The 144,179-nt window shown below is 41.7% G+C and overlaps 5 protein-coding genes and 2 long non-coding RNA genes across 8 annotated transcripts; 3 read left to right on the forward strand and 4 right to left on the reverse strand.

Moving 5' to 3' along the window:
- Positions 1-2,098: 2,098 nt before the first annotated feature.
- LOC135086234 (eukaryotic peptide chain release factor subunit 1) lies at positions 2,099-20,027 on the reverse strand. Its single transcript, XM_063981061.1, has 9 exons — positions 19,574-20,027; positions 17,439-17,614; positions 13,942-14,180; positions 12,844-13,074; positions 9,862-10,017; positions 8,784-8,884; positions 7,041-7,134; positions 5,759-5,906; positions 2,099-2,292 (listed from the first exon to the last, which is right to left on the reverse strand). The coding sequence occupies exons 1-9, from the start codon at positions 19,654-19,656 to the stop codon at positions 2,213-2,215; spliced, it is 1,308 nt and encodes a 435-aa protein (XP_063837131.1). The 5' UTR covers positions 19,657-20,027; the 3' UTR covers positions 2,099-2,212.
- A 400-nt stretch (positions 20,028-20,427) lies between these two features.
- On the forward strand, positions 20,428-38,968 carry LOC135085915 (uncharacterized). The gene is made up of 16 exons (XM_063980699.1): positions 20,428-20,896; positions 23,767-23,873; positions 25,085-25,206; positions 26,720-26,886; positions 27,574-27,780; positions 29,687-29,806; positions 30,446-30,637; positions 31,208-31,336; positions 32,398-32,526; positions 33,327-33,455; positions 34,066-34,194; positions 34,831-34,959; positions 36,288-36,374; positions 36,843-36,986; positions 37,387-37,434; positions 37,896-38,968. The coding sequence occupies exons 1-16, from the start codon at positions 20,480-20,482 to the stop codon at positions 38,001-38,003; spliced, it is 2,364 nt and encodes a 787-aa protein (XP_063836769.1). The 5' UTR covers positions 20,428-20,479; the 3' UTR covers positions 38,004-38,968.
- Positions 38,969-39,001: 33 nt separating this feature from the next.
- LOC135086107 (uncharacterized) lies at positions 39,002-42,280 on the forward strand. The gene is made up of 2 exons (XR_010260294.1): positions 39,002-40,229; positions 40,363-42,280. It is a non-coding gene; the product is annotated as an uncharacterized LOC135086107 (long non-coding RNA).
- Positions 42,281-47,054: 4,774 nt separating this feature from the next.
- LOC135086000 (uncharacterized) lies at positions 47,055-54,787 on the reverse strand. The gene is made up of 9 exons (XM_063980781.1): positions 54,642-54,787; positions 53,322-53,378; positions 52,905-52,937; positions 52,337-52,462; positions 51,187-51,397; positions 50,760-50,867; positions 50,027-50,174; positions 47,894-48,083; positions 47,055-47,212 (listed from the first exon to the last, which is right to left on the reverse strand). Exons 1-9 carry the CDS (start codon positions 54,675-54,677, stop codon positions 47,090-47,092), a joined length of 1,032 nt encoding a protein of 343 aa, XP_063836851.1. The 5' UTR covers positions 54,678-54,787; the 3' UTR covers positions 47,055-47,089.
- Positions 54,788-64,543: 9,756 nt separating this feature from the next.
- LOC135086007 (uncharacterized) lies at positions 64,544-65,518 on the reverse strand. Its single transcript, XR_010260258.1, has 2 exons — positions 65,350-65,518; positions 64,544-64,731 (listed from the first exon to the last, which is right to left on the reverse strand). It is a non-coding gene; the product is annotated as an uncharacterized LOC135086007 (long non-coding RNA).
- Positions 65,519-101,531: 36,013 nt separating this feature from the next.
- On the reverse strand, positions 101,532-108,534 carry LOC135085906 (uncharacterized). 2 transcript variants are annotated; one of them, XM_063980690.1, is made up of 8 exons: positions 108,191-108,534; positions 107,399-107,599; positions 106,656-106,745; positions 105,754-105,849; positions 104,838-104,933; positions 104,260-104,364; positions 103,062-104,180; positions 101,532-102,713 (listed from the first exon to the last, which is right to left on the reverse strand). In XM_063980690.1, the coding sequence occupies exons 1-8, from the start codon at positions 108,240-108,242 to the stop codon at positions 101,584-101,586; spliced, it is 2,889 nt and encodes a 962-aa protein (XP_063836760.1). In that variant the 5' UTR covers positions 108,243-108,534; the 3' UTR covers positions 101,532-101,583. The 2 variants fall into 2 exon arrangements, with proteins under 2 accessions (XP_063836760.1, XP_063836761.1); XM_063980691.1 differs by lacking the exon at positions 101,532-102,713 and having other exon boundaries at positions 102,931-104,180.
- A 5,158-nt stretch (positions 108,535-113,692) lies between these two features.
- On the forward strand, positions 113,693-116,770 carry LOC135085916 (uncharacterized). Its single transcript, XM_063980700.1, has 4 exons — positions 113,693-114,344; positions 114,442-114,754; positions 115,590-116,068; positions 116,767-116,770. The coding sequence occupies exons 1-4, from the start codon at positions 114,094-114,096 to the stop codon at positions 116,768-116,770; spliced, it is 1,047 nt and encodes a 348-aa protein (XP_063836770.1). The 5' UTR covers positions 113,693-114,093.
- Positions 116,771-144,179: the final 27,409 nt, after the last annotated feature.

Here is a 144,179-nt window from a genome sequence, read left to right on the forward strand (position 1 = left end):
AGTTTATTTTAGTTTCAATCATGAAGATTTATTAGTTTTCAACAATTAGAGAAGTGGAAGTGTGAAGTGGTTGTTTTCAATGAAATTATGTATATTGTAAGTTTTTGCGTACCTTTTCTAAACGCCCTGTATAAATTCAAAAGGATCAAATAATCGGATGCAATTTTACTTCTGGGGCAAGTATGGATGCAACTCATTGTATACGTTTTAAAAGATTGTATATTTCTTTGAACCTAAGGTGTATATTTGATTAGCTCTCATGTACCTATGTCAGTCACCAATGACTCAAGCAAATAAGATTCTTAGGCCACGGGCATATGGTGCATTATTTATTGACCAATATTCTAAACCATATTACCTGAAGTTTAAAAAACATCCGATCATTTAATCATGATTTAATTCTATGTAAATGTATATAGATAATATATATTTTATTCTGTTCCATCCTTTACTTCAGCCAGTACCAAGATTTGCTAATATGAAGTTTAAGTGCTTCGCGAAAAAAATATTTTTAAAATACAGTAGTTTCTTAGAAAGTTAGAATGGATATTTTCGTTACATACAAATACAATGTATTGCAACAGTTCACAACTTTTTTTTTATGCATAACAAGGCAGGTATTTGACAGCAATCGCACCTGCCCTGTAAGTGCCTATTCACTCTGGCCTTGAAAAGGCACGGATTATCTTTTCGAGTAAATAAAATCTTTGTACAAATACACATACAGATTTTTTGCATCTTTGCAAACATCTTGACTGATACATGTTTGACTGGCATAATAAATACTGTAAAGACCGATTTTTATTGTATATTTAGTGCCTAATAAAATATACTTTCTATGTTTCTAGAAACTGTGAAACATGAATATTACGTATTCATAAACGATGCTTGCTTAAGTGAAGCAGCAAATCAAACGCACAGCGTTGAATAGAGCTCTGTTATTGGTTCGTGTGTCACCCTGTGCGTCCACGCGCACTGAGACCTCATAGTAATGTTTTTGAATACGGACGTTAATGTAAAATATTGAATACTCTTAAAACTAGTACTAACAAATCCCGGTACCAGCTTATGTCACACATAACAAAAAAAATGAAGCCATGAAGAGAGGGAAGGAGAAGCGAACGTAAATAACAACGAAAAGATAGATCACGATAATAATGATACGAATACGTTTGTCACGTGGTTTGAAGTATTTAATAAAAATATTTTTTTGTTCGTCCGTTTCAACCAAAGGTTTTCCACAACGAGCAGTCCTGCGCTGCCTGCATCCAGGTGCTTCCCGCGACCTTTATTATATCGTCAGTCCACTGAGTAGGAATGCTTGCTTACAATACATTTGCTTAATTTTTCTTTTGTACTACACTTGTTATTTACCATGGATATTTATTATCCCAGATCTTTTAAATTCAAAATGCTTTTATAAAACTTCGACAATCGTGCGTCTTTTTGATCAAAAGTAGTCATTATTGACTTATAATGTTATTTATAAGCTCATGTAATATCTCCCCAAATTTTTATTTAGTCCATTCATTCGTTTCACAGTGACTTTTTAAAAGTGAACTATCCTTGCCATGGACAACCAAACTATAATTCTTTTCATTAAATAAATTGACGCTTGAAGGCGGAATAAATTGGTAATCTAATGTAATTACGCTCTTTAATTTGAATCTGTGTCTTCCCACGACCGTGACTCGTGCAACCGAGTGGAAACATCGGTAGGGTAAATATCTGTTTACCTTTCTTTACAAAAGTATTTTGTTGCCAAATCCCGTAACAGTGATAATTTAACGTGGCATTATTTTAATCTAATAAATAGAGGAGAAAATTCGAGCGAGAAGTTTGGTTGTCGCCGTTAGATCTACCACTCGCTAGTGGCGCCTACTCGTAAGCGCAGTTAGGAACATTAAAATCATTTTTTTTATGCATAACAAGGCAGTTATTTGACCACAATCGCACCTGACGTTAAGTGGGATGCAGTCTAGGATGATTCATATCTGTCCTGTAAGTGCCTATTCACTCTCGCCATCTAAAGGCCCGGATTATAGTCTTCGGGAAAGACAGCAAGACCTTTTTAAACCACGTGACAAACGCAAACGACATCTGTCAACGAAACCTAGCAAGCTGTTCTTAGGACTAGAATAATTAATAATATTAGGACTCTAAAATTCTCGTTTCGTTTGGTTTTCTATTTTTTTGTTATTTTTTGATTTTTTTAATAGTCATCGAGGTCTACGTCGTCCAAGGGCTCGTCGAGCTGGAGCGATTGGAAATCCACTTTGTATCGTAGTATGCCTGTATGTGAAAAGTTTTACCGTTTTGGGTACATCCGTTGGCGTCCAAGCAGCGTGAAGAAGAAACAGTACACATTAGTAGGGAAATAGCTTTGGATATTTGTCTTTAAGTGTGAAATTGCCGTTTTGTATGAAGAGTTTATTAAAAAAAACTTAGAAAAGATTTATTTTAGAGTTAGTTAAACGTCAACTGATTTTTTGGATGTAAATAGAATTGAATTATTTAAAAAAGAAAAACGGCAATTTCATAGTTAAAGAAACGCATACATTTGTGTATGTTATGGATATACTTCAGGCAAATAGTATTTTTCGTCAAGGCACAGTTTTAAGTTAATTTTATGAGGGTATTTATGATTTTTTTTAGTCATCCATGTATGGATAATATTTATTTGGTACTAGATTTTTGGTTATCTGTATAATCCATAATATACAAAGAAAAAGCATAATTTAGGGATGTTAAAGTAAATAAATAAAATATAAATATTCATTAACCATACCACCAGCTGACCTTTTCAGTCAGAACGAAACTATACTCCCCCGGGGTCAGAACAAAACACAACTAGCCCGGAGTCAGAACGAATCCCAATTCCCCTGGGTCAGAACAAAATCCAACTACCCGGTGTCAGAACGAAATCCGCCTCCCTGGGTCAGAACGAAACCCAGTTCTTGTCGGTGATGATCTCCAGCGTGGCGCCGAACGACTTGTAGTTGTTGGCCAGCCACTCCAGCAGCGGCTGGCATTCCACCAGCTTGGGGACTGCCTAAAAACCTCTGGGCTAAAATGCTACCCTACAGGCGACAATGAACCCTCCCTAGGGAAAAATGACCGCCTCTTGAGCTAAAATGAACCCTCCCTTGGGTCAGAATGAATCCCAACCGCCCGTGGTCAGAACGAAACCCAACTACCCGGGGTCAGAACGAAACCAGACTCCCTGGGTCAGAACGAAACTTCCGGGGTCAGAACGAAACCAGACTCCTTGGGTCAGAAAGAAACTCAGCTCCTCGGATCAGAACGAAACTAGCTCCTCGGGTCAGAACAAAACCCATCTCCCCGGGTCAGAACGAAGCCTAATTTCTCTGGGTCAGAACAGAACCAAACTCCCCGCGTCAGAACGAAACTCCCGGGGTCAGAACGAAACCCAATTCCCCTGGGTCAGAATGAAACCTAGCTACCTAGGGTCAGAACGAAACCTAAAACCCAATTGTACCGGGCAAAAATCTCGGCCTATGAGCAAGTAACGAAATCTACGCGTAAGTATAATACTAGATACTGACCGCCAATGCCACCGAAGCCGCGCACGAACTGGCTGCCCTCCTGGCTCTTGTCGGTGATGATCTCCAGCGTGGCGCCGAACGACTTGTAGTTGTTGGCCAGCCACTCCAGCAGCGGCTGGCATTCCACCAGCTTGGGGACTGCCTAAAAACCTCTGGGCTAAAATGCTACCCTACAGGCGACAATGATTCTTCCCTAGGTCAAATGACCCCTTTACGAGCCAAAATGAACCCCTCCCTCGGGTCAGAACGAAACCTAATTCCTCTGGGTCAGAACGAAACCTAAATCTCCTGGGTCAGAACGAAACCCGCCTCTCTGGGGCAGAACAAAACTCAACTAGCCGGGGTCGGAACGAAACTCAGCTCCTCGGGTCAGAACGAAACCAAACTCCCCGGGTCAGAACGAAACTCCCGGCGTCAGAACAAAACCCAAATTCCGGGGTCAGAACGAAACCCATCTCGCCCGGGTCAGAACGAAACTCCCGGGGTCAGAACGAAACCCAAATCCCCAGGGTCAGAACGAAACCCAGGATAACTGGATCAGAATCTCGGCGTAGCTATGAGCTAATAACTAAGTATACGCGTCAGTATACATCTAATATACATAAATATACATCAAATATACTAGATACTGACCGCCAATGCCACCGAAGCCGCGCACGAACTGGCTGCCCTCCTGGCTCTTGTCGGTGATGATCTCCAGCGTGGCGCCGAACGACTTGTAGTTGTTGGCCAGCCACTCCAGCAGCGGCTGGCATTCCACCAGCTTGGGGACTGCCTAAAAACCTCTGGGCTAAAATGCTACCCTACAGTCGACAATGATTCTTCCCTAGGGCAAAATGACCCCCTCCTGAGCCAAAATGAACTCTTTCGGGTCAGAATGAATGCCAACTTCTCGGGGTCAGAACAAACCTCAAATCTCGGGGTCAGAACGAAACCCAGTTCCCCAGGGTCAGAACGAAACCCAACTACCCGGGGTCAGAACGAAACCCAAATCCCTAGGTCAGAACGAAATCCAATTACTCCGGGTCAGAACGAATCCCGACTCCCTAAGTCAGAACGAATCCAACTCCCCTGGGTCAGAACAGAACCAAACTCCCCGCGTCAGAACGAAACTCCCGGGGTCAGAACGAATCCCAACTCCCCGGGGTCAGAACGACACCCAAATCCCCTGGGTCAGAACAAAACCCGCCTCCCTGGGTCAGAACGAAATCCAATTACTCCGGGTCAGAACGAAACCCAACTGCCCGGGTCAGAACGAAACTCAACTAGCCGGGGTGAGAACGAAACCTAACTCGCCCGGTTCAGAACAGTACCCAACTGCCCCAAGTAAAATCCTTGAAGCACCTATCTATCGGCCAACTAAAAATCGGTGGGCTACGCCTAGGCTAAGTAAATATACGTCTGGTACTGACCGCCAATGCCACCGAAGCCGCGCACGAACTGGCTGCCCTCCTGGCTCTTGTCGGTGATGATCTCCAGCGTGGCGCCGAACGACTTGTAGTTGTTGGCCAGCCACTCCAGCAGCGGCTGGCATTCCACCAGCTTGGGACTGCCTAAAAACCTTCTCTGGGCTAAAATGCTACCCTACAGGCGACAATGATTCTTCCTAGGGCAAAATGACCCCCTCCTGACCCAAAATGAACTCCTCTTTCGGGTCAGAACGAAACCTAAGTACCCCGAGTCAGAACAAAACCCGAACCCCTAGGGTCAGAACGAAATCCAATTACCCGGTGTCAGAACGAAACAGCACCTTGGGTCAGAACGAAACCCGTCTCCCTGGGTCAGAACGAAACTCAACTAGCCGGGGTCAGAACGGAACCTAATTACCTCGGGTCAGAACGAAACACAATTCCTCTGGGTCAGAACGAAACCCGTCTCCCTGGGTCAGAACGAAACTCAACTAGCCGGGGTCAGAACGGAACCTAATTACCTCGGGTCAGAACGAAACACAATTCCTCTGGGTCAGAACGAAACCTAATTCTTCTGGGTCAGAACGAAATCCAACTACCCGGTGTCAGAACGAAATCCGCCTCCCTGGGTCAGAACGAAACCCAATTCCCCTGGGTCAGAACGAAACCTAACTACCTCGGGTCAGAACGAAACCCAACTGCCCCGGGCAAGAATCTAGGAGCGCCTATGAGCTAATAACTAAATATATGCTACTTATTTAGTATTACAAAGCTAATACTGACCGCCAATGCCACCGAAGCCGCGCACGAACTGGCTGCCCTCCTGGCTCTTGTCGGTGATGATCTCCAGCGTGGCGCCGAACGACTTGTAGTTGTTGGCCAGCCACTCCAGCAGCGGCTGGCATTCCACCAGCTCCAACTCCACGCCGCTCTGGGAGAAACGTATAAAGTTGTAGTATTGTGTGACTAAATAAGGATATTGGATGCGCCAATATGGATTTAACTTATCTGTGGCCCTTTTAACATTAAAAAAAAGTCACCAAAAGTCTCGTAAATTCCTTAAAATTGTGTTTAAGGGTCCGTGACGTGAACATAAAAGGTTAATACCCACAGTGGAAAAAGAAGTGACACAGCAGGAATTTTGTTTTCAAAGGGGTCACTTAATAATTAGAGATTGATGGTAAAAACGGGCATAAAGAAACGCTGTCCTAGACGATCAGAAGCGTTCACCAATTGGTGCAACTGTTTTAGCCACTAGCTAGGTGACTTTACTGTACAGTGAACGCTAAAACGATAGCTATCATTGAATGACAATATTCTGCTACTCAAAATCTTATAGTTAAGTATTTTTAAAGAAGATATGTATTTGAATTTTATTGGCGTCAACTAACCAATGAGGGTATTGTTTTCATTAACAGTTGGCACCACTTACGAATGACATGACCCTACTTTACAGTGGCGCCATAATGGTGAGTGCAAATGCGAGTCCTTCTACCGCTTCAGGACTCACCAGTTAGCCCCACTGTCTACTCCACTAGTAAGTGACAGTGATATAATGGCTCTGAAGTGTTCTAGACCTGGCGCGAGGCGTAAGTTTACGTTTTCTACCCTGGTTTGCAAGACTAATTACAGATGTAACAATGATGACAACAGTTTTCTTATAAGAGCTAGTAATAAGTAAGTTGGCGCAGTTTCGTCGCCAATTGAAGGGTTTAAAGCTTTCTTCGCTTTCGCTTTTTTTATTTTATTAAAGATTTTTTTTTTCAGTCCACTTAAGAATGTAACGTTTTGTTGTGCATTTTTTGTGATTTTAAGTTGCTCGCACTCTGCATAACTTTCGATTAACTTGTAAAGTTTATCTGTGGAAACTGATTAGGCTACTGTACTGTTTTTATTTTTAAGTTCACATGTATCAATTTATGCTGTTTGTTTCCTTAATAAAGAAAAAAAAAAAAAAAAAAAAAAACTACAGTGGTGCCAACTAGTGAGCGCTAAACCACGGTAATACCTAAACGATAGCCCTCATTGTGTGCTTTATGCAGTAAGTAATAAAGTCCATTATTACCTCTTTGTCGGTGAAGTGTGACTTGTCTTTCTCCTGCTCGGGGGTGAGATGCAGGATGGTCTCCTGGTTGGTGGCGTGCGACTTTAGTACGTATCTGAAAAGTGTACAATAATAGACCTTATTGAGGGAAAATAAAGCCTACAAGCGCTTAACAAATGGTGATGTCGAGTTAAACACACTATGTTATTAAAAAAAGTGCATTTTATTGGCTCTGTGCACGATTACAGCGCCAACTAGCGTCCACAACTTTGTGGGCTCTGTCACATTGACATTTATGTCGTATATTTGTGAATAAAATATCGAAATGAAAAAATAACAAATATTTCCGACTAATAAATTGTTGTGATACCACTATTTGGGTGGAAAAAAGGTTTTGAAATCATTTTGGTCATTCAAATCAAATCCAAATAGTGTGTTTAATTTTGATTGTGTCAGGGTTTGTTTACTTCATTTATAGTTGTAGTTTTACAGTAAAACAAAAAGAAAAAGCTACTTTAACGGTTTCATTATATAACAGTAAATATATTTAAATGTTCCTGTATCGCTAGTAATAAATTAAATATCGTTTTCAGATCGAAATGAGCATTGTTTTGAAGACCGGGTTTGTGAGTGTTACTATATCAAATTCCAACCACAAACCGTATTTAAAGAAAAGTCGTTGGTATTGGCTGGACAAGTCCGAGACGTAGAAGAATTAAGAACAAAACAAGGGCAGAGTTCAATAATTCACGCTCTCATCATAAGGCAAACATCTGTGCACAACAACTACTGTGACTCATTTTTGTACTACCACGTTGTATAGTCTAGTTATTTCCAAATTGTAAACGGCTATTAAACCAGCCCTATCGAAATACAGTCCACTCTTTTATTTAAGTTCCCAGTAGGACCCTTTTCATGCGATTAATTAATGATATCAAAATGTGTTATGTAGAATCGCTTTGCCATTGACAGATACATCTGATGACAGAGCTTACATTATTTCTACTTTTGACCACCATGAGCGCTGCGATAGATTATGTTACCCCCACCTAGTACTTCGCACCCAGCGAATAACCTCACAAAAATAGATCGTAACTGAATTTCTGTCTGGAAGTCAGTATTGACAGTTAAAAAGGGCCCGAAATAAGTTTTTCCATACTACATGTTTATGAAGTACGGAGCAACATTTGTCGCTCCTGTAAAATTGATAAAAATCAGTTACGTCTTTTCGTGATTAGACCCGCGATATGTGTGTTCTCACCATAAAGTTAATATTCCTTTGGAATAGAGCAACAACCACGAACTGTCAAACAAAACCAATTTCGGATGACACTGGATATTATTTGTGTGTCAGTGTCAGCATTATTTCTCTGTTTTGTACAATAAATCAATCACTAAACCAGTCAGCACGTTTCTGATGCACTATTTCTCATAAATATCCAAGATTTCACTCACGTAAAATGTGAGTGTCTCAAACTTTAAATTTTCAGCATGGCACTAAGTGCCTCTGAACTGTCAAATAGTTGCAAAAAACGGTTCTGTTTGACGTGACGGCGACGGCATCACGCATCTCTTTTTATCACACAGTGTTGCTTATAGTGACATCTCGCTCGCTCAGTTCTTTGTTACTCTATTCCGCTAGGTATATTAACTTTATGGTTCACACGACAGTCCACTTTTGCGGAATGCAAAACTAGATTGGAACGGGAACTCTTTTGCAAATAGCATTTATATTATAACAGTTATATAAGGTTGAGTCCTTACCTCTGAATATCGAGGTTCTCCCAGCAGATGAGCGTCTCGACGGCGCCCAGTTCCAACGCTCGCAGTGTATCGTCGACTCCGAAGCAGTACTTGCCCGTATCCTGGAGACAAAACATTTATTATATTAACAACAGTTAATAGGATCGACAATAAAGCTGGTTTTAGTGTCACGCGGACTGTCAGCGCGGATCGCTCCGCACAGCCGATTTGTATGAACTGCTAGGGAGCGAGCGGTTCCTCCGGACCGCATTACTCTAAGGCTGGTTTTAGTGTCACGCGGACCGTCCGGTGCGGACCCGCTCCGCACGGCCAATCTGTACGGTCCGGAGGAACCGCTCCGCTCCCTAGCAGTTCATATAGATCGGCTGTGCGGAGCGATCCGCACTGACAGTCCGCGTGACACTAAAACCAGCCTAAAACGCTCCCTAGAAGTTCACACAGATCGGCCGTGCGGAGCGGGTTCGCATCGGACGGCCCGCGTGACACTAAAACCAGCCTAAAGGGCCTTATTGCGACTGATATACGGTTGAAATTAGCACACACCTGTGAAATATCATTAAAGTATCTGCCAATGAGCTTTATCTCTTCTTTCGACCGAGTACAGTCATTCACCTACTAGCAGTCGAAAAGCCACTTTACGTAGCCGGAATAGAGTTGAAACTGCACTGACCTGTGAAGTATCATCTAAGCCACGCCCACCAGATTTGATCTTGGCTTGCAAACAGTCTAAAACCTACTTTATGTACCAGGAATATGGATGAAATTGCACTAAACTAGGAAATCTCTTCGAAGCCACGCCCACCAGTTTGATCTTGGCTTGCAAACAGTCTAAAAACCACCTTATACAGTGGGAATAGAGGTGAAATTGCACTGACCTGGGAAATCTCATCGAAGCCACGCCCACTAGTTTGTTGATCTTGCAAACAGTCTAAAAGTCACCTTATGCTGCAGAAATAGAGTTCAAACTGCACTAACCTGGGAAATGTCATTTAAGCCACGCCACGTCCACCAGTTTCAAGGTCTTGGATATTCGAAAACCTACTTTACTTAGTAGTAATAAGTTTCAAATCGCACTGACCTGTGAGATCTCATCGAAGTATCTGCCGATGAGTTTCTTCTCCTGTATAAACTTGACGTTCTGCAGCGACTCGGCCGCGAGCTCGATGGCTTGGTTGAAGCCGTTCTCGCCTCCGTAGGATACGTCCACCAGCTTGATGATCTTGGCTTGCAACCTCTGGAAAAAAATAATGATGTGTAAATGCCAGTTTTTTGTTTTGACCGAAAGAGATGGAGGACTGTTGTGGACGCCCTCTGCGGCTCTGCCCCATCTAGGGGACATAGGACCTTAAGTCAAGTAAGTCAAATGCCAGTTTTTCCTGGTCCCTTTTTAGTACCCCCAGATTGTGAATAGAGATACCGCGACGATCTAGTTCCCAGGCAAAACATAGGATCATAGCCATAGACAAAGTGATAACATCATTTGCCATGACATTTGGCAGAGACAAAATGACAGTCGGCTATAAGCAATAGACAAAGTGACATTTGGCTGTCAATCTCGTCTTTGACACAAATTTTGTCGCTGCATTCTCTCGTCCCGTCACTATAGGGCGTCTCACTCACCGGATCAAACATATCGGACTGCGACAGCTCGGTCTTGAAGTCGGCCGAGCCAGCCAGGATCAGTCCAGCCACATTGGGCCGGTCGGCGCTGATGAACAGCTGCGTGGCCACCTCGGCGACCTTCCGCACGTAGTTGTGACGCTTGGTGTGCGCACAGGTGGCGAGAGAGAGAGGGGGAGGGAGAGAGAGAGAGAGGGGGAGGGAGAGAGAGAAGAAGAGCGAGAAGCAGAGAGAGAGAGGGAAAGAAACAACTGACAATCGTATAAAGAGAGACACTAGGCAGCAGCGCGAGCGCTATAAGCATGACCAGGACACTTGGCCAAAATTGACTTAGGGGTCATAACCATAGACTAAGTGACACTTGGCCAGAAGTGACATAAGGATCATAGACTAAGTGCCTTCTGAGTACAATCTACAGACAGTGATATTTGGCTACGAACAGTAGACAGACTAGACAAAATGACAGTTGGCTAAGAGCAATAAACAAGTGACAGTCATTGACGTGAGTTATTAGTCGCTGCATTCCTTCCTCGCGCTTCGAAATGACGTCACCACGTCGCTATAAGGGATCTCAGACCTCTTCCACTCACCGGATCAAACATATCGGACTGCGACAGCTCGGTCTTGAAGTCGGCCGAACCAGCCAGGATCAGTCCAGCCACATTGGGCCGGTCGGCGCTGATGACAGCTGCGTGGCCACCTCAGCCACCTTTCGCACGTAGTTGTGACGCTTCTTGTGAGTACAGGTCGCGAGAGAGGAGGAGGAGGAGAGGAGGAGAGAGAGAGGAAGAGAGAGACGGAGGGAGGGCGAGTAACAACTGACAATCGCTTAAAGATACACTACACAGAAGTGCGAGCGCTATAAGCATGCCCACAAAACTTGGCCAAAAGTGATATAAAGGTCGTAGCCATAGACAAAGTGACACTTGACCAAAAATGATGTTAGACAAAGTGAAATTATGGGTCATAGACTAAGTGACATTTAGCTACAGACCATAGACAAGTGACAGTTTGCTAAGGAGCAATAGACAAAGTGACATTTGGCTGTCAATCTTGTCTTTGACACAAGTTTTGTCGCTGCATTCCCTCGTCCCGTCGCTATAGGGCGTCTCACTCACCGGATCAAACATATCGGACTGCGACAGCTCGGTCTTGAAGTCGGCCGAGCCAGCCAGGATCAGTCCAGCCACATTGGGCCGGTCGGCGCTGATGAACAGCTGCGTGGCTACCTCAGCCACCTTCCGCACGTAGTTGTGACGCTTATTGTACGTACAGATAGCGAGAGAGAGCGAGAGAGAGAGAGAGAGAGAGAGAGAGAGAGAGAGAGGAAGGGAGAGAGGGAGAGAAACAACTAAACAACTGACAGTCGCATACCGAGAGACACTATAGGTATAGTGCTAGCGCTATAAGCGCTACAAAGTGACATAAGGGTCATAGCTAAAGACAAAGTGACTCTTGGCCAAAAGTGACATATTATGGGTCATGTCATAGCCATGGACAAAGTGACATTGGGCCAAGCCAAGTGTCATTTGGGTCATAGACTAAGTGACATATGGGTCACAGACAAAGTGACATATTGGTCATTGACAAAGTGACATATTGGTCATAGATCAAGTGACATTTGGCTACAAACCGGAAACAAAATGACAGTTGGCTACGAACAGTAGACAAAGTGACATTAGGTTAATGTCAAACTTGAAATTGATACGACAATTTTTGACGCCGTTTCCTTCGTCGCACCTAAAATTGACGTCGCTATAAGGGATGTCAGAAGCTTCTTCCACTCACCGGATCAAACATATCGGACTGCGACAGCTCGGTCTTGAAGTCGGCCGAACCAGCCAGGATCAGTCCAGCCACATTGGGCCGGTCGGCGCTGATGAACAGCTGCGTGGCCACCTCGGCGACCTTCCGCACGTAGTTGTGACGCTTGGTGTGCGTACAGGTGGCGAGAGAGAGAGAGAGAGAGAGAGAGAGGAAGGGAGAGAGGGAGACAACTGAAGATCGCATACCGAGAGACACTAGGCAGCAGCGCGAGCGCTATAAGCATGACCAGGACACTTGGCCAAAAGTGACTTAGGGGTCATAAACATAGACTAAGTGACACTTGGCCAAAAGTGACATAAGGATCATAGACTAAGTGACATATGGGTCATAGACTATATGACATTTGGGTCATAGACTAAGTGACATTTGGGTCATAGATGAAGTGACATCTGGCTCATAGATTAAGTGACATATTGGTCAGAGGCTAAGTGACATAAGCGTGATAGACTAAGCGACTATTGACTCCAGACCATATTCAAAATGACATTTGACTCCAGATCATAGACAAAGTGACATTTGGATGATTGACATTGACGTATTTTGTCGCTGCATTCCTTCGTCGCACCTAAAATTGACGTGGCTATAAGGCATCTCAAAGACCTCTTCTACTCACCGGATCAAACATATCGGACTGCGACAGCTCGGTCTTGAAGTCGGCCGAGCCAGCCAGGATTAGTCCAGCCACATTGGGCCGGTCGGCGCTGATGAACAGCTGAGTGGCCACTTCGGCGACCTTTCGCACGTAGTTGTGACGCTTCTCCATTCGGAGACGCGCGAAACGCAGTGCGGACTGACCACCACGGCCGTGCTTCTTCGGCAGATCTACGGTGAACTTGTGAAGGACCTGGAAAGAGGAATATGGAATAATAATAGCAACGTTTCCCCGCGAAGGGTAGAAAATGAACATTTAGGTTCCAGAGTAGCTTGACCCACTGGACACAAATGACACCTTGGATTTTAGAGCGAGACAACACAATATCCCTATCTTAAACTCTAAAATCCAAGGTGTCATCTCACACACACTTAATAGTGGGACAAGCATAGATCGAACACCTAAATACTCGATCGAACTACGTAAGTACGTACAGAAGGTTACTTTGCGAAGGTAGTCACAAAAATGTCTACTCAATGTCGTCAACTACATGGTGTAATTTAGCTTGTCTCGAGAGTTGAGCAATTTTTCGTTTAGATACGTCAGTGATCGGTACTGTGCCGATGCGATATGGCTGTCGGCTACAAGAAACTACTGTGTCGCCACCTAGCGCACTACACGCGTATTTTTACTCTTTACAACTTTTGTGAAGAATACTCGCTCGTAATACACGCTACGTACGTAGTAGTACGTAGAATGCATCTACAGTACTGAACAAATTAGTACGAAAAAAAATATCCCCAATTTTAAAGGATCTCACATAGGATTCTTGAATGTTTCAATGGCTCTCGGTGGGCCAAAAGTTATAAAAAATAGCGTAAAATAAACAGACAATATTGATAGCAATTAAGGTCATAGCACACTTATCTACCCGGAAAGGGATCAACACCGTATCGCCTTGCGTCGCGAGGCGAGACGTATACGTTAAGGTGCGAATAAGTGCGGGTTGCAGTACGGAGTTTCATACAAAGAATACTAACCGCCTCGAGTTGTTAAATTACGATCCGTTTCCGGGTTGACAAGTATGCTTCATTCTTTAAAATGGCATCAAAGACTCACCTCTCTGGTATTTCCCTGCAGCGTACCAAACAGTGCACCGTTACCATCCATGACGATGAATCCAAACTTGTTGTCATCGGCCAACAGTGCTGTCAGCGCTTCAGTGTGGAACTTGTTATCGCAGAGGTATAGTGAGGTGTTGATCGGCTTGAACGGTTCGAAGTCAATGTTGACCTTCTTTTCCTTGCCTTCTTCGGTCACGATGGTACCGCAGTAGATTACCAGGCCGTTTGGGGGAACTGTGAGAAAAAAAAAGAGATTGAGGTTAGAGGTCATAACCGATATAGAACAACTGAAGGCACAGCAATAGTTGAATGTTACAACAGTTACAACAAGGACATTTTGGATGTGTTAAAACGAGAGTGCGTGGACTTTACCTGCCTAGCTGGTTTATTCCACTTTGCTCACCTTTTCATGGGTCCACAGGTGATATAAGTCCACTTGATCAATGAAAAACGTATATTCACCTGGGTAAATTTATTCCTAGGTGAACAAAGGCGACCGCTTTAGTCGACTCAATTCACCTGGATGATATCAAATGGGTGACATGGTTCCAACGTGATATGAGGACACTATAAATATACGTTATTCCATCTAGGTGATATCACCCAGGTGAACAAAGTGGGATAAACCGCCTAGCTCGAACTTATTACATATCTTGTTTAATGAAGTATTTGTGTATTTGATTGAAAAAGGCTGAGTAAAGACAGTTTCCTTCGCCATTTCTTCTCAGCACCATCCCATATGTTGTACCGAAGTAGGGCAAGCTATTTAAGTACCCTGGAAAGGGCCTATGTAACTAAGGAATGAAGAAATAAGGTTTTTTTTTATCTTTGAACAATTTCAAACAGCGCCTAGATGGCGTCCCAAAGTAAGGTAAGGTAGTTATTGCTACTATTATGTATTCTGTGGTTATAGCTTACAAAGTACGTAGAAAATTTAAAAATCAGTTTCTGCTCAATATGACGTTATGCACTTTTGACAAAAGTATTTGACATTTTGCATGCAACGTTTAAGAGCCTGCCTACCTTTTGTGTCAACCGTGCCTGACGCAAAAGCTGTGCATGTAAAGAAGAAAAAAAATCACATTCAAATGTATTCGTATTCAAATGTATTGATTTATTTATTTTTATTTATCGTATTCGTATTGATCTAAAAGCGAAACATTTAATGTTGTATCGTTCATTTTTTCGTTTTATGCGTCAATATAAGTGTGTTTATCCATTACCTTCTAGGCATATTATATCCACTTTGGGGATATGTAATAGGTATGCTCGTTGGGACATTTATTTAATGTTAATACATAGTAATGTAGGTGGAAACGCACGGCACGGCGGCAGCGGCCAATTTGGTAGTGCCGTTTGATAGACGGGAACCCACTTCCTACCCTTCTCTGTATAAAATAACTATGGCATATACGAGGGTGGTCTGAAAAGTTTCCGACCTCAACGTGAAGATGGCAGCACACATCAATTAAAGTCAGGGAATGTAATTGTGCATCTTTTGACAGCAACACTTCAAAGTTTCAGCCATTTTTGAAGCGCGGTTTTTATTTGAAAGTCGTTTGAGTGAGTTGATGTGAGTATTTTTGTGAAAATTGAAAAAATCGAGTATCGAGCTGTCATAAAATATTGTTTTTGAAAGGGAATACCCCTACGCAAATCAAAGATGAGTTAGATTCTGTGTACCGGGACTCTTCACCGTCATTTACCACAGTAAAATTTTGGCCAGCCGAATTTAAACGTGGCCGTAAGAGCTTGGGAGATGATGAACGTTCGGGACGTCCAAAAACTGTAACTACTGACGATAACATCGCTAAAGTTCACCAAATGGTGTTAGACGACCGCCGAATTAAAGTGAGAGAGATAGCAGAGGCAATGAAAATGTCCAAAGAACGTGTTTGTCACATATTAAATCAAGATTTAGGCATGAGAAAGCTGTCCGCGCGTTGGGTGCCGCGTTTGCTAACGTCAGACCAACGACGTGTTCGAATGAACATTTCCAATGCTCTGTTGGCGCAGTTTAGGCGCAATAAATCCGAGTTTAGGCGCCGACTAATTACTGTAGATGAGACTATGTAGAAAAATAAAAATAAATTTTAAGAAAAAAAATCTTGTATCTATGTTAGGTCGGAAACTTTTCAGACCACCCTCGTAACATCAGGGAATTCATAGCAAATTGTCAATTTACACTAATGTTATAAATTAACGCTTACGTTTATGAGGATGGACGAATGTGTTTGTTACTCCTTCATGTAAAAACTAATGGATGGATTTTGATGGATGTTAACTCAAAAATGTCTAATATTAAGGGCCTATTCCAACGCTTGTTGAATTAGTCCCTGATAGCTTAATCTGTCAGAAAACTCAGAAATTGGTGAATAAGTACTAGGTGGACCGACGATCTGGTGAAGGTCGCGGGAGGTGCAGGACCGTTCGTTGTGGAAATCCTTGGGGCAGGCTTTGTCCAGCAGTGGACCGTGTACTGTGGACTTCCTATGGCTGAAACGAGGTGCTAAGTAAAATAAAAGTTTAATCATGCAGATTGTGTTTTAAATGGATACTAACTAAGCCAACGGTAGTGGAATATAACATTTGAGTTATGTGCGATGGTCAAGGTTGATCTTTATCACTAAGCGTCAACATTGTCAGAATATCAATCATCCATCTTGAAGTGTTATGCAAATGTTGTGACTACATTAAACAGAAAAGAAGCTATTCTAAAAGTATAATCACATTTTTTATACTACTAGCTTTTTATACACTGGCCCGTGGCACTTAGGCTCCTCGCCTATGGCGAATTTTTGTAGTGATGCTGACTGTCGCGTGTCTCGTAAATATCGCTACTAACGCGCATTAGTCGCATTTGCAACGCGCTACAGCATCGCGACCGTATCGATGCAAACGCGCGACCGTGTCGGACGACAACAGGGAGAGAACGGAGGAAGGGTAGCGCGGCAACTTTAGCGATCGCAGGTAATTTTATGCCAATACTGAATCGCGTTTGTATCGCAACAGTATCGCGTGGCGAGGGCACAAAGCTCGCGACCGCATTGCGACTGTAGCGATGCGATCGCGCGACAGAATCACTAAATAAAATCACCGTGCTGTGGGCGAGGACCCTAATGAGTATAGTTGTTGCAATAATTCACGAACGAACGCGAGAGAGCTTTACATGTGTGGTGGCTCGCTAGACTCGCTACTGTTCGTTTTTCAATAGTTTTGATAGACATTACACTATCGTTCTGTGCATGTACACGCACACACACAAGTAAAGCTTACTCGCCTTCGTGAGTTGCAAGAACTATAAGGGCTATATTTCACCGGGACACCATGGCGGCGCAACCAGTCGGACAAAACGGACACCAGGTGGGTAACTCTCTATAGAGCTGTATACATTTTGTTGGTAGCGGCGACTGGTTGCGCCGCCATGGTGTCCCGGTGAAATATAGCCCTAATGCAATGATATTAAAAACTAAACAATAAATCAAGTCCCACCTTTAGTGTACAACTTCAGTCGATGCTGCACAGAAGTGATGGCTCCGAGCACCGAGAGACGGTTGACTCTTGACTTGATGTTGGACGCTGTGCCGAACTCATCGGCCAACATCTTGGAGACCCGGGAGATCTGGTCCTTGGGCGGAATGATGAGCGATATCATGGATGTGCCGTTCCTGGAAACAATTATAATAGAAAATTAATTATCTGTTCTATGGTCAGCATATTAAGGTTCAGTTTACAAATTAGTCCTTTGTGCCCTGTAATTGGCCTATGAATATTGAAATTCAACCATCTTCTAACCTTTAACTATGATTGAAATTAAATTGACTTGAGAGCTTCAGTTTGAAATATGCACCTTATGTTATACTAGCTTTCTACCTGCGACTTCGCACACGTGGAATTTTGTCTGTCCCTGTTTCAAAAACCGGGATAAAAACTATCCTATGTCCTTTCCCAGGACTCAAACTATCTCTATGCTAAATGATTCAGTGGTTTAAGCGTGAAAGCAAGACAAGAGTTACTTTCGCATTTATAATATTAGTATAAATGTGTTGTGTGAATCATAACACATAAAAATATCTTTATGAAAGTTCATTCTTTTCATTCAAACATGATTCATTGTTCTACATCATTTTACGTATGATTCAAGCGATACATCAGTAATTTGACTTAAAAAACAGTTGTTGTTCACAAAGTTCGTTGTAGAGATTGCAGTATTGGGTCTAGCGCTTAACTCAGTACGTGCCTGGGGTATATGAGCGGCACGGGAGGGGTGACATTGACATATTATGACATGACCAGGCATACAAGGTCACTTGCCTCTCTAACTGACGTATCTGTTATTTTTTTCGAAACTGAGTTATCTACACCAGCGGTTCCCGAATGGTGGTCCGCGGAACCCTGGGGTTCCGTGGAAAGGCCGCAAGGGTTCCGCAAAAAATATTATCCCACGTTTCGTGACCGACGTTGTTCGCTCGCGCCGACTTGTTTACGCACAAGGGAGAGGCAGGGCGTGCGGGCGGAGTAGTACGGGGGTTCTGCTAGGAAAAGTATAATAAATTAGGGTTCATTGGCAAAAAAAAATTGGGAAACCCTGATCTACACCATCTTAATCAATTTTGCAAGACGAATCGATCTACCTAATCGCCTGAAAACTTTGCAAAATGTCAGTTACGTCAGTTAGAAAGGCAAGCGATGACAAATCTCAAGTATTGCTGACATTTTACTACGAAATTACACTCCGGTGCTGCTCCCGTACTGAGTTATGAACTAGACCTATGATTATGGCGAACCTGCATTATCAACAAAATTTAAACAGGTTCAAATAACACTCTGGGACATCAGACTACAGAAAATTACCATGATATTTTAATACCATGCTGTTTAGTTATTGTATTTGAGATAGCCAGAGTTGTTTACTTTGAAGTTAACTAATTTTATTGTTGTTATGGCTTTTATTGAACAATTATTTTCATGTGCCATTTTACTAATTATACTAGTTAGTGGATCAGCTGATTATTTGGTGAATAACTTTCTCTTCTAATGTCATAATATTTCACAATTTCTTTGCAATAATTAGATCAGATAGATATAAAAGTATTTTTTGGGTAAAATGATGACTGAAGCACCTGTAAAACATCTTAGCATCTTTGAAAGAGTTCATTGCACTTTTCAATGACTACATTTCATTTACTTTCAGATGCCCAAAAATGCCATGCTATGTGGGAAAGGGACAACAACAATCAAGGAAGCTACTCGAGCGCGCATTTTCAATTCACCTCGTCATATTTTGCGCAGTTTCACCTCTACAGAGTTTGAAACACAAAGCCAAGTAAAAGTTATTGATTTTCCTTGTTTGCAAAATATCGATTCAAGTTGGCGTGGCATAACCTACGCGCGCAAACTGAATTATAGCGAACTCCTTGACGGGTCTGCTGTGGCCTTCCAGATGATCGCTTCTACACAGGTTATGAGCGCATGCACCAGAATTCAACGCATGACAGCTGTATCAAGCCAAATTTGACGCAGCCTCGTTGGCATTGTGACTAAAACGTGTCTTGGGCTATTGGGAGCACAATCGATTTTTTCCACAAAACAACACGTCAATAAGTTAAAGAACGATAAAAACTCACCCTCTCGCCATTTCCAGGCTTTTGATGAGTTTCTTGATCTTCCAAATCTCGACATTGCGATCTGCTGACGACTCCTCAGACATTTTGCTTCGGTTTTATTTAACTAATTCACCACAAAACACTAAGAATATGTAAAATAAAGTCTTTATAACACACAAATAAACTTCTAAGTAAAGGAATATGGGGTAAGGGAGCCCGACTCGCGGATCAAACTGCTAAAAACCAGATCGAACCGGACGGACCGTACACCTCGAGACTATGTTCACACTTTCTAATTCACATTTACGTCTGCTATTGCTCGTACTTTTCTTCTGGTGCGGGGATTCTTTAATTTCTTCTTAATTCGGTTACCCCTAAGCATGTGGGATGCAAAAATCAGACATTACACGGATAAAAAGGTGACGTGACCAAACGATCGAACCACTCGTCGTCCGTCGGGGAGGGAAATGAAAGAAAAAAATTCGCATTTTTATGTTGCTAGAGGAGAAAACTCTTTACATACAACAAATACTTTTCGTATAAAAATAAATTAAATCGCCTAAAACAAAGAAAACGAATTAATAATTACATCAACAATAAACTCAAATTCATTATTGATATAATTTTTCATGCATGGTTCGAAATGTTTGTAAAACTTTCAGTAATGCGCTGGGAGTTTTTTGCATTCACTGACTTGCAAATCGGTTTTAAGTTAAAACGATATATCATATAATACAATTGTAATTTAAGATAAATAATGAGAGATGGGAGCCATTTTTTCAATTTTACGAATTTATTGATTGATTCGAATTTGTAGAAAAACCTCTTTATCTCTTATCAATATTTTGTTGTTGTAACACTAAAACAAAGTGTCATTGCTGTCAAACAATTTTGAGGTTATAAATTAATTTCGCAATCGCTCACGAGATGTTATGCAGGAAATTCAGGCATACTTTATTCGTAAAATCTACATTGAATAATAATGTTCAGTACTGCCTAATAAAGCCTCGGTTTTTCTCGAAGAGATGCATCTTGGATGGCGTGTTTGCTACCGTGAGCAAGTCTGAAGGCATAAGAATGTCTTCAATTCGTTTTGTGCTCAAAGATTTAAGTATAGCAAGACTATGGAGTGCCTGGTCAAGGAGTTTTATAGTGAATAATGTGGTTAGAAGGGTCAAGCGTGACCGTTGTGTGCGGGAAGTGTTCGATCGGTTCAGGCAGACGATATTCAGGCCTCGTAGGACGTTCCTTCTTGCTGCCACTGCGGCTTTTAAAGGCAAGGGCGATGATTCCTCTGAAACTCCACCGAGCTGCCAGCAGAATATTACAGATGATGACTTAGAGGTAAGGCAAAGTAAAAAAGAATAAAGTAGTTAAGAAACTACTAAAAGTAGTTAACTCACTAGTTAAAAAAGTTACACTGGACATTGAAAATGTTATGAAAATAATTGAATATGATCCCTTAAAGTTTTAAAGACTGGATTTTTGATACTTGTCAATATAGTTTTGAATGAGTGGTGGATTTACTTGAAATGCAAATATTTACAATTCCAGCAATCATCAGCCACACATTATTTTTACAGATTAAATTATCTAATTTGTTAAAAATTCTAACTTAGAATAGGTAGGTAGGTACATAGTTTGTTTACTAAAAAAGTTGTTAATGGTTTTGTATACCAAGTTATGTACCTATTAATTTTCAACCTTTTGAGTTTTTGTAAAGGTCAAACACCTACATAACTAATATTTGATATTTGTAAACATTGTGATAGAAATATCTCAGACTTTATACAAAGTAGAAGAACCTTACATAAAACTTTTTATTTATTGTTTTGAGTGCAATATTGATTCTTGTGGCATATAAAACCTTGTAAGGCCTGGTTTCCATCAAGGCTGAGCAAAAGAATGTTTCAAATAACCATTCAGATTTCATTCCATCTGAGGGAAACCTGATTGGTTATTCAAAACATATCTCTGCTTCACTCTGCCTTGGTAGAAACAGGGCCTAAGTACTTAATTCTTCTACTGAATTCAATTTCTTCTTTACCTATAACATGTTTAAGAAATTAGCCATCATACCAATAGCATATTTTCAACCTTGACTCGTCTTGAGGTTGAAAAACAATGAATCATTGTCAAAAAACCATTCTAATTCATAAATCTGATAGTATAGTATACCTTACGACTGAACCAATTTAATGTAGGGTTTGTGACCCTAAAAAACAAATCAAATAAAAAAATAATTCTTATACAATATAGTTTTTATCCCATTTTTCCAAAAGGGCGATAAAAAGTAATAGACTGAAATTTTAGCAGATGAAGCCATAGTCCTCCTACTAATATTATAAATGCGAAAGTTTGGATGTCTGGATGTTTGTTACTCTTTCACGCAAAAACTACTGAACGGATTTTGATGAAATTTTACAGTATTATTGTTTATAACCCAGAATAACATATTGGCTATGATTTATGACGATCTGTGACAAACGAAATTTCACGCGGGTGAAGCCGCGGGCAAAAGCTAGTATAAAATAAATCATTTTACAAACATTGCATATTGATACAATTGTTTTGTATTTGTCAATGAACTTTAGTAAACAACAAAGCAAGAAGTTTAGGCAAGGACATTTTAAAGAGAGCTAAAAATAGACACAAAGGAGTGATAACAAAATTGCTGCCAGATTTAGTGAGAGTGTTCTTTCTTTGTCTTTCTTACTTTGGGGCTAGCTGGCGCTGTGTGAAATTGTCCAAAGATTATTTATTTATTTATTTATTTATTTGTGTTCAATATCTTCTTTTATTATAACACTAGCTTTTCGCCCGCGTGAAAAAAGGGCTGTTTTAGGGTTTTCCCGGTTATTATTCGAACTTTTCTCGCCGTAAAAACCATCCTTGGATTCCAACAAACACTAAAAAAAAGAGTTGGTAAAATTGGTCCAGGCGTTGTTGAGTTATGCGCTTACCAACACATTTTGCGATTCATTTTTATATAGATGCCCATCTGTTAGCTTCCAGTGAACTAATTTTTATGAATTTCGGTATAATTTTGACCTTGAAGAACAAGGGGAACAAAGATTTTTTAATTACTCTTAAAAAGCCACCTTATTTTTTTCAAAATACATAATCTAATTTAATAATTTAAAGAAACAAACAGATAATATACTCATTATTATACTATGCTCATGCTTATACATAGATCGTGCCATCCACGAAGACGCGCCCCACCAATTTTTGGTCGAGGGAAGCGCGGGAGTTTGATCCGAGCAATCCGAGCGTCATTATTGTAGTGTGCGTGTGCACTCATAGTAATTTAGCGTGTACCGATAACATTCAAACATTAGCGGACGAATGGCGGGAGTGCGGGACGTATCTTCGTGAATGGCACTATCTATAGTATGCGAATCATCATCATCATCATCAACAGCCCTTTACAGTCCACTGCTGGACTATGAGCCTCCTCCACTATAGTGGAGGGTTTTGCCATAATCTCCACGCTTGGCAGGCGGGTTGGAGATCGCAGTTTAAAAGATTGATGTTTTTCAGAGAGCGCTGCTGCCCATTCTCTGTTTGATGTGTAGTCCCTAAGTCGCCTCTTACGACATCCGCGGGAAGAGTAGGGGTTGGTGACAAATGTATTCTACTCTGCCGTCACCACACGGTATGCGAATCACTAGGGGATAAAACACTCAATTTGTCTCACAGGTCACAGGGGTTAATATACTGAAAGATAAGGAACTTCTTTAGGCTAAAGGCCAACTAATATCACTCGACTCGTCGTTTTATAATTAACTAGCGGCCGCGGCCGCCCGCGACTTCGTACGCGTGGATCCCGTTTTACCCCCTTAGGGGTTGAATTTCGCAAAATACCGTCTCAGTGAGCACCTACGTTCTAAAAGGAACCCCCATGTAAAATTTTAGACTCCTAGCACTTGTAGTTTCTGAGATTTCGTGATGAGTGAGTCAGTGACCTTTCGCTTTTATAATATAGAAAGACTAACGACTCGCCCCGACTTTGCACGGGTGCCAAGTATACAAATGTATACTTGGCACCCTATAACCCTTCCTCTTGAATCATTCTATCTATTAAAAAAAACCGCATCAAAATCCGTTGTGTAGTTTTTAAGACTTAAGCATACTCGTACATAGGGACAGACAGTTTTATACTATGTTATGATGATGATGATTTTTCAATACCATTATTTTTATTTCAACAGGCCCTACTAACAGAACTGGAAGGAGTTGAAAAACTATCACAAGCTACCCTCTTCTGCACAAGCTGCGGCAAGCGGCTGGTCATAGACAAGAAACAACCGGGCGTGCGGTACTGTGCGTTAGTATACCCGTCCCTTTCTCTCGGCTTACTGACGTTGCAGGGGTGAGAGGGACGTACATAGTCCAATTTGACTCACCATTAAAACGTCCTGTAAAGGCGCTTTTACACTGCACGGAAATTAACTTGACTTGGCTAATTTCCGCGCAGTGTAAATCCGTCATATAATATTATATAGCTCTAGTGCATAACTCAGTGTGTTCCTGAGGTGGAATACCATTATTTGGACACCAAACTGTGGAATGGACTATCGTTTCCGGACCGATACGACCTGCAAGCCTTCAAGAAAAGAGCGTATCTTCACCTTAAAGGCCGGCAACGCACCTGTAACGCCCCTGGGACTGCGGGTGTCTATGGGCGACGGTAATCACTTATAGACCCAATATACTGAACTGTCCTATCCGTGACATTGACAGCGGGGCGCCGCCGTTTTTACCGGATCGCTGGTTCCGATTTTTGCCATGTTGGAAACTATAAAGTTGACGATGGTGGCGCCCCTCTGTCAATAAGTTTGGTGGGACAGTTCATTTAAGGTCATCTATACCATCAGGTGATCCGTCTGTTCGTTTGCCTCCTGTCACATAAAAAAAGGCATGGGAGCGACACTCGAGGGTGTTTTTGAGACGTCAAACGTCGAGATTTCAGCCCCCCTAGACAAAACGCACTTTTTGATCGAATCGAAAATTGAATCCGTCAAAACTCCATACAAAAAAGGGGCTTTTCGACCACTTTTCGACTGCTTTGCTATTATAATTTGCACTTTGTCTAGACCAGTCTTTCCCAAAGTGGGCGATAACGCCCCCTTGTGGGCGCTGCAGGCTTAAAGGGGGGCGGTAAGAGAACCAGAAAAAAAATCGGGACGTTGTGTAGAGGCTTGGGAGGCGTCATCTACTAGGAGGACTCTGAGACACCGACTGAGCTCGACTCTTGACTACAAAAATGGGGGGCGCTAAAAAATAATTTATTCTCAAAGTGGGTAGTAGACTAAATAAGTTTGGGAACCACTGGTCTAGACCCACAGATTTGTATGCTCTGTCACGTCATAATATGTCACTGTCACCCCTCCCGTGCCTCTCATATCAGACTCTGACCGAGTTTGGTGCTAGAGCTATAGTATTGTAAATGCAAGAATCCATATGGCATAAAATTTAGAGCAGGTTCATTGCCAAACAATTGTAGACCTAATGCTAATTGTGTTACAGGTGCAAAGAATCACAAGCGTTGGAAGATTCCTCAGACGGTTGGGTGCCATATATGGAAGCTGAGGATGTGATCATTTGGAGGAAAGAATACAAACCTGGGCAAGGCCTGTATGCATATAAAGGTAAGTATCCTCAATACTACTGGTTATTTAAACCTTTGTTTTGTCTCCTGTCATCCGCTTTGCACTGGAGGGAAGTAGAACCTTAACTTCGCACTCCTATGTTCTTCTGATTAATTTCGTTGCGGATCCAATGACAGTTTAACTTTCCGTCGGGTCAAACTTGACCTTCACTGGTTGGGTTTTTATTGGCGGTAAAGCTGTAGATCCTGGCTACACAGGAGTTGTAGTGGTGGGCACTAGCGGTGGGAATCCTAATCGACGGACTGAGTGTCCAAGTGTGGGGTGTCCTGCCAAAAAATCTGATTTGTTGTGCTGTCTTTCCCAAAAATTCAGACAGGCCAGATTTTCCTCTTCCCGGGCCAGACTTGATAGCCTCCCCCTTGGACTTGATAGCCTCCCCCTTGGCCGGATTGCCTCCCCCCTGGGCCAGATTTCCTCCCCCTAGGCCAGATTGCCTCTCTCCTGGGCTAGATTTCCTCCCCCCTGAACCAGATTGCCTCCCTTCTAGGCCTAGGCCTGAAACACGGCATGTGAATGGCACGGTCTGCGTCATACCCCCAAATGCTGAAATCCACATTACAAGAAAAAGGTACTTAATTCATTTTTTAATAGCCGATATTCTTCCAATTTTTTATTCACCTAGCCTTACCTTAGCGGTGTAATGTCTGTGTGCTTACATAATGCTAATCATTATCTGTATTACCCAACAAGATAAGCCGACGATATGATAATGGCATTTAACACACATTCGTCATGGCAACAAGGTCGTACATTCCTAAGGTTAATGATACATGTATTTGAACTTCATTAGCTCTTTCATAATTATACTGGAATACAGTCTAAACTACGAACCGGGTGATGTGGAAGTCAATCTTCTTCTTATTCGTTTCGCTCTTGGCAGAGCGGTCGTGGTCACGTTGAGGCGTTGTTCACATCGGTTGTAGAGGCGGATACAACTCTCCGCACGATCTCCCGCCATCTCTCTGTGTTGGCAGACTGTCTGGTGCAGTCACATACGCCGTCTCCCATTGCCGATTTCTAAAATACCTAATATCTAAAATACCCTGTGTGATTGATTTTGATGCAATAGGTACGGCTTAATCAATGGGAACTGCATCGGAATGTAAAACTTGTCTGCTGACTGATTTGACACATTATTAAATTCAGTTTTTTGTACAATTAGACTGAAACATTGTGGTTTGGTTTATTTCTGGATACAATGCTCTTAACGGGTCTGACGCAGAATGTGCACTTTTCCAGGCCCTATGTCTCGGTTTCTTATGTCTTAGCTTAGGCGCAGACCACCGACTTTAAGTTGGGTCGAGCTGTTAATCAGATGGACATGCGCACACTAGTATCGGCCAATTCTTCATACAAATTAGAATCGGGCCCAACTATCGGCCGACAAAAAGTTTGCTTGCAGTCAGTGGCGTAACTATAGGGTGGCAAAATGCCCCCGACCCGAGGGCTTATACTTTTCATTATTTCTTATTTAGCCACATCTCCGTTTCAGTATACGGCCGCTACAAAGAAGTGCAAGCGGCGGACTTCGCAGCAGTCCAAGTGGATGGTGCGTACCGGCGCGCGTGGGACGCGGCGGTGGCGGCGCTGGCGTTGGTGGAGCGGCGAGCTAACGGCGTGAGCGACCAGGCCGTGTTACATTGGGAGGTTTTATGGCCGGTAAGTACAAGGTCCTGTCGCCTTCTCACAGTGGACTAAACTGCCCAAGGCTGGTGACGCAAATAATAGACAGACGCTAGGAAGTTCTGTAGCCGGTGAGTACTTCAATAGCACCCTGACCCGGACATCTCTCAAACTAGATCATTCCAGACTCTGACATCACTCTACCCGGGTAATGCTCGACCCGGACAAAACCAGAACCGAACAGCACTCGACCTGGACTGCACCCGACCTGGACAACACTCAACTCGACCTGGAACACATTAAACCCGGACAGCACATCACCTGGACCACACTGGATCCGGACAACACTCGACTCGGCCTGGACCACACTAGACCTGGAAGTCACTTGACCTGGACAGCACTCGACCTGTGGCCTAATTCGCGTATTTTGATACAGTCAAAATCTCGCTGACGTTCAGAAGTCGTTCTAAATACGTATTCACAAGGGTCATTTCGATAGAACGATACTCGATAAGATCGCATCGCAACTCAGCGATTTGTTGTCGTTGAAGTTTTGTTGAATAAGGCTACTGGACTACGATAGACCCGGAAAACACTCGACCTTATGACAACTCGACCTGGATAACACTCTACCCCCGACAACTTGAGGCCCAGTTTCTACCAAGGCGGAGCGGAGAAGTTTGAGGCCGTAAAATTAACTAACCATTTCATCTTTCTTTACAGAGACTATTCGCGAACCGCGACTACGTCTACATCAGGCGGCACAAAGAGTTCACTATCAACTCCCCGCCTCTTCCCCACAAAGATGGGATATTCACCCCCTCGGAGCCCCAGACACCCCCCGAAAGACCCAACGTTCACTCGCGCGCGAAACAGAAGTCGAGGGACAACGAACGGAGGGAGATGGATGAAGGAGTGAAAGAGAACAAGGTAGGACTTAATATATCCTCAAGATTTAAAAAGCATATTTTAGACACTCTGCAAAGTGACCAAATTAAAATTAAGATAAATTAAATGAAAAAAAAAAACAAAAAAACAGAACAAAATTAATAATTAAAAGTCTGAACATAATATTCATTACTTCTTGGTGTTGAGCTACACCGCGTTTATAAGGTGTACCTTAATTGTAATTGCCTCGCTCTATATTACATGGTTTCATTATCAATATGTGGATTACGTAGTGGGATGTGTTACCACATAAATAACACATAAGTCTAGTAGATAAGTTAATTTTTGTAACACATTTGTTTGTAATTCCTAAAATAAATAAATAAATAAATAAAATATACTAAAGCCTGGTCCGTGAGCACGTAGAATTTGGTCCAATGACCCCAAGCTACCCATCCTTATTGCTCGCGCGTAATTATATTGCTGTCGCGACTGTGCGACCGGCGCCCGCAGTGAGTGTGCGAGCGCACTCGCTCAATATTATAAATGCGAAAGTAACTCTGTCTGTCTGTCTGTCTGTCTTGCTTTCACGCCTAAACCACTGAACCGATTTTGATAAAATTTGGCATAGATATAGTTTCGAGTCCCGGGAAAGGACATAGGATAGTTTTTATTATCCAGGTTTTTGAAACAGTGCGCGATAAAGTTTTTCTGTGACAGACAAAATTCCACGCGCGCGAAGCCGCGGGCGGAAAGCTAGTATGTAATAAACGATTCATCATCATCATCATTTTCAGCTATAGGACGTCCACTGCTGAACATAGGCCTCTCCCAATGATTTCCACAATGGCCGGTTGGTGGCGGCCTGCATCCAGCGCCTTCCCGGTACCTTTATGAGGTCGTCGGTCCACCTTGTGGGTGGACGTCCTACGCTGCGCTTTCCGTTACGAGGCCTCCACTCCAGAACCTTGCTGCCCCATTAACCGTCAGTTCTGCGTACTATGTGCCCTGCCCAAAATACAAAATGTTCGTCCAAAAACCTCAGTGCCTGACGAGTCTTCAATCAGTGTGTGTTACCAGTGATGACATACGGCTTGGAATAGACGATTAGACCACCAATCAATTGACGTACTTTTTAAACGTCAAAACGAGACTATATCCATAGAATTTTGTATGGCAATACAAGCAAGTGACGTCACTATTTTGTCAACTCAATTAAACTACTTTTTTCAATTACAATGCAACCAAAATCGTTATTTACTGATAATTTAAAATGAATCAAGTTTTTAAGACCACAATGAAGCGTCTTTTTAAAAGTTGTGATTTCGAATTATTGGGGAATGGTGTCAAATAGTCTATTGTGATAAAGTCCAAGCCAACTTGCGTCTCGCATCTCGCGTGTAATTATATTGCTGTCGCTCTCGCACACTCACTGCGGCCGTCCGTTGCAAAGTTGCGACAGCCATATAATTACGTGCGAGTGATAAGGATGGGTAGCTTGGGGTCATTGGACGAAATTCTATCTGCTCGGTGACTGGACTTTAGATGTGATTTTTAAACATGAATATGTCTGAAATATATGTCTGAACTCTGGTGTGCTGTTGTCCGTTCACTCTCGGGCGAAACAAAAGTCAAGAGCACGGAGGGAGATTTATGGAGGAGAGAAAGAGAACAAGGTAGGACTGTATTATGTAAACGGGACTGTTCCCACCTACGAGTAGTTGCACTCTAGTTCATTGCAAGACTTTTTTTTTTTTTATAGTGATGTGCAGAAAATGACCTCCCAAACGCAGTTTTTCATGCATCTATGCATACATCTTGACACATATCTTTACAAAGATCTTCACACATATCTTTGCAAACATCTTCACAAATATCTTTGCAAACATCTTGACACACATATTTGCAAACATCTTGACAAATATCTTCACACACATATTTTCCACAGGTGTTCATAATCGTGTCTCGCTCGTGCGAGCACCCGAAAGTACCCGAGACGAAACACGCGATACGAGTGCTGGAATACTGGAGCCATATGGTCGTGAAGACCATCGATGGGCCTGACAAGGTAAGTTAGATCTACTATGTAGTAATATCGTTCGTTCGTTTCAGTCAAATGACGTCCACTGCTGGACAAAGGCCTCCCCTAAGGATTTCCACAACAACCGGTCCTGCGCTGCCCGCATCCAGGTTCTTCCCGCGACCTTCACCAGATCGTCAGTCCACCTAGTGGAGGGCCTTCGAGTCGCCATTCGAGAACTTTTTTTTCTCCCAGCGCTGGCTGGCCCGATGTCCGCTGCAGGCCATAAGCTCTGCGAGCTATGTGTCCAACTGCCACTTGATTTTAGCAATTCTGCGAGCTATATCGGTCACATCTCATTTCTGATTCGATCACGCAGGTAACTTAGGCCCAGTTTTTTTTAAAATAATCAATCGCTACCAATGATTAATAATAATAATAATAAATACACTTTATTGCACACCAAAGATAAGAACAGAAAGAAAAGGAACACACAAGGTACAACTAGGCGGTCTTATCGCTATGAAGCGATCTCTTCCAGACAACCTATTAAATATTAGCAAAATGTAAACTATTAGTAAAAAATTATACCTACTAAAAATCGAGCTAACCATCGTTAAAAAAACACATTTTACTCATATTTAACTATTTGTCATCAAATAGTAAATAAATGTATTACCTCCACAGCCCGGCATGGAATTCGTTCTAACCTACTACGACGAGCCGGCGGTCGGCGGTCTCCCGACGGGCGTGGCAACTTGGGCGACGGGACGCGCCGCGCCCGCCTACCTGGAGAGGATGCGCCGCGCCGCCGCCGGGTACCAGGCCTGGAGCGACGCGCGCGGTGACCAGGTGAGGGAGAGAGACACACATAGACACGCAACCAGGTAAGAGAGAGAGAGACACATAGACACTCAACCAGGTAAGAGAGAGAGAGAGACACATAGACACTCAACCAGGTAAGAGAGAGAGAGAGACACATAGACACTCAACCAGGTAAGAGAGAGAGAGACACATAGACACGCAACCAGGTAAGGGAGAGAGCTAGAGCGACGACCGCTGCGACCAGGTAAGAGGGAGAGAGAGAGATGTGACCAGGTAAGAGAGACAGACACGTGACCAGGTGAGAGAGAGCTGGAGCGACGCTCGCGGCAACTAGGTAAGAGAGAGAACTGGAGCGACGCCCGCTGCGACCAGGTAAGAAGAGAGACGTGACCAGGTGTGAGAGAGAAAGAGAGAGCTGGAGCGGCGACCAGATAATAGAGAGCTGGAGCGACGCCTGTTGCGATCAGGTAAGAGAGAGAGAGAGACACATAGACACTCAACCAGGTAAAAGAGAGAGCTGGAGCGGCGCCCGCGCTACCAGGTTAGAGAGAGAAAGAAAGAGAGCTGGAGTACCGCCCGTAGCGACCAGGTAAGAAGAAAAGAAAGAAACATTAATTACAGTAGCCGGCGGTCGGCGGTCTCCCGACGGGCGTGGCGACGTGGGCGACCGGCCGCGCCGCGCCCGCCTACCTGGAGAGGATGCGCCGCGCCGCCGCCGGGTACCAGGCCTGGAGCGACGCGCGCGGTGACCAGGTACGAGAGAGAGAGAGCTAGAGTGGTACCCACAGCAACTAGGTAAGAGAGAGAGCTAGAGCGACGCGCGCGGCGACCAGGTAAGAGAGAGAGACACATAGACACGCAACCAGGTAAGAGAGAGATAGCTGGAGCGACGCCCGCGGCGACCAGGTAAGAGAGAGAGAGAGAGAGCTGGAGCGGCGACCAGGTGAGAGAGAGAGAGAGAGAACTGAAGCGACGCCCGCTGTGACCAGGTAAGAGAGAGAGACGCGACCAGGTGCGAGAGGGAGAGAGCTGGAGCGACGCGCGTGGTGACCAGGTGAGAGAGAGATAGAACGACGCCCGCGCTACCAGGTAAGAAGGAAACAAAGAAACGTGGGCGACCGGCCGCGCCGCGCCCGCCTACCTGGAGAGGATGCGCCGCGCCGCCGCCGGGTACCAGGCCTGGAGCGACGCGCGCGGTGACCAGGTGAGAGAGAGAGAGCTAGAGTGGTAGCCGCAGCAACTAGGTAAGAGAGAGATGGAGCGACGCCCGCACTACCAGGTAAGAAGGAAACAAAGAAACGTGGGCGACCGGCCGCGCCGCGCCCGCCTACCTGGAGAGGATGCGCCGCGCCGCCGCCGGGTATCAAGCGTGGAGCGACGCCCGCGGTGACCAGGTGAGAGAGAGAGAGCTAGAGTGGTAGCCGCAGCAACTAGGTAAGAGAGAGAGAGAGAGAGCTAGAGTGGTACCCGCAGCAACTAGGTAAGAGAAAGAGAGAGAGCGAGAGTGGTAGCCGCAGCAACTAGGTAAGAGAGAAAGAGAGCTAGAGTGACGCCCCCGGCGACCAGGTAAAAGAGAGAGAGAGACACATAGACACTCAACCAGGTAAGAGAGAGAGAGCTGGAGCGGCGCCCGCAGAGACTAGGTAAGAGAGAGCGAGAGACAGACACGTGACCAGGTAAGAGAGAGACAGACACGTGACCAGGCGAGAGAGAGCTGGAGCGACGCTCGCGGCAACTAGGTAAGAGAGAGAGAGCTAGAGTGACACCCGCGGCGACCAGGTAAAAAAGAAAGAAAGAAACACTTATTACAGTAGCCGGCGGTCGGCGGTCTCCCGACGGGCGTAGCAACTTGGGCGACGGGCCGCGCCGCGCCCGCCTACCTGGAGAGGATGCGCCGCGCCGCCGCCGGGTACCAGGCCTGGAGCGACGCGCGCGGTGACCAGGTGAGAGAGAGAGAGCTAGAGTGGTAGCCGCAGCAACTAGGTAAGAGAGAGATGGAGCGACGCCCGCACTACCAGGTAAGAAGGAAACAAAGAAACGTGGGCGACCGGCCGCGCCGCGCCCGCCTACCTGGAGAGGATGCGCCGCGCCGCCGCCGGGTACCAGGCCTGGAGCGACGCGCGCGGTGACCAGGTGAGAGAGAGAGAGCTAGAGTGGTAGCCGCAGCAACTAGGTAAGAGAGAGATGGAGCGACGCCCGCACTACCAGGTAAGAAGGAAACAAAGAAACGTGGGCGACCGGCCGCGCCGCGCCCGCCTACCTGGAGAGGATGCGCCGCGCCGCCGCCGGGTATCAAGCGTGGAGCGACGCCCGCGGTGACCAGGTGAGAGAGAGAGAGCTAGAGTGGTAGCCGCAGCAACTAGGTAAGAGAGAGAGAGAGAGAGCTAGAGTGGTACCCGCAGCAACTAGGTAAGAGAAAGAGAGAGAGCGAGAGTGGTAGCCGCAGCAACTAGGTAAGAGAGAAAGAGAGCTAGAGTGACGCCCCCGGCGACCAGGTAAAAGAGAGAGAGAGACACATAGACACTCAACCAGGTAAGAGAGAGAGAGCTGGAGCGGCGCCCGCAGAGACTAGGTAAGAGAGAGCGAGAGACAGACACGTGACCAGGTAAGAGAGAGACAGACACGTGACCAGGCGAGAGAGAGCTGGAGCGACGCTCGCGGCAACTAGGTAAGAGAGAGAGAGCTAGAGTGACACCCGCGGCGACCAGGTAAAAAAGAAAGAAAGAAACACTTATTACAGTAGCCGGCGGTCGGCGGTCTCCCGACGGGCGTAGCAACTTGGGCGACGGGCCGCGCCGCGCCCGCCTACCTGGAGAGGATGCGCCGCGCCGCCGCCGGGTACCAGGCCTGGAGCGACGCGCGCGGTGACCAGGTGAGAGAGAGAGAGCTAGAGTGGTAGCCGCAGCAACTAGGTAAGAGAGAGATGGAGCGACGCCCGCACTACCAGGTAAGAAGGAAACAAAGAAACGTGGGCGACCGGCCGCGCCGCGCCCGCCTACCTGGAGAGGATGCGCCGCGCCGCCGCCGGGTACCAGGCCTGGAGCGACGCGCGCGGTGACCAGGTGAGAGAGAGAGAGCTAGAGTGGTAGCCGCAGCAACTAGGTAAGAGAGAGAGAGAGAGAGCTAGAGTGGTACCCGCAGCAACTAGGTAAGAGAAAGAGAGAGAGCGAGAGTGGTAGCCGCAGCAACTAGGTAAGAGAGAAAGAGAGCTAGAGTGACGCCCCCGGCGACCAGGTAAAAGAGAGAGAGAGACACATAGACACTCAACCAGGTAAGAGAGAGAGAGCTGGAGCGGCGCCCGCAGAGACTAGGTAAGAGAGAGCGAGAGACAGACACGTGACCAGGTAAGAGAGAGACAGACACGTGACCAGGCGAGAGAGAGCTGGAGCGACGCTCGCGGCAACTAGGTAAGAGAGAGAGAGCTAGAGTGACACCCGCGGCGACCAGGTAAAAAAGAAAGAAAGAAACACTTATTACAGTAGCCGGCGGTCGGCGGTCTCCCGACGGGCGTAGCAACTTGGGCGACGGGCCGCGCCGCGCCCGCCTACCTGGAGAGGATGCGCCGCGCCGCCGCCGGGTACCAGGCCTGGAGCGACGCGCGCGGTGACCAGGTGAGAGAGAGAGAGCTAGAGTGGTAGCCGCAGCAACTAGGTAAGAGAGAGATGGAGCGACGCCCGCACTACCAGGTAAGAAGGAAACAAAGAAACGTGGGCGACGGGCCGCGCCGCGCCCGCCTACCTGGAGAGGATGCGCCGCGCCGCCGCCGGGTACCAGGCCTGGAGCGACGCGCGCGGTGACCAGGTGAGGGAGAGATAGAGAGACACGCGACCAGGTAAGAGAGACAGACACGTGACCAGGTAAGAGAGAGATAGCTGGAGCGACACCCGCGGCGACCAGGTAAGAGAGAGAGAGAGCTAGAGTGGTACCCACAGCAACTAGGTAAGAGAGAGAGCTAGAGTGACGCCCGCGGCGACCAGGTAAGAGAGAGAGAGACACATAGACACGGAACCAGGTAAGAGAGAGATAGCTGGAGCGGCGCCCGCAGAGACTAGGTAAGAGAGAGCGAGAGACAGACCCGTGACCAGGTAAGAGGGAGAGAGAGAGATATGACCAGGTAAGAGAGACAGACACGTGACCAGGTGAGAGAGAGCTGGAGCGACGCTCGCGGCAACTAGGTAAGAGAGAGAGAGCTAGAACGACGTCCGCGACCAGGTAAGAAGGAAAGAAAGAAAGAAACATTACAGTAGCCGGCGGTCGGCGGTCTCCCGACGGGCGTGGCGACGTGGGCGACCGGCCGCGCCGCGCCCGCCTACCTGGAGAGGATGCGCCGCGCCGCCGCCGGCTACCAGGCCTGGAGCGACGCGCGCGGTGACCAGGTGAGAGAGAGAGACGCGACCAGGTAAGAGAGAGAGAGACGTGACGAAGTAAGAGAGAGACATAGAAACGCGAACAGGTAAGAGTGATTGCTATAGCGACGCTCGCGGCTACCAGGTAAGAGAGAGAGAGAGCTAGAGTGGTACCCGCAGTAACTAGGTAAGAGAGAAAGAGAGCTAGAGTGACGCTCCCGGCGACCAGGTAAGAGAGAGAGAGACACATAGACACACGACCAGGTAAGAGAGAGCTAGAGCGACGCGCGCGGCCACCAGGTTAGAGAGAGACGCAACCAGGTAAGAGAGAGAGAGACATAGACACACGACCAGGTAAGAGAGAGAGACCTGGAGCGGCGACTAGGTAAGAGAGAGTGAGAGACACGTGCCCGCCTACTTGAGAGTAGAGTTACCAAGTCTGGAGATGAGAAGGAAAGAAAACAGTTACAGTCGCAGTAAGAGAGAGAGAGAGAGAGACACAGACACGCAACCCGGTAAGAGAGAGAGAAAGAGAGAGCGACGTCCGCGGCGACCAGGTAAGAAGAAAGAAATATTTATTAAAGGGAACGACTACTTGGAAAGACAGAAAGGTACATAGACTAAAAATTCATGCAATGAGGGCTATCGTTTTTATACTTAACAATTGGCACCCCTGGCGATTGACAGGACCTTACTCTACAGTGGCGCCATCTTGATGAGTGCAAATGCGATAGGCCTCCTACCACTTTTGTGCTCACCAGTTGGTGCCACTGTCTTCGCTACTAGCAAGTGACAGGACCTTACTCTACAGTGGCGCTAACTGGTGAGCGCTAAAACGATAGCCCTCATTATGCACTTCCCATCACCCACGCGTCCCTACCTCGAACTGTTTTCGAGAAATCAAGCGTTGCTATTTGCAAATACATTTGACGTAACAAAAAACACCCTTCCGTACCACTCCTATACCATAGGAACCGACTGAGTTAGGCTAAGAACTCATGGCGCGATTTTCACCCGCGCCCGCAGCGGTTGCGGGCCCGCAGCTTCTGTAGAATGCAGATACTTATGTAAAAAACTAATGCACAAATCACGACGCGGTTTTCGCCCGCAGCGGGCGCGGTTGTATGCGGGTCCCGCGGCACCGGCGGGCGACTAGTCGAATCGCGCGGGCCGCGATAACCGCAGCCTCGGCGGTTTTAGCCCGCGCAAAAACCGCGCGAAAACCGCCCGATGGCGGGCCACCATTTTGTACCAGTGACTTAGCGCGCGGGTGAAAATCGCGCCGTGAGTTCTTAGCGTTATGCGGTAGACGTATAGTTAGTGACGTACCCAGATTTAATAACAGAACCAATTCGCAGGACCTCCCAGACTTCGCGCCCTTCGGCCCTCCGAAGCCACAAGACGTCTGCCTGGCCCCCGTCACAGTTAGCGAGCAAGATATGGAGGTAAATTACTTTTAATTTATACATCATCATCATTTCAGCCATAGGACGTCCACTGCTGAACATAGGCCTCCCCTAATGATTGCCAGATTAGCCGGTTGGTAGCGGCCTGCGTCCAGCGTCTACCTGCTACCTTTATGAGGTCGTCGATCCACCTTGTGTTTCCACGCTGCGTTTACAACGCGAAACTGGGCATGCTAAATGATGATGAGCTGAGAGTGGCAATATAGATGTCTGCTACGGAACCCCAAGGGACAGAGACCCGACGATTCCACGAAAAATGGGATTGACTTTATAAAAACTCATAAAAATAATTTTATTTTTGCAAGTAGGCTTTTAAAAAGCACTTTTACACGTCCCAGTATTAACCCTACCACTGCTTCGGGACAATAAATGGGCCAGTGCTGAGAAGGAGCAACGCAACAAACTCACTCTATTTTACTAAATAGATCTATCTTTTTTCTCTTTCAGTCGTCAAAAGACGGCCCAGACCTAGACAGCGGGAACGGATCGGAAACCACTCGCGACCAGAGCACGCAAACGGACGACGCGCCTGATGGACCGACGAGAGACGTGTTGATAAAAATGACGGCGCACGCCAAAAACGACGTTAAAGTATGTAATTTGTATTTAAAGGGCAAAATCTACTGCTCAAGGCAAAAAGCACAGATTGTTTGAAATGTCGTGACGTCATTGGGCACATTGAAACAATGAGGGCTATCGTTTTTATACTTAACAGTTGGCACCCCTGGCGATTGACAGGACCTTACTCTACAGTGGCGCCATCTTGATGAGTGCAAATGCGATAGTCCTCCTACCACTTTAGCGCTCACAAGTTGGCGCCACTGTCTTCGCGACTAGCAAGTGACAGGACCTTAACGATAGCCCTCATTGTGTTATGTGATGTCACGCTATTTCCATGCAAAGTTCGCTGTAGCGTTTGTATTTTTTTTTATTTTCAGAATTTAACTTGTTTTTAAAAATTTTTTGATATTGAATATTAATTTTGTTTCAGAATCAACCCGAAGTCCAGACGAAAGTTGAAAATATGACGAAAAAAGAGGTATAATAAATATATTTCATAAGTACAGTCAGCATCAAATGGCTCGTGACATCCAAAGTGGCCAAAAAGTTCGTAACACGTCTTTGTTACAATGAGGGTTTTCGCGATTGAAAAATCCGCCAGATGGCAATACGAAGACGGGAGGTCCAAATGCTGCATGATTGGTGGATTTTGACTTATCTGTAAATGTCATGTCAAAAATAACCAATCGTGCAGAATTTGGGCCTCGCGTCTACGTATTGCCATCTGGCGGATTTTTCATTCCCGAAAACCCTCATTGTAACAAAGACGTGTTACGAACTTTTTGGCCACTTTGGGTGTCACGAATTATTTGACGCTGACTATGCTTTATAATTTGTATGTAATGTATAATTTTTACCTTTTCTTTTTTTGTAACAAACGTTTTTAAATATTTATTGATGCCTAAAGTACTTACTTAAATTGTAAATTTATTATTCTAGGAACAATCAACCCCGCAAGAGGGAGACAGCGATACGCCAGAAGAAGAAGAAAGCAACAACAACGGCAGTTGGTGGCGGTATTTGTACCCATTCTACTACTTCGTATGAGGTACTAAGGTGCACGCTCTTGATACCTTCGAATAAGGTCTAAAATTGGGTGCACTTTTACATAGACAGTTCTTAATTTAAATCAATCTGTACCTCTAACGCGAAACCCTTTCGTCTTCGAATCGTTTGCGTATTCGAATCGCCATCGAAAGATTTAGTATAAAAACAATAGCGCGAACAATAGTGATATTTTCTCCAACCTCTATTGACACCTTATTTTTATTCAAGTCTTAAAATATATTTCTTTGAGTTTTGCCTTGAAATAGACAATTTGACACCATTCCCCAATAATTCGAAATCACAACTTTTCTAAAAAGACACTTCATTCTGGTCTTAAAAACTTAATTAATTTTAAATTACCTGTAAATTACTATTTTTGGTCGCATTGTAATTAAAAAAAGTAGTTTAATTGAGTTGACAAAATAGTGACGTCACTTGCTTGTAGTGCCATACAAAATCTATGGGAGAGTTTCGTTTTGACAGTTTTAAAAAGTACGTCAATTGATTAGTGGTGTCAACATGTCTATTATTGTAGTGTTGTCAACAAATTAGTATAAATCTCCACCGAAATAGTAATAATGTAGTTACGGTGGCAATTATTATTATTTATCTTAAAATAAACCTTAGGTTGTTGATATAGATCCCATTATTGCGGCTCCGAAAGTTTATGTAAAATACATTTTGTAAATTGAAGGAAATACAAATAGAACAAATAATTTATTGTGCAATAAAATAAGAAACAGAACTGAGACGCACATCTTACCTCGAAAATTATTACAAAGTGTAAATAAATTTAATTACATAATACAAAACTTTGATTACATGTTGTAGTTGATTACTTATAAATAAAATAAGTAATCAAAATGTTGTCCTTTAAATGTAATACTTTCTAAATTTTGATTTCTGCTAAAGTCTGGTCGCGGAGCACGTAGAATTTTGTCCAATGACCCCAAGCTACCTATCCTTATTGCGACTGTGCGACGGGAGGCAGCAGTGTGCGAGCGCAACAGCAATATAATTACGCGCGAGCGATAAGGATGGGTAGCTTGGGGTCATTGGACAAAATTCTACGTGCTCAGGGACCGAACTATATAAATAAATATTTTAAAATACTGAAAATTAATATTGAAGTCTTTAGCGTGGACTAAAAACTTCAGATATTTGTAGCTAAAATGGTCTATTTAGACCATATAATACGTATTATTAAATTACCTATAAATCCTATATTTCTTTAAGTATTTTTATATTTTTAACAAAGAATCATCGCGCACATATAACTTGCATTTACAGTCACGAGGGCGTAAAGGACAAATCACTCTTATCAACCCGGAAACGGGTCGTAATCGTATCAACTCGAGGCGGTCAGTATTCTTTGTATGAAACTCCGTCCTGCAACGCACACTTATGCGCACCGTAACGTAAACGCCTCGCCTCACGGTTGACAGTCCGGATCATCAACAGCCCTTTACAGTCCACTACTGGACTATGAGCCTCCTCCACTATAGTGGAGGGTTTTGCCATAATCCCCACGCCTGGCAGGCGGGTTGGAGATCGCAGTTTAAAAGATTGATGTTTTTCAGAGAGCGCTGCTGCCCGTTCTCTGTTTGATGTGTAGTCCCTAAGTCGCCTCTTACGCGTCCGGATACGGATCCCTTTTCGGGTTGATAAGTGTGCTATGACCTTGCCACCTGACGTTTCAGAATCGTGGGACTATATTGATAGTAGCGCCCTCCTGTTAATGTCATAGCTGGGACGATTCAGTGTTGGACAACTATTATTATTACCAAATATGAACTAACAAAATAACTATGTCATTTGTTGTAAAGTCCGGTCGCCGAGCAGATAGAATATAGTCCAATGACCCCAAGCTACAATACCCATCACTATCGCTCGCGTGTAATTATATTTCTGTCGCGCTCGCACACTCACTGCGGCCGCCAGTCGCGACAGCAATATAGTTACTTGCGAGTGATAAGGATGGGTAGCTTGGGGTCATTGGACGACAGTCTATCTGCTCAGCGACCGGACTTTAGTACGTTATTTAATTATATGTGAAGCATTTTGTGATGTATTTATGACCGCAATAACGCACACTAACTCATTATTGTAATATTGCAGTACCATTTTACAATATACACTGCGTTGCAAGAAAATCGTGCATCCGAAATATATGTACGACAGACAGTTGAACCAATAGCAGCAGAAAATACTTCTATGTATTACAAGGTGGACCGATGACCTGATAAAGGTAGCGGGAAGGCGCTGGATGCAGGCCGCTACCAACCGTGCGATGTGGAAGTCATTGGGGGAGGCCTATGTTCAGCAGTGGACGTCCTGTGGCTGAAATGATGATTACGAGATGCAAACACGTGGCGTAACTGACTATAGGTCTAGCTAGTGCATAGCTCAATCAATGCCTGAGGTATGGGAGCGGCAAGGAAATGTGTTTTTGTTGACGTCAAACGTCAGCGAGACTTCAGATGTGTTTGCTCTGTCACGTCATAATATGTCAATCCCCTTCCCCTTCGTAATGTTTTTTTTTGTCACACGATTTCTTTGCACTGCAGTGTATTTCGCGCAACCAAATAATGAAATAGTAATACAAAGGTTACTTTATTTTTTGTAATATACTTTTATTATAGACGTAAGTTTTGTAGATAGTGTGGTATAGTCAAGTCCTATGACAAGTTAGGCCCAGAACAGACGGTGAAACGCAACTGCAACGAAACTGCAACTGCTAGTTACTTTTGAGTTGCATCTAAGTTTCTGCCATAGCGTCCGTTGAGAGACCACACATGACGCGACCAGTTTGAAACTTTCAGTTTCAGTTTCATTCATAAGAATCATCAGAAAGTTGCAGTATCGTTGCAGTTGCGTTTCACCGTCTGTTTTGGGCCTTAGGGGTAGTTTAAAATGCGCTGGGGTGCATCATGAGTACGCTTAGACTTTAACACAAGGTAGTAAGGTTGAAAATGCTCTGTTAAGATTTAGTTAATTGTATTAATGATGTCAATTATAAATCAATTAATTTTGAAACTTAACTAAAGATTTTCAAGTTCAAGATTAGTTGTGGAACTTATTCACATTCACAAACATTACTATGAGGTCTCCCATTGCGCGTGGACGCACAGGATGACACACGAACCAATCACAGAGCTCCATTCAACGCTGTGCGTTCGATTTGCTGCTTCACTTAAGCAAGTATCGTTTGTGAATACAGGCGTTAGGAAGTGAACTCGCTAGCATAACTATTATATCTATGTCAATTTATAAAACATGGACTAAAAATTTATATCAGAAATGTAGGTACCTATTTGTATTTCTTGAAATACTTGCCATATTAATTATTTTGTTTTAAAAAGGTGTATTTTAATGTATTTAATTAATTAGATATTAAGTGCTCATGATGCTACCCCAGTTTGAAATTCGTATTTTGGATTCAAGTCAGTAACTATAATTATTTGAAATATTTAGACTCCCCGACTATGGACTTTTAGTCGGCCGATAGTTGGGTCGGGCTGTTAATCAGTATGGATATGTATGGAAGTGCGCACATTACACCGATTTGGTATAGGCTAATTCCTCATACAAATGGAAGCCAAGCTTGCGACAAGGAAAATTAGCCGTGCTTTTAAAAAAAATTCAATTTTGTGAAAAATATTATTCTCTAGTCGTCGCACAGTCGCGACAGCAATATAATTACGCGCGATTGATAAGGATGGGTAGCTTGGGGTCATTGGACAAAATTCTACGTGCTCACAGATAGACCCCCATAATCGGCACTTACTGCCCGTAGTGCATATCTTTTCTTAAAGGTTACATAACCTTTGTTTTGTCTCCTGTCATCCGCTTTACAATGGAGGGCAGTCGAACCTTAACTTCGAACTCCTAGGTTCTTCTGATTAATTTCGTTGCGGGTCCAATGACAGTTTAACTTTCCCCCGGGACAAACTTTACCTTCACAGGTTGGTTTTTATTGGCGGTCAAGCTGTAGATCCTGGCTACACAGGAGTTGCAGCGGTGGGAACGAGAGGTGGGAATAGTCCCGTAAAAAAAGCTGATTTAACTATCGGCCGAATGCGTGGAGTCAACCTGACTGGATAGAAAATCGTGATTTCTTTTGATGTTACGCTGGTCCTAGATTTTATATACGAAGTAAAGTTTTTAATGTTTGTGCAATGCAATAAACCTTACAATGCATTTTGTGTAATCGTGTATAGTATAGTTGTTAAACTGCTGTAAATCTATGAACATGTTAGTAAAAAAGTTGAATATTTTATTGTGGTTTTATTTCTTTACTAGCTTTCACCCGCGAGAAATTTAGTTTGTCACAGATCGTTTTAAATTATAGCCTTTATATTGATCTGATAACAATAATACTGTAGTTTCATAAAAATCCGTTCGGTTTTGCCTTAGATTAACTAAGGGTTTTGCATGAAAGAGTAAAAATACTTAAATTTTCAAATTCATATTACAGGATGTAATTGAAATCGATGGCATCCTTTTAAAACAAGAATCTTACTCTGAAGCAGGTTACCATTATCTCAGTAGATCAGAGAATTATTTAAATTATGTAAAAAAATGTCTTAAATACAACAACACGACATCCTACTAAGTACTAATATTATAAATGCGAAAGTTTGTGTGGATGTCTGGATGTTGTTACTCTTTCACGCAAAAACTACTGAACGGATTTTGATGAAACTGCAGTATTATTGTTTATAACCCAGAATAACATATAGGCTATAATTTATGACGATCTGCGTCACTGTAAAGTTGCGTGAAAGAGTAACAAACATCCACACAAACTTTCACCTTTATAATATTAGTAGGATGATGCTAGCGACATACTGTGGTTCTCTACCAAACCTACCAAGAAGAATGTAGTTATAACGCTCGTCACTAGATGACGCTCTGTGCTGTTCTCATCAAGGTGCAGTGATATTTATCGTATAAGCTTATGCCTCAAATTCAAAATTCAAGTCAATAGATGGCAGTAGCGTAAAAGCAGCCGAAAGCTGCATCGCGGTGTTAAAGTATTTTTCTGTATAATGACCTTCCGTCGATATTTTCATGCTTGTTATCCTTTCCCACTCACCCTGATATAGCGAGACTTGCACTCGGTGGTTGCAACTTACGAACCGGTGTAAATTCACGCGTCCAACTAATGCCATGGACGCGGAGGAACGCCTAAAATTCCTCCCTCCCTCCTCTGGATTCCAGGCCCAAATTAGGCAAAGTCTTAACTTAAGCCTGTTCCGTTTACGAGGAGCCTGCCTCTCCTACATGCCCTGAGGATGCGCAGAGCGATCCCGACTCCGCCCGGCAACCAACCACCCCGCTCACTGATGACACTGACGAGATCCGCCGCCTGGAGCGCCTGCAGCGCCTGGCCGAGAAGCTGCACAGGTGAGGAGCACAGTCCACTAGCTGTAGAATGAGGTATACAAAGAGATGAGCACTGTAATGTCATAGAGCACAAAAGTTTACAAAACCCATTTTCGTTTCAGCTCGGAATGACAACTTCTCAAAATGATAACCGGGGCGCAAAATGTCCACTTCTCGAAATGACAACTTCTTAAAATGTCAACTTCGCTAAGAAGTTGTCATTTCGAGAAGTGGACATTTTGCGCCCCGGTTGTCATTTTGAGAAGTTGTCATTCCGAGCTGAAACGACCCATTCTCCCAGTCTAGCTCCTCGCCGGGGATGATCAGATCCCTATCTGATCATCCTCAGCGAGGAGCTAGACTCCGACTCCATCTTGGCCGACCTTAAGGCCCTCACTTTCTCAAAAAATCACTTTCGTAGAATGATTTGATTACTTACTTACTGTTAAAAAATATTCGTCGTTCGAGCGTTCGTTCAATTCGTACGACGAATATTTTTTTAACAGTAATCAAAATCATTCTGCGATTAACCCTTAATTAGGCGCATGGGGTCAAGGCGACTCCAAATTTAAAAAAAAATGTTTTACAGTGATTAGAGCGCGCTCGCGCTCTTTCTAGCTTCCTCACTCCCCACGGGGTACGCAAATTAGTCGCGTCCAAAATATCAACGCGCGCGCACGTATTGCTGCTGTCTAGAGGGCTGACCCCATGCGACCAGTTACGTTACATTTTTTGGAGGAGGTAAGTTTTAACTATTATGTTTTCTTTTAGTTTATATGAGTATATTGTTAATTATTTTTGTGTGTATGTATGTGTTTATATACTACGTAATTGTTTTATGTGATTTTGAGTTTATTTTGAGTCTTTTTCCTTTTTTTTTTCAGTTTTTTACCGATTTGAAATGTCTAACGAAAGACAAATTTGCAATGGCTGGAAGAAGTATCCGATGAAGAGCAAGATGTAGCTGGTTCGGATTCGGAAGACGAAACGGTAAATGATGCTGCTATTGATAGTGCTCATGATTCAGAAAGCGAAATTGAAGAGTTCGAAGATATTCAAGACAGCTCTGAACCATCGGAAGGTAACTTTTTTTATCTCGACATACTCACAGAAATGGCCCGAAAGTGAAATGGTCTAAAGTACCACCATCTAACGCAGTAAGGACAAGAGCACAAAATATTATTCTTCACTTACCAGGAGTCAAAGAGTATGCAAAGAACGCCAAATCTCCCCTTGAATGCTTTCAATTGTTCTTTGACAGTGTGGTTATTGAACTTTTGGTCACAAATACCAATTTGTACATAGATAAAATAAAGGAAAAGTTCGGAAGAGATCGTGATGCACTTCCATCAGAGGTCATGATGTGGACGAGACGGTCCAAAAATCGACAGCTAAGCGCGGGCGCTGTTCATCATGTCCTAGAAAGAACGACAAAAAACTGCCAACAAAATGCTTTAAATGTCATAAATTTATTTGTCAGCAGCACTCGAGAGTTTACTGTGTCGGATGCAGAACAGAAGACTCCGCTGATGAGACTGATTAGTTATTATTTTTTAAGTTGATCTCGGCCATGCCAAAAAAATAGTTTTGAGAGAAGGGTTATATTTTTCTATTTTTTTAATAGATATAATGTTCCAGTAATGTTTTTGTTCCTTAAAGTTAATTATATTAAAGAACTTTATTAATTACCATAAAATACATTTCATTTTATTTCTTTTTGACACTCCTTTCCCAATATTTGTTTGGGGTCACTCAAGACCCCATTCGCCTAATTGTGTGATTTTTTTAATGCGCCTAGGTAAGGTAAACGGCTACTAGTTCGTGATAGTACGTAAGTTCGTAAGTTTTTTTTCTAGCTCAAATAATAAGCAAATGGAACATTATTTATAAAAATTCTTCATTACTGCAAAAACTCTATTATTTAAGCTATCTAAAAAACCAAGTACCAGCATTGTGGCGCCAAAAATGAGAGTAATACGAAGCTTCAAACTCTCAGAGAGCCAAAAACAGCCGTGCGGCTTGCATAGGTTGCTCTCACCGTAAGGTTAGCGCTCCAACTTCTTAAGCTTATAAAAAGGCGAAGGAACGTCCATTTAAATAAAACTTGTAATAGTGGTTTCATGTGTTCCTTGACAATTGATTTGGCTTAGAAAAAAGTTATATGAAAACGTAGAATTCCTTTAAAATTGCGATTAATTGACTCACGAAATAGCGTACATATTATTTTTCGTGTGTCCCCTATTTCGTGACACTACCGATTCAAGGATATTATGGATAACATTTTGATGCTTGGTTTTTAAATAATTATTTATGATAATTTAAATGTACGTTATGAAACAAATAATGCATTTATTTAAGTTTCTCGTGACCTAAATTCGGTATATGTTTCGTCCACAAGAATTTAAATGACACGAGTTTGAAGTTCACATATATGACCAATTTTAAGATAAATTAGCATAAGTAGTACCAGCATAATTTTGGTTTTATTTCCATTTGTTTTATTTATCTTTGTTTATTTGTATTGTATATGGGATAGATAATAGTTAATTGACACATTTTGACAGTAATCCATGAATTTTACCTGGGGAATTTGGAATAATCAGTATCACGAAACAAGGAACCGTATTATTGTTACTTTTTTCCAAGTTCGTGATATATAAATGTATGGTGTTAGGTACTTTTATGACACACACCATCAAAGAAATCGACATATTTTTTAGTTTTTAATACTTACCTACCTAAGATTTTAATTAATTACTTACTTTTATTATGAGTCATTGGCGTATCTGGGGTTATTTTCAGGGGGGGCGCTACCCTCACTTGAAACAGCTCCAGGGGTGGGATTATGGGGAAAAGGGGGGGGTTTACAAATCAAAATTTTATGGGTACGAAGGGGGGGGGGGGGTAAGTCCCCCCACATTTCTAATGGTTATATAAATATTTTCACATATCGCTAGAAATAACAAATCAAAATTTTATGGGTACGAGGGGGGGGGGGGTTTAAGTCCCCTCTATATTTCTAATGGTTATATAAATATTTTTACATATTGTTAGAATTAACAAATCAAAATATTATACTAGACACATTATTTCTTATGAATATTTCAGGTAAGTAATTTCGTCAATTTCACATAATTATTTTATTGTAAATTTTTATTATCGTTTTTAAATTTATTAAACCCTTAATCATTATTAAAATATCCTAACTGTATGCATAAAACCTTATCCCGAAATAGGGGACATGAGTTCACGAACTTAGAAACAGAGCAAAATTTTGTCACGAAACAGGATCCAAACAAGAGGTCCGCAGAACAATTAATATAAAAAAAAGTTCAAACTATATAACTATACATTATGTATTAACTTACTGTCAAAAGACCAAAGTTTAGCATACAAAAGCTTTCATACTGATATCATGCTTGGTTATTTTTAAATAAAATGTTAAAGTCGTAAGAGCCTTAATATACCGAAGTAGGGGGCACTTACCTTAAGGGTTAAGTAACTTTTTGAGAAAGAGACCTAATTCGCGATGTCATTTTGCGAATATGACGTTCTGCGTCAAAACCGCGTGTGGTGGTCTTAGCGTGATGATATTTAGCCTATAGTCTTCCTCGATATATGGGCTATCTAGGCTAGTAGTTCCTGAGATTAGCGCATTCAAACAAACAAACTCTAGCTTTATAATGTTAGTATAGATTTTATTGTACGAAGAATTCGTTGGAGCGCATATTCTGGTTGTGGCGCCACTTGCAAGCCCAGTTCCAGCAAGACATGCCGGCCCATGGCTCGTCCGTGTAGAACACCTGGCCGTTCTGGTACATCTGGAAACAAAATGTACGTCAAGATTTAGGGATTACATTCTGCAAAAGTGACATTCTGCAAAAGTTACCTTTGGTAACAGTGACATTCTGCGAAAGTGACTTTGCAAAAGTGACTTTTTGAGAAAGTGACCAAATTATTCGCGAGGACATTTTGCGAAAATGACGTTCTGCGTCAAAACCCACTTACGTACGTACGTCACTTACGTTTGAACAAGAGTACCTCTTATTAGGGTTTTTAGTTTGATCTATAATTTTTTCACGGATCGTGCGAAACGAGTTTCAGACGCCATCGGGTCAGCGAGTTGTTCACACGACAACCTGCATACTTATTACAGATCTTATCAACCGGTTTCTATAATTGTACGTAATAATGTGGTGCAGGTTCCCATACAGTATTAGCAGTCGCATTGCTATTTACAAATAGCAGATATACCTAGAATAACCTCGATTCGCGCTCAAAGGGTTTGACGCAGTCCATCCCATTCGTGTTTCGTCGCGAATTAAAAAATGGTCCCATTCGCATGGTCACACAGATAAAGTTAATGCCTAACATTTTTGAAACATTAGTTCAACTGGTAATTTTGGAAAAAGTATGACCATTGGGACGGTCTGCGTTAAACCCCGTTCAAATTAGGTAAGTAGGTACTACACTTTAGTAGTTAGGTAGTAGTAGGTACTCACGAACGACAAGTCCGAGTTCTTATACGTGACGCCGTCGTACCCGAATCGGAAGATGAAGTTCATGGAGAAGATGGAGAATATGCAGCGAACGTCCGTAGTGGCCGGGATGAAGTAGCGGTATGGGCCGCAAATGTACGACACCTTCGGTTCGTATTCGACTGATTCAGGGAATTCTTCGCGGGGATTGATCCTGTGGAGAATTATGGATTAATTTCATAGGCTAGTTTCATAAAAAAAAACTTTTACTAACTAAAAAAAAATGTGACTGAGTTTCTTGCGCTGCTTCTTCTCAGCACTACTATTACTATTATGGTGTTTCGGATGAGGCATTTGATCTGTTGAACTCGTATCTCACAGGCAGAAAGCAAAAAGTTTGTATTAATGGAACTGAGTCTTCTGGAGCACCTCTTACCATGGGTGTGCCGCAGGGATCGATATTGGGACCTTTGCTATTTCTTATTTATATTAATGACCTTCCCTACTTTGTAAAAGATCTATGTGATATTGTGTTATTTGCTGATGACACATCTCTCATTTTCAAAGTTGATAGAGGTAAAGTAAACCTTCATGATATAAATGACACACTCTCACAGGTTTTGCATTGGTTTACTGTTAACAACTTATTGTTAAATGCAAACAAAACTAAGTGCATTAAATTTACCTTACCTAATGTGAGGCAGGTTCCCACACAATTGATGGTGAAGAATGAACCATTAAATAGCATAAGTTCCACAACATTCTTGGGAATCACTTTAGACTCTAAACTTCAGTGGGGTCCTCATATTGAAACCTTGTCAGCAAGGCTCAGTTCAGCTGCTTTTGCAGTGAGAAAGATAAGGCAATTAACTGACATTGAAACGGCAAGGCTAGTTTATTTTAGCTATTTTCATAGTATAATGTCATACGGCATATTGTTGTGGGGCTCAGCTGCGGACATTGAAACTGTGTTCGTTCTGCAGAAGAGAGCAATGCGGGCCATTTATAACCTTGGACCCCGATTTTCCTTGAGAGAATTCTTTAAGGAGATTAATATACTGACAGTAGCTTCACAGTTCATTTATGAAAACCTTTTATATGTTCGCAAAAATATAGAGCAATTTACTAGAAAGAGTGATTTACACAAGTTCAATACAAGAAACAAAAATAAACTTGCCGTTCCAAATTTCAGACTGCACAAGATTGGTAATTCATTTATGGGGAAATGTATTAAACTTTTCAATAAATTACCACAAACTGTTGTAGAATTGCCCATTCATAAATTTAAAGCACATATCAAAAGCACCTTAATGAAAAAGGGCTACTATAAAGTTGATGATTATATAAAGGATAAAAATGTTTGGAATGTTTAACTGCCTAGCTCGCATTAATACTTATGACTATAATTTGTATATTTTAAAGACTGTAAAACCTTGAAAAGGAGGCTGACAATAGTGACTGAGTTTCTTGCGCTGCTTCTTCTCAGCACTGGCCCATTTATTGTCCCGAAGCAGTGGTAGGGTTAATATTGGGACGTGTAAAAGCGCTTTTTTAAAGCCTATTTGCAAAAATAAATGAATTTTATGAATTTTTAAAATTTTATTTTACTGGCCCATTTATTGTCCTGAAGCAGTGGTAGGGTTAATACTGGGACGTGTAAAAGTGCTTTTTAAATCAGGAAGGGCACATAGTACGCGGAACTGACGGCCGATGGGGCAGCAAGGTTTCTGGGGTGGAGGCCGCGTACCGGAAAACGCAGCGTGGGACGTCCACTCACAAGGACCGACGACTATAAAGGAAGGCGCTGGATGCAGGCCGCCACCAGTAATTTCCATTGGTAATCATTGGAAAGAAAGAAAGAAAGAAACATTTATTGCCATGGACATAAGACAAAAGATGTAAATAAAAAAAAGCGAAAAGAAAGTAAACTCAGCAGTGCCACCCCGTCGCACAGCGATGCCCATCGCAATGGGACCCCACTCAGCATATGCCGTGGCCCCCGGTGAGGAAGAAAACGACGCTGGTTTTCAGTGTGCACCATTTTTCATGGTGCATGAACTACGTGTATTCTTGTGCATTGGGGGAGGCCTATGTTCAGCAGTGGACGTCCTATGTCTGAAATGATGATGATGATGATGAGACATCATTGACACTCACTTGTAGATGCACTGTGCGTCACTCCAGTTGTCATCGGAGTGGCAGTAGAGGCCCTGGGACGGGTCCTTGGCCTGGAACTGCTCGGCGTGCGGCCCCACGTACGTGGTCTCCGAGTGCCGGTGGTAGAAACCGATGAAGGAGAACGCACCTGGTTAGTCAGAGAAAGCTTAAAACACAATTGGTTTTTACTATGGAAATCTTTGAAAAATATTGACCGCCATCGTCAAGATAATCGGCATCGCCATCTTCAGATAGCAGCCGCCAGTCTGCTTGTGACCACGGCTGCAGCCTAGCAGCCGAAAGGTCAAGCCGTGAGTACATAATGTAACTCATTGAAAACGTCGCATTGAGACCCGTGTCTTACTATTTTATATGGAAGAAAATCGGCAAGACTTGGAGCGAGATCAAACGCGATGCTCAAATGCAATGGAGGACTGTTGTGGGCGTGTGGATGAGGAGATCCGCAGGAGAACCAAATGAAGTGACCGACATGCTAAAATCGGTGGATGCGGGCAGCGCAGGACCATTCATTATGGAAAGCCTTGGAGGAGGCCTTTGTCTAGCAGTGGACGTCATTTGGCTGAAACGGACGATCTCTGGAAATTGTGTGCCCTTCATAGACTTCTTACTTACTTTAAATCTTTTGTTCCTAAGTATCTGTGCGCGGGGGACTGCATAAAAAAAAGCTGATTGCCCTTGGCCATTAAATTAAACATTTTAATCATTTACTCACCCCTGAAAGTGTAGCAGTGCGGCTTCCTCTCACTGGAAAGGATCATCTGGGCGTCCTCCTGGTTGTGAGCTGATGCGATGTAGTAAGACGTCCCCAGGCATTTGAACTCTGCAGCAAGAAGAATAAGATACAGAAGTCTCTTTGTTTTAAGGCTAGCACAGGTCTGCGGCCAGGTCAAAGTATCATACATTATGCGAGCTACACTTAATTTGACTAGACCCACACACCGTAGCCCTGAGCCCCTGACGATACCCCTGGTCATCCCTGGTGGTACAGGGTTCTTTCAAAGTTTAACACAGATCCACCCTGAGCTTACGGTACCTATGGTTATATGGTGGGTCTTCTTTAAAAGGACCCACCTTACCACCAGGGGTTTCGTCAGGGGTACGGGTGTCTGCTGAACTGAAGTGCTAATTCTCACACTTACCTGGACTCGTGTACAACCCGAACGGTATCTTGGCCTGCGTAGACCGGATCTTCGCTTCAGACGTGTCCATTTTCTTGTTCAACTTCAGCAAGACCATGGACATGAGAGCCATGTCGGTTGCAAACAGGAGTCGCTTCAAATCTTTAATGTGCGCGTCTATGAACGCGAAGAGTTTTTTCTCGGCACTTTCTAGAATCTCCTTACGCTCAGTCTGTTGAACAACAATACAACTATACAACCTGGTCGAATTAACTGCGCACGTGGCTGCCTTAACGTCACATCGTTCTACTTAAATCATGGCATTAGCCAGGTCCATCTCAGATCTATTCAATCGATTTGCCCACATCGTTGGCAGTTAAGGAAGAACATGGCGGCCATGAAGTAGGTAGACGACGTTAGTGTAGACTTGGTGAATCGGTGACCTACATAATGGTAAGGCCATCAAGGCGAAGAGGAGCGGAGAGGAGAGATGTGTCGGCCGGACGCGAGCGGAGCGGGCGGCCTGCGCAGTCTGCGCACCCAAAAACAGCAATAGACTGAAAGCTGACAGCTACAGATTATCCAGCTGAAGTGGCAATAGGCAGGGCACATAGTATGCAGAACTGACGGACGATGGGGCAGCAAGGTTCTGGAGTGGAGGACGCCTACAAAGTGGACCGAAGACCTCTTAAAGGTAGCAGGAAGGCGCTGGACGTTTAGAAGTGGACGTCCTATGGCTGAAATGATGATGATGACAGCTACACACAGCTCACTCATCTTCTCTCCTCTGCGCTGCGTCTCCGCTCCGCTTTGGTGGAAACCAGGCTTTAGAGCGCTTTCACAATTTTCACATTAAGGCATTAGTAGCCCGACAGCAGCGCGGCAGCGGCGTTTTTATAATGTGAAGGGAGGTATCAGCTGTCACATAGTATGAAATTTTCGGCAGTGCGTCTGTCGCGCGTTTGTCGCGTTGCTAAATCGCCTAAATGTGAAAGCGCTCTCAAGGTTGTGGGAAGCCTCCAGATATCATGAACGTGTCGCTGTAGCATTTATGGGGGGGTCTAGGAGTGTTTTTAGCACCTCGACACGTTGAGTATGTGGCGTTTCAGCGATACTTGTCATAAAATAAGATAACTAGTTAGTTTAGTTATAATTTTCTTTTTCTTCTTACCGGGTTATGTGGCTCCTTGATCCGTCCGTTCATGTAGCTGTAGTATTCTTGGAGCTTTTCAAATTTCTCGTCGGCATAACTCTTTTTTGGATCTATTTCCTTCGAACTCGGCATGTTGTACGGTTTCTGTGACAGTATTATTGAATCTATAGCTTCTGCGAACCCTATTTAGTCATTCAAAATACGAAGATGAAGCTAACCTTCAGCGTAAAGTTATAATTGCAGTCCATATTACAACATGAGATTAAATAAGTAACCCACCTAACTTTTTTGCAGAAAAATCTTATTCTCAAACAAATATTGATCAGTAATCTTAAACAATAGACAAGTACCTAAATAAGGCTGAGTTGCACCACCTTATTTTAAAAACTATAACCGGTGTATTTTGTATGGAGTTTCTATTTGACAGATTGTTAACGTTGTTAAAGTTAAGGCAATTAACCCAGCCTAAAGCACCGGTTCGTTAGAGTTACGGTTAAAATTAGGTTTAGGTGGTGCCTTACTCAGCCTTAGTCCATTAACCTGGTAATAAATCGTTATACTTACAAGTCAAAAGTATTTTACTTACAGTTTCCACCGTTGGAAATGACAATCTGGCAAGCTAGAAAGATAAGGTAATAAAAAGTAAGTAGGCACAGTAAAATTAACTTTTTTAATACATATAACTGCGTGTCTTTGACGCAGATCATCCCATTCGTATTTCGTCACGAATTAAAAAACGGTCCCATTCGCATTCGGGTCCCATTTTTTAATTCGTAACGAAATGCGAATGGGACGGTCTGGGTCAAACCCAAGTTTATTGATGAGTGATTTACTTACTATAAATTGCGTTTTTACCTTAGTACTTACAGCAGTTACAGAATAACTTACTAACCTTATGTACTTAAGTGTATTTTGATTGCAATTATTTTAGTGTAGGAAAACCTACTTACTTAAGTATTTTGATTGCAATTATTATTAAGTGTAGGAAAAGCACAACACTTACCAATTGAAACGATGATACATCACTGTTGGCTGTTGCCAAAGATTTTGATAACAGAATCTAAAAGTAGATAATTTAAATTACCCACTCACAGAATTTAAGTAGGTAGGTACCTACCTACCCGACCTACATACGATGCCTATAGCCTGACCAGGAACATAAAAACCCTGGCATAGAGGCGCGTCAATTGCATTTGATAGTGCAACACTGAGTACAGTCGTACCTGTGTTAAATTAATAGGCTAACTTTATGTATCAGGATTCAGGATTACGGGCTAATTTGATATTTTCATAAATTAACGAAAAAATATTATTATAGGTAACCTGATTTAAGTAAATTAAATGAAACCATCAATCGAGCTAGTAGAATTTATTTTATTATTCATCAATAATCAAATTCAGAACTTGAATATTCAACTGCAATGTCTGCTCATGAACGCTTCAAACTCGGTACTTCTTTCCCAATCCCATAAAATTCAACACTTAGAAAGTGACAAAAAAATTTAAAATAGGTAGTTGAAACAAACCACAGCTAATTTTCATAGTGGACTGTACTATACGATAAACATGTCAGTCAATTTGACAACCTTTGTCGGAAACATTATTCAATGAAAATATTGTCCAAACCCTTAGTATTTCTCTTCGACAAATACTTTAACACATTGTGAACCACTTTTCTTTCACGACTATAAAAATATTTTAGCAATTTAATTCATAAAACCAATTGCGCACATTTAAAATAAACTTTGTTTACACTTTGACAGCAATAGACTGACATGCAAGGTGACATGTCAATGAAGTTTTCAGTTACTGTTGCCATTAAAAGAAATTAGTACCATTAGTTTTCCGCAACATGGCGAGGGTTTTTATGTTCCTGGTCAGGCTATACAAACAAATAGGAATAGGTAGGTAGGTACCTACTACTAGATCGGAATTACACACCACGAGTTCCGAAAACCTTATTTTAGCTGCGATCGAAAGTGTCCATCATCATTTCTGCCAGTGGTCGTCCACAGCTGAACATAGGCCTCCCCCAATGATTTCTAGATTGTTTGTCTGACATCGGCCTGCATCCAGCGCCTTCCTGCAACCTGTAGCTCGTAGGTGGACGTCCTACGCTACATGTGCCGGTTCGAGTTTAAAATAGTCCTAATATAAATGCGAAAGTTTGTATCGATTTGTTTTACGCAAAAACTACTAAACGGATTTTGATGAAACTTTACATGAACGTCAAAATCTTTATAATATAATTTTTAACGATCTGTGACATGCTAAACACGCGGGCGAACCAGTGGGCAAAGAGATAGTGATTTAATAAACTTACAAAACATGTCCCCAGCAATTTTATTTTATTTTCCATTTGTAGTAAGCTGCCAAGTTCTCAGGTCCGACTGAGCTGTTAACGATGTGACAAGCTAATTGGGGTCTCGTTAAAAATAAATTGCAATAAAATATTTTTATTGGAAACTAGATGTAATAATAGGTTAGCAAAAAAAGGTGGTATCCATTGTGTGAAACAGAGAAAACTTAACTTTTTTTCCACAAATCGTACTTTCGAAAGAAACAAAAAAAAGGATAGTGGCTCTGACAAGAGCCCTTCGTCAGAAACGGGATGGTGGCTCTGATAAGAGCCCTTCGTCAGAAACAGGATGGTGGCTCTGAGAAGAGCCATTTTTTTGCAATCACTTCACAGAAGCGCAAACAATATGGCGTCATTCACAAGAAACGCCGTTCCAATCGATGACGCAGCACAGCAAGTCACTGGCGATGCACGACGCGTTGTCTCTCGGTGCAAGCAACACAGCATCAACAGCTACACCACGACGCGGCGTCGGCCGCTTTGCCCTTCGGTGAACGCTTCCACTCTGCCTTTTGATAGAAACAGGATGGTGGCTCTGAGAAGAGCCTTTTCATAGAAACGGGATGGTGGCTCTGAGAAGAGCCCTTTCATAGAAACAGGATGGTGGCTCTGAGAAGAACCTTTTGATAGAAACAGAATAGTGGCTCTGAGAAGAACCGTTTTGTTGCCATCACTTCCAAGATGGCGTCATGCACAAGAAACGCCGTTCCAATCGATGACGCAGCACAGCAAGTCACTGGCGATGCACGACGCGTTGTCTCTCGGTGCAACCAACACAGCATCAACAACTACACCACGACGCGGCGTCGGCCGCTTTGCCCTTCGGTGAACACTTCCACTCTGCGCCAAGAGCCTTTCGATAGAAACAGGATGGTGGCTCTGACAAGAGCCTTTTCATAGAAACTGGATGGTGGCTCTGACAAGAGCCCTTCTTCAGAAACTGGATGGCGGCTCTGACAAGAGCCCTTTCATAGAAACTGGATGGTGGCTCTGACAAGAGCCCTTCGTCATGGTGGCTCTGAGAAGAGCCCTTTCACAGAAACAGGATGGTGGCTCTGACAAGAGCCCTTCTTCAGAAACGGGATGGTGGCTCTGACAAGAACCGTTTTGTTGCCATCACTTCCAAGATGGCGTCAGGCACAAGAAACGCCGTTCCAATCGATGACGCAGCACAGCAAGTCACTGGCGATGCACGACGCGTTGTCTCTCGGTGCAAGCAACACAGCATCACCAGCTACACCACGACGCGGCGTCGGCCACTTTGCCCTTCGGTGAACGCTTCCACTCTGCGCCAAGAGCCTTTTGATAGAAACAGGATGGTGGCTCTGACAAGAGCCCTTCACAGAAACAGGATGGTGGCTCTAACAAGAGCCTTTTCATAGAAACAGGATGATGGCTCTGACAAGAGCCGTTCTACAGAAACAGGATGGTGGCTCTGACAAGAGCCCTTCTTTAGAAACAGGATGGTGGCTCTGACAAGAGCCCTTCGTCAGAAACTGAATGGTGGCTCTGACAAGAGCCATTCGTCAGAAACAGGATGCTGGCTCTGACAAGAGCCCTTCGTCAGAAACAGGATGGTGGCTCTGACAAGAGCCCTTCGTCAGAAACAGGATGGTGGCTCTGACAAGAGCCATTCTTCAGATTCAGGATGGTGGCTCTGACAAGAGCCCTTTCATAGAAACTGGATGGTGGCTCTGACAAGAGCCCTTTCATAGAAACTGGATGGTGGCTCTGACAAGAGCCCTTCTTCAGAAACTGGATGGTGGCTCTGACAAGAGCCCTTCTTCAGAAACTGGATGGTGGCTCTGTCAAGAGCCCTTCTTCAGAAACGGAATGGTGGCTCTGACAAGAGCCCTTTCATAGAAACAGGATGGTGGCTCTGAGAAGAGCCTTTTCATAGAAACAGGATAGTGGCTCTGACAAGAGCCCTTCGTCATGGTGGCTCTGAGAAGAGCCCTTTCATAGAAACAGGATGGTGGCTCTGAGAAGAACCTTTTGATAGAAACAGAATAGTGGCTCTGAGAAGAACCGTTTTGTTGCCATCACTTCCAAGATGGCGTCATGCACAAGAAACGCCGTTCCAATCGATGACGCAGCACAGCAAGTCACTGGCGATGCACGACGCGTTGTCTCTCGGTGCAAGCAACACAGCATCAACAGCTACACCACGACGCGGCGTCGGCCGCTTTGCCCTTCGGTGAACAACTGAACACTTCCACTCCGCGCTATGAGTCTTACGATAGAAACGGGAAGGTGGCAAGATTGGCAACAACTGTTTCAAACACTTCACGGAAGCACGAAACAAAAACAAGATTCACGTTCAATCACTAAGCACAAACAAGATGGCGTCATACACAAGAAACTCGACTTGAAAAATCACGATACTCGACGCGTTGTCCCTCAGTGTAGTAAGTAACCAACACAGCATCACAAATTCACAACATATCACATCACTAGCATGTAGTCACGTGGACACAAGACGCGTTGGCCGCTTTGCCCTTCGATGCACACTTCCACTCCGCGCCAAGAGGCCTTCGATAGAAACAAGAGCTGTTTTGTTCCAAATACTACACGGAAGCACGAAACACAAAAACAAGATTTACACAACCACTTCACACAAACAAAATGGCGTCATGCACAAGAAACGCCGTTCATTTCCAATCGATGCAGCACAGTAAAACACTCGCGAATCACGATAATCGACGCGTTGTCTCTCGGTGCAACCAACAGCAATACAAATCACATCAACAGAAAGAAGCCACGTGGACACTGGACACGACGCGTCGGCTGGTTTGTTCTTCAGTGGACACGTCCACTCTGCGCCGCTGCCCGCCGTCGAATAGAACGATTTTTTTTTTTTTTTTTTTTTTTTGAAGGGACGCGCGCTGGTAGCTTGAGGAGCTTTTCCAGCTTCACCGGGCAGAGTGGCGAGTACAGAAGGTACTCTAGCCGTTTGGCGATCGTCGGTGCGCGTGCCGACGAGGCCGAGTGTGGGCTTCGCGAAGCGAAGCCCAGGCTCGTCCGCGTCGGTCGCAGACCGACGTTCGCGATCGGGCCGTATCGAGCGCATAAGGCGCCCGATCAGTGGCGAACCCAACTAGAGGGTTGCCCACCGCGGTGTTGGACCAAAGTCCAGCCTACGGCGGGCTCACTCTAGTGGGCCCGATCGAGGGGACTACGGACGCGGCCTGAGGGCGCCACGGTAGGCTCGGACCTCGGCTCAGGCCGTGTCCGGGGGACGGATAGGGGAGAACCGGCCCGGTACATGTCTGTACCGTCCGAAATGGAAAGCAGGGCCTCGTACTCGCCGGCGAGTACGGTGTAACGAGCTACTGTGTTGTGGAGTAGTTGGCGTGCTTAAGGCAGTGATGTCTGTGTTCAGAAATTCGGTAATAGGATCGTCCGGGTCGTCTAGGACATGCCTAGATCGTCGGTATTGGGCAGCGACATCTTTCTGGGGTGTATACGTGGCGGCGCTAACGATAAGAGGGTTCTTGTGGTTGATCGCTTTATCAAAGTAGCGGCGAGAGGCTTCTTTCATAAAGTGATCAATCGATGGGATCTCGAAATCTCTATGGAGATTCGTATTACGCACGAACCACGGGGCATCCGCGGCTCGGCGTAAGAATTTGTTTTGGAGGGTCTGGAATTTCTTAAGGTCTGTGCAGGAAGTGTGAGCAAACACCGGACTGGCGTAAGTCAACACTGGACGGATGCAGGTTTTGTAAATTGTCAACTTATTTCTAAGTGACAATTTACTTTTCCTTCCAACTAGGTGGTAGAGTCGGTGGATGTAGTGGTTTGCACGGCTCAAGACGCGTCTGAGGTGCGGAGCGAACGTTAATCTCTGGTCGAGGGTGACACCTAAGTATTTGGCCTCACTTTTCCAAGGAATAGTTTGGTCAAATAAGGTGAGATGGGTGGGGACATTAGGACGAGTGCGAACCGGAGGACGTTTCGCAGACAAAGCCCTAGAAAAGTACACTGCTGCACTTTTTTCGGGATTTACCTCGATACGCCACTTCCTGAACCATTCGCCTAATTGTGTGACTGCGCGTTGGAGCGCCAAGATGACGTAATTGCGATTACGTCCGGACTTGTAGAGTGCGGTGTCGTCCGCAAAGAGGGCTAAATCCGTATTCGGATATTTGGGGATGTCATTGACGTACAATGAAAAGAGGATGGGCGAGAGCACGGAGCCCTGGGGGACTCCGGCTCTTATGGGGCGAGGGGAGGAGAGGGAGCCATCTACTCGGTAACGAAAGGTGCGATTCGATAAAAAGTCACGTAAGATGTGCACGAGACTGTCCGGCACACCGAGTTCGTAAAGCTTGTAAATCAAGCCATTGTGCCAGACTTTATCGAATGCCTTCGCTACGTCGAAGAATAGCACTCCTGTCCCTACGGGTGGCTTAGCAGTGAGGCCGCTAAGTATGTGCTCCGTTAAGCGGTGCACCTGTTGTACGCAGGAATGTGAGGCGCGGAAGCCAAACTGTTCGTTTATTAAGAGATTATTAGAAAAAACATAATCTCTTAATCGAGAGACAATTATACGTTCGTATAACTTACCCATGGTCTTTAAGAGACTGATAGGTCTGTAGCTTGTGGGGTCAGCCAGTTTCTTACCGGGCTTCGGGATGCCAATGACTTCTGCCTCTTTCCACGCGTCGGGAAAGATGCAGTGAGACATGGCCGCGTTGAAAATAGCAACCAAGAGGTATACTAGGGGGGCGGGCAGGGCGCGTAAGACTCTATTAGAGATACGGTCCGGGCCGGGGGCTTTGTTGGGACGGAAACCTTTGATTATCGTTCGCACTTCGTCGACGTTGGTCGGGTCTAGGGTTGTGGTCGGAGGGAGGGCGGCTCTACGTTCGACTTCACTGTCCACCATGCGGAGGTGGGCAGAGTCTACTGGGAGGGTACTGGGGGAGCACTGTGCTTCTAGACTGTCGGCTAGACATTCGGCTTTGGCGTCGTCGTCAAACGCAAGCGTTTGATCGGGACGTAAAAGCGGTGGCGTGGACGCTACGGTGTCAGACTTAAAGGCTCTCGTCAACTTCCAATAGGCTTGGTGAGATGGCGAGATTTCTTTAAGTAGATCATCCCACTGATTGTTACGGAGTTCCGCGATACGAGCCTTGACAGCGCGCTGTAGGGAACGTAGGCGGACTCTGTTTTCCTCGGTTGGATAAGCGTCATAATCGCGAGTGGCTGCGTTCTTTGCCCTCAATAGTTCTCGCGCGTCGTCCGGCAACCTGAGACGGTGGTTAGCCATCGCAGGCACTTGCCTAGACGAGTCGCCGATGGCGACCGAGATGTGACTAGTGAGCGCATCGATCGCGTGAATAGTTTCGTGAGGCGAAACTATATCGTCGGGGATTGAGGACAGTTGTGGGCTCTGACAGTTCCCAAGTTTTACCTTGAGTTTGTCCCAGTCCACAATTGTCTTCATAGTGGGTGTAGACTCAGGAGAGCCTAGTTGTAGTACGACCGGGCGATGGTCAGAAGTGAGCGCGTGCATGGTTTCTATAGAGTGTAGGCGGAGGCCTATATTCTTTAGAATTGCCATGTCCAGAATGTCGGGCCGATGCTCGACATTGTAAGGATAGTGAGTGGGCGTCATAGGGACTAAGATGTCAAAGATGAGTTCCTCAGAGAGTTCGCTTAACATGTTGCCATTGGCAGTGGATGTTACGCAACCCCAATGAGTGTGTTTGCTATTAAAGTCGCCGCCAAGAATGACTGCACTATTCATAGCAAAGAGGGCCTGAAAGTCGCTCCTTAAGGGAGTCTTGTTCGGGGAGAGGTAAACCGAGCCGATGAGGATGGGCTCGTGTCCAGTCATGGCTAGCCGACAGAGTGAGACTTCTAGGTTAGAGAGAGAAGGGGGATCGACTAAAGCACAGTGCAGAGAACGCTTATAATAAATAAGCGTGCCGCCGCCACGTGTGGGCCTATCGTGTCTAATGATATTGTAGTTCGCTATCCTAGGATTGCGAATAGAGGGTGTTAGGAGGGTTTCTTGAACCAGAAAGATGTCGACCTGGTGGTCGGTAAGGAACTGAGTAACCTCGTCCTTCTGCTGTCTAAGACCGTTAGCGTTGAAAAATGCTAAGGTGATTGACCGGGGTTTGATCCTAGCGGTGGGATTAGCCATTACGGAGCGTGGAAAGAGGAGATAGCGTAGCAAAAGTCTACGTGTTCGGCGAGGATAGATAACCTATCCATGATGTTGCCTTCGCCATTAGTCGCGCGCAGTTTTGCGGCGATCACAAACATCTCGCCGACATTAATTTGGCCAAAGAAGTCTCTGACCAACTTAATGTCAGCCGCAGGTGAATGTGAAGGCTGGGGCATGGCCTGAGGGGCCGGGACTTTGTGGGCTGGTGCCTTAGGGGCAGGGGGACTTGGGTTAGGCGCCTGTTGGGTAGGTGCCTTTGGCGTAGCCTTAGGGGCTGGGTGGGGTTGAGGAGCCTGCTGGAGCGCGAGTGGGGCCACAGCTTTTTGGGTGGGTGTGGGAGTAAGGCTGGCAGCCTGGGTGTAGGCCAGAGGCCTAGCCCAAGCATTGGGCCTGTTGGGGCGGAGGCTAGGAGCCTCACTTGCTACCGCAAAGTTGCGAGTAGCATTGATCTGCCTGGGGGCAGAGGGGATGGGGGCACGCGGCTGAGTGCGTGGAGCCCGGGGACAACCGCGATAGTTCGCAGGATGACCCTGGCTACCACACAGTATGCAGCTCGGTGGTTCGGTGGCTGTGGCCTTGTCACGGACACAGTCGGCTGTGCCGTGATCGCCTAGGCACTTGACGCACCTAGGACGGGCGTGACAATTACGGGCAGCGTGCCCGTAATGTTGACAGCGGTGGCACTGGCCGGGAGCGCCGCGCTTTCGGGGTGGCTCAACTTTGAGCCCGGAGATGAAGCAAACCGTTTTCAAATTGAAAATCGATTTCGCTTCGTTGGAATAGTCCAAGACTACTTGGACAAGGTCAAATGGTTCACGTGTACGAGTCCTGTACAGACGGTGAACCTGTTTGACGGGAAAGTTTTGTGCCTTGAGGTCGGCCAAGATGGAGGCGGAGTCTAGCTCCTTGGGAAGGCCACGGATAACAACCCGCAGCTCCCTTTCCTCCTCGCGGGGGAAGGTATGATAACCGATACGGTTTTCATCAAGGAAGCGAGTTAGGGCTCGGTGCTCGTCCGAGGTGGACAAGGACACCTTAATGCCTACATTGCACGACTTAGCGTGCGAGAAATTGATGTGGCGCTCCTTGAGCGCGCCGGAAATTTTGTTCCAGGACGCCTTGTCCTGGACAAAGACTGGGGGGACTCTGGCAGTCCGGCCGGTGCTCGACTGCGAGCCGGAGGGCTGGGAAGATTGCGAGGGCTGGGATAGGCCCGAGTTGGCCTTCAGTGCCTTCGCAGGGGGGGAAGGAGGGGGAGAGGCCGCGGATTTGCGGGTCCTCTTCGAACGACTGACGGTGGTGAAGCCATCGTCGTCGGCGTCCGAGACCGGAAAATCGCAATCCATGTCCCTACTGGGGGCATGGGATTGGTGCTCTATGATAATAGAGTGGTCGTTCGTGAGTGGGATTGGTAGCGGGGCCGAGTTAGGATCGCACATGGCGTCCTCGGGACATGATGGGGAAGCAGGCTCCTCATAGACGGAGCTTGCGAGGGTCTTTGCCCGTATGTGGGCTTTAAACCCGGAGAGGACCTCCGGGTGAGTGGCCCGGAGGAACTTTAATAGTTCCTCCGTGTCCATGGCATGGAGGGTGTATTCGCGACGCGTGAATCTACGCCGGTTCGCAAGTCGCAACCACCGAGAAGAGCCGGCAAGAAACTCGGTGGTTATAGCGGTGTGTAAGTCCCGCACAGTCGGTGTAAACCGTGCGGGGTGAGTGGGAAAAGTGTGCCCTAACCAATGTAACTACGCCGCAACGTAGCAACGCCGCGACGTAGGGTGAGTACCTACTCCTAGCAGTCCTTCAGGAGGGCCCCGGTCGCAAAAACAACCAGGGATACGCTCCTTCAGGGATGGAAAGTAGGGAGGGGTAGGGGGGTCACGCCCGGCAGTGAAAAGACTGTGAAACCGAGTGTCTCAAGGGCGAGGAGGAACGCCTCACCCTCTCAAACGTGCCTTCCAGGAGGCCAAGGTTCACAGCCTAATATACCGGCGGCGGCAGGAAATTTCAGCGCCTTGAAAAAGGCACTGTCGGTCGCTCCCAATCGAACCGAACCGCCTTTAGAAAGGCGTTTAACTACGCTTGTTCGTTATCACCGTTAGGTATCCCAAGCGCAGCCGCGGGCAAGCCACGTAATTGTGACAAAACACCACAGAAACAGGACTCGCAGAGCGAGGGCGATAAGCTCGAGGAACTCGGAGCGCAGCGCATGCGAGCGGGCGGGCGAGGCGGAGCGCACGTCCGTACCGTGCGAGCGATGCGAAGCGAATCTGCGAATAGAACGAACGACGCGACGAACGAAATGAACGAACGTCGGCATTGTTCCACTCCGCGCGCACGCGGCGTGACAAGGAGGCACCGTGGGAGCGAGATGGAAGACTCAACTGCGCGCGCAGCGTGAACGTGATAAGAAGGCACGGTTGGAGCGAGATGGAAGACTCAACCGAGATTGGTCAAAATGTGTATTTTTTAATTGGCTAGCTAAGCTAAGTTTACTTTGTAAATATGTTTTTATGTTGTTTTGATTGTCATTAAATTCATTCCACTCTGAACTCCCAAGACCTCTCCTCTTTCAATAGTACCTAGACACTACAAAACCACAGGAAGGAAAATCATACCTGTATCTCACTCACCTAATGCAAAGTGATGACCATCTGAAGATGGAAGCGATCTATAATAGGAATCCTCAACTACAAGGAACTGGATAGTTATCTGTTACCTCCAACTGCAAACTAAGGTAAGATGGTAGTAGCTTAAAATTTACCATACCAAGCAGAAATTTTTACCCCCACTAAATCGAACCCCCACTAATTGGTGGTGTACCACGAGCAGCGTTGCCAGACGTCCCGATTTTGGCGGGACGACGTCCCGATTTTTAAATGAAATTTAAATGTCCCGCGCGGGACAGGCTCGGTCCCGCTTTTCGGAGAGAGACACTCACTTCACCAGACTATTGTTTGAAACACCATATTATTCAAAAAAATAAAACTTTTTTAATTTCGATTTTTTTTTTTCTTTTTTTATTCAAAAGACGAATTTAACGATAGAGTAAATTTAATTTAAAATATTATTTTTTTGTTAAAATACATTTTCTATGGCTACTTTTGCTATCTATTGTCACGTAAACGTAATTTTAAGTCAAATAAAAAGATAAATACTTGAAAACCTTTGATTATACATATACAGGGTGTCAGGTAAATGGGTATATGAGCCGACACTAGCCCATGTTAACATGGTCATATAAATGGTATGGTGAAGTCTGAAATTTTTTTACTATGTCCCGCTTTTGACGGAAGAATTCCGCTATTTTCACTCAAAAAGTACCAAAGTCCCGACATGGCAGAAAAAAAAACTGGCAACGCTGACCACGAGACTACTTGCTGTTTTACTTGTAAGCTTCGATTAAGCTAAGCTTGTAAGTAGGTTGAATCCTTACTAATATCAACGCGAGTCAAAAATCAAATTCAAAAATATTTTTTTATTCAATTTGACCAAGGTAACCCTTATGGGGCACTTAACGCCACTTTTCTTTGTCTTCTTATCTTTTGGGCGCTTCTCGAGAGAGAGTACTTAGGTATGTTTGTCCCTCTTTCACGTAATAAAAGCTACTAAACGGATTATGATGAAACTTTGCAGTAATAATGTTCATACAGAATAACAGGCTTTAAATAAAAGGATAAAAAACTCGAGTTTAAATCTCTTTTAATAACGAAGGTAGATTTTTAAAATCGATGCGTTTCTTCTCCTTCTTGATTCCTGGCCATATCGACCGTAACGCCTTCTTCGATATCACGAACGATCTACGACCTACTTGATCCTTAAGGATAATCAGTGTGTCCTTTTCTGGAGCAGCAGTAATGAGGGAGATGAGAACTGTAAATAAAAAAGGTTAAATATCAAATACTTACGCAAATTGTTTTTAAGGGATTAAAGGTTGACCACAGTGCCAATCGCCAGTCAAAAACTGTTATTTTAGTAAATTTATATTCGTTCGTTTCAGCCGAATGACGTCCACTGCTGGACAAAGGCCTTCCCCAAGGATTTCCACAAAGACCGGTCCTGCGCCGTCCGCATCCAGGCACCACCAGATAGATCTTCGGCCCACCTAGTGGGAGGCCTGCCCATACTACGTCTTCCGGCTCGTGGTCGCCACTCGAGAACTTTTCTGCTCCAGCGGTCATCACCTCCGCGAGCTATGTGCCCCGCACACTGCCAATTGATTTTGGCGATTGTGGGTAACCCCAAAATCCTGGGGGTACCAGGGGGCGCCTTAGGACTTATGACGGGGGGACGGGGGGGTGATCGCCCCGGGTGCCAACCCATGCTACGCCGCCACTGCTGTAGCCTATAGCCTTCCTCGATAAATGGGCTATCTACTCGTAACACTGAAAGAATTTTTCAAATCGGACCAGTAGTTCCGGAGATTAGCGCGTTCAAGTAAACAAACAAACTCTTCAGCTTTATAATATTATTACAGATTTATACACTCACTTTCAATAATAATCACACAGCCGAATAACAGTGAAACAGACATGTTGACATTGGAAATATTTAAATAATCATATTTTATTATAAAATACCCACTTCCACTTTGTTTCTGACTCCACATTAATTGGAAAAAGCTATAAAAAATTGGCAATTAATTTTGCCAGCAATCTTTCTTGAGTTACGTAATAAATATTGCATAATAGCGTTGTTCTATAGACGACAGTTACACACTCGGTGTCCTTTCCTTCCTTTAGGGCTATATTTCACCGGGACACCATGGCGGCGCAACCAGTCGCCGCTACCAACAAAATGTTTATAGCTCTATAGAGAGTTACTCACCGGTGTCCGTTTGGTTGCGCAAAGCTGTATACATTTTGTTGGTAGCGGCGACTGGTTGCGCCGCCATGGTGTCCCGGTGAAATATAGCCCTTATTCTGTACTTATTTTGCCCGCGGCTTCACCCGCCTGATATTTAGTTTGTAAAAGATCGTCATAAATTATAGCCGATGTTATTCTGGGTTACAAACAATAATACTGTAAAGTTTCATCAAAATCCGTTCAGTAGTTTTTGCGTGAAAGAGTAACAAACATCCAGACATCCAAACTTTCGCATTTATTATATTAGTAGGACTAGCTTTCCGCCCGCGGCTTCGCCCGCGTGAAATTTTGTCTCTAACTATATCGCGCATGTCCTTGTTTAAAAAACCGGGATAAAAACTATCCTAGATAAAATCGGTTCAGTGGTTTAGACGTGAAAGCGACAGACAGACAGATAGTAGGGATTATGATTCTTCCTGTATTCCCTTTAAAGGTTCGGCCAAACCAACGCGATCAGCCGGCGTGCAGCGATGGCGACCAGACTAAAATGCATTGATATCCATCGCTGCACGCCGGCTGATCGCGTGTGATCGCATTGGTTTGGCCGAACCTTAAGTTCAGAATGTCCAACGTTATAAAGTTGTACCTAGTTATTGTTGTTTATACAAAATTATAAGTAGTCTGGAGGTTAAGATGTTTTTGTTGATTGTGTAGGGCAAAACCTAAGGGCAAAACACGCGCTAGAGACCGGCTTTACATGACACGCAAAACATTTCACAGATGGCGCTAGCATCGATCTGTAGTCTGGACAGTCATGACGTATTGTTAATTTATGTTGGATTAGCATGTAGTGGACATTTATTTTAGTTGGGATTAGTTGCGAAGACAATTATTTTTTTATTTTTTTGCCAGCCAGAGCATCTTAGTATTTACTAACAATTTGGCTTCTCCTATTGCTAAAGTTGACTGCTCGAAGTAATCATAGACAATATTGATTATTTATTTTTCTTTTTTGAATCGTTCATTCATTCACTCACACACGACAAAATTTGACAGAAAGGGGAAAGATCATGGGTGGAAAAAATTTACAGAATTTTATTGAAATCTTCAGTGGAAAGGTAAGCGTTAAATCACAAGTGTTTAATGTGCTAGATTATTCAAGTAGGCTGCCAGGTAGAAATATTATATACCTACACAATGTGATACGCCAAATTTAAAGATTGTACACTACCGGCTTATTTTCTTCAATTTGATTACATAAAAATTACTATTTTACTCAACGAAACCTTTGTTTGTTACAGATGTCCCACAAAACTATGAAGATTCAGCAATATATTGGAAAATTGCAAAAATAAAGATGAACCAATGCTGATGCATGGTTAAATTCAGTCAGATACTAAAATGTATCTCGCGCTCTTCGTTGAGTTTACCAATAAGTTTTGGTGAATTTCGTATTGGAATTTTTCAAGGTTTTTTACCTTTTGTCCTATGTAATTGAAGTGTCTGGTAAAGTTTCGTTTTTGTAATATCTATGAAGAGAATGCTATCAGATGATGAATTAGAAATTATTAATTACACAGAGAGTTGATTGAACATTCACATTTTGGGTTGTTGTCTCGATTTTTATTGAGTTGTTTCGCTAGTAAAGCTATTACAGTTCAAAATCAAAATTATCTTTATTTGTATAGACTAATTAAATTAGTACTTACAAATCGTGAAATGCTCTTAAGGAGCCTATACATGTCTCATTTTTGTTGTTTTGTTTAGTTGTCAAAAAAATTAAATAAGTACCTACCATAAAGGTGCTTTCATCTTGAGTTGTATTATAAAATAACAATGTGTTGTTGACTGTTGTTGTCTTCTGAGATAAGATTGTCCAGGTATTTTGACACTCGTGTTTTTGAGTCTCTCTTTTCTTCTTCGGTCCTCGGTGATGAGGATTGCGACCAAATAGTGTTACTCCATAGACTGCGGTCATAAGCTGTGTGGACCGCACAATGTTTTTGAGTCTAGTTTGCTATTATTAAATGTTTTTACTGGTGCTAAGAGTCACCTCTGAAATCTAAATTTTAAAATGACTCGATAAAATCATACTGCCTAAGGGGGAATTGATAGGCAAGTTAATTATTTTTAATTTTAAATTCTAGTTTGCTGTGTTGTTGTCTTGTCTGTGTGTCATTGCTAAGGGAATGGTTGTGAACTCCACAAAAAAAAAATAACTAAAAAAAATTAGGTTTAAAATGTATTTTTTCATAAAAGAGGGAATTATTTGAATTTAAACACGGTTTATTGATGTCCATACGGACGGAGAGAGCACAGAGAATACCGAGTTGCAAAGGGTGAACGTTTTAATTGAGGCAAACGGCGGTGTTTACATAAATCCTACAATTCGAGTAATATAAGTATAAACTCTTCCATATCTGCTGTTATTGCCCTGAATTGAGTTTAGGTTGTAGTTGTGTCGTTCTACGAATGCTGACAAACTGTTTTGCATATTCTGTCTTGGATAATCTCTCACATGCTTGTATGTTGATTGTCCTCAATAAAACATGGAAGCGGTTTAATATGGCTGCTGCAATTTTAAAATGGCCTGCAATGGTAGTTCGTAAAGGTATTCGTTTCATACGAATACCTCGTCTATTAATCCCAGGGTAAACACAATGAACATTCCGCAGCACTCTCCTGAATCAAGCAAACTTTTAAGTTTGCCCATGTACCACTTCAACTGCTGGTGACATGTATGGCAGAGGCATTATAATTCCAACTACTGCCTTTCATTAAATATTTGATAAAAACACGAGAGAACAAGTTCCTAGTTAGTATGAATCACAGTACACAGTAATTTGGGTCTTTAATGAGTCGTTTCACTAGTAAAATCTATTACATGTGTTGGAAAAGAATATTTTTCATCTTGAGTTAATATTATAAAAGAGCAATGTGTATAAATTATCTATTACTGTCTCTTGAGATGGTTGGTCTAGGTCAGGGATGTTGCGGATGCCAATTTTTTCACATCCGCTGATGTGGATGCGGATTTTTGAAGGCTCACATCCGAGGATGATTATTATGATTTTCTAAAAAAATAAATATAAATGAAGAAATAAAAATATAGTCATTATGAAATTTTTTATTTATTATTATAATAATAACTGAAGTTAAAAATAGGAGTAATATTGCCGCCGTTTCAGAGTCCAACCGGTTGCGCATAGGTTCGTGAATCAAACCTGTAGGTAAATGGAGCACACACTTACGATTGATTATTGTCTTACCCCCTTACTAATAAAAAGTTACACAGTTGTTGAACACTGTTTTAAAATGACATTTCCATACTAAACGTCACTTTAAAACACTGTTCAACGAGCATGTAAGTTTTATTAGTAAGGGGGTTATTGATTACAAAACTCTTCAAAACAAAACGGTAGATCCAAGAGTAGTAAGAAGTATTAATATGTACTAGAAACAATTTCTATCCTCCCGCTATTAAAAGTAGTAGTAGTAGTAGTAGGGGAATAATACAATTATTATTATTAATAAGTTATGTCTTTTGGCAAATCTGTTATCTCTCTTTAGTTATATTAGTATTTTATTTTTCTGCCACTTTGTCTTAAATTTCATTTTCTTTGGAAATCATGTTATAAAATTCTGTTCAAGTCAATTTTAAATTGCATTGTAAGAACTAAGAACATCTTCCAAATTGTCTGTTTGTAATTTGTTTCGTTCTTTCGTCCATTGGGAATTTTAAAAAAACTTTGCGTTGTGGCCTGGAATAGCGAAATTAAATTGTGCCAATTTAGTAGTTAAGTCTTCATCTTTGCTTGGCCCATTGCCATTTTATTTGGGGTCAGCCCTCGCCCTTCCGTATCATGCGTCTACAGGCAGCTCGGTCCTGGGTCGTCTCTTTGTTGATTTGGGCCTCTAATGCCCGTTTTCACCATCAATCCCTAATTTTAAAGCGACCTTTATGAAATATTAGGTAATACCTAACAGGAATTTCGTTTTCACCAACACATAAGGGACATCTTAGGCCTTATGGGAGCACTTTAAAACAGGGGCCCGATTTTCGGCCGCCTAAGTGTTAGGTGACAGTTATATTGTCAATCACGCCTATTCGGCAAAATGGAAACTGAATGAAATGATTTTTTTGAAGCTTTTTATGCAATTGAGACAGTGGAAACACTTTTTCACTCAAGTTTATTCAGGCGGCTACATAAAAATATTATAGAGTGAGACAGGATTACATACGGTATAGATAGTAGGTATTGGTCACTCATAACTTATCTCATAACCAAGCTATATTTCTGGCTTCGTTTGTAGTCCCTAGAGCCCTAACAAACCTTATAATTAGATATAATAAAGATTTGATAGGAAGGAGGGCTGCACTAAGGCTTTCTTGGCCTCAGTGGGGGTAAATGAAACACAACGCGGACGGTTGATATCTGGTTTATTACTGTTATGCTATTGCTATATACAAGATTTACACAATTCAATGTGTCCAGTCCAATGTGCCGTCGGTGTAGAGTGCCTACGGTGCACGTTGAGGGTTCATGGGCCAGTCGGCTAGTACGTAGGTCGCGGTCGATGCTGACGTGCTCGTACAGTATCCTTGTGGGCAAGTAAACCAATTTATCTTTTTCCTTGAGGGAAAAATTTTGCTTCATTTCTTTTTTCCATTGTTGTTTTTATCGTTAAATCGCACAAAACTACACACAGAACTCAACAAAATATCTATCAAAATCAATATGTAGGTACACATTGTACATTTTTATTTTCATTGTGGTGCATTTTTTTTTTTTTAACAGGTTTAACGGCTTCGGATAGTATCCTTACGGCCAAATCTTTAGTGAGGCATTTCTAGTAGTATTTTCATCCATGAGTACTTTCTGAGTATCTACAATGGATATGAGTTGAGGATTTCTGTTCTTCTGTGTCTATGTTGAAATGTCTTCATAAATTTATATGAGTATTTACAATGTACTGGTAAATATGTGGGTATGACTTCTCATTCGCTAGTATGGATGGCAAGAGGCGGGGAATATTTTCATCTTCTTGATAGATCTTCAGTAAGCCATCCACTAGCAAAAGCCTTTCCAAATTAAAGGCTGGGCAATGAAGAATAAGATGGTCTAAGTCTGCCGCGTATGCCTGACAAAATTCGCATTTATCTGTAGAGACCATTTTAATCCGTTTAAGGTGGGTTGGAAATTTTGCATGTCCAAGTCGTAAGCGATTCATTGTAGTGATGAATTTTCTTGAGGTAGTACTTTGCGACTTGCAGTACCATGGTTTTCTTGGAAGTGTTTGTTGTATTTGTCCATACCATTTTCCTTTGGTTAATTTAGTGATATTCCACTCTTCGTGCCAATTATCGAACATACGGGTTTTCAAGATGGAGTCATAGTCTGAGATGGGTACAGGGGGCGCTGGATATCGTGAATCGCCGCTGTATGGACTTGCTATTTTCATCAGTCTGTCTACTATTTCATTACCGGTAATCCCTGAATGCGAGGGGACCCACATAAACTCTATTTGCTTGCAATCATTGTTCAATAGTATTTCTCTTATTTTAGTTATGTAGATGTTGGTCTTGTAATGAATATGAGTGTTTTGAAGACAAGTGAGGACACTCAAGGAGTCGGTAACAATCAAGAAAGTATTTTCATCTCTTATTCCTCCAACATATTGCAATGCAGTATATATTGCATAGGCTTCCGCCGTGAAAATCGATGCGTTCTTATCAAGTGTGAAACATCTCCCAAACTTATCTCTTGAATCATAATACGCTGCTTTAGTATTTTCCTCAGTTTTAGAACCGTCTGTGTATATCTTCCGATGCCGAAACTTTTCGCTATTTACAAATTGGACAAACTCATAGTTGTTATTAACTTTCTTCAAGCAAACCGTTGGTATCATAGTTTGAATTTCTAATGTACTTAGATCCCAATTTATCCTATGGTCTATGCATTTACAAATTTCTTTTAGCTCATTTAAATGCTCACATTGCAAAAGACAATTATTGCAATACAAATTAAAATACATTTTATTACTTAAAATCTTAAGATAAAACTTTTCTGTTAGATATCTAAGTCTAACTAAAATTGGTGGAATCCCGGACTCTATTTCTAAGGAATTTATTGGAGTTGAACAAAAAGCTCCAGTTATAATTCTTAATCCCTTGTTTTGAATTACTTCTAATTTACGATACAAAAAATTACTTAGATATCTCCCATAAACAATAAGTCCATAGTCATAATGAGATCTAACTATTGCCTTAAAGACCATATTTAAAATTTTTGGGTCCATTCCCCACGTAACACTTGCTAAATGTCTCATGATATTTACAGTTTTTTGCATCTTATCTACAATTTTGAGCACATGAGAATGAAAAGTTAATTGAGAATCAAAAATAATACCTGGTGCAGGGTGGTTATACATATGGAACGATAAGTGTTCTCACTCGATTATTTCTAAACTATACAAGATATCGAAAAAATAGTTACTGATTCTGAAAGTGCTTCACGAGCTCTTTCAAATGGTACCAAATAATAGGTTACAGATTATGGAAGCTGGTAACATTGAATTTTTGGATTTTGTAACTTCTCGTTTCCACCCTGTATAATCCGGCTGTATCTCCAGGTCACCTAGATACATTCCATAGCAGCTGTAATAGACATTTAGGTACATACATTTACCAATTTTGGTAATAAATAGGCATTTTGTATTAGTTTTTGTATAGCGCCTGAACAAAAACAAAGGGTAATATTTTGGTGTTATACATAGATTTCGAATATAAAAAATACATAATTTAACTAATTAAGACATGACAAAAAAACTGAGATATGTCTCGTTTCTGTCGGGCCTGGGTCACAAATGACCGTTCTTCTTTCTATTAGTAGTGTACAACACAATATCATCTGCATATTGCAAAACCGATAATCTTGGAACTGAAATAAATCTATGTATTTGAGATGTGTACAGCAAGTAAATCAAGGGTGATAAGGTGGCCCCCTGAGGAACCCCTTTAGACTAATTTTGGACCATGAAGGACATTGTTGAACTTTAAATAAACAGTACGTGAATAAAAAAAATCAAAAATCCATTTGCACACTTTACCTGGGATATTGAAGCTATGTAGAATCTCAACTAGGGTTAAAAGATTAACGTTATCAAACGCTCCACTCACATCTAAGAAGGTACTTAATAAATAGCTGTGATCACAAAAAGATTCTTGTATATCACCTGTGAACTTTACAAGACTATCTAACGTAGAACGGCCTTTACGAAACCCAAATTGATCGTGAGGAATAATTGATCTGGATTCAACAAAAAGTTCTAATCTAGTCTTTAACATATTTTCAAAAATTTTCCCCACACAAGAAGATAAAGAAATAGGTCTGTAAGAATCAGCATATTTAGGATCCTTATCCGGTTTGAGAATGGGAACTACAGCAATAGTTTTCCACGACTTTGGTATTAAGCCAGCGGACCACAAATTGTTAAAAATATTAAGCAAAATTAATTTAGCTGAAGAGTCTAAGCGTTTAATCAAAATATACGGAATATCGTCAAGTCCTGGAGAAGTGTCTTTTTTAGAATTCAAAGAAAAATTAAACTCTGTTTCAGAAAAAAGTGAATTCAAATGAATATTAAGATCATTAAAAACAAATAAATTATTAAGGTGGTCAGTATTTACAGAATCATGATTAGGAGCTATTTTATCAAAAAAGTCTTGCAAAAATTCTTCATCTTTGCTATCCGGCTTCGAAGCTTTTCTATTAAGAACTTTAATAAACTTCCATATTTTGCTGATTGGTGTACACCGATCAAAGCTAGAACACAAATTTTTCCAACTGATTATCTTTTGTTCTTTAATAATCAATCTTTTAGATGCTTCAAGTTTTTTATAAATAATGTAATTTTCTATTGTTGGATGACGTCTATACATATGAAGAGCTAATTTAGTTTCCTTAACTGCGTTGGAACAAGTTTCATTCCACCATGGCATAGGTTTATAAACTTTGCGACTATTATTGCTATCATAAGTGTGTATCGGTATAAAATCTTTTCTCAAAGTATTTAATAAATCACAAAATTCTGCATAAGCAATGAGTGGGTCTGGATAATCAAGAAGATGATTAAAAAACGTTCTAGACTTGATTGTATAACCTAACCAGTCAGCTTTTTTGTAAATAAACTTTTCAAAACCACAGGAATCTTGATATATTTCACAATCATAATTTAAGTTGACTAAAGTAGGAAAATGATAGCTTCCTAAGGTATCCTCTGTATATACCGACCACTCTGCTGAAGCTGCTAATGAAGGAGATACGAATGCAATGTCAATTGCTGATGCCGATTGATTGGGACGGTTTAGCGTGGTAGGCTGACCATCATTTAATATACACATATTAATTTCATCCAGCATGTCATAAATCTGGATACCTCTTGGCTTGTTAGTAGAGGACCCAAATGCTGTATGGTGGGCATTGAAGTCACCCATTACTAGAACTGGAGAAGGTAAAGAGCTAATAATATTATTTAAATTATTTACTGGAAATCGGCCAGGACGTGGAGGACAATACGCACGAAAAACTGTAATTGAGCTATTACGATTTACTTTTACACTAATGGCTAAAGTTTGGATTCTATCAATACTTGCTGTAACAATTTCTGATGATAAAAGAGAGTTTTTGCAAATAATAGCAACACCACCGTAACCATTGTCACTGTCATTTCTAAATATTTTATAACCTCTAAATTTTACTGAATCTGATGATTTTAACCAAGTTTCATTGAGAATTAAAATATCAATATTAAGTGTAATTAAAAGCTCACTTACGAAGGGAGTCTTAGGCTTAAGACTCTGAATATTGTGTTGAACAATAACTAAAGACTTACTATCCATTTTGAGAAACTTTCTTTAAAAACATTTCTTTGATATTAGAGGAATTAATTGGCAAGCTATTTTCTTTGTCACAAAAAGTTAATAAAGTATCAACAATAGCTTTAATAATTAGATCATTATTGATAACATCAGTCAACAAGTTTTTATTTTTAATCTCTTTAGTGTCTTTAACATTTTGTTGTTGGGGTCGGGAACCTATTGCTTTGGCAAAGGATTTGTTTAAAGTTGGGAAGAAAGAACCCAAAGTAGTTTTGTTCATTATTTTATACAGGGTGTAAAAAAACCTATCACGAAGACTGAAACTACGCCTTCTGTACACCCAACCAAGTAATATTACAAAATATTATTGGTGGGAAATATTTTTTATTTTTATGATTAAAAAAAATACAATATTCCGCAGCCCGCAATGTACAGCGCGCCACGCAACGCAATGACCGTGCCTATGTGTGTGTGAGTGTATTGGAGCGTACGCGCTTTCCCGCCACTACCTACCGCGACCGCAGAAGTATTTTGTACACAAAATTACCAGATTATTCACTTCCTACATTTAAAAAACACATTCCTTTAGCATTTGTTTAGGTTTAGAACTAAGTACTTACCGACTAATCCCCTTCGACGTCGTCTGGAATCGGCCGCTCCAACCGGACAAGTTGTGGCTCGAACTGACAGCCTTCTACGTGCAAGCAAACGCGTGCCAGGTAAATCGTGTTTTGATGCGCGCTCCAGTATTCCTTCACGTACAGACCGGTATTTAAGTTCCTCAAATCCGACACAATACACGCCTAGACGAGGCCACACCGAGGCGGACGGAGGCACAATCGGCTGATTGTCCAACAGACGTTGTACAGCCAGAACAATAATACGTGCATCAGTACGGTGGTGCGCTGTAGGATGTTCAGCCCGATACCTACAGCCTGCAGGGCTTCAGATGCGTTTCCACGTGCCCTCCCATAACAGTAAACCATGTTTACGTACTCACGAGCACTGTACGTATGGTTAGGCATCTTTCTAACACACATTCACTATTACCACACTCACTATCACACGTTCACACACTAACTATCCGCACGAGAAAACAATCAAAAGTCGCAAGCGCATTCGACGGCCGAAGAAACCGAACTGGCCGTGCGAGCAACGCGTGGCGCGAGCGGCCCCTCGCAACAAAGGTACCTACTGCCCCGCGCGGCGAGACTGACTGACCAATAACAGTCAAGCAATACGTCTATCGAATGTGTCGTCGTGAATCGGTAGCGCTTTGTTATTACTCTTCATTTTCAACTACAAAGGATGATGGGCACAAATGTATGGAAAGTGGTACCCGCTCCAATAGCCATAACCAATATACACCGTGTTACTTTGCATTCTTGCCATATTCACAGAGATAAAAGTAGGGAACAATACCTATTATTTAAGATAAACAAGAGACTTCCATAAAGAAAGTACACTAAGTTTTTAGTAAATTTGGTTTTTCAGTACAAATTGGAATAAACCAATTTTGTCTCGCACGTTCTACAGGTGCAATTGGAATAAACCTAGTGGGCGTGGCCTAGTTCTTATTAATCTGTGATGTTTTATGGCTCTGGGTACCAGCCTTTTTATCCAGTCATAATAATTATTTTAAAATACTCTTCAGTTGATTTCAGATTTTCCTTTCTACTTTACGGGCTTATGACCGTCAAAAATACGTAATAATTATTAGGGTTTTAATTAATTTATAACATTGTTCCCTATTTTTGCAAATTAATAAATTAAGTATGAAATGAAATCACCTTATTCACAATTAATTATTTATTTATAAGTTCCTACTTACAAAGTTTACGTACTGCGAAGCAAATGTTCAAAGTGTCCTCCGTTCTGATGAAGGCACAGTCTAGCACGGCAAAGCGTTGGTATTTCGCTTTAGTTTTCACAACACATAAACGTTTTGTCTCACAGTTTCGCTGAAACAATCCTTTCATGTAACACGTTTACACTGTTTATCTCTTCTGCGCATACCAGTCGTTTCAAGTCACTCTTAGTCCATTGGTGTTAGGTCCGAGGGTCGTGGTGGCCAAGCTACTGGACTCCCTCGTCCAATCCACTGTTCACCAAACGTATTATTCGCGCACTTGACGTCCTTATTGTGGGGAAGCACCATCCTGCTGGTAGTAGAGCATTTGGTGTAACGCTATGGGTACGTCATCAAGCATGTCGTCTAAGACGTCTTGCAGACACTCCAAGCACCATTTTGATAAATTATTCGTTGTTTGAATACACTTCAGTCATTTTTGTATTATTTATAACGTGATTTGTGATTGATGGATTTCTCCGTTTTTTACAAAAGTGTCAAAAAGACATTTTAAAGACAATAGATTGCAATAGATATTTAAAAATACAATAAAAAGTAAAAAAGTCTTCATCACCATCGCCAACAAGTGATGTGCATGCGTTACGATAATTAGTGATGTGTTTAACAGATTGTCGATAAAATAAAATATTCAAGATTAAAAAATAAAATTTTCGGGCATTATTTTTTTACGGATTTGTGTTTAGTATCAGTAATATAGTTACCTCTGTAAATATGGCAAGAATGCAAAGTAACACCCTGTATATTTTAAAAGGCCTTTAGATGTAGGAAAATGTCTGCTATGGGGCCAGTTCTAATTCACGTTTTGAAAGCAATAATTCCACTAAGTATTATAATGAAAGTATAACACAATCATCCATGTATACGAGTATGTATTATGACTACAATCTATTAATATAACTAAAAGAAGCATTGAAAAGGAAAGGATTATACCTACGATGAACTACCCAAGCTATTAGCCCTCTATTCGCTTTCATCATCATCATCGTGATCATTTTAGCCATAGGACGTCCAGTTGAACATAGGCCTCCCCCAATGATTTCCACAATGGCCGGTTGGTGGCGGCCTGCATCCAGCGCCTTCCCGCTACCTTTATGAGGTCGTCGGTCCATCTTGTGGGTGGACTTGTTGGGTCTTGTGGGTTTATTCGCTTTAGCAACCCATAATAAAACCCTTAAGAAGTAATAAAACTTTAACCCCTTTATTAATAAAAGTTACACCCTAGTTGAACTCTGGCTTAAATTGTCATTTGGTATGGAAATGTCATACTGGACACGTATGATACTTCTTCTTTTTCTTCCTCGGTCCCTCACTGATGAGGATCGCGACCACAGATAGTGTTCCTCCACAGACTGCGGTCATAAGCTGTGTGGACCGCACGATGCAAACTCCCGCCCAGCACCGTCTTCCTCGCCGCGTCCGACCTACTCGGTCGGTGTCCTGCCCCGAGCGCGTCCCCCTTCGTACTGTATGATACTTAGGTTACACAAAAAGTATCTTTATCTTCGAACGCAACCAGATCTGAGGCTGGTGGCCATAGTAAATGTGTTCGTCTTGGTAAGACCTTTCAAATGACACTACAAACATTACTATTGGAGCCGGGTACCATTCTGCAAAAAAGTATGTATATCTTCGTACACAACCAGATCTGAGGCTGGTGGTCATAGTGAAAGTTGTTCATCTTGGTAAGACCTTTCAAACGATACTAGACTCATATCTATTGGAGCCGGGTACCATTTTGCCCATTGTCCTTTACGTAATTTTTAACTTAACAAAAATGTAATTTCATCACTTTAGTACAGGCAAGTCTATCAACGAATGAGATTGTAAAAGCGGCGGCAAAAATACTTTGATTAATCTTTGTTAACTAAAGATCTGTCCTAGCATACTTAATAATAATTAATGCTTTAAGCAAGCTTCCAAAATACTCAAATTTGAATGAATTGTAGATGCGCAATCGTTATTAATAAAACAATAAGAATATCAATACATTTTAATAGTTATTCCGTGTAATAAAGTTACGTTCATTTAAAATAATCACGAACAAGACGATGAATCTTTTTATGTTGAAGAATGGAAGTAATTGGTATGAAAGAAGTGCTAAAAGATATGAAATTTTGTTTAGTTTCTAAAATCAATCGAGTTTAAAAATAAAATCTTATCTTTTAATCTCCCATCGAAAGTGAAGGAGCAAGAGTTTGCCAGTGTGTTATTTCTAGGCGTTCAGATTGCAGTAATAAGTAAGTTAAGTTTTATTTTATTAATTACTATCGTAAAGACGTAAAATTTATTAAGTTAGAGAGCTAGAAATAATGAACCTGTGTGTAAGAGCATTTGTCATTTGTTTACAGTACTTTTTAATGATACAAGTTTATCACATCTGCTTACTGCCTGTGATTAACGATTAAAATTACGTTTATTTAGAATCACGTGCATAACCATTATTTATTTCAAGTAAATTATGAAGAAAGGAAGTAATGAGTATGGAAGGAAGACTGAAAAAAGAGACCTTTTTATTTAGTTGCTGAAATCAATTAAGTTTAAAGAACACACAATCATCACTCCTATCGAAAGTGAATGCCTTAATCAACGATAGGAGTAACATTGCCAGGTGTTTACTCTAGGCGTTTAGAGCGGTGTGGTGTAAGCAATAATTTGAGTTTTACTTTATGAATTTTATTACTATCGTAAAGACTTAAGTTATTGAAGTAGAGAGTTATTAATGTAAAGAATGACAGGCCTCATTCAAAAGATCATTATTAGAAAAAAAATATTTAAACAACGAATTGAAATTGATAATGTGAAAATCTTGAAAAAAATATTCTGACTTTGACCTTCAATATCTCCTAAACCACAAGTTTCCCAGGTATGGTCCCAAAGAAAAAAATGATCCCCATGATGTGGAGAATAAGTAGTCTTCGGCTTCGGGATAGGTTTTTTTACACCCGTTATTTGTTTTCTTCAATTTTCTGTTGTTTAACTGGACAAATCCTTGCCACAGCAATATGCTCGCCTTTACAATTGACACATAGAGGATTGTTTGCATTTGTACATTCTTTGTATGAGTGAGATTGTGAACATATAGAGCATACGATGTTCCTTTTACAAAATTTGGTGGTATGACCAAATGCCATACATTTATAACACTGCATTACAGGCTTAATGTATTCAGTTACAGGTACGATGCTTAGACCATAGTTAACATGCTCGGGGAGTACATTACCTGCAAAGGTCAGAGATACAGTTTGCAATGGGATGATACCTTCAGGAGTGCGCTTCGTGAACCTTCTGACTGCCAGGATCTCCTGTGAACTGAGAAGTTTGTCAAATAGATGTTTGCAGCTAAGATCTGTGGGAATGTATCGTATAATTCCTATGCATTCTGATGTTGCCGCAGGGATGAAGGCTTTGATGTCATGAGAAGACAAGAATGTTGAGTTAAACAGTAACGCATTAGCATTCTTTGCATTGTCAAAAATTACAGCATACCGCATTGCATTCACTCGTTTTATTTCTTTGACTCCCTTGTTGTACCGACTAAAAATGCTATTCAGGTATATAGGGTCCTTGTTTCCAAACTTTACAGTGTCGTTTGTGCTTTGTATGTATACAGAAAATACACAACCTGGAGAATTATCAGGATAACAGCGTATATGGTTCTTCTTGTAGTATGGTGCATGTATGGACTCATCATCTTGTACTTCAACTACTTTTCTTTTCTTAGTATTATGTTTGGGGTCTTTACCCCCACTGTCAGAACTCATCTCGCCACTACAGCCACTAATTTGCTGCTAGATTTACTATTTAATTGAATTTTATTGAACTCGCAAAGAAAAAGTTGAACCTCCCGCCTCGAGAGCTTCCCGCCTCATTGTGGTGCAGCAGTCATCTTGATATTTACTTTTTTTTAAGGCAAAGAAATTACATTATGCACCCAAACCACAGATTACATAATAGCCCAAATATCTTTTTTGTCTTTAATAATAACTCAAAAATACAAAAAGACATCAGTTTTGGTCAACTATTTCTTAGTTTTACTTTTATTTCATTTGTTTCTGTGAAATACGTAAGATATTCCCAATAAAATATTTTATCGGAAATTACCGGTTTTTCAAACGTCACTAGGCGCACGAAGAAACGCCACCTGACAAAAGAGTCCCTACTTAGGTTTACTATAGCATGGTGAAAACGGACTTAGGTTAGTGGGCAGTTTAGGCGATCGTTTAACCAAAGTGATGTTTAGTTAGCAAACGCTTAAGAGCCATTTTACATTTTCGTGCGAATTTCTAAGATTTTGGAAGCATGAATTACTATCTTAAGCAACACCCAGAGATTATTTAATAACTGCGAAAGATAGGTCAATCCTTGGTGTTGACCATTAATGAAACGGATTTACTAAAACTCTTTTGCTTAATTCACAGTGCCCCATCTCCCACAACCATTTTACGGAAAAATTGCCGCAGACTCATTTTCAAAGTCCTGTATTTATTATTTATGCTCATATAATAACCTTAAAAATATATAGTAATCATCGGACATATATTCTTGTAGTCCATTAATGAAATAGATTCTTGAATTTCATTACCATTATTGAGTAAAATCTAAAAATAATTTGGCAAATTTGAAGATTAACGTCACATTTTGATCGTGGTTTTTGGTTTAAAAACACAGCAATAACTGAAATAAAAGTATCCCAAAATAAAGAATATTCATTGTAGAATTGATTTCTACAGTTATTGTTTAAATATTAGTAACCACTTTGTCAAAATATTGATGTGAATATCAGTATAAATTACAATGCGCAAGCCGACATCGATTAGTATGGCGCGAGCGCCCGTCAAGGCAGGACCTGTGTCATTTTTCCCGCCGTGACGTTTACGTGCGTTCGTGTCGTAAAGCGGTGATTTGTACGGCGACCAAATACATTTGATACTATGCCGAGAGGCTGTTTCGAGTCGGCCGGCCGAGCAGAAATTGAAATGATGAATTTTAATTTCTTTGACGAATCTGGGTGTAACTATGTATAATATGTAGGTACCATGTATTTAATTTAATAAATAAATTATAAAAAAGCATATCCATTATGCTAGCACCCTTAACACAAGCATATTGGTTGCCTACTTTTGGACTAGATGGCGCTGTGAAATTGTTCAAAGATTTGTTTATTTATTTATCCGCTTTGAGGATTTTGTTTCGTGAAGAAGAAAAAGAAGCGTTTTGTTTCGAGAGGGCGAGTAGGCTTTGTTGTTAAATCTATACTAATAAAAGAGGAAAGATTTAATTGTTTGTTTGTTTGTTTGGAGGCAATAGGCTCCGAAAAAAAATTCTTTCACGATTTAGAATCCTAATTTTTGTCTATGTAGGCTATAAAATATTTTCTAAAACTTTAGTACAAAATCTTTGATAAGATTCGACGTTTAATAAATAAATTAATTTTCAGTACGATTTTAGTACTTGTTTTTCAGAAATTCTACGATTTAACTAAACTTCTAAAGTGTTTATATTTTATGCATAATTTATTAACTTCTAAAATATACATATCCTATTGATAGATGGACGTGCTTCGTATTTTATTAAAATTATTACCTGACTATGTTAAAAAGGTGTGCAATTTTATTTTGGAGATAACTTGGTTCCATAGAAATATAGCGAGATGCTAAGTAATGCGCTGAGTTCGAAACTCAGTGTCGTATTAGAAATTCACACACACAAAGAAGTCAAATTATGTGCTCATTATCCACTGCGGTATCAGTATTCAACGTTCGAATAATCTTTAGTACTATGCAAGCAATATAAACTGTTTACATAATGACGTCGCTACTGTCATCATTGCTTTCACAAGCAATATGTTCCAATTTGTCCCTTGTCACATTTCCCTTTAGTTTCTGTGATCTGTGCTTGTTTCTAAGTTGATATCAATGAAAATAACAAGTGAAAACGTAACATTGCATTGCAACTCGCAATTTCGCAATATTGATGTGGAGATTCCATTGGAAAGTCTGTATTCATTCCTAACACCATCAAATTCAAGAGAATTCAAGAGAGTGCAGTTTCCCATCTCATGCTTAGGGACCACGGTTTAAAATAGTGTGGTTGCATAGAGCCTGCAACGGGCAACCGCGTGCGCAGTTGCTCATACTAATTTTCGATAAAAAGCAAGTGTTGGCGCCTTCACGAGTTTTAGCGGAGTTCCTTATGGTACCGGGAGTAGACTTAATGGAAATCTATGCTTCTCCGACGACCAGTTGTATGTGGAATACTCTAGAGTATACGCACACAATAGCCTGGTGATTTTAGCACCTGAAGGAAAAACAAAAAACATTGTTTACAAAGAAATCTGCGGCAGGTGTAGTGTTTTAATTTTGTTTTAGAAAGATCTTATAATTTTGTAAGTATTCAAATATTTAAACATAATAATTTGTAGATTTTATATCTATACTTATAATAAATCTGTAGAGAGGTCAATTCTGTACATGAAATATATTTTCAAAATAACTATCAGGGGGTGATCAGTGATCGATACTGATGCCAAAAATGCAATCAGTAAAATTTTTGTCTGTCTGTCTGTCTGTCTGTCCGTCTGTATGTTCCGTATAGAAACAAAAACTACTCGACGGATTTTAACGAAACTTGGTACAATTATTCTTCATACTCCTGGGCAGGTTATAGTATACTTAGGAATTCCCACAGGAACAGGAATTAGCGGGAAAATACTTTTGTGTGAAAAATCTAAACCGCTTAAGTTAGACACTTGCAATTTGGCATGTAGGTACCTTAGTAAACTTAAAGCTTAGCGTCAATAGGATATTGCAAAATTCCCACGGGAACGGGAGTTAGCGGAAAAAAACATTTGTATGAAAAAATCTAAACCGCGTAAGATAGATGAAGGGGGTAAAACGGGATCCACGCGTACGAAGTCGCGGGCGGCCGCTAGTCAAAAAATATAATCATTTAACAAAATTAATTTTCTTAGAATATTTTAATTCTATTAGAACCATTTTCCACTTCATCGCAGAAGAAGTGGCGGGCAAAAAGCTAGTATGAAATATGTACTATTGCCCGCGGCTTTACCCGCTTGAAATTTAGTTTGTCACAGATCGTCATAAATTATAGCCTATACATTGTTATTCTGGTCGACGCCAGGGATGGATGAGCGTCGCTGTCGCTGGCGACAGGGTCTTCTGGTTCAGGGTTCATGGCGTAGGTCTCAGGCAAAATGAAATCCACTCGTAGAAATTAATAAACTCAGTGTATTCACGAAAATAATTAGACACAGCACTAGAGTCGTATCGGAACTGAGTGAACCAAAGGTCTTGCGATAGGAACTTCCGACCCTAGTGATAGTTGAACATAGACTGCCTAGTACTGCTGTACTGTACTGTAAAGTTTCATCAAAATCTGTTCAGTAGTTTTTGCGTGAAAGTGTAACAAACATACAGACATCCACACAAACTTTCGTATTCATAATATTAGTAAGACTAGTAAGAAGTAAGATAGTAAGATGAATTATTTTAGTTATTTGTTTACTTATAATAATATTTATTTATTTATTTCTTAGCTCTGTCTGATAATGGATCTGGAGGAGATGCAATGGCCACCTCCGTAACAAAACAATAGAACCCTATGGAGTTTGGGCTTGTGTGATTCGCCTTGACGAATATTTCGTATCCAGGGTCCGATGATGGAGCTGTAAGGGGGCAGATTTTTTTTTCAATATGTGACTGTCTTTATTTTGTACTTAATATATATTTTACATATTATATCTATTTGTGTTTCATTATGAATCGAAATATAAAAGACTTAATAATCTTTGTCCAGCAGTGGACGTCATTTGGCTGAAAACGAACGAACGAACGAATAAACTCTATTAAAAATTTAAATTAATTTATCAAGTTTGAATACCTCATTCTACCTTAAAATTATTAACTTAAATCAAGTCTTAATACGGTCACGGCTCAAGATTTTTTTGTCCATTTCAGCGTTCTTTTTACTCTTTTGACGTTGCTTTGACAGCTTTTACCTAAATTCGCGCGGAATATTTTTGTGAAATGGCTCTTAAGGGATTGATGGTGAAAACGGGCATATGGTCCTTATTTACTACAGTCATATGATTCGAGGTCTTCCTCGTCCTCAGGGTTTATTTTCGATGTCTACTACTTTTCTAGTCATATGGATTATTTCTTCACGCGGACCGTCGTACGTAGGTTCCAAAGATTTATGTACCTCGTTCCTTACAAATCAAATTCAGTCTTTCAAATCGGAGTGAACAAAAAGTAATGTTAAGTAAAAATTACTATCTTGGTTTTTATTTACTATTTTAATTCTACTCTTTGCTATCGTTTCTGCTGCTGGTTCCCAGCTTGGAATTTAATTCTGTGCTCATGTAATTTGTCTATGTGTTTAGATAATCTTTGGAAATTTTATTATGGTCTATTTTTCTTGAAATTCTACGACCAGACACAGACTAACGCGTTCGTCTAGCACATGTCTTTGAACTACTTTTCACCCTAGATCTTTCTATTTTTTCTTCACCTGGGCGGGATGTGCCTCAACCGGTCTATCCCGGCCAGTGCTAGTCTCTGCCTCCCGAAGCGTGCTTTTAATTCTTGTATCTCTTCCTGTATTGAGATCACTGACTGCTGGCTCCTTTGGCCTTCCCTTTGAGGGCCCTCTGGAGTCTTGCTGTAGTGCGAATGCGAGCCAGTCGAAATGAAAGCCGCCTTCTTTTCAAAGATTTGGAATGGAGAAAGTCCTTCCGTATCAAATGTAGGGCAGCAAACCCCGTCAAAGATTCCCGCTGACCGCTGAAGACGTTGGGGTCACTCGACCAATGAAAATGTAACTTATTGTCTTCAGTGTCCGAGTCTCTCAAGGCGGTGTCGTCCGCCATATCTTAGGTCTCGATAGCTTGATTCATGATAGCTCATAGGAGGAAGGTTTACCCTTTTCGATAGGTAGGTCTACTGGGATGGGGAGGTCGATGTCTTCATCGACATCACTGCCTGTGTTTTTTTCGATGGATTTATCCATTTCATCATTACTGTCAAATAAAAAATCTGATAAATTAAAAAGAGCCACCATCCTGTAAGCGTGTATCTTAAATCGAGGATCCAAAAAAGTGCAAATGCCAAGCTGGCCATGGGAAAAACATGACGTGCCCCAATGTATCCCTGCAACCTTTAAGGTTTGACCCTGCGCTTTGTTGATGGTCATTGAAAAAGCTACTTTTAGTGGGAACTGCAGGCGTTTAAATTAAAAGGTATGTTGTTCGGAATGATAAAATTGGGATACGTGGTATAAGGACATTGTTGCCTTTGGCTTCTCCTGTTAATACTGTGGCTTTTATAATATGCTTCCCTAATTCAACGACTCGTAAGCGAGTGCCGTTGCATAACCTTGGCGCATCCAAGTTACGCATTAACAAAACGGGTACACCTACTTTCAATTCCAACCTATGTGATGGCACTCCAGATAACTCCAAAGAGTTTAAGAACTCTACGGGATAGCTCGTAGTGTCATCGGAGACATAACGGTGTCGATGGAGTTATACACTGATGTTTCGCTGGTTATTTCGTCCAAAAATTTTTTATTTATTTTTGCAACCGTTTCGTTTTTTTGGTGCCAGTATAGTTCTTTCACACAACCAATTTTCGTCAAGTATATGTTGTTGCAGATTCGGAAAAACTTGATCAATAATTTCGTCTTCCGACTCCACGACATGGCAAAATTGGTCTGTGAAAAGAACCATACTAATGAGTTCTTCGGCCACGCCAAAAGTGGGTTTTCAATTGTGTTATGACGTTTTTCAAGCCATCGACGTTAACAATACGATAATGGATGCTCATTATTCGGGTTAACTTCAAATGGCTTCAGATTGAAAAAAATCAATTCCTGTAATTTTCGGATACCAAGCCGCGTGTCCGAACTTAATAATAACTAATCATAATATGTTTATTTATCAGAAAATGAATTACATACACGACTCAAACCTAAACAACAAGTATATGGCTTCCTAAAACATTACAATCGAACTTATTCTAATTAAGAGTTTATTAAAATGTACGTATGTATGTGAGAGAAGGTAACTTTGGTTCTTGATGCTGGGAAAACTTTTACAGGGTACAGTACAAGGTAATGAAATAACAATTTCATAATAATCTGATTTTTTTAATAAAATTATCTTCTCCTAGAGTATAATTCCTTTTACCATTTAGAACTTTATCATCATAGCATTCAAGTTTTACTCGGAGTTCTGAAACAATGTGCTTTGTAATGACCAATACCTGCTGGAGGGTTTAGTCGCGGGTATCGCTTATAGGCTGATCCAATCAGCATTATCAAATTATGATGTGCATAATTTTTCCCACAATTTCTTGTATTTCCTGTCGATCTTAACTACGGCTAGTTGGTCGAGCCTGTTTAGCCATCTCTTTATATCCTGGGCTTCAGGCTCATTTAATTGTTGATCCCAGTCAATCTCCGACATCCACACTTCTTTCAATATAATCCGGCCGGCTAGTGTGTGTGGACTAATCAATTCTAGTGGGTCGTAAAGTGACATCACTAGACTCAGTGCCTGTCGCTTGGTCGGTACCTTCCGTCCGGTCTTAATATCTGCTGGCGCCATTCTCGTGTTAAAGCCTATTTGGTCCGTAGCAGGGTGCCAGATCATTCCAAGTGTCTTGTCAGGGGCCTCCAGTCTGTTGGTTAGCACGATGTCTTCTTTCCTGGCCAACTTCTCCACCGGCAACATTTTCAATACTTTCGTGGAACTGCTGCTTCAACTTCTCAGGTAGAACCCCGCCCTTTCTTGACTTTTTTTCCGTTATGAAGCTGTCTATGTAGTCGTCCATATAATGACTGGGTGATGGGCCGAAACGCTCTGGGGTGGTCCTCTTTAAACGCTTCAGCGTTGTAGTCCCGTGCGCTGTGTGCCAAAAAGGGGGAGCAGTTTGCACCAAATATAAGCCTAGTGAATTGATATTGTCTTGGTAGACTTTTCCGGTCCTCTCCTCGGCACATGAAAGCCAGTGCAGGCTGGTCTTATTTTCTGACCTGCACTTGCATGAACATCTCCGCGATGTTGGCGTAAACCGCCACTTCTTCCTCTTGGAAGCGGTACAAAATCCCAGGTAGATCTTTTAAATAAATAAATAAATAAACCTTTATTGTCACCATAACAAAAAAAAATACAACTTTAACACAGCGGTTTTTAGGCGTCCAGCAAATAATCATTCAGGCAGCGTCCGTCGCTTTGAGCTGCAGCGTCAAAGACCAGGCGTATTTTCTCGGGTTTATTCAAGTTTCGTGTCGCGAAATGCGGAAGGAACCACCTATTCCTCTTCCAACCGCGTCACGGGTTCCACATATCCCTTTTCAATTAATTTTCCTATTTGCTGCTTATGACCTGCCTTAAATGTCGGATCCCGGTCCATCCGACGTTCGATGTTTATGAGTCTTTTTAGAGCCTCCTTGTAGCTTGGAGGTAGGGTAACCTTTTCTTCCTTCCAAGTTAACCTTACCTCGATGCGCCCATCCAGCGTTCTGCGCACCGTCTACCGTAACGGTTTACGCTTTTCATATATTAATATTGATGTCCATGTGGTATTATTATAGTTTTGTTCACACTGTTTAAAGTTTTAAATACTATAGCACTTTACAAGTTTTAGTTAGCTAATTTAACGACAAAAGTCTTATGATGCTATTGTAATTATCATTATGAAAACAGTCTTATATTGTCACTTCTGAATATTACACGAGAACTTCAAGATTTTTTATTGACTTTTCTACGTCACAACGATATGATTTACTATTATTTTTGAATTAATTACGCGGAGCTGATGTTAACCGTGGGGCAGTGGCGCCCTCTTCCTTCGCAAGCATAAATTATTGCATGTGGTATAATATTATTTTTACCATTATGAATTTTAGTAATGTGCTTTGTAATGACCAATGCCTGCTGATTTACATGATTTGTGGACAATAATATTATGTGGTGCTGGGGCAGTGAAAATAAAAGGCAGATTTCCACAATAAAGTCTTTCATTTGGTTTTTTTACACAGAGAGACAAATCGACTACGGTTGCAGTTACGTGCCTTACAGTTTTTCCGCCTAAGGATGGGTTGATACTAGGCAAAGGAAAGAAGCAGGCCCGGTCTGGCTCCATTGGAGGCCCTCGGCTAGATGGTGATTTGAGCCCCCCCCCCCCCATAACATAAATAATTATTACATAAAGAAGTTAAAAAAAAATTGTGTTAACCGTAGAAAGACGACAAAAATTCCTACCATAGTGATAGTAGCCTTATTAACGATTGCCTAGCCTATCCCATCAGTTTTCTTTTAAGTTCGTCACTACTACTGGCCACGACATTAATGATTTCTTCTCTGTCGATGTCAGAAAACAAGTCTCTCTCTATGTTCATAAAAATAAGGCTAGACATAAGGTCTTGGCCTAAACTAGCCCTAAGACGATTCTTAATTATTTTTAACTTCGAAAAAACCCGTTCACATGTAACCTGTGTACAGGGTATCGTTAGGATAAATTTATAAACTACATATAAGTTAGTGAACAATCCTGATCCAGAGAGTTCAAAAATAACTGAGAAGGCGCATGACAAACACTTGAAACATTTTTTACTGTCATTGCAGAAACCACGAAAATTGTCTTCTTCTGATTCAGGTTCCGAATCGAGTTCACGGTCTTTTAAAATTTCTTCTGCTTTGTTTGATTCTTCGTCTGGGATCTGTTCATCTTGAGTTTTTACAACTTTTATGAAACTTTTGTACTGATCTGCAAATTGTTTAAGTTCTATTAATAATATACTTCTTTCAACATTGCAAAGTTTTGAGATACAAGAGAGGACTCCAGCCGGAAAGTCTTTTGTCGTCATTATGTCATTAAATTTTCTTGGATTTAACCAAGAAAGGTCCTCTAAAATTTCTCTGTTGGGGCAAAATCTTTCTTCTATGCTTATTCTAGCACAGTCTAACATATTGAAAAATACATGCTTGAAATGTTGAGCTGCTGATATTTCAGGAGCATCATCACTGGATTGTTCCCCAGGCATTCGTTTTTTCTTTGAAATTCTTCTTTCCGTAAAGTCCAATTGTAATTCCAAATCAATATTGCTATCTTCCAATTTACTGTTAACAGCAGTCGCATACTCTTTTGTTTTCGTGTACAAAAATTCAAAATGTTTGTCATTTCTTTTTTCATTGATCTGTTTAAGTAGTGTTTGAACCAAATCCCAAGCAATAGCGTAGTCCAATGTTTTAGTTTGCAAATATTTCGAAACAGGCGTTATAACAAGAAACATATCTAGTAAAACGAATGAAATAAATAGGTTTTCAAATTTCGCCCATTGACTTGCCAAATTTCTGGCCATATATCTGGATTTGCAATCAAAATTACCATCAGATATTTCTTTGAATACGGTAATGACGTTAGTTAATTTGTCCGTGGCAATTTCCCCGCTCCTTAAAACACTTTCATCAATTATCGATGACAGAGCCTTATGTTTACTCCACCACCTAGTGGCTCCTATTTTTTGCAGTCTATAAAGTTTGTCGTGGGCGGTATGTTGTTTTTTTGTTTCTTTCTCCCACACTGCCATTCGTTTGTAAGATGTACTCAGAAAAACTGCAGATTCCTCTACCAATCCAAATACGTTTTCTGCTTGAAGAAACTTTACTGTCGAGTCAGCTACTACTAAGTTTAAGACGTGAGCCATACAGTGAGTATAAATCATATTTTCATTTGCCTTTTTGAAGTGAGCCTGTAAGCCATTGTAACACCCTTTCATATTACTTGCCCCGTCGAATGAACACGCAACTATATTTGATGCTTGAATTCCGTACTTTGCTAATTCCGATGTTATTCGCTCGTACAATGGTTGTCCACTAGAGTCATCAATAACAGTCATCTCTAGTAGCCTTTCATAAACCTTTCCTTGGACAACGTAGCGTACGCATATAGCTAATTGGTCCATCACTGCCACATCTTGGGTAGAGTCTACCATCACGCTGTAAATAATACTATCTTTGAGGTCTTTCAATATGATATTACGTCCAATTGTAGCAATCGTTTTAATTAACTTGTTTATAAACGATTTGGACAAAAATGTGATCAAAGAGCCTCGCCCGTACTGTCTTTTGGTTGACTTTCCGACAAGTTTTCTTTTCTCAATTGTTTTTTGTTTATGTTTCTTACTCTCCTCAATGCACTGTTTCACATGGTTTTGTAAAATGACGTCATAGTTTGCAACCATCATGACAAGTTCGAGAAAATTACCATGATTTTCTACAGAGTCAAGTGAGTAGGCCCCTTCTGCTTTGTCCCCTCTGTAAGCAATGCCTTGTCTACCCAGAAATAAAACTATGTCAATCAAACGATGAACAACTAATCTTCTTGTGTGAACTTCTCTTTCCCGTTGTTTAGATTGGTGTCCCGCTAGAAGACTCTCAATATCACGACCTTTTAGGCATTGAAAAGCTGTCTTGGCCGCAAGTTCATGATAATGGGAGTTTTCATGAGTTTCCAGCGATTTATAAATGTGTTTTGGTGTAACATCATGTCCAGTAATAAATGTGGAATCTCTGTTATCCTTGCCTCCGAAAGCCATACAACAAGAACAATATACTTTGTTGAGCTCAATGGAATAAGATAACCATTTTCTGTGTATTTTTTCTCCATTCGGCAAAAGACGATAGTAGAGTTTGGATGGATCAAACGGAAGTTTAACTCCTTTTCCCTCATGAACTTGGATTGGATGTTTTTCCATAAAAGCTTTTTTTATTCCAATGTGATCACTTTCATTTGGACATATGAAACAACCAAGGTTTTTCTTAGAAGCATCAAGCGTGTCTTGTTTAGATTCTTCATCGCTGATTTCTGAATCAGAGTCAGAGCTTATTGACGAATCCCTGTCGAAATGCGTCAACGACGGTTTGGGGTGGTCTAGATTTAGGTCTAGAAATTTTTGATTGCTAGTAGTAGTTTCTTCCCTCTTATTTTCACTCCCACCAGACGATGTAGCTACAGTAGCCTCTGCTTGGATTGAAGGAGGCTCAATTTGATCTTCGTTTCCTGAAAATAAGTAATAACATCGTGGGTGCAAAATAATACGAAATACAGTAGTCTTATACAAAACATCTTAAACAATTATTCTGTTTACATTAGCCTTTTAAAATAACTTAATCTTACAATCGTAGGCGTGGCAAATGTCCCCAAAACAATATAGAAAACTAAGTATTATTAAAATTATTCATAATAAACTTTAATAACGGTCATGGAAATTCGGAAAGTTAAGCATTATAATAAGACTAGCTTCTGCCCCTAGCTTCGCCCGGGTGGATTTCGGTTATATCGGACTCCTTCAGGAACATATAATTTTTCCTGAATAAAAAGTATCCTATGTGTTAGTCCCGGTAATAATCTACCTATGTGCCAAATTTCATTGAAATCGGTTCAGTAGTTTTTGCGTGAAAGAGTAACAAACATCCATACATCCATACTTACAAACTTTCGCCTTTATAATAGTAGTAGGATTGGCTCTCTTATAGAGCTGAAAATGACGTCGGGTAAATATCAAATAAATGAACACATCTTCAGGCTTAAATGAATGAAAGAGAGCACTAACAACGGCAAAAACTGGAGGAAACTATTTCAGAGTGCATTTGGGTAAAGTTGAGAGGGGTGAGGGGTAGAGGGGTGGGTAGAACTGGGAACAATCCGAGTCCGAAATTCACTGATAAGATGCGATGGCGTCCGCGTCGGTGGCGATGCGTAAACATCCTGTCAACTAAACGGAAGGTCATTCACCTGATTATGGATCTGTTGCAAAGTATATTTATGAAAATTACCATCAATTTAATTTTTTTTACAGTATTTATGATTCTACACTAAGGTATCAATAAGTTTTAATTTGTATTTAACTTATAGCTGCAATAATATGTAAAGGCCTATTCTTAAAATTGCTTTAAGTCTTAAATTTAAAAAATATGACCAATAGTACCTAGTTTTTATACAACAACAATAGTTAATGATTTAAGGGAGTTTTTGCCATACCCAGTAAAAAAGAACGTCCGATTTTTTTATATTTTGAATACATCTATGTATGAATCACATTTACTGTTTATCACACATTTTACTCCAAAAATTTACTTTAGCAACAAATACAAACAATCAAAAGTATTTTAAGTTAAGGGCTTATATGCTCATAAAAATCTTCTGATATTTCCGCCTACCTGTTTGCGTTTTTTCAATGTTTTCAGGATTGGAACTGGAACCAGCTAACCATAAATTCAAACTTTGTGAACTTTGTTTTATTTCGAAAGATTTCCTCTCCTTCTTTTTTCTTTTACTTGCACCACTTGGGTGCACACGTTTCATTTTATAAACTGAAAAATTCACCTTTAAATTTCAAACAAACTCACAACGCACATCAACTCACCGACAGCAGGTCAATTCAACTGACAGCAAACAGCTACGACGCGACATGCAGGTGCGCGCGGGGGGGTGACCGAGTACTTCGAGCACCGAGCGACTTACTATTACTTTTTTAATATACCTAGGTTAACCTTAGCTGTAATTTAATAAAAAGTAGGTTACTGTTTATTTAAAATTGTTTTTGCTGTATTACGTCGCTGTGGAACAGTAAAACAAAATAATTTTTTATAATGAAAAAACTTTTGTATACTTGAATTTTTTGGCTTTTGGAGGCCCCCTTGAGCCGGAGGCCCTCGGCGATCGCCGACCAGCCGCCCTGGCCAGACCGGGCCTGGAAAGAAGCACCGCTATCAAGATACCATTCAGTATTAACTACTTCAGATTCTATGTTATTTACAATATTAATGTTACACCATCTTGACTCCTGTTCGCATCAAATATATTTATAGTGCCCGAGCTTGGCACAATTGAAACATTTCACACGAGTAGTTTTGGTCACCAATGCAATCTCCTCATTATCTTTGTGTGCCAAACATGTGTGTATCTTTGTGTGTGATTAAATCAGGAAAAAATTTCATGAAATCGCGATTCAGAAGAGCACATTGCCCTCTCTCTCGTCGATATAAATATTTTCAGAATCAATGTCTGATGACAGTTTCCTTGACAATTTCCTTAAGTATTTAACAATCTTCCATTTTATATCTCTCCTCTTCAATTAAAAGTCTCGCCAGCAAATCGTCCATAGTCTGAGCATCTTTTGACAAACTCCCAGGTGACTTGAAATATTTGTATTGTTCCGGTAATGCCATTATGATTTTTGTAATAATTAAGTTTGCTGGTATTGCTTCACCAATATCTTGGACTTTTCCTACTATATTATTGAGCCTGGTATAAAATGATGTTATCGAGTCAGTTCTCATATTTGAGGTTATAAAAATTCTGATTTCCTTTCATAAACACAATATTCTAACTTTTTCCAGAGATGAACAAGATGGCTGTGGATCTCCAGAATGACAGCTTTTTCAGTTATTGTATCGCTATCTTCAAAATGGTTTTCTATTTCCAAAGTAGCGATGTCAACTTCATCAGAATTTAGATAAGTACTTTTAAATCTTGGATCCAGTAATGTTGTTGTCAGAGCAAGATGTCTTATGATGTATGCAAATCGTCAATTCATTGATTCATGCAACCATGGCTCTTATAACTGCCGGCAGCATGATTTCATTTCCAATGGCCGCACGGAGGTGCGGTTCTGGGTTGAGGCGCGTGTAGCCTTTCGATACGAGCGATGATACGTGCAGTTGCCACGGTTAATATTTTGGACTCCTACTCTTCCATACTGGAAGGTCACGTCTCCTTTGGCGTCGTCACCTTAATAGGGGCTTTGCCCAAAGTTGGGCCTTCAGTTCGCCCATCTCTCTCTTTCATATCATCAATATCGGCCCGTAGGACGTCGGTTTGTGCCTGGAGGTCATGCACTTCTTTCGAGACAGTGCGGCTAGCTAGTTTCTTTGTGGTCGCACTGATTATAACGACCGCATCCTTGAGGGCCGCCTGCATGGACCCATGAAGACGGCCCTACTTCTTGTCAACTTTTTGGACGAGAGCAATCCCAGCCTGGACACGCTTAAGAAAGAGAGAGAAAGAAAGAAAGAGAGAAATCAAAGACCGTAGTGTATTCGTATCGCGTTTAATATAAGACTAAACTGTCAACGGCGCTGCACACATATTTATATAGTGGTGTTAAGTCTACCCTCTTTATTCTATACATTACACCTCCCTCCTTAATAAACGTTTACAGTAAACTACAACATCACAAATTATTTGCAGTAACATATGATTTTTAAACAGTATATAAGAAAACTATAAAATATTATCACAACAAGTAACTTATAACTAAGTATACAATTTTATTATTAAATTTCATTATGAGTAGCCGTATCTATTAGGTGGTTTCCTCTCCCTTAAGGGGTAACGGCGTTCACCGGTGGACGGTACAACACTGTTTGTGTCTGTACTATGAGTACCACTGCCCTCCACCCCGCCGCCCAACTCAGAGCCAATCGACCCGCTCACCGAGTCCGAAGACGACCCCCCAGTCTCCGACTCCACTGGCAACTGTGGCCACCCTACTAAGCCTTGCTTACTTGTACCGTTTGAATGAGTTGTTGTGCCTTTTGGTAAACTTGGTTCATGGTGTTTTGACTTAAGTTTTATTTGATCAATGTGTCGATGTACCACTGTGCCGTCTAAGGAAATAATATTGTAATCCGTACTGCCTAGTCTTTCATCGATTGCACCTTCTAGCCACTTAGTTGGTCCCCGGTACGTGCGATACCACACGGCGTCGCCCGGCTGCAGCTCGCGGTGCCCCCCGCCGGCCGCCCGCAGCTGGCGCTCCTGGGCCCGCTGCACTCGCTGCTCCCGGGAGGGCTTCAGTCGATCCAACCTAGTACGCAATGACCGCCCCAGCAACATCAAAGCTGGGCTTTCGCCGGTTGTGCTATGTTCAGTATTACGGTACATCAGTAAATACCGCTGTAAAGCCACTTCTGTATTCACCCCCTGTCTGACAGCTTTTGTGATGACCATTTTACACGTTTTTACGGCATTTTCAGCGGCTCCATTCGAAGCTGGATGATAAGGGGCCGATAATAAATGCTCCATACCGTTATGCATAAGAAATAATCGAAATTCCTCGCTACTGAAAGGTGGTCCGTTGTCACTTACAATCTGTCGGGGAATGCCAAACCTCGCAAAAATCTCCCTTAGTTTATTAATGACTGAATTTGCTGTAGTTGTGTTCATTTGACATATTTCAATCCATTTTGAATAAGCATCTATTAAAACTAAATAACGACGCCCGTCTATAGGCCCTAAAAAATCCAAATGCAATCTGGACCAAGGTCGACTTGGCCAGGGCCACGGCTGGGGTGCGTGGTGGGGCGGCGCCGCCGCGGTCTCGGCGCACACGCTGCAGGCGCGGCACATCGCCTCCACGGCCTCATCGATGCCGGGCCACCACACATAACTACGAGCTATACATTTTGTCTTAACAATACCCATGTGAACGTCATGAAGTTCTTGTAAAATTTTATTATGACACAATTTAGGTACTACCAACCTATGACCCCACATTATACAACCTAACTCAGAATATAATTCGAGTCGTCTATTAAAGTATGGTTTCAGTTCCTTGCTGTCAACCTCATCTGGCCAACCATCTCTGATGAAGCTTAACACCCGGCCGAGGATTGGATCCCTTTGTGTTTCCTTTTTTATTTCCCTGAAATCTAACATCAATGCCTCCGATGCAAAATGTAAATACGTTTGCTCTGGTTCATCATCATTGCTGCTACTCCTATCTTTTGCTTTATAACTATCAACTAACCGCGATAAAGCATCAGCTGTGTTGGCGTTTGTATTTATATACTCAATAGTGAAGTTATAAGCCGATAATAACAGCGCCCATCGTTGCATACGACTCGCCGTCATACTTGGAATGCCGTATGCGGGCCCAAATATGCTTACTAAGGGTTTATGATCACTCTTTAACACAAACGACCGCCCATATAAATATTGGTGAAATTTCTTTACTGCGAAAACAATAGCTAGTGCTTCTTTGTGTATTTGACTATAATTAATCTCGGCCGGCGTGAGAGCGCGCGACGCGTATGCAACAACGCGCTCCCGGCCCGAGGCCCGCTGCGCCAGTACCGCGCCGACACCGCGCGCGCTCGCATCGCATGTCACCACAATAGGTAATGACTCATCGTAGTGCGCTAACACCTCGGACCCCGTTAATATTTTTTTTACATAATTAAATGCATTGCTATGTTCTAAGCCCCAACACCAATGCTTACCCTTTTTTAATAAATCGTATAACGGTGCTAAGTGAAAACTTAAATTCTTAATAAATTTTCCATAAAAGTTAATCATGCCCAAAAAAGACTTGACTTCGGACACATTCTTAGGAGGAGACATTTTCAAAATAGGCTCAATTTTACCAGAGTCTACTTTGACTCCATCTTCGCTAATAATAAAACCTAAGTACTTGACGGAATCGGAAAAAAATTCACATTTACTTTTTTTAAGTTTTAGGCCCTTTTCCATGAGTATGCTCAATACTTTGTTTATGGTATCAATGTGTGATTTTATACATGAGCTGCTTATCAAGATATCATCTAAAAATACCGTGACATTAGGTATATTTTCAAATAACTGAGACATAATTCGTTGAAAAATACCAGGACTCGACGCGAGTCCGTATACTAACCTGTTGTATCTAAATAAACCTTTATGAGTGTTTATAACTGTCAGATTTCGTGTATCATCCAACATAATTTGATTATAGGCTTGTGATAAATCTAACTTCGTATAATACTTACTGCCATGTAAACTAGAAAATAAATCCTCAATTTTAGGCACAGGGTACTTATCGACTTGTAACGCGCGGTTCAAAGTTACTTTATAATCGGCACAAATACGCAAGGCCCCATCGGGTTTGTGTACAATTACCAGTGGGGTCGCCCAGTCGGAGCAGTCCACGGGCTCGATGACGCCGGCGCGCAGCATGGCGTCCAGCTCGGCGTCCACGCGCTGGCGCAGGGCGTAGAGCAGCGGGCGCGCGCGGCAGAACACCGGCTGGGCCTCCGGCCGCAGGCGCAACGTCGCCCGTCCACCGTTGAAACACCCCAGTTGACCATCAAACAGCTCCTTAAATCTAGAAAAAATGCCATTTATAACTTCTGTTTTCTGATCATTTATGATATTGTAATTATGACAAGTTGACAAAATAGGTACGGTCATTTCTAACTCCGCTAGCCATTGCCGTCCTAATAAAGTTGTCATACCGTTTTTAAAAACATACAAGTCCAATATTTTTCTCCTATTCTTGTAATTTACATCGACCTCTAAGTAGCCTAATGGCTTAACTTTGGAACCGTTATAAAATTTAACAGATAAATTACATTTTTGTAACGGAACATTTTTAAAATATTTATTGTAATCTACAAGAGAAATGCACGATAGTGGTGAGCCTGTATCAATTTCCATTTGTAAATTAACGTTATTTACATTTAAAATTATGCTCACCGGTTTGTAACTACTCAATGACATCTGATACATTGGCTCCTCCTCTTCTTCATCCCGTTCTGCCGTCTCCCGAGCGTCCTCCAGGTAATGGGCTCGGGTGGATGCCGGGGTTCTGGATCCTCTGCTCTGTACAGCGCCGCGATTGCCTCGGTGGGCAACTCGGCTCCCCTCATTCTTCCCGCCAAAACGTGCTGCCGCCGTTTTAGAGTTTTCTGGACACATTCGACGTAAATGTCCCACTTTCTTGCACCTACTACACTCGTATTCTTTGAATTTGCACTCGTTCCGCCTATGTCTGTAGTCCCCGCATGCAAAGCAACCGCCAACTTGTAGGTTGTTGATGGCATCTTCACCGCCGACTGAAGAAGGCCGTCCCGCTGACAGCCGTGAGCGGGACCCCGAGAACGCGTCTGTGGAGTACGCGCCCGCGGCCGCCCGGCCGCCCGCGCTGGCTCCGTCCGCCGCCGCCTCCACGACTGCCGCGTCCCTCACCGCCGACTCGAATGAAACCGCTATTGCCACCGATTCCTTGAATGTTATTTGATTTTTTGCAAATAACTGTTGACGAATTCCATCATCACGTATGCCACATATAAACTGGTCTCTGAGATTCTCTTCCAAATTCGCTCGAAATTCACAGTTTTTAGATAGTTTTTTGAGTACCGCCACATACCCCAAAATATTTTCATCCGCCTTTTGTTTCCTTTGCCGGAACACAAAACGTTCTGCCAAAAACGATGGTTTGGGGTTCAAATGTTGTTGTAATATTTCACTCACTTCCTTGAAAGTCATGTCGGCCGGTTTCCGTGGGCTCGCCAAGTTCGTCAATAGTTCGTATGCGCGGTCTCCCATTGTAGTGATTAATGTTGGTAATTTCATTTCTTCACTAATGCCGTTCACTTTAAAATACATTTCCAGCCTTTCCGCGTACAACTGCCAGTTTCCGCAATCCAAATCAAATTCCGTTATCTTGCCGACCGCCATATTTAAACTTAAAATCCTGTCGCCACTGAGAAATCAAAGACCGTAGTGTATTCGTATCGCGTTTAATATAAGACTAAACTGTCAACGGCGCTGCACACATATTTATATAGTGGTGTTAAGTCTACCCTCTTTATTCTATACATTACACAACAGACCGTCAACCATCTCATTTTCCTCAATACTAAATATTTTATTGCATACCATATGTGTAGTCAAAGAGTTGTGTTTTTCTCCCAGCTTCTTTTGCGGCACCAGAACTAGGTCCTTGGTGCTTCCTTCTCTCGTTTCGTCCAATACATTTACACTATTTACATCGTTATTTACACCTACACTATTTACAATTTCTGCATTAGCAGACAAACTGTTTACACTCCCAACAACTTCCTCCTCCTCAATACACGACCGAGGCCGCGAAACGGTGGGTGCCCCCCCAGATACGTAGGGTTGCCTGCGGCCGAAGCGGAATCTTATTTTTGTCTGCACCGTTCATTTTGGAAACTGCTTTCGGGCACAACTCCCCGGGGAGGGGTAGCCGGCGTTGATACTCCACTGACCGTGTCGAGTGTGTTGACTGTTAACGCCCGACATTTCTCCTGCCCTAATGGCTCGTCATCATCCATAGTTTTTTTTGTTTTCTTTCCTTTGCCAATGCCTTTACATTTTTGTATCCATTTTATAACACAATTCTACTTCATGGTACTGCCTGCGCGTTCATCGTAGCTATTCCTATGTCTTTAAATTTGAGATTTTTTTAAAGTGCCTTTAGTAAATATTTCTACAGCAATGTCGTCAAAGTTCAGAAAATCAGTATATGGTCGAGAGTAATGATGACTATGTAAGGTGTCGGTTGTTTACGGGCAGATTCAAAATATGTAGCCCATTGTTAGGGACTTTTATTTTCTACATCCATTTAGGTGTGGCCTGGAAGCAAAAACTTGATTTGCAGTTTTAATGGACATGTTTTTAAATTCGCAACAAAATGTTTATAGCCGCTAGTACATTCTTAGAGTAGGCGCACACCGTTGATTTTTAGTTGGCCGATAGTTGTGCCCGATTTTAAATTGTATGAAGAATCGGCCAAATCGAATCGGCGTAGTGTGCGCACTCCCATACATGCCCATACTAATCAACTGCCCGACTAAACTATCGGCCGACGAAAAATCAACGGTGTGCGCCTACTCTTATGCTTATTTTGGCCACTGCAGGAAGTTTCTCGGCGAGCTATTTTCGCTTCCGCTTCGGAGTTAGGGCAATCTGGTAGGCGGTCTGCCACGACCACGGCGAGCACGCCCAGCTGGCACTTTAGACTCTGGGGCCTCCTCCTCAGTTCTATCGGAGTCCGATGTAGCGCCGCTGCCGCGTCTGCGTTTTCGGCTCCATAATCTGGTCCTGCTTCCGTCGTCGCTCTGGCGGGAGTCCGCCGACTTCATAGATACGACGGAACTGTCGGACTCTATTTCAACACGGGAAAGGGCCACCCGTGGCTCACGTTGCTGTATGATTTTCAGCAGTTCCTCCTCGTTGGTGTTTTCCGTCTTATGTACAATATGTACAGGACTTACGACTAAGCTATTTACATCACTATTACTATGTACAATATTTACATTTTCCTCCTCCTTCTTCTCACACGGCTGACGCCGAGAAACAGTGGGTGCACCTTTGCTTGTGGGCTTTACACACACACACACAATTGTTTTTCTCCGTCATTCCTATCCTATTTTAGCTTTTTTTTACTAATAAACGCTTAACTACATAACATGTTTATTTTAACCTTTGGGAATGCAATTATAAACAGAAACCCAACTGAAATTAAACATTTTAAGTTCTTTATTTTCACTCCTGTGTAAAATAACTAAGCATTGTTGCTTTCTTCTTCGCGGCCTTCACCTTCAACTCTCGTATAACATCATTTATAACATAAACTGTTCTTTATTTTTTAGTTTTTCTTTAGCAGATTTCCAAATTTCTTTGGCATTTTTTTGACACAGTTGCGCTGGTAAGTCAGCATGAGAGCCTTTATAGGCCAAAAACAGCTGATTATACAAATCTCCCTCTTTTGCGGACATTTCAGTATGAACACTATGAACTTACTTTAATAATACCGACTAGAGCAATGTGCTTCTGCATAAACTGAAACGAATACAGTATTCGTCTGACAACAAAAACAACATTAAATGACGTTCAATACAATCTAGGGAATACTTGAATGCTCCCTTATCTTCTGCAGTTGAAATGTAAACATGATCAGCTACAGTTTTTGACTTCATGGCAAGAAAAATGTGGGTTCGAATCGAAACTCCTTCAAACTCATTGTCTTCTTCAGCTCCTTCTGAACACAATGTCGAATACATAGATAAGAATAAGTACTACGTATAGATAGCCGTCTCAAGGTTTTGATAGAAAGAGGCGCCATCTAGTTCTCAAGCTCCGTACTCGCTTCTGCTTGTAACACGGTGCTTTCGTCGTTCATGGTTCGTATCCAGGTATTATTCCAAATATTATTTTGAGGCGCAGTTTTATTTTGGTAGATTTTTTTCCAAAACAATGCAACAGTGCATTAATTTGGAAAAAAAAATCTACCAAAATAAAACTGCACATAACCAATTGCTAAACAAGGTAAAAGAAATAAAAAACAAATATGTAAATCATTTAAAACTTTTATTTTTACTTTTATGTGATACAAAATATCTGTGCGCTAACATTTTCATAGGACAATTTTCATCAAAAACTATATTTTTACCATTTAATATATTATTTATTTCTTTACACCAGTCATTTATCATCAAGGAAATTCCTTTACATATTATAAGTTCTTTAACTTTTTCTTTATGACTTTCGCATGTCACAAAATTTAATGTTACAAGAGAAGTGGTTACCAATTTTATATATTCGGATATTTGATCCGATTCACACTGTGTTGATAAAATTAACAATGTGATTTCTTCTATATGCAATAGGCATTCCAGCAAATGTTTATTGGGATAGTGAAGATTGCATTTTTCTGAATATTTTTTCATAGTTATAAATTTTGAATAGATTTCTTCACCATCCCCTTCTAAATCACTTTTACACATTTCACAATAACCAATATTTTTATAAATTGTTTTAATAACCCAACCACTACAATAAGCAGCTGCTGCGCATTTTTCGATGTTTAACGGATTTTGGCTTTTTATTAAATTATCAATGTTGGTTAGATCCATGTTTATGTGATCAAAATTTATTATTATATTTTTAGGTAAGGGCCTAACAATGTTTTCATAAAAAAGGTATTTGAGATTTTGTAAACAATAGCCATCATCACTTTCGCAATTAGCCCCAATTGATTTAGGCGACACCATATTATTTATTAAAAGCGCTTTATAAGAAGCCTCAAATGCCGGCACTGTAGGCATTATATTTCGATGCCCATGAGCCCTTATTGCACCAAAAAAATTTTCTAAAGGGTCTTGATTGAAATTGCGCAGCAGTAAAGATTTGAGCCCAATGGAATGTAATTTTTTTGTTATTTGCTGGAATGCTTCTATAGTTTTAATCCAACTTCTTAAAGATGGAACCACCCCTGAGCGTGCTCCACCAACAAATTGCATGGATTTTAATATTGGTAGACTTTTATACCACAACTTATGATGTGGTGACTTTGGCGAGACCGCAGATCGGTAAACTTTACCCTTTTCAATTCTGTTGTAACTACCGTTTACGGAATCGAACAAATTGTCGAAAAATAATAAAATTTCTGCAGTATCTTGAGCTTCTTTTGGGATTCTGCCAGTTCCTATAAACAAACACATTATATAGTTACATACAAGTATAAAATATATTTACATACTTGTTTTAAATAAAATTATTATAAGGTAGTCCAGATAGTGTCGTGCACCAAATTAATTTTAATTTATTAATTCGTTAATCAAATTAATTGTAGTCAAGTCCAATGTATTCAATGCATTTTTGTAAAATTAAATCCTTATGTTAAAGTCAGTTAAAAACGAATCTAGACATTATGAAATCATGGAATATTTCCAAGCAGATGACATGAAACTCTTGCAGTAGAAACTAAGTTATAAATTATAATATTCGTGACTATGATGACTGGCATAAAAGGCAAGTACAAATAAATGTTTACCTGCTGTAAATCCCATGGCAACGCTGACAGTTTTACTAAAAAGTTCCGTGCAGTATTTAACCTTCATTTTAGGTATTAAATTAGGAATTACATGGCGCGCGGTAAGTTTAGGAATTAAGCGCATGCCTTTATAGCTTGGGCCCTTTTTGTATAGAGCTTCTAAATGGGCCCATTTTGCCGTGCGCTTTTTCCCATTCAGAGTAAATTCCAAATTTTTTGTAATCAGATTGTTTCTTATTCCTTTTAAAAGATGAGGGGGGTCGTATAGTGGGTAAATTTTGTGTTCGTTGATTTCAAAAAACCCCCCTTTAAATTCTTGATTCTGCCTTATATAATGACCTTTGGTGTCATTTATTAGTGAATTTATGGCAGCCATATTAGTGGATCCCTGGTCGCACGTTGTCGAAATGACTTTGAGTCCGGTTGCTAAAACGTTTTCAATTACTGTTTTTAATTGCCTTTTGAGCTTCTCCGTTTTTGTGGATCCAGTACAAAAGCTATAAGCGACAGGCTGCTTAAATTTTTTGAATACTCCTCTGACCATAAATACCAACACGTGATCAGCAAATTTTCTTTCGCGTTCGAATCCGTCGTCCTCAAAACCTTTTATTTTATCGGTATGTTTATCAAATGCAACATGGGCAGCAATGGCCATTTCGTCAAATATTATAGAGCAATATCTATGCTTACTAGGCATTTTTTCTACCCTTTTCTTTAAATTATTAAAGATAATATCATTTATCCCAGGCATTAAATATGTTTTCGTCATTAATTTGTTCAAGGTAGTTTTTTTCGGCAGAACACATATTTGGCTCAGCAAGCGATATGCCTTTGGACTAGGTTTATATAATGATAATGCCAATATCTTTTCATCTAATGTGAAACGATGTCCTTTGGGGTGTTTTGTAGATTGTCTTATTTGCATATCAAAAAATGTTTTTGCTGCTGGTGACAAGTCTTTTGTAACATATTGATAAGCTTTGGAACGGGTCAATTTCTTGGCTATTTGTAACTTCTGTATTAATCCCGCTTTTGCTTTTTTGCATCGTCTGAGTTCCGCTTGTGTTTTGGCGACTGCTTTATATAGATCTTGTTCAAATTGGTTCTTGAACATATGGCCTAAAATTAAGAAATGGTAAGAGTTAGTTTAATATAACCACATTATTATGTATAAAAAAAAAAAATATATTTTCCTTACTTCTAATAACACCACTGTGAGTCCTTGTGCTTGGCTGCTTGCTTGCTGCTTGCTGGTCATCCATTGTCATGGGCGGAGGCCTTTTAGAAGTTGGTTGTGGTGCACCTGAAAAGAAACTTTTATAATTTACTTCATTCTGGTTCAAATGAGCATGGTATCTTGAAAGATAATAAGAACCTCTTCTTCTCTAATTAATTCTGGTGCTCAAATTCACAAAATTTCATACAAATAATCCGGCCAGATATTTGATTATGAGATTAGAGTTATGCAATAAAGATTTTGAATTTGAGTTTAACTAAGATTAAAACAAAGAGGCAAGATACGGCTTATGCGTCTCGTAAATGTCGAGTTCGAATGGCGTCCCAGGATGGCATTTTTGACAGGTAACAATCGGCCTTACCTACACATTACACGCACGGAGAGCCTTTTTGTAATGTTTTTACCCGACTGCGCCAGAAGTATGGTTATGTTTTTTTTAAATAAGCTCATACATATGTCGTCTAAAATCATCCATAAGAGTTTATCCCGGCTCAGCGGCTGGGCATCAGTTTTCATTTATAAAATAAAACAAAACTTACTTCTAGTAACACCAGTGTAAATCATAGTGCTTGTGCTTGGCTGCTGGTCATCCATTGTCATGGGCTGAGGCCTTTTAGAAGTTGGTTGTGGTGCACCTGAAAAGAAATACATTTTATAATTTACTTCCTTCTGGTTCAAATGAGCATGGTATTTTGAAAGATTATAATAACCTCTTAAGACCTGATTCTGGTGCTCAAATTCACAAAATTTCATACAAATAAACCGGCCAGATATTGAGATTATGGGATTAGAATTACGCAATAAATATTTTTAATTTGAATTTGAGTTTTACCCAAGATTAAAACAAAGAGGTAAGATACGGCTTATGCTTCTTGTAAATGTGAAACTCGAATGGCGTCCCAGGATGCCATTTTTGACAGGTAACAATCGGTGTTTTAGATGACCTAAACTGAACTGGCCCACCAAACTCATTGACAGGGGGACGCCACCATCGTTCAACTTTATAGTTTCCTGCTGCTTTTACACTGCGCGGAAATTAGAAAAGTCAAGTTAATGTGAACACACACCAAACAGCGGGGTGGGGATGAAAATCATTTATTTTTCATCCCCACCTCACTGTTCGGTGTGTGTTCACATTGACTTGACTAATTTCCGCGTAGTGTAAAAGCATCATCCAGCATGGAAAAAGTCGGAACCAGCTATCCGGTATTGACGGTGGCGCCCCGCTGTCAATGTCACGGATAGGACAGTTAAGTATATTGGGTCTATACCTACGCATTACACGCACGGAGAGCCTTTTTGTAATGTTTTTACCCGACTACGCCAGAAGGAGGGTTATGTTTTTTTTTAAATAATAATAACTCATACATGTGTCGTCTAAAATGAGTTTATCACGACGCGCATCCTAGCCCGGCTGGGCATCAGTTTTCATTTATAAAATAAAACAAAACTTACTTCTAGTAACACCAGTGTAAGTCATAGTGCTCGTGCTTGGCTGCTGGTCATCCATTGTCATGGGCTGAGGCCTTTTAGAAGTTGGTTGTGGTGCACCTGAAAAGAAATAAATTTTATAATTTACTTCATTCTGGTTCAAATGAGCATGGTATTTTGAAAGATTATAATAACCTCTTAAGACCTGATTTTGTTGCTCAAATTCACAAAATTTCATACAAATAATCCGGCCAGATATTTGATTATGGCATTAGTTTTACATAAGATTAAAACAAGGGAAGATACACTTAAACGTCTCGTCACGCTCGAATGGCGTCCCAGGATAGCATTTTTGACAGGTAACAATCAATCTTACCCACACATTACACGCCTTTTTGTATTGTTTAAATATGAACAATTTAAGAACTAAAAAGAAAGACCACGGCATCACTTTTCATTTTAATACAATGAAAAAAAAACATGATGTCAGTGCCTTGTTTTCACGTCCACTGCTGGACAAAGCCCTCCTCCAAGGTCCAGCATAATTTTTTATATTATGCAATATAAAATTTCAGTGTCCTAGTTACAATAGGCTCAATCAATGCTGGGTTATTATTTATTCCGATTTTTGCCACTTGACATTTTGTCCATTGTTTCATTTTTGTTATAATCTTACCCCCTTACTAATAAAAAGTTACACAGTTGTTGAACACTGTTTAAAAATGATATTTCCATACTAAACGTCACTTTAAAAAACTGTTCAACGAGCGTGTAAGTTTTATTAGTAAGGGGGTTAATAATTAAAAGTTCTGTAAACTCTTATAACTGTTTATGAACTCATACTGATTTGTAAATAAACTATAGGTACAATACCATTTTAATGTTTTGCTGTTTTATAAAAGAGAACACTAATAATATTTACTTACTAGTATTAGGACCACAATAGATCTCTTTATATGTGGGTGGCTGCTGCTCACACACGTCCATAGGCTCTGCTGTGTAACTGGATGGGACATCTAAAAAATAAAGACAAATTTAATATTTCATCCGTCATAAGAATAAAAAATTGCTCGACTTGGAGATATGTAGAACAACATACATGGTGACATTGCAAGATGTTGCCTTAGTATATTAGGAATGTCAGGACTTAATTTATGCGAAAGAAGAAAACCACGCTCCAGTCTACAGTGGTTGCGGGTTCCAATCCTGCAAGGCCATAATTTTGGTACAAATGTCAATCCATAATTATTATGGCTTTTATACATTATAAACATAGTAGGAACTTATTTATGTTAGTAGTTAGTGTCACAAAATTTATGTACCCTATTTTTATAGGGAACTTAGGTAAATGTGTTAGGTACAACTAGTTTATTACAAAATTAACAACTAAGATTTTGGAAGAATGGTGTATAATGTAGGTAATGATAACCTGTGTCTTAGTTTAATTACAAGTAATTAATTAAAAATAATAATTACGGATGTATTTTTACACAAATTTACATGCCAGCTGCGCTGGTGAGATAAATTGCACATCTCATTAACATAAGACCACTTTTAAATTTAGTACCACACTATCTCGGTGAATAAAATTTTAGAATGTGTGAAAAAAATATTACATAGGTAATAATTATTATTGTCCTATATGTATATGTATAACTAACTAAAATACCTGGAAGATGCAGTGTTGGAATTGCCAGTTTGCTCAATCTGTTTTTCGGGTAATGATATATTTTATTAAAATGAAGATGGCAAATTCTTCTGTTGGCAAATATATGTTTGTCATCCTCTCCATCAATACCAGCATTTTTCACCCATGTGCGAAACTTTTCCAACTCTTTCAATGGATTCGGAAAGCTATGAAGAATGGCACCTGCAAAATGAGATTTAAGTTAATGTCAAATTGTAATCTTTCTCAGTTATAGTTTGTTGTAACACCTGAAGCTTGGCGCAAATGGGCTATTGACCAAAGCCACCGGTGGCCATCAACATATTAAAATACAAGTTATTTTTAAATTGAATTTTCTTTTATTATGTCTCCGTAACAATTTGTGCACTCCATTAGTTTAGAGTATTATATTATTGAGTGGCATTGTAAACTAATAGTGGGTTAGGTAAGATTACAAATTGTAGTCTAACTGCGCCAGATTATAATCTGGCATGAGTTCACAATTTATTTTTTGATGGCATAAACATAAGGTGTTTTTTTTAATTTTATCATCACGGATTGCAATAAATTTATACTCTCACAAGTTTGAAGGTTGTTTGTTGTTAAGACTTTAGTTGTACTTTATTTAGATACCTATTCATTCTACATCATCAGATTAAGATGAGATTGAATAGTAGGTAGGTACAAGTTTTATTAAAGTAATAAATTTTTATGGCACTTGGCAGCTAAGTAAAGCATAAGGTTGGTTATTTGTAGGTAACCATTTATTACTGTTACAAGTATTTATTTACTAACCATTTTGAAGTGATGATTTGCATGAAGAAACACAGCAGATCTTCTGAGGCATGGTTGTGGTCACACAAGCACATAAACAAAAGTAAAAGTTCACTTTCTCAGAGTCACTATCTCAACACGACACGTAGGTATAACAGAGTCACTATCTCAGTCACTTTCTCAACACACACAAGACCTGAAGTTAGAACGGAGGAGCATTAGCTCGACTCAACGTTTTACTATCAAGGATCGCGAATGCAAAGAGAAAGAAATCCAATAAGAAAACGGAGCGCGCAACAGCAACGATCAAGTTTTCAAATTAGAATGTCAGATTTGACGTTCAAGTGGTTAACCGACATATTATGGAAGCGTTCACACGATTCAAGACTTTTTAAAACCAATTTTAATTTTTCTTGATTATAAAGTTTTAAGAGACTATAAAATATTTTATAGAGTTCTATTTCAATTAAATAACTTTTAATAATAAAACATTGTATAACAAATTAATATTTTTATAAACGTAAACGCATTTTAAGGTCAAAAAAGTACGGGGTCAGGCGGATAGATGGCGCTTGCGAGCCTCGATTTGATACGTACTAAGAAAGACGAACTAGCATGGTCGAATATAGGAAAATAGAACACAGACTTTAGTATTTATAACATTTGCACATAGACTCGTCAACCCAGGATAATGCTCCATGATATTGCCAAGCGCCAAGGCAAGATGTATATCATGATGTTTAAACAAGAGCAAATTGTTTTAGGTGGTAAAAAGGGGACATGTGAAGATAATGGGGCGCTAGTAGATGGAATGGGAAGCGGAATAATACAGTGAAAGATATGGTAAAATGGGGACATGTGGATATGATGAGGCGCTACTAGATGGAATGGGTAGTGAAAGTTGAGTTCCCGCAGTCTACGATGAAACTGATTTTTTATGTTACAACATTTCCAATAGATACCTACCTAGTTAATTCATTTAGTCTGATGACTCATATTCAAAGTAGATATGTTTTGAATTACTCCAATAGGCGATTCAGAAAGTCCAACGCCCATCGCCATCTCTTTACCAATAGTTTGGAGTATCAAACTGGAGTTTTCAGATAGCTCTGGGATAGGGACAGAATTCCCAGTTGCATTGGTGGCTTTGTTGAGAGCACCGCCTTCTGCTCTGGCTTTGCGTTTTTGATCCCTCCAGCACTAAAATATAAAACAGTGATTAGTAGTACCTTTACTGCTTTGATTTGGCACATAGCTATAACTGGAGTGCAAATTTATTTGATGTACCTTTTTGTAATGTAAATTCTTTATGAAAACTACTATTTCCACTGCTCCACAGACCTACTTGGCCTCAATTCGTCGAATGCTGCTTTTAATTCTACCCACTAGCGCTCTGCTTGAGCAGTGCCATGTTTTGTATTCCTCAGCGAAATCCTTTTTCAACAGCATATTTGTATTTTGCTAGTTGTTGTGGCACCCTGTATGGGCAAAAGCCTCCTCCATCTTGCTCCACTTTTGCCTGACGTGGGCTAGATCAAGCCAGCTTTTGCCCGCTGTTCTCCATATGTCATCAGCCCACCTTTCCTTGTACATAATATTATACCTGTTGTGCACGACCGCCCACTGTAGGGATCTGAAGTAGCCGCTCGGTGTGTCGGTGCGTGCACTGGGTCTGATCGGCGGAGCTCGAACCGCCAACCGTTCATCGATAGTTCTTGATAAATAAAAACGCAATGGACTGTATAGCTTCTTTAATCACTTCACAAATTCACAAATCTTCACTTAACACTATGTAGGTCCTGTCCTTAAGTCTAGAACTACACTACACTTTGCCCGTTCGAATAGGGCAACCGCGTCGCGTTTAGGAGGAGCTTAGCTCGACTCGCACTTCTTCCGATTTGAACTGGACTGCACTGGACTGGCTGACGAATTAACTTTTTGGGTTTTTTTTTTTTTTTTTTTTTTTTTTTCGGACGGACTATGCTGATAGCCGTGAGCGGCTTTTTCAGCTTCACCGGACAATAGGTGAGCGCAGATGGCTCTCAACCTCAAAATTTAAGCAACGAGCCTAAGGGCGCCCCCGAGTGGGGCTCGGACCTCGGCCTAGGGCGTTGCTGGGGGACGGTAGCCTAACGTAGGTTTGGGGAGAGAAGCGGCCCGGCACGTGCCGATACCGCGAGAAAAAGGGACGGGTCGAAGGGGACCGCGGCGCGAGTCCTCGCCGGCGAGGACGGTAGATCGGTTGGAGTGGAGTGGTGCTAGTTTTCGCGAGCTGTTGGGCGGCCTCGATGGCTAGGGTGATGTCGTCATCGGGATCGCTGAGGGCGTTCCTGGGACGACGTCTGCGCGGGGGGGTGGGGAGGTCCGGCGAGTAGTTCGCCGCCCCGGAAATGAGGGGGTTCGGGTGGGACGTGGCAGAGTCAAAATAATTCTCAGATAATTGCTTGAGGTACGACTTAATAGTCGGTAACCCCAAGTCAATATGAAGATTTTCATTACGCAGGTACCACGGGGCTCCCGTGGCCTTGCGCATGAACCTATTCTGGAGGACTTGTAACCTATGGATGTGCGAGGGGGCGATGTGTGCAAACACTGGGCCTGCATACGTGAAAATGGGACGAATGCAAGTCGTGTAAATTCTCAACTTATTTCTAAGCGACAATTTACTACGACTGTTTAGGAGACAATGGAGGCGACCTAGAGCGAAGGACGCTCGGTCGCGTACGGTTTTCACATGTTCGCGGAAGGTTAACCCTTTGTCAAGAGTGACGCCGAGATACTTAACCTTCTTTGTCCATGGAATGGGACGATCGAACATAGTGATCGATTTGGGCGTGGGAGGGAATTTGCTATTGCGAGCAAAGATGATGGCGGCGCTTTTATCGGGATTGACCTCGATACGCCATTTCCTAAACCACTTGCCGAGGACGTCGGCAGTGTTTTGGAGGGTCTTGACTATGTGGGCTGCCCGGCGGGACGTACAGTAAATGGCTGTATCGTCCGCAAAGAGGGCGGTGTGGGTTGTAAGCGGCGATGGCTTAAACCTCGGGAAGTCGCTAGTGAAAAGCAAGAAGAGGAGAGGCGAGAGCACGGACCCTTGGGGGACTCCGGCTCGTATGGGGTGCGGGGGGGACAGTGTCCCATCCACTCGGTAGCGGAAAGAGCGATTCGACAAAAAGTCTCGTATGATGTGCACGAGACGGTCTGGCACTCCGATGTTGTAAAGCTTATATAATAAGCCGTTGTGCCACACCTTGTCGAAGGCTTTCGCCACGTCGAAGAAGAGAGCGCCTGTTTTGTAGGGGGCGTTCCTGCTGTAAAAACCAGCTAACGAGTGCTCGACGATGCGATGCACTTGTTGGACGCAAGAGTGTTTGGCTCTAAAGCCAAACAGCTCGTTGGGAATGAGACTTTTGGACTCTACGTAGTCCTTGAGGCGTTTATAGATAAGTCGCTCGTACAGTTTCCCAATAGTGTTGAGAAGACTGATGGGGCGATAACTTGTCGGCTCTGCGGCAGGCTTTCCCGGTTTAGGGATGCCTATGACGGTTGCCTCTTTCCACGCCTGCGGGAAAGTGCAATTGCTCATGGCCGCGTTGAATATAGCGGTGAGCAGAACTATTAGGGGGGCAGAGAAGCGCTTGAGCACTCTATTAGTGATGCCGTCTGAGCCGGGGGCTTTGCGAGGGTGGAGACCCTTGATGAGGGTTTCCACCTCTTCGGGGGTGATGGGGTCTAAAGGGGGGTCGGTGGGGGGAGTGCAGTTTCTTCTTTGAACCTCCGAGTCAACCTCAGCGAGGTGTTCGGGGTCTACCGGAAGTAAACTGGGAGCACAATGGGACTCGAGACTGCTCGCTAGACAGTCCGCCTTTTCGTCGTCGTCGAACGCCGGGGGCAGGCCGGGACGGTTAAGGGGAGGAGTGACTGCTACAGAGTCAGACTTGAGACGCCTGGTCAACTGCCAAAAGGCTAGATGGTTCGGCTCGAGGGATTGTACCATAGAGTCCCACCGTTCGTTCCGGAGATCGCGAATGCACTTCTTTACAGCACGCTGCAAGGAGCGCATGCGAACCCGGTTCTCTTCGGTGGGGTACGAGTCGTAAGCTCGGATGGCCGCGTTCTTCTCCGTCAACAGAGCGCGTGCATCAGGCGACAGGTTCCATCTTTGGTGACCCAAGTCCGGTACCTGTCGTGAACAGTCCTTCACGACGTTCTGCACGTGGTGAGGGAGTTGATCGCGCTGTCGGTCTGTTCCGGTGTGCTAATCACATCCGGAATGGTATCTAGGAGGGGGGAAGAGGCCGACTTGAGGCTTTCGCCCAGTCTGCCCCAATCCACCACTACCTTTGACGGGGGTGGGAGGCCTGTGTTCGAATCGGGGCCTACTCGGGGGATTAAACTAATGACCACAGGCCTGTGGTCAGAGTCCAAGGCGTGATAGAGCTCTATAGAGCTTAAGCGAAGATTTATGTTCTTAAGGAGACATAAATCGAGAATGTCTGGGCGGTGTCCTACTATTGCAGGGAAGTGGGTCGGAGACATGGGAGCGATGACGTCAAAGTTCAATCGGTCTGCCAAGGACTCTAGCTGCCTACCGCGGGGGTTTGTGCTAACACAATTCCACGCGGTATGTTTGGCGTTTAGGTCCCCCGCCACTACGACGGAGCTACCTAAGTTGAGAATCGCCTCTAGGTCGCTAGTAATTAGCGATCTAGAGCGTTCGGGTTTGTTGTTAGCCGGCGCTAGGTAGGCTGAGACTATGACTACAGGCTGGTGACCAGACATGGCCAGCTTGCAGACCGAGGCCTCAAGGTGCTCGAGACGGGGGGGATCCATAGGTATACAGTGCAGTGACCTTTTATAGTAAATGAGAGTGCCACCGCGGGCGGAAGTAGTCCTATCGTTGCGAACTATGTTATAGTTTGCAATTTTAGGATCCCTGATAGAGGGTTTTAGAAAGGTCTCCTGCATGAGAAAGACGTCTAACTGGTGCTCCCTCAGGAAATCAGCGATTTCCATTCTTTGGGATTTGTACCCGTTAGCGTTAAAATAGCCTATTTTCAAGGCTTTTGGTTTGACTCTGCTCTTTGTTTGTAAATCCATTATGGGTTTACTCTGAAGTCCTTAAGGGCTCTGCACAGCGTGCGGGAAGAGTAGGCGACCTGAAGCATAGCCTCGGTATTGCCCTCGGCCGCTTTCAGTGCCTCAACAACTCGTTCGACTTCGTCGAAGTCGATCTCGTTGAAAAATCGACTTAATAAGTCGATTTTGAAGCTGTCGCTAGAGGGGGAGGGGATGGGGGGGCGCGGCGCGCGCGGCGGCGCCCTCGCGGCTGAGTATGGGACCGAAGCCGGTGCCTTAGGGGCCTGTGGCTTCGGTTGGGGTTTGGCCTTAGGGGCCTGCGCCTTTGGCGCCGCAGGAGCGGCTGCCGCCGGCTTAGCCCATCCTGCCCAATGAGGGGCAAGGACGGGGGGGATGGGGGGGGGGGGTGTCGCTCTAGGTAGCGGCGGGAAGTGGGCCGAGGTGGGGGGTCCCGCCGGTGCGGTCTGAGGTCGCGGGGCGGGGGCATTTCGCGGCTGAGTCGTACGACTCGAACGCGGTGCCTTGGGCGCCTTCGGGCACCCGCGATAGTTCGCGGGGTGTCCCGTCTCTCCACAGAGGACGCAGCTAGGCGGCTCTGTGCAGAGTGAGAGGTCCTTCGGGCGAGGACATTCGGGGGTGCCGTGGTTACCCAGGCACTTGACGCACCTGGGCTTGGCGAAACAATTGCGGGCAGAGTGCCCATAGAGTTGGCAGCGATGACACTGCCCTGGGGGACCGCGCTTGTGCGGGACTTCGACACGGATGCCGGAAAGTTGGCACAGTGTTTTTATACTAAACACTGCCTTTCCAGCGTCCGTCCGTTCTAAAGCCCCCAGTACACAATGGCCTGTGATGGGCCACGCTTTGCAATGCACAATGGTAGGCCACGATCACTTGGTGTTCACACAATGGCGCATGGCTCATTGCTGCCTGGCAAACCACTTGCGATGGACGTCGAAGTAATTACGGCTGCAGCTATTTATTTGTATACTGTTTACAAGTATTACAGAAGTGTGTACCGTCACAAAGTTATTAAAAAGAAATGGCGAAAAAGGCGATGGTGGATGCTGACCATTCATCGAAACAGGACAAGGTACGTAGATTTTTTAATGTGGTACTTAGGTTATGATATTAATATTTAGAATGTTAACGTAAAGAACATGACTAAGATTTTTTTTTACCATTTTCAGGCAATTCATGGACAATCTGTTAAGCGACCTTGTTGCAGAACCATCAGGGGAATTCGATAACTTTGTTCGTATGTCATCTAGTGATTTCGAGTATATATTGCAAAAAATATCGCCAATTATTGCAAAAAAGGATACATATTGGCGAGAAGCAATACCTCCAAAAATAAGATTGGCATTGACATTGCGATTTCTTGCGACTGGAGACAGTTATAGGAGCCTGCACTACAATTTTAAAATATCAAGTACACTCATATCTAGAATTATTCCTGAAGTATGTTTGGCTCTGAACCAAGTGCTAAAGGACATGATTAAGGTGAGTTAGTAAAACATTTGTATATACTTTAAATTTTTTAATCAATAATTATTGCCCTATTACATTTTTTTAATTGGTTATTTTAACAATCGTCATTCAAAGCTTTTGCATAAGCATCAGCCAAAATGTTTTGAGACTGACTCTGTGTCTGAGAATACAATTCGTTACAAATTGTTTGCATGGATCCCTCAGGTATATGGATCGTAGGGACAGGTGTATGGATTATGTTGGGGGATTGATAAACTACTTCTTGTGTGTATGAGGCATTAGGGAGTTCAGTAAGTGGAAAAGGGGATGGAGTTTGCGCAGGTGGAATAGGTGATGGGCTTTGTATAGGAGAAGTAATATAATGATTTGAAGACGATGAGGGGCGATTGATCCAAGATGACGACGGTGATGGACAAGAATAGCTGGTGGCTGAAGAAGACGGACGTTTACTTATAATGATTTGAGAAGGTGAAGACACGTACTGAGGACTACAATTGCGACGGCGTTTTAATAGTAATCCTTCAATTTCGTACATTATTTCTTGTCTCTCATTGTCTGAATATTTTCTGAATTTGCTAGCAAGAAGCCTCCCATACAAGTCGCAGTCGTCCTCTTTTTTATTTTGTTGGTCTTTATTGAGAGCCTGGTTTAACGTATTAAAAGCCTTTGACATTTCCTTATCTGCTTTTTCTAACTCAGGTGGCTTAACTGAACGTCTCCTCTGTACAGGTATCTTTATATTCATGTCCTTTGGTTCTGTGTTGTTTCTAGCATCACTTGGATTTTCCGTTTCTTCTTCTGTCTGTTCTCCAATGACTGCCTGAAAAAAATATATTTATTTTTTCAGATTCCCACAAGTCCTGAAGAATGGCTGACCAAAACGGAAGGATTCAGCTTTCCACATTGTCTTGGCGCGATAGATGGGAAGCATATTACCATATTAGCACCAGCTCATACCGGATCTGAATACTTTAATTACAAAGGAAGTTTCAGCATCGTTTTATTAGCCCTAGTAGATAGTGATTACTGTTTTTTGTTTGCTGACATAGGAAGCCAAGGGAGAATTAGTGATGGAGGTGTTTTAAATCAAAGCAATTTGTGGAAAAAAATATGTGATGGGACCCTTAATTTACCACCTAGTTGCCCACTTCCTGGAAGTAATACTAATATGCCTTATGTTTTTCTGGGTGATGGCGCTTTTGCTCTTAGTACTCATATTATGAAGCCCTTTCCTGGACATCATCAGTTGGGTACCCCAGAAAGAATGTTCAATCAAGAACTATCACGTTCTCGTGCGGTCGTAGAGAATACTTTCGGGATATTATCGTCAGTTTTTAGAGTATTTAAAAGACCTATTCCATTAGATGTCGTTAAAACTTCTATTATAACCCACAGCTGTTTATTACTACACAATTTTTTAAGAAAGAGCAAATCATCTCGCAATATTTATACTCCACCAGGCAGTACTGACAGCTATGATAGGAATGGTGAATTAATCCATGTAGGTATGAGAGTAAACCATGAAGAAAATCTATTACCATTACAATCTGTACCTCGTCGGGCTCCTATTAATGCTACGCAAATAAGATCAAATTTTATGAATTACATCCATCAAAGAAGACTATGCAATGGTAGGGCCTATGATGCATAATTTAATTAGTTTATAATTTGTGGAAATCAAAATGAGTAAATACTTAGTTACTTATTAATAAAAAATTTTGAAACTAATTAATTGTTTTACTTACCCTTTGCTCATCTGTTGAAATTACACTTTTAGCAGTGTATTTGCCTTTTAAAAATGCCTCCATGGCATCATAAAAAATCCAAATTGGCTTGTAAATTTCATCTTCTCCCATACCAGATCGGATCGAATCTTGTTTTTTCTTGAAATGCATCCGAAATGCGGACATCAATGTCTCTTTCTTTTTTTTAAGTTCCGAAATAGGAATTTGCAGGGAGTCTGCAATGCGATTCCATGCATCATTCACCTGAAAACACCACAATACTACATTTATTATTTTCAGATGAGGCTCTTTTATCGCCTATTTTCATCAGGGATAATGTAGGATTCTAATGCTAAAAGAATTTTTCAAATTGGTACATTAGTTTCGGAGCCTATTCAATTCCAACAAACAATAATTTAAGTCCTTCCTAATATTAGTATAGAAGTATAGATAGCATAATTTCTATCAAAATAAAATTAGTATAAACATACCTTGTTTTTTTCCTTGTGCAGTGCATTATTTGAGTCCCAAATTGCGGGCTCAGATTGATATAAATCAATAAACTTGAAAGTTTCTTCATTGCTCCACGCTGTTGACATTTTGGACGATCGCACGCCACGCCAATAGCACGCAACACAAAAGTGTACTATCCCGGTCAGCGGCCGGTGACGAACTAAACAATGGCCGATTGTGTAAACACCACAGGCCACGCTACGCCACGATTCCTTTGAAGTGTGCCCAAAAAACCGACAACTCCCCGATTGCGCGCCACGATGGACAATTGTCCGCCATCATATACCATTACCCCCTGTACACAATGGCGATGGCCTGTAGTGGGCACGCATGGGCCATTGTGTACTGGGGCCTTAATATGGCTAGAACCATGTCGTATGGTTCAGCTTGGCGGCCCCGGTACATTCGATGTACCTCGAGGGCGGGAAGGTTTTGGCTTTTTAGATCAGCCAAGATCTGCGAGGTTTGCAGCTCGCGAGGGATACCGCGTATGATCACGCGCAGAAGTCGCTCCTCTGGGAGCGCGTAGGTGTGAAAACCTACCTTCATGCTTTTCAGCATGGTAGTGAGAGATCTATGATCTCGGGAGGTTTGCACCTGCACCTTGATGCCCTGAGGCGTGGTGCGGGCGGAGAGGTAGTTGACGCCGGTAGCGGCGCACCTCTTAGAAACATCGACCCACTTGTCCTTGTCCTGTATGTACAAGGGGGGTGGGGGGCGCTCTTTCCTCTGAGTAGAGGAGGCCTGAGAGGGGGCGGGCGACTCGGTGGTCGAGTTCGTCCGGGGGGACTGCGGCACGGGGGCCGCGGAAGCCGCGGAAGCCCGGGGCGGGCTGGCGGGATCGGCCTGGATGTTGGCCGGACGTTTGGCCTTGGGCGAGCTAGTCGCCTTGGGCTTTGACTTGCGGGCTCGCTTGCCGGACTTGCCGACTGGGACGAATTCGTCCGACTGCGAGCCTTCGTCGGATGAGGCGGAGTCGGAGGACGTGGACGAGTCCTCCGATTGAGATCCCTCCGAGGTCTCAGATGGACGCTCTTCCGAGACGTCCATCTCCTCTTCGGGGGCGGAGCCAGAAGCGGCTTCGCTTTGGCTGGGCGGGGGGGAGTCCTCGTTAGTGAGGGGAGAGCGGGGGTGAGCTGGGTCAGCCGGAAGGGCTTCCCGAAGCTCCGGGATCTCTTCGGAGAGTGATTGAATCACCTCCGGGAATCTCGAGGCCAGCGCTCCGAGGAGCCTGACCACAAGGTCGGACGGCGCCATCGCTCGCCCGACCAACAGCTGTCTAATATATACCGAACTTTGGTTCGCTCGCGTCACGTTCCGCACAGAAGAACCAGGAAGAAACTGTGCGGCGGTCGTGCCTACTCTTGGCCTACTTTCGGTCCCCGGGTGGGATTACCCGGGGGTGAGTGCTTTGAATACCTTCCCGCGGGGTAGCGGGAAGGGTGAGTCCTGAGGTGAGCCCTAAGCTTGTAAGCCTCTTGCCGATCTCAATGTGCAAGAGGGGCCCTAACAGCCTCGAATGTAGAGGGTAGCTTCCAGCCGGAGCCTTTAGCGCCCAAACAACACCCGAGGAATGGGATAGAAGGAGAGGGAAGGGGCGGGAGGGAGACGGTCAGGCTCGACTAGGAGATCCCCCAAGGCCGGTGGTCCTGACCCCGTCCGATTTCAACTTAGTCCTTAAGGGATTAAGTCGGCGATATCGGGTCAACGCCCACTAAGCTTCGTTAACACCGCTAGTGTGCACGACCGCCCACTGTTGGGATCTGAAGTAGCCGCTCGGTGTGTCGGTGCGTGCACTGGGTCTGATCGGCGGAGCTCGAACCGCCAACCGTTCATCGATAGTTCTTGATAAATAAAAACGCAATGGACTGTATAGCTTCTTTAATCACTTCACAAATTCACAAATCTTCACTTAACACTATGTAGGTCCTGTCCTTAAGTCTAGAACTACACTACACTTTGCCCGTTCGAATAGGGCAACCGCGTCGCGTTTAGGAGGAGCTTAGCTCGACTCGCACTTATTCCGATTTCTCTGCACTGGACTGACTGGATTCACGAACTCACGGACTGACGAACTTACTGCGAACTAACTCAGGAACGAACTAACTTTTTGGGCTCGAGGCGCGCTTCTTATGTCTTGTCTGAGAGCGAGGGTTTAGTCGCGGCAATCGCCCATAATCTACACCAATCGCCATGCCCGAATGTAGGCTATCTCTCTTTCAAACCCTGCCTATCTCGCTCACTCCTAAGCGATTCCCTATCTTCTTATTCTTAATTATCTGTTTTCCTTAATTAATATGTGTCCTCTTTATTATTTTCATGTAAAAAGTAGTACATAGGTTTCGTCTTTCCTTATATATTACGATTTAACTTAGTCCTTAGTAAATTACATCTTCTATAAAGAATTATTCATCATTTTCCATCTTTACTTACGTAACTTACATAAACGGTTATTATTTCCATAAATTATATATCAAGCTATTTAATATTATTACAGAGACCAACAAGTATAGCCTGACCAGGAACATAAAAACCCTGGCATAGAGGCGCTTCAATTGCATTTGATAGTGCAACACTGAGTACAGTCGTACATGTGTTAAATTAATAGGCTAAATTTATGTATCAGGATTCAGGATTACGGGCTAATTTGATATTTTCATAAATGAACGAAAAATATTATTAAAGGTAACCTGGTTTAAATAAATTAAATGAAACCATCAATCGAGCTAGTAGGATTTATTTTATTATTCATCAATAATCAAATTCAGAACTTGAATATTCAACTGCAATGTCTGCTCATGAACGCTTCAAACTCGGTACTTCTTTCCCAATTCCATAAAATTCAAAACTTAGAAAGTAACAAAAAACTTTAAAATGGGTAGTTGAAACAGACTACAGCTAATTTTCATAGTGGACTGTACTATACGATAAACATGTCAGTCAATTTGACAACCTTTGTCGGAAACATTATTCAATGAAAATATTGTCTGAACCCTTAGTATTTCTCTTCGACAAATACATTAACACACCGTGAACCACTTTTCTTTCACGACTATAAAAATATTTTAGCAATTTAATTCACAAAATCAATTGCACACATTTAAAATAAAGTTTGTTTACACTTTGACAACAATAGACTGACATGCAAGGTGATATGTCAATGAAGTTTTCAGTTACTGTTGCCATTAAAAGAAATTAGTACCATTAGTTTTCCGCAACATGGCGAGGGTTTTTATGTTCCTGGTCAGGCTATACATGTTAAAACCTTAAATATTCAATAATTAACATATAGCCTGACCAGGAACATAAAAACCCTCGCCATGTTGCGGAAAACTAATGGTACTAATTTCTTTTAATGGCAACAGTAACTGAAAACTTCATTGACATGTCACCTTGCATGTCAGTCTATTGCTGTCAAAGTGTAAACAAACTTTATTTTAAATGTGCGCAATTGATTTTGTGAATTAAATTGCTAAAATCTTTTTATAGTCGTGAAAGAAAAGTGGTTCACAATGTGTTAAAGTATTTGTCGAAGATAAATACTAAGGGTTCGGACAATATTTTCATTGAATAATGTTTCCGACAAAGGTTGTCAAATTGACTGTCATGTTTATCGTATAGTACAGTCCACTATGAAAATTAGCTGTGGTTTGTTTCAACTACCTATTTTAAAATTTTCTGTCACTTTCTAAGTGTTGAATTTTATGGAATTGGGAAAGAAGTAACTACCGAGTTTGAAGCGTTCATGACCAAACATTGCAGTTGAATATTCAAGTTCTGAATTTGATTATTGATGAATAATAAAATAAATCCTACTAGCTCGATTGATGGTTTCATTTAATTTATTTAAACCAGGTTACCTATAATAATATTTTTTGGTTAATTTATGAAAATATCAAATTAGCCCGTAATCCTGAATCCTGATACATAAAGTTAGCCTATTAATTTAACACAGGTACGACTGTACTCAGTGTTGCACTATCAAATGCGATTGACGCGCCTCTATGCCAGGGTTTTTATGTTCCTGGTCAGGCTATACAAAACATACACATTTACAGTTTACGCGCAACGGTGTACGCATTCGTTCGCGCCACTATTTCGCCGATTTCCTCCTTCTCGGCGAGTCGTCCCCAACAGTTCTCCCCCCGGCGAAGCTCCCGGCGCCGCCTACTCCAACCTCAGCACGGCGAGCCGAGTCACGGGGCGTCGGAAGACGCCGCCCTTGGTCCGGATCTCCGCCACTCGTACTGCTCCGTCAGGCCCCGGCCAAACTCGCTCCACGACGCCTCGCGGCCACGTGTTTCGGGGTAGGGCGTGGTCCACAACGACCACAAGGTCGCCAGGGGCTAGTTGTCGCTGCTGGTTCTACGATTGGCCGCGCGGTACCAGGGTAGGGAGGTACTCGCGCAACCACCTCCTCCAGAAGGCGTCGGCAAGCGCTTGCGTCGCGCGCCAAAGCCTCTTCTCGTCAGCGCTTGTCGGGCCCGATAGGGGTAGACCCGATGATGTCCCCAACAGAAAGTGGTTAGGGGTGAGGGCCTCGGGATCTCGCGGATCAACCGAGACGTGGGTGAGTGGGCGAGAATTGACTGAATGCTCAGCCTCACTCAGCAATGTGGCGAGTACCTCTTCGCTCGGTACCCGCTCGCGCAGCGTGGCGGCCAATGCCACCTTGATGCTCCTGACCAGACGCTCCCACGCACCGCCCTGGTGCGGAGCGCCTGGTGGGATGAACTGCCATCGGACCCTCTGTGTGAGAGCCGCATCCTTCAGCTCCGGCAGCCACTCCTTGAACGCTGCTCGCAGTTCCTGGTCCGCGCCCCTGAAGTTGGTCCCATTGTCGGACCAGATCACTGCCGGCCATCCTCGTCGCGCCGCCATCCGGCGCAACGCCATGATTGCAGAGTCGGTGCTCAGGGAAGGTACCAACTCAATGTGCACTGCTCGCGTGGTGAGGCACGTGAAGAGTGCACCCCACCTCTTCTCTCGACGGCGCCCGATCTTCACTAGCATCGGGCCGAAGTAGTCCACTCCGCAGTGAGTGAAGGCCCGCTGAAAGTCTTTCAGTCGGGAATCAGGTAGGTCTCCAGTTATTGGCTGCTGCGGTGTCGCCTTCCTTACTCGACAAAGCTGGCACGAGTGTGCCGCTGAGCGAACCGCCGTTCTCAGCCCCAGTATTGCGTACTTTTGCCGCAACTCGTTCACGACTCTCTCATTGTTTGCATGGAGAGCCCGCTCGTGGTAATGTTTCACCAGCAACTTCGTCAGCTGATGCCTTCTGTCTAGGATGATCGGCCTTTTCACATCCTCGTCGACTGCTGCTCTTTGTATGCGACCCCTCATCCTGATGATGCCCTCGTGCATCGCAGGGTCCAACGCGAATAGTCGACTTTCCTTTGGAATCGGCTTTCCAGTCCTCAATTCTTTCACTTCCTTGGGGAAACTCCTGTTGCGCCATGATGGTTAGGATCTTCTCCGCGCCTTCCAGGTGCTGCACGTCCAGTTCTCTTTTGCTCTTCGTTTTCACTCTTTGGATGAAGAGCAATACGTACGCCAACGTCTTCACAAGTCTCTCATAGCTGGAGAATCTGCTCATGTCTTTGAGGGTGTCATGTGGCTCCTCTTGCGCCGTGTGCACCGCTCGCTCCTCTAGTTCAGGCCATGAGGCCTCCGGGTCTTTCAGAAACTCGGGACCGTTGAGCCAAGTCGTCGTTATGACCTCCCCGTCCAGTTTCTTCCTGGTCGCCTCGTCGGCGACGTTCATTTCTGTGGGGACCCAGCGCCATTCTTGGGGTTCGGAGTCTTCTTGGATCTCTTTCAACCTTACTTGCACGTACTGTCGCTCCAGCTTGGCGCCATTCCTTATCCAATGCAGGACGGTGCTGGAGTCGGTCCAGTAAAAGGTCCGGCTGAACCGCAACTGATGTTCCCGCTTCAGGGAGACCGCGAGTCTGGTGGCGATCACTGCTGCCTGCAACTCCAGCCTTGGGATAGTCTGGGTCTTCTTTGGCGACACTCTCGCCTTGGAGGCGAGCAGGCTCACCCCGGCGCCTCCGTTCTTCTTTGGGAAGCGCGCGTATGCCACTGCTGCATAACCCTGCTCGCTCGCGTCGCAAAACACGTGTAGTTCGCTCTTTTCCATTTCCCGCAAACCCACGGCTTCAGGTTCTATATTCATTGTTTCGGCCTTCTCCTCGGTGGGCTTTGTGGCCTTCCTCACACTCACACCGAGCGCCTCCATCTCTAAGTCCCACGCCACTATTTCCTCTGGGTTGTTCACGACGTGGAGAACCGTGCCACCGTTCTTCTTTATTTTCCTGAACGGCAGGATCCCATGGACCACCCATCCCAGCGGAGTCCTAGTTGCCGCTGGCTCGTGCTTTGCTCCTCGTCTCACGTCGGTGGCCAGGAGCAAGTCCCAATGATCGGCCCCTATTAGGACTTGTGGCTTCGCCTTTCCATAGGTCAGACCTTCTATGTCTTTTAAGTGCGGGTACTTCAATACACGGCCTGGTACTGTCTGAGGTGTCAGCTCGAAGTTCTTTATCGTCCTCAATACCAGCTCGTGCTCCTCATTCTCGAACCGGCCCTTTATGTTTAACTGTACCTCGCGGCTGGCCTCTTCTTTCGTTGTCGCATTGACCCCCCTGATGGTTATGGGCCTCGGCGTCCCGCCCTTGGTTAGCGACTTCGCTAGGTCAGCGTCTATCAGTGAGACCGTAGCGCCTTCGTCCAGAAGGGCGTAGGTCCTTACCTCTCCTAGAGGGCCTCGCAGGGTCACCGGACACATCTTTAAAAGTACCTGCCGATCCGTAGTTGCGGTCGCAGTCACGACGGTCTCCTGCACAGGCGTAGTTCTCCGGTCCGCGTGCAGCAGGTGGTGATGAGGTCTAGCACAACGATCACAAGCACGGGCTTTGCAGTTTTGCCGTCTATGAGTGGACACTAGGCACAGGAAACACAATCGGCACTTCTTTATCAGTTCCCACCGATCCGAATCATTTTTGTCTTTGAACCGATCACAGTCTGGCACTACGTGATCTCCACCACAACACACGCACTTTATTTGTCTTTTATTGTCACTAACTTGTCCATTATTGTCATTGCGTGCGGTCGTTTCACTCGCGTTATTATATTCGCGCACTTTTCTTCACTGGCGGCTTCGAAGTTGAGGCTTGCGTTCCGGAACTGGAGGCCATCGGCGTATAGGAGTACATCATCGCTTTGTCCGCCTCTTCCATTAGAAAGCGAGACGAGATGATAGGCAAAGACCAATGATTTTCTCATGTCTCTCACCATCACTTTTTGTTCCACTGCAAATATTTTAATATCTTTACTATTTATGGTTAATTTAACTTGTTCTAAATCAATTTAAGCATTTTCCATAGGTGCTTGGTCAACAAAGAACGACATCTCAACTCCCTTTCAAACATTAATTTTACTGGACTATGGACCGTCAGTTCTGCGTACTATGTGTCCTGCTATTGCCACTTCAGCTTGCTAATCCGTCGAGCTATGTCAGCGACCTTAGTTAGTTTACGGAGCTCCTCATTTCTGATTAGATCTCGTAAAGAAACACCAAGCTTATCCCTCTCCATAGCACGTTGTGCCCTATGTTCAAAGGCCACGTTTTCAAGCCGTATATCATCACTGGTCTGGTAACACACACTAAGTGAAGACTTTCGTCTTCGTATTCGACGATATACTTCTTTCTCGAAATTGCATCTAACTACCTAGCTGATCGTTTGTCCGAGATAGACATACTTACTTGTCAACAATCTCGAGAATCGAGCTCCTAACCGAAACTGGGTAAGGAGCAACATGGACATTCGACATAAGCTTAGTTTTTTTCCATATTCATCCGAAGGCCTACCTGTTGGGAAACTCGATTAAGGTCTTCGAGCATTGTGATAAGGTCTTCCAACGGTTCTGCCTTAGTACGCAAAACAGACGGATGATGAGGCAGCAAGGTTCTGAAGTGGAGGCCACGTACCGGAAAGCGCAGCGTAGGACTCATAACCACAAGGTGGACCGACGACCTCATAAAGGTTGCTGGAAGGCGCTGGATACAGGCCGCCACCAACCAGCCATTGTGAAAATCAGCATCGGAGCCTGTGTTCAGCAGTGGACGTCCTATGGCTGACATATGGCTGGCTAGTGGTTTTGTGAGTTAATCATCGATAGTCAAAAAGGAACAAATTACAAGCATATTCAAGTTTTTTACCACTCTCTACAATTTTTGTAACACGTGATTTGAATGACTCTAAAATTCGTTCCGCCAACATAAAACAGGGTAATATTATTATAATGAAGGAGTAAAAGTTTGTTTGATACCTGTGATTTTACAAAAACACTTTAATTATTTGCTAGTCCATATAGGCTCATTATCAGTAACCATTCATTATCAGGTGATCCGTCTGCTCGTTTGCCTCTTGTCACATAAAAAACCAAATGCAATGGATACCCATAACGTAAAAATGGTTTTAAAATACTTCAATTTTATGAAGTGCTGTTTTGTACCAAATTAAAGATTCTGATTAAAATCATTATTTTATTGTAAACAATTCAGAATTCTTACGAATAAAACCAAATATTAATTTATAGCACATGAACTCAATTCCGATATTAATATCGGAATTCCGATATTGAGATCTAATATCGGAATCCAATATCGGAATTGAAAACCTTCCGATATTACATGCCCTACTCACAACAAAGAAACTGACTCACAAACCAATAATGACCCTACCGCACCAGCCAATACTACCGATTTAACAAAAACAAGCAAGAAGAGAAAGACAGACTGTAGCGAAGTTGATCGACAAATGCTTACTTTAATTAAATCAGTTGAAGATGAAGACAAGAGTAAGAGTATGTGTTTTTTCAAAGGTATTGCTCCGATTGTAGACAAGTAAAAATAGTGATGACGATTATGTTGAATTCCAATATGAAGTCATTAAAGTTATGAGAAATTTAACTCGGAGAAATCAAGCGTCCATGCAGCAGCAAAATTACAATTACAATATTAATCGAGGCTACACTACGGCTACACCCGACTACAGGATACACGAATATCAACCAACAACCCATTCCATCGACATCCAGGATGCCCTATGAATATCAGCCAACACAACTCATTCCATCCACATCCAGGATGCCTCAAGAACTCATGCAGCAAGATGATTCCCAATCTTCAATTAGGGTGATTGCTATAGTAATTGGCCTGTACATAGTTATTGGCCACCTTGGCTTAAATAAAAATAAACAAGCATATGTACGTTATTAAGAGTGGAAAAGAGACACAAATACTTTCTCTGAGCAATACGCTGTCCAATGTAGTATGTCAGATTAAGAACAGATGGCACTCTAAACAGCAGAAGCTTTCTTTCGACAACGAGTCGTCCGAGTAGCCGCATGCTTGTCAAAATTTTAAGGTAAATATTTATGAATATTGTTCGTAATTTAATTGTTTTTGCTTGTTATAGTAATTTTACTGTTTTTTTGTAAAGAGATAAATGGTAGCTTATGTAGATAGATTAAGTTACTTTGTTTTGGAATAAAATAACTTTAAAATTAGACCGGCCAATAACTATACCACGTTTCAATTTATTTCAGTTATTGGCCATGGGTGGCCATTAATTAAATTTTACTTTTATTGTATTTTTATTCAAGATTAAGTTAATTTAACCCTTAAATATTTGCTATTAAAATACTAACGTCCTAACCTATTAGGATCAGTAATTAGCCGGGGGGCCAATTACTGACACTTATGCACGGCCAATAACTATTTTTATTGATTTACTTTACCTAGATTGTTACAAGATGCCGTAGGTAACACAGTATACTAAGGTTGGTATAAGTAGTTGGAACAGAAACACTTAATCAGTTTAAAAAAATAAAACAAATAATACCTAATATGCAAAACAATGAATTTTTTTTTATTCTCTATCGTTTGTGGGACTATTTATTATGGAATGGGCAAAATGGATTGGAAGCGGAAGTTACAGATGAACCTGAACCTATAAGTCGGGAGAAAGAATCAACATTGAGTGAAATAGGAGAACTTCAAACTAGAGATAAAGAAAGAGAGACAAAAGACCCTAAAACTGGGACCCAAGAAGATAGGTACTTGTAGACGAACGAGAACGACGAGATGAACCGTTACCGTAACCAGAATATCAGAGGATTCTGGAAGAAAAAGCTAAAGAAAAAGAAATCCTCGAGAAAGAAAAAAGGTAACGGAAAATTGAAAGAGAACATAAAAGAGAGAACAGAAAACTGAAAGCTGAAGAAAAGAAAACTGCTAAATGCTAATGTATCTGTATCCAATCAAATCTGTAATATTTGCAAAAAGCTTATAAAAAATAGACTTTTAGTATGCTCTGAATGTCACCGTGTCTTTCATAAATCTTGTGCAACAGCATATTCCTGAAGAAGAAGGAGACAGTTATCTTTGTCACAATTGTTACAATGTTACTGAATGTACTGACGATGATGAGATAGATGAAGTATAATGAAACACAATATGGCTGGACAACGACTAACTTTATTTATTTTTTTTAGATTATTGAACTGAGCCCAAGTGGTCAAATAGGTGGCGCTACTGTTTACATTTTGTTACACATTCCAACATCCCCACTTAACAAAATAATAGATGCATTATAACTACCACATTATTATCCATCACAACATTTCATATCACACATCTCCATGATGCTACAATAAACTAAACACAAATTATTTTCGATCAAATAAACCAAACATTTGTAAAAAAACCCTTAGTTAGCAGATCTGCGGGCATCTCTGAAGTGGATAGGTATTTAATTTTTACAATTTCATCAGCAACTTTTTCTCTACAGAAATGATACCTCACATCTATGTGTTTTGATCGTTTGTGGTAAATAGGATTGGCCGACAACTTATGGGCTGACTGATTGTCATTAAATATTGGAATTGGATAGGTTTCATCAGTTAATTCAAACAACAGATTTCGCAAGTATACAGCTTCTTTACAACTCTCCGAAATGCCCATATATTCGGCCTCCATACTGGACAGTGCTACAGTGATTTGCTTTTTGGTTTCCCAAGAAACTGCACAATTTGACAGCCTAAAAAAGTATCCAGTATAGGATCTCCGATCAATTACATTACTGGCCCAATCTGCATCTACAAAAGCTTCTAACTGATTATTACCATTAGCTGAAAACTTTAAACAGAAAGATTTAGTTTTCTTCAAGTATTTTAAAACTCTTTTTGCATAGGCCCAATGTTGCTCATTATAGCAATTATTAAACTGGCTCAAGAAATTTACAGAAAAAACAATATCAGGTCGCGTGAGCACAGCTACATACATAAGTGAACCAATTAGTTTCTGATAAGGTAACCTTTTATCACATTTCTCACTTTTAGTTAAATTTAGTCTAGGTTCAATTGGTGTCTCTGCAGACTTACAATCAGAAATATTGAATTTTAACAGCAATTCTTCAATGTAACTTTCTTGGTCTAAAGTTATAGTACCATTCTCTTTATCTGTAACTACTCTCATGCCTAAACAATTTTTAATACATCCCAAATCTTTGATTTTAAATTTTGATGACAGAGTTTCCTTTAATAATACAGTTTCTTTTTCATTATTCGAAAAAACAAAGAAATCATCAACGTATAATGCGATAATGGTCTTTACATTTTTATCAATTTTAGTAAATAAACATGGCTCTAGTTTAGATTTTTTGTAACCCATGGATTGCAACAATTCATCAACTCGTTGGTACCATGTAGGGCATGTAATATCGGAAGGTTTTCAATTCCGATATTGGATTCCGATATTAGATCTCAATATCGGAATTCCGATATTAATATCGGAATTGAGTTCATGTGCTATAAAATTAATATTTGGTTAGGTATATTCGTAAGAATTCTGGATTGTTTACAATAAAATAATGATTTTAATCAAAATCTTTAATTTGGTAAAAAACAGCACTTCATAAAATTGAAGCATTTTAAAACCATTTTTACGTTATGGGTATCCATTGCATTTGGTTTTTTATGTGACAAGAGGCAAACGAGCAGACGGATCACCTGATAATGAATGGTTACTGATACACTAGTTTACAAAAAAAAAGGTTTTCTTTTACCCAAAGATAATTCATATTGGATGTGTTTTCTACCAGCCCCCCTATTACAAAAATATATGTCTCATATTTTTATCACGTCAAGTTTTTGAGATATCCACATTAACCTAAGTAAGCTGTCTTGTTAGCAGTGTCGGAGTTTCTACTTTATTTTAAATGCGTTTAAGTATTATTTTAACATTTTCACTTGTTTTAAAATGTCACCAAGGCAGTGTAAATTAAGCCCAAATAACTTTTGCTAAGTTTGTGGTCAAATTATATTGTCAAAAACGAAGAGACCAATCACTGAGGCCGTAAAACGGTCCTATTTCTATTACTTTCAAATCTCGGTAACAAACCTGATAAAAAATGGGTTCCTGGTGTAGTGTGCGAAAATTTGAGAAGTACATTATTGCACAAGGCTGCAGGAAAAAGAAAACATATGCGATTCGGCACCCCAATGTTATGGAGAGAACCAACAAATCACACTAATGACTGTTACTTCTGCCTCAATGAAACTACAGATTTTAACAACAAAAACCAAGAACATACAATATTCTGATGTTGCATCAGGCACAAAACCTGTGCTACAATCTGAAGGAGTTCTTTATCCGTCATTACCCTGCAATTCCAGTAAGGGAAAGATGCTTGGTATTAATTTATAGCAGTAGTGAAGTTTCCTGGGAAACTATAAATTTTTCTGAAAATTATGCGGAAATAGTTTCCAAATTATTGAGGAATTACCAAGGAATGGGTGTGAATAAGTCGTTGAAAAATTCATTTTTTACATTCTCACCTGGATTTTTTTCCTGAGAACCTGGAAAGCGTGAGTGTTGAGCATGGCGAAAGTTTTCACCAGGATTTGAAGGTTTTTGAGGAAAGATACCAAGGAATTTGGGATAAAAATATGTTATCGGATTGCTGCTGGTCTATAATAAGGGAAACTGATACTAATCAGTATAAAAGAAGGAGTAACACGACTCAGGTTTGATTGTTTTTAGAGATAAATGTATAAAAATGATAAAAATTTATATAATCAATATTTACAAAATTTGACGTCTTAAATTTTTTCTAAGTTCAGTTTTTAAGTAAGGGTTAATAACTCTACCGATACATATCAGTTTCATCTCTGGGTAAAAAACCTTGTAAACTAGTGTAATGAGCCTATCAACACAGGTATCAAACAAACTTTTACTCCTTCATTATATTACCCTGTTTTATGTTGGCGGAACGAATTTTAGAGTCATTCAAATCACGTGTTACAAAAATTGTAGAGAGTGGTAAAAAACTTGAATATGCTTGTAATTTGTTCCTTTGATTATCGATGTTCAACTCACAAAACCACTAGCCAGCCATATGTCAGCCATAAGACGTCCACTGCTGAACACAGGCTCCGATGCTGATTTTCACAATGGCCGGTTGGTGGAGGCCTGTATCCAGCGCCTTCCTGCTAACTTTATGAGGTCGTCGGTTCACCTTGTGGTTATGAGTCCTACGCTGCGCTTTCCGGTACGTGGCCTCCACTTCAGACCCTTGCTGCCTCATCGTCTGTCTGTTTTGCGTACTAAGGCAGAACCGTTGGAAGACCTTATCACAATGCTCGAAGACCTTAATCGAATTTCCCAACAGGTAGGCTTTCGGATGAATATGGAAATAACAAAGCTTATGTCGAATGTCCATGTTGCTCCTTACCCAGTTTCGATTAGGACCTCGATTCTCGAGATTGTTGACAAGTAAGTATGTCTATCTCGGACAAACGATCAGCTAGGTAGTTAGATGCAATTTCGAGAAAGAGGTAAATCGTCGAATACGAAGACGAAAGTCTTCAATCAGTATGTGTTACCAATGATGATATGCGGCTCGAAAACGTGGCCTTTGAATATAGGGCACAACGTGCTATGGAGAGGGATAAGCTTGGTGTTTCTTTACGAGATCTAATCAGATATGAGGAGCTCCGTAAACTAAGGTCGCTGACATAGCTCGACGGATTAGCAAGCTGAAGTGGCAATAGGCAGGACACATAGTACGCAGAACTGACAGTCCATAGTCCAGTAAAATTAATGTTTGAAAGGGAGTTGAGATGTCGTTCTTTGTTGACCAAGTACCTATGGCAAATGCTAAAATTGATTTAGAACAAGTTAAATTAACCATAAATAGTAAAGATATTAAAATATTTGCAGTGGAACAAAAAGTGACGGTGAGGAGAGACATGAGAAAATCATTGGTCTTTGCTAATCATGTACTTTGGGCTTTGTGGCAGGTTGTGGCGAGTTTAAACGCTTTGTTTAAAACCTCAATTAAAACTTTTATCTGATTCCGATATTACGATATTGGGTCGCTCAATATCGGAATTGAAATATCGGATCTCGCAGTCCGAGATTCCGAGATTCCGATATTCATGCCCTAGTACCATGCCCTTGATGAATGTTTCAATCCATAGATGGCACGTTTCAATCGCAAAACTTTATTTACATCATTATCGCTACCTTGAAAACCTGGTGGTTTCATCATGTACACATTTTCATTTATCAAACCATTCAGAAAAGCAGTGTCAACATCTAAATGATAAATATCCAAATTAAGCTGAACTGCTAAAGCGAACAACAATCTCAAAGTGGAATGTCTAACAACTGGTGAAAAACATTCATCAAAATCAATGCCTGGCCTTTGGGTGAAGCCCTTAGCAACTAACCTGGCTCTGTACCTGATTTTATTATCATTATCAAATTTTCGTTTAAAGACCCATTTACATTGTACAATAGTGCCATTAGGTGGAATATCAACTAATTCCCAAGCATTATTTTCTTCGAATGATTGAAATTCACGTTGCATTGCTAATTTCCACTGTTCACTTTCTGGTCCATTCAGCGCTTCATCTAACGATATTTCACTTGCACTTATTTCACTGGTTTGATTTACACACACACTACTGAAGCCGTACCGATCAGGTTTCTTGCGGATACGCTTAGCCGGCTCCGCCTCAGGGGACTCGGTGGGAAGCCCTTGCTGAAGCATGAAATCTCGAACAGGTTCTGCAAATTCAGTCCCTACCATATCTGTGGAGTCCTGAAAGTCCTCTTCGTCCGTAACTGAACTTTCTCTCTTGGGACTCAGTACATGTTTCTGCTCCTGATCTTCTGGTCTTCTTATGTGTCTCATGTTCCCCACTTCTTGGGTACATTCTTCTCTTTTTTCCTTCATTGGAAAAATGTTATCAGTGTTCTCACTAATGTCAAAGTGTATCACATCTTGTTTCTGTTCAATCCCCTCCTCAATCACAACAATATCTCTTGCTATTGTTATACTGTTATTGTTGGGATTGTAAACACGGTAACCTTTTACATTGTCTGGGTACCCTACAAGAACACACTCAATCGCTTTTTTGTCCAATTTCAGCCTTTTTTCTTTTGGTATGTGTACCATGGCTTTACTTCCAAAGATACGTAGATTACTGACATCTGGCTTAGCCCCGGTCCAGATCTCCATAGGCGTTTTGTTGTCTAGTCCTGATGCGATTGACCTATTTCTCAAATGAACAGCAGTATTCACTGCTTCTGCCCAGAAACGCTTGGGCAACCCTGCATCGAATAACAAACATCTTGCCTTTTCTATCACTGTACGGTTAAACCGCTCACAGAGACCATTTTGTTCCGGCGTGTATGGACATGTTTTTTGATGGACAATTCCAGCACTTTGTAAGAAACTTTCAAATTCCTTGCTGCAGAATTCTGTACCGTTGTCTGTCCTCAACACTTTCAACTTCCTGCCTGTCTGATTTTCCACCAACATCTTAAATGCCTTGAAATGTGAGAATACTTCATCTTTGGTCTTCAGGAAATATACGAATGCCATCCGACTATTGTCATCAACGAACAACAAGAAGTATTTATTCCCTCCTATAGATCTGGCTTCCATAGGCCCACAAATATCTGCATGTACTACATCAAGAAGTTCCTTGCCTCTGTTCCCAATATTACTGAACGGCAATCTGGCCTGCTTTCCCTCGCAGCACACAATGCAATTTGTTTTACTGACCTGAGCCTTGTCCGAGTATGACATTCCTTTCACAGCACCATCTCTCATCACATTGAGGTCTTTGCTGTTTATATGACCAAATCTTCTGTGCCACACACTTGCAGATTCTGATGTCAACAAACAATTTATTTGTTTGGTTCTCAACTTATAGACACCTCCTACCAAATCTGCCATAGCCACAAGTCCGCTCTTTTGGTTATAAATATAACAGTGCTTTGTATCAAATGTCACTTTGTTTCCTTTGCTAATTAGCTGGCTCACAGATAACAAATTCGTAGCCAAGTTTGGCACATATAACACTCCAATCACTGTGTTCTCATGCTCGGTGTTTCCAACAAGTGTAGTTATTTGTACATCTCCACTGCTTTCAACAGAAATCTTCGTCTTATCAGCGATGATAATCTCTTGCACTTGGTGTTGATTTGTTGTGTTCAACAACCAGTCATTTTTGGATGTTAAATGGCAGCTAGCACCGCTATCGACGTACCAATCTGTTTGATTGAAGTAACCGCTGAGAAATACTGCACTGAATGCATTAGATTCCTTGCTTTTTGGAGTATTTTCACATTTATTCATGTAGTGCCCTAATTGTTTACATTTAAAACATCTGACATTGACATTTGATTTGACGTTTTGTTGCGATGACGTTTGTCTATGCGTTTGAGTTTGGTTTCTTTTTTTGTGTTGCCAACCTTTCGTTGCAAACGCATTCTGCGTAGAACTCGTACCAACCTCACATCCGTCCTCCATGTCCAATAACTTTGATTTAGTGGCGTCGGCTGTCAACTCAATACCTGAATGCTCCACCGCCATAATCATGGGCTCAAATTTTTCAGGCAATCCTGCTAACAATAAGGAGCCGACCCATTCGTCACTGATTTTGAATCCTGTATTGTTCAATCTCTGACTTGTTTCTAACAATGAAGTAACGTATTGAGACATTGATTCACAATTTTCTCGACGGATAGAAATGAGGTTCCGAAGCAATCCGATGCGTCTCGTGTAACCATTATCATCAAATAGGTTTTTCAGCTTTTGCCACAGTCCCATTGCTGTTGATTCACTTTTGATGTGTACGAATAAACTGGGATCTATAGTTAGAACTATCTTGGCTTTTGCCTTCGCATCGTTTGGATCGCCGCCGGTCGTGATGCACTGTTGCATGCCTTCCAATATGAGGTAGTTTTCCACGGCAAACGCCCAATCTTCATAATTTTCTCTGCCTTTGAGCTTTGCAATGCTTGCAATAAGATTTGTCGTCATTTTTGCACTATATTTACACCAAAATTACTTTAACTCGCGAGATAGGCCCATAACCTATAATGAAACACAATATGGCTGGACAACGACTAACTTTTTTTTTTTTTTTTTTAGATTATTGAACTGAGCCCAAGTGGTCAAATAGGTGGCGCTACTGTTTACATTTTGTTACACATTCCAACATGAAGAAATCGATAAGAGTGATACTGATGACGAATTCTTAGCTAATCTTACGGAAAGACAAAATTAGTTAGGATTACAAAGCGTGAAGTTTCAGTGATTTTTATGGTTTTTTTTCGGTGGCTAATAACTGTACTTCTAGGAGCCAATTACTGTGATTTTGGGGCCAATAGCTAAATTTAATGTGATCTCTGATATTTTTAAAATTATCATTGTAATTCTTATCGTATAACACCAAATACGTACTAGCTTAAATAGCAGCAATACTGTTTTCTCATAATAAAATATAAAAAGTAAACAAAAGTCGAGTTTTTGTTACATTTTACACAAGTTAACTTACACAACGCTCTTAAAGGGCCAATAACTGTAGCAATCACCCTATTACTGAATTAAGTTCAATCACATCGCCTGATTACGATTTCGATTTTTCTAAAACTCCTTAATTTATTTTTTGAGTATAATAAAACAATTACTACCTACTAAATTTTGTTTTAATTAATACAGGTAATCAACCCCCTTTTCTATAATTTGAAATTGAACATCTCTTTAACATACCTGTAACGGCTAAATGTCAGTATCCTCGTGTCTTATTTTATCATATATGGCTGTTAATAATAGTTGAAAGGTTTCTTTCTTCATCCGAAAATGATTGTAAAATTTAGTTTCATCTTCTTCCAACTGCGTAAAAAGAGTTTGAAATGCACCATATTTTTCCCTTTCCAATAATATAGGATGCACCCACGATGACCTTTTACGTTTTTCTATTTCTTTTTGTTTCTTCTTGTACAAATAGTAGGCCAATACGAGTTTTTTTTTCTTATTATTCGACATTTCACACGTGTGTAATCTCTGACTACCAGTTCAAAACTAACGCATATAGACGGCAGTCCATCCATCCGGTAAAAAAATATGTATACAAGGATAGCCGTTTATTGACGGTCCGTTATCCGGTGAAAAAAACGGACGTCTACAAGCGCTCTTATACTTCTCGTGTGAATTCCTTCTAGGGACAAAACGCCTCTGTTGACTGAATTTAATTTTTTTTTTTTATTCGCAGCTACCGGTTTAAACAACATGAAAGGTCTACTGGTTTTACTAGCTTCTGGCACAGGCGAAACCAGAATCGATGGCGGAGTCCCCTCATCCTGGTACAGAACTGTGAGTATATCTTATCATCGTTACAATTTCTAAGCCAAGAGTTTAACGTGTGCCCCAACCCTCCGAACGTCTTGTAAGTTTCAACGAAATTAATGTTATTTTTTCTATTCACAGATCACCGATCCGACCAGGTCGCGCAGAAGGCTGTAGGAGAACACGCAACGTTGTGAACAAAGCAGGCATGATAGGGACCCGAATCGGATTCCTCAGCGGCCCGGACCCCAACACCTACTGGCCAGCCTAATGTCTTCTGTCGGATGTCAATTGTGTTTTCTGTTTAAACCGTGACGCTTATGATGTTCATTATTGCAGTGCCAGATTTTTATTACTTTTTAAAATAAAAAGTTGTGATAAAATATTTCTTGGTATCATTTACGTATATACCTGGCTGTGAGCTTAGGTCATCATCGGTCTGCTAGGCTACATGTGCATGGAATGTGCATCGGACCGATGCACTATGTGACGAAAGGCCGATCTAGATGGACAATATTATTTGACAACATTAATTAGCTTTAAAGGCGGTATCTATTGATGATTTGACTATATATAGCAAAAACAGTCATAATTGCATTTAGTTTTGGTACATTTAACGCTATAATACATAAACCAGTATACGTTGATACACGGTTATAAAGAATTGCTACCTGATAGGAGGTCAGCTTAAAATGGACATGTTTCTAAGAAGAAAAACAAAGCTGAATTCTTTATGGCAATTGAAAATAAATAAAAAGTATGAGTGAATAAAAATATAGAATGCCATGCCAGCCACTTTCCAGCCAATTGTTACAACAAATTCGGGAAATGTTCATTTCAATATTTCATAACTCCTCCGTTACCTCGTAAGTTTCGTATTTTATCGAAATATTCATTCCGCTTATTTTTTTCATTTTTGGGATATCTTATCCATTGTTCGTAGAACTCCCTTCGGGATATAAATGTTACGGCTAAAGATAGTTGTGAACATAAACTTAAGATTAGCCGGCTAAACTTAAGTTTATCTTCGAGAAGCAGCTAAAGTTCGATAGCATGTTAGTTTGCGTCGTGATATTCCATCTTTAGCCGGCTAATGTGCACATTAGCCAAAACGAAACGGCTAAAAATGTATTCGATGGGCGCGCCAGGCCGGCGGAGGGCTTGAGGGGGCGGTGGGGAGACAACGCGCGCGCAGTTTTATTTTGTAATTTTAAATACCTACAGAAGATTCAATTGTAATGACCAAATGGTTCCTTATTATTTTATTTTAATGATTAGGTAGATATTGTTTTAAGTGATTAATATTTTGTTCTTGTAATAATTGTAATTTTGAATACCTACATAGGTACATAAAAGTATGTGTAATGAAAGTGATTATTTTTTAACACGTTCCGCCGCGGTAACGGCACATACAGTAAAGGTGGAATTTATTCATATTATGGCAGTACGGGTCTCGCCGTTTTCACGAAAATCAATCTAAAAATCACTACGGCAACAACCGTCGATTTTACATTAGAGTTTCATAGAGAGCAGACTTGTTGTTGCAAAATATTGTGAACAACAGTACGGGTATAGGTGTATGAAACATTTATGTGAAGATTGTTAGTGTCATAGTGGACTGGAGTACAGCGTCGGAACGTGTTAATAAAGTTTTCGTGTCAAAATAGTAAACATTATTACATTGTTTCCTTTTCCATTTCCTTCTACATTTTTAGCCAAGGGCCTGCGGTTACACTTAAGTTTAGCCGGCTAAAGATAGAAGAAACTAACATTAACACCTCGTCGAAGATAAACCTAAGTTTAGCCGGCTAATCTTAAGTTTATGTTCACACCTATCTTTAGCCGTAACATAAATATTACGTATTCTGAAAAAACAAAGAACAAAAAAAAATTTTGGCATCAGCTTTACTAATAAAATTGACAAGGTTCCGCACCAGTCCGCACTTTCAAATTTACTTTGAGCAATACAATATGAACGAGACTACAACATATATAAGTTGCAGCCATGGTACAACAAAGTACATGTAGTTTCTGGTCCAACAAACACAAAGTTCGCATTAAAAATGGAATATCCATCACATTCGACAGCTATGTTTTCGGCATCTGTAAAGTTATTTGCAATGTGAATGAATAAAAATGGTAGTTCTTACCATCACCTACACGATCCATCATTAACTTTAGCACTATTAATTTTAGAAACACTTTGAAATAGCGACAGACCAAATGCAGAAAAGTGAATGATTTCTTCATGAATTCCACCCGTAATGACACTTCAAAAATATTTATTAATTTATTGGAGGGTACTTGCACAAAATTATCACCATAATCGTGACCTCCAGATTGTCGGCTATTGATTTTGCTAGTATTATTGGAGATTTGAATTAACCCTTTTTGTCCATCTAGATCGGCCTTTCGTCACATAGTGCGATGTGCAGCTGTAGGCGTCACGCGGCAACTTGTGCAACAGACACTGCACTTTAATGGGTCGAGCATAACGGCCTATGAGTTTACATCGTTGCATGATAGAACTGTGTCTCCTGACCTCAAAAATACCACCCCCCGCCACCCCCGACCCCTAACTTTGAAGTTATAGGCCGTATGTTCTTGTGCAATTGACTGTAGGGCAGCGGAGTTGTTGAGGATTGAAAGGCCGTGTTTCACAAATTTACTTTATTGCCAGGTCTGCGCAATTTAAGATAAATACGGCACAAGTGTAAAGGCCGGAGTAAGAAATGCTACTGGGAGCGATGACACTCAAATACAAACGTCACAAGACCGAACGAATGAATGACAAATGTTAATGTTGGAAGGAACCCAACATACGCTATAGCAGCATTTCCAAGAGTTGTTGGGGCAGTGGACTGCACCCATATAAAAATTGTGTCACCGGGTAACTACCAAAGCAAATTGCTAAAATTTTTCGTTATGTAAATTGTTTTTCAGGAGGAGCTCAATCTGAAGTGTACAGAAATCGCAAAGGATACTTTTCATTAAATGTGCAAATGGTGTGTGATGCGAATTTACGCATTAGAAATGTTAAAGCAAGATGGTCAGGATCTGTAGTTACACGACAGTACAATATGACGATTCACCGCTGTGTGCGCAATTAGAGCTTGGACATTTCGGGAATATGGTAATTCTTGACGCAAGAGCAAAATATTTGACGTTTTGTAAGCACTATCTAATATTCTATACAAATAAAGAAATTTTGAATTTTTTTGACTTGGAGACAGTGGAGTCTGCTTTATTTACTCACGCCAATATTGAATACACAAACACAAACTCCTGATGAAGAAGCATACAACCGATCCCAAATAAGTACCCGGAATCACATTGAAAGGCTTTTTGGCGTCTTAAAGAGGAGATTTCCATGCCTACAAAAAATAATGGGCCTTAAAATATAAAAAATTTCCTCCTATTATTGTGGCCTGTGCAGTTTTAAAATTTATAAAAAAAACTTTTTTAAAAACAAGCTTTACACTTTTTAGTTGTATCTCAATCTGGGCCCTGGTCATCATTTAGCACCAAAGTGCTCGAGAAGACGAATCCAACGAACCCAAACTCGATAAGTTTCCGCCGTTTCGTTTAGGAGTTCCTATGGCCACCTCCTGAATTCATCATCAGGACCCTGGACATCATCTAGCACTAAAGTTCTCAAAAAGACAAATTCAACGAACCCAAATTCGATGCGATTCCGCCGTTTCGCTTAGGAGTTCCTATAGCCACCTCCTGACTCCATCATCAGACCAGCTCAATGGTACCAAAACTTTGCATTGTCATCGTACTTACATAAGTATATCAAATTTCAGCTCAATCAGTTGGGGAGAACTGGTCTTAATTTCAGTTGCAAGATTTGTCCCACACATACAAGTGAAGTCAAAAGAAGCTTGTAAAAATCAGATTCCATCTCACTTACCTGAAGTTATGAGATCCGCTGTTGATTTACATCTTGGTGGTATGAGCTTAAAGTGCAGCAAAAAATTTCCCGGTGAACTTCGTATCCATTTAATGTAAACCAAATTTATTTTAACCATATGTATTTTAGAGCTGGTAATTTTAAAAAGACATCATCAAATAGTTGTAGGTATCGGCTCAATAAGTGGCGGAAAAAATGGTCAAATCACGCAGACATGACCAATATGACCATGTTGGATGCCACTTATTTAGTTGCAGTTTAGTAATCTGGCAATACTGTCAGTGTCACCTAACTTGTCAAGAAAATGTTGTTGGAATTTGAAAACTATTTTCCAAAGTTATAAATAACTTCTAAAAATGCATTGTCCCTATTTTAATAAGTGGATGGAACGGCAGAACAAACGTAATACCTGTCCAGGTTGAAATAAAACATTATTAAAATGCGACGAATGTTACAGCATAATCGCTGACACCTTCAGATTTCGTGTCAAGTGTGGTAAGAATGTGAGCCGAATAATACGCATTAACAGGGCATAGGAACAAAAAGATAGACTAAAGCGAAAGAAGCGAAAGTTGCTATTGAAACCAAAATTCGTCTCTACGATGCAAATTGTCTCAATGCGTCGTCAAGCCAACCTAACTGGTGGTGGTCCACCTCCTCCTCCACCTACCACGGAGGAGAACTTCGTAATAAGTTGTATAGATCAAACTTCATTAGTGGGTCACACTAATTCACAAGAATCATTGGTGACAATAATACAGGAGCCACCCACCATTGATCTGTTGGAGCATGATGAGCCAGGGAGTGAAGCAACAAGGTCTCAAGTAAAGCGAACCAACCAACCGAAAAGACGTAGAACTGTGGCACAAAGGAGATTACAAGAAGGTTTGAGTGCTGGTCAAAACCTTCGTGTCTGCCTCCAAGAAAAAAATGAAATAAAAAAAAGTTTTATAAAACTTTTTAAAAAATATGGAAAAACAAACGCAGGACTTAGCAGATATTAGAAGATAATAAAAAGAAACGTGGATTGAATTACATAGCATCTGAGAAGGAATTGCTTTAGGATACAAATCAAGAATACGAAACATGATTGAACAATGGTGCGATCTTGTGATTGTTAAACACAATTTTGGCATTTATGTATTTCTTCTTGGCCCATACCAAGAGTAAATAAAACATAAGTCACAACTTATGTGTTTATTGTGTACATTTATGTACTTAAATTTCTTATTGACAAACTTTATTTTCAGTTATCAGCATATCATAGAAAACAAGGAAACAAACGGCAAATGATAATTTAAAAGCGCGAAAATTGGGATTATATTTGTGAGAAATACAATGTGTCTCAAAAGAAAGTTTACATAATATTGTCATACTTCGATGCCGTTGACTTGGTAATCCCTGTGGTAGGTCGTTTACCAAAATTGTTGATGAACCATGTCGCGGGACACTGGACCTCGGTCCCCGGTGGAGTGAAGTTAAAGATAACCTTCCGTTCAGTTTGCGTCTTTAAATGAACGGTGGACTTTTTAACAGGTATTGACTTACTTGGATGTAAGACTTATAAAGTGGACATTAACATAATTATTAATCGTACATGGGTAAGTTTTACTCGTAAAAAATAAATAAAACTTTGTAATAAAAATATTTTTTTACATAGTGACTAACATAAGCGTTCTTATCGTTGATGCAAACATTCTTCGCAAAAATGTTTTTGGCAGAAGAAGTAAAGAAAGCTGAGATTAAATCATGCACATTTCTGGTAGAACATGATTTACCGTTTACAATTTATTATGATGGACCATTTGAGTGAGCTGGTGGAAAAAAATTTCATGATTCGGAAATTACTAAATCATTTTCGTGCAAGCGTACAAAATCTGCTGCAATTTATAATGTACTAAAACCAAAAATGGAAAAAGAACTACATGCTGAGTTGGCGTCTTCTGCAGATAATGCGCTCCCGGAAAGCTGTTTTTTCAGTTGTCATTGTTGAAAGCACAGATGTTACTTCGACGAATATTCTCGAATTATTTTCAAACATAACAATTTCAATCTTAATATGGTTAGGATGGCCCAAAGCTCGTCAAACCTGTATAAAAATGGACATGACATAGTGTTGAAGAGTGCAACAAAAACAAGCTGATTAATAAAAATGTAATAGAAAACCTACTGTATCTGTGGTAGATGTCGCTCTTGTCTATGACAGCTCTCTCGAACCCTCCATCATTGTGCTAGGTTGGACTAAATTACTTTCCAAGATAAAATACAGAAAGTCAAGTTAATTACGCATCTTTTCTTTAATGGACATGGCGCACAATTTTTGTTGAAGATGCCAAAAAAAATTACAAAAAATTAGAATGAATACTGTATTTTTACTTTTTTGATATCTTTAAAAATGACTGAAATATTCAAGCTCAAAGTGCGCTCTTCCGCTAGGAGCGATTTTCCGCGCGGATTTTGAAAATGTGACGTAGTAACATGAAAAGCTGCATGTAAGATATTATCTGTGTACAATGGTTAGAATGGTTAGTAGGGGAGCCGAAGCGGGGATTTCGGGACTTACTAAAGAGTGGCAGACTAACATACAAGGAAATACTTTGTAACTGGTTGATTACCTCTAAGTATGGATTTTTGATATAAAACGGCATTAGTTCTTATGCCTCTCACCCAAAAAATACCTCAATCAAGCCCAAATTTGAGACCGCAGCCAAACTTTGAGTGACGATGGAAACTAGCCTAGATGGAGGTCACATGAAATTGAACTTCTGCTTCTTCATTGATAAAGACTTATCATTTACCATACCTTATCATTTTGTATTCCATTTTCAAGTCACTTTTTTTTCGCTTACTGTTTAAACAAAACGTGGGATTTTTTTTTAAATCTCAGGTCTTTTGAACGCACATCTGAACGATGTCTGGTTTTAATTTCTTCAGTTACTCCGTGACCATGGCGCTTGCAACAGTGCAATCCCGTCAGTAATATAATAGGAAAATGTCTTGAAAAATAAGTAAATCGTATATTACTTTATGTAACTAATTTTATTATGTATCATACTTATAACTAATCACTTCATTCAGAACTAGAAAACGATTCCAAGGATTCCACTTTTCTTTAATAGATGATCAAGATAAAGAGTTATTTATTATAAATTGCTCTTCCACCATTTCAATTATTCTATCTTACATCTTACTTAATGAAATCTTTTTCAATTTTATTTACATGGTCATAACATTTTCACCATTCCTCTGCACCAATTTGTGAGGTACACCTGAAACCCCCGATAAAGCAGCTATTATAAGAATAATATTATTTTAAAAAACCCTCCTTCTGACGCAGTTAGGTAATAAACTAAATGTATCCAATTTCACTCCAACTTACTGTCAACTCAACGACGCGCTTTAAAATCAAAGATTGACTTTGAATTATGCCTTATTTTACAATACACATTGAAAACAATATGACTTGCTTGAGCTTTTTCGACTTTTTCACAAAAATAACAAATAGGCATGAAGAGATTACAAAATTTCTGCAGCGACTGACAGTTCACTTGATTTACTTTGACAGGTGACAATAAAGCCATAGACATTTGCCATATGAAAGACACACTTTTCCAATATTTTTGTTTGTCATGAGATTCTGGTACACCTATACCTACCATTTAATGAAAAGATAAACTAAATTTTTTCAGCACAACGAAAATCTGCTTTGGCGCGTAGCAATGCAACGTGACAACTGCAGTTCGGACTTCTTTATGCGTCCACTACACATGAAATAAAATTCGAACTATCGCACATTTTTTCTTTTTAATTCTAATTCAGTAAAAAATGTTTTTGAAACCTTCATTCAAAATTCAAAAGTTATTATCATATGACAGAACTTATGACCAGACTATGTACATTGAATAAAATATTTTTCTTTTTATCATCAAGCTTAGCAGTCTAATAAGTTACTATGACACTCAAGTTAATCCACATTCAGCACCATAGCCTCCCCTTCTACAAGGCCCTCTACAAATGTCAAAACGTCACTTAACCCTTTTAGCACCAGTTCTTTTGTTTTTGAGAAGATGTACCCAAATTTTTATATCAATTTAATTATAGTCCAGTCGTTTGGTACAAATTAACGTGGTTACCTGGAAAGTGTTCCGGGAGTTTTGAAAATTGGCGATTAAAATAGATTTCGCTATGCTCTCTGTTAGTCTGTTAGTTAAGTGTGATTGCCGCGCTCGTTGCGAAATTGGAAAAATGCTGCCTTAGAGAAGATTTTTGATAGTTACATTCTTTCCTATTTTGTCGTTCCAAATGACGTTCACTGCTGGACAAAGGCGAGAGGCCTTTGAGTTTTCCATAGGTTTTTCATAATGAACAGTCCTGCGCTGCCCGCATTCAGGTTCTTCCCGCGACCTTTACCAGATCATTGGTCCACCTAGTAGGAGGCCTGCCCACGCTACGTCTTCCAGCCCGTGGTCGCCACTCAAGAAATTTTCTGCCCCAATGGCCATGCATCGTCTCTACGAGCTATGTGTCCCGCCCACTGCCACTTGATTTTAGCAATTCTGCGTGCTATG

The sequence above is a fragment of the Ostrinia nubilalis genome, chromosome 30 (assembly GCF_963855985.1).
Source record: "Ostrinia nubilalis chromosome 30, ilOstNubi1.1, whole genome shotgun sequence".
NCBI lineage: Eukaryota > Metazoa > Arthropoda > Insecta > Lepidoptera > Crambidae > Ostrinia > Ostrinia nubilalis.

Bases quoted from the DNA above. Each gene is read 5' to 3' on its own strand.
- LOC135086234 (XM_063981061.1), bottom strand. From the start codon at position 19,656: ATGTCTGAGGAGTCGTCAGCAGATCGCAATGTCGAGATTTGGAAGATC. The intron at 10,018-12,843 runs GTGAGTAGAAGA...ATTTTTTTCCAG, and splicing joins AGTCCGATATGTTTGATCCG to AGGTTGCAAGCCAAGATCAT. The intron at 5,907-7,040 runs GTAATAATGGAC...CGTTTCTCCCAG, and splicing joins CACACTTCACCGACAAAGAG to AGCGGCGTGGAGTTGGAGCT.
- LOC135085915 (XM_063980699.1), top strand. From the start codon at position 20,480: ATGTTATGCAGGAAATTCAGGCATACTTTATTCGTAAAATCTACATTG. The intron at 20,897-23,766 runs GTAAGGCAAAGT...TTATTTCAACAG, and splicing joins TTACAGATGATGACTTAGAG to GCCCTACTAACAGAACTGGA. The intron at 30,638-31,207 runs GCAACCAGGTAA...TAATTACAGTAG, and splicing joins AGAGAGACACACATAGACAC to CCGGCGGTCGGCGGTCTCCC.
- LOC135086000 (XM_063980781.1), bottom strand. From the start codon at position 54,677: ATGGAAAATAAAATAAAATTGCTGGGGACATGTTTT. The intron at 50,175-50,759 runs GTGAGTAAATGA...CTGACTAACCAG, and splicing joins GCACTGCTACACTTTCAGGG to GTGCGTTCTCCTTCATCGGT. The intron at 48,084-50,026 runs GTGAGTGTCAAT...AATTCTCCACAG, and splicing joins GACGCACAGTGCATCTACAA to GATCAATCCCCGCGAAGAAT.
- LOC135085906 (XM_063980690.1), bottom strand. From the start codon at position 108,242: ATGCCTCAGAAGATCTGCTGTGTTTCTTCATGCAAATCATCACTTCAA. The intron at 104,365-104,837 runs GTAAGTTTTGTT...GTTTCTTTTCAG, and splicing joins TTACACTGGTGTTACTAGAA to GTGCACCACAACCAACTTCT. The intron at 104,181-104,259 runs GTAAGGAAAATA...TCTTAATTTTAG, and splicing joins TCACAGTGGTGTTATTAGAA to GCCATATGTTCAAGAACCAA.
- LOC135085916 (XM_063980700.1), top strand. From the start codon at position 114,094: ATGGCCTGTGATGGGCCACGCTTTGCAATGCACAATGGTAGGCCACGA. The intron at 114,345-114,441 runs GTACGTAGATTT...TACCATTTTCAG, and splicing joins ATTCATCGAAACAGGACAAG to GCAATTCATGGACAATCTGT. The intron at 114,755-115,589 runs GTGAGTTAGTAA...TTATTTTTTCAG, and splicing joins TGCTAAAGGACATGATTAAG to ATTCCCACAAGTCCTGAAGA.